General features: G+C 49.1%; 2 protein-coding genes across 4 annotated transcripts in view; one reads left to right on the top strand and one right to left on the bottom strand.

Annotated features, from left to right (window-relative positions):
* Nucleotides 1-53,114: 53,114 nt before the first annotated feature.
* On the bottom strand, nucleotides 53,115-103,853 carry SLC9A1 (solute carrier family 9 member A1). Of its 2 annotated transcripts, XM_029229352.1 has the most exons (12): nucleotides 102,717-103,853; nucleotides 66,583-67,043; nucleotides 63,279-63,529; nucleotides 62,069-62,286; nucleotides 60,984-61,186; nucleotides 58,982-59,071; nucleotides 58,437-58,507; nucleotides 58,146-58,319; nucleotides 57,795-57,909; nucleotides 57,541-57,642; nucleotides 56,152-56,224; nucleotides 53,115-55,533 (listed from the first exon to the last, which is right to left on the bottom strand). In XM_029229352.1, the coding sequence occupies exons 1-12, from the start codon at nucleotides 103,066-103,068 to the stop codon at nucleotides 55,193-55,195; spliced, it is 2,451 nt and encodes an 816-aa protein (XP_029085185.1). In that variant the 5' UTR covers nucleotides 103,069-103,853; the 3' UTR covers nucleotides 53,115-55,192. The 2 variants fall into 2 exon arrangements, with proteins under 2 accessions (XP_029085185.1, XP_029085184.1); XM_029229351.1 differs by having other exon boundaries at nucleotides 55,292-56,224.
* A 39,123-nt stretch (nucleotides 103,854-142,976) lies between these two features.
* The window catches only part of WDTC1 (WD and tetratricopeptide repeats 1), a 71,851-nt gene continuing 71,377 nt past the window's right edge, over nucleotides 142,977-143,450 (top strand). Inside the window, exon 1 of one of the 2 annotated variants that reach the window (XM_029228934.1) lies at nucleotides 142,977-143,411. The gene's annotated coding sequence lies outside the window, so the exon portion shown is untranslated. The remainder of the gene's footprint in view (nucleotides 143,412-143,450) is intronic. The other variant, XM_029228933.1, reaches the window with a different exon arrangement.

Below are 143,450 nucleotides of genomic sequence, written 5' to 3'. Positions count from 1 at the left end.
ACCAAGACTGCTTTTAGTCGAGGTCACCTGTGACCTTCACGTTGCTTAATCCAATCCTCAAGGGGTTTTGGCCCCACCGTGCAGCTTGCAGGATCTTAGTTCCTCTACCAGGGATTGGACCTGGGCCACAGCAGTGAAAGTGCCCAGTCTTAACCACTGAACCGCCAGGGAACTCCCCATCACATTTTTTTTTGGAAATAGGTTTATTGAGATAAAATTTAGCTAATGAATTATATGGGTGAAGTATATGATGGCTAACGTATACTTCACCCATATAAAGTGTACAGTTCAGTGGTGCTTGGTATACTGACAGAGCTGTTCAGCCACCACCATAATCTATTTTAGAACATTTTCGTCACCCCCCAAAGAAACCCTGTGCCCTTTAGCAGTCACTCCACATTTTCCCCCAACCCCTTCAACTCACAGACAACCACTAATCTACTTTCTGCCTCTGTATAGATTGCCCTATTCCGGTTTCTTTTACTTAGCATAATGTTTTCAAGGTTCACTTGTGTTATAGCATGTATTAGTATTTCACTTTTTCTTTATTGACAAATAATATGCCATGGATATATGGATATACCACATTTTATTTATCCACTCATAAACATTTGAGTTGTTTCTACTTTTGGCTATTATGAATACTGCTATGAATATTCATGTACAAGTTTTTTTTTTTTACTTTTTTTTTCTTTTTAAAGAGCAGTTTTAAATTCACAGCAAAATTGAGAGGAAGGTACAGAGATTTCCTGTATAGACTCTGCCCCCACATATGTATAGTCTCCTCCATTATCAACAAAATCCCACCAGAGTGGTACATTTGTTACAACTGATGAGCTTTACATTCACGCATCCTCATAACTGAAAGTTTACCTGAGGGTCCACTCTTGGTGTCGTACACAGACAAGATTTTATGTGGACATGTGCTTTCATTTCTCTTGGGTAAATATCTAGAAGTGGAATTACTGGTCATAGGTAATAAGGTAACTTTATGTTTACCCATTTGAGGAACTGCCAGACTGGTTTCCAGAGCAGCTGCACCATTTTACATTTCTCACCAGTGGTGTATAAGGGTTACAATTTCTCCATATCCTTGTCAACACTTGTTATTATATGCCTTTTTTGTTTGTTTTTTTTTGCGGTACGCGGGCCTCTCTCTGTTGTGGCCTCTCCCGTTGCAGAGCACAGGGTCCGGACGCGCAGGCTCAGCGGCCGTGGCTCACGGGCCCAGCCGCTCCACGGCATGTGGGATCTTCCCGGACCGGGGCACGAACCCGTGTCCCCTGCATCGGCAGGCGGACTCTCAACCACTGCGCCACCAGGGAAGCCCCATATGTCTTTTTGATTATAGACATCTTAGAAGTAGTATCTCATTGTGGTTTTGATTTGGATGTCTCTCATCGCTAATGATGTTGAATTTCTTTTCATGTGCTTATTGGCCATCTGTACCTTTGGAGGAATGTCTATTCAAATCCTGTACCCATTTTAAGTTGCTTTTTTTTTTTTTTTTTTGACTGTGCCATGCAACATGTGGGATCTTAGTTCCCCTACCAGGGATGGAACCCGGGCCCCCTGCAGTGGAAGCGCGGAGTCCCAACCACTGGACCGCCAGGGAAGTCCCCTAAATTGCATTATTTTAAAAAGTTATTGTTGGGGGCTTCCCTGGTGGCGCAGTGGTTGAGAGTCCGCCTGACGATGCGGGGGACACGGGTTCGTGCCCCGGGCCGGGAAGATCCCACATGCGGCGGAGCGGCTGGGCCCGTGAGCCATGGCCGCTGAGCCTGCGCGTCCGGAGCCTGTGCTCCACAATGGGAGAGGCCACAACAGTGAGAGGCCTGCGTATCGCAAAAAATAAATAAATTTTAAAAAATTTAAAAAAAAAGTTATTGTTGGGACTTCCCTGGTGGTGCAGTGGTTAAGACCCCATGCTCCCAGTGCAGGGGGCCCAGATTCCATCCCTGGTCAGGGAACTAGATTCCGCATGCATGCCGTAACTTGAGTTCACGTGCCGAAACTAAGAAGCCACCTGCCACAACTAAGACCCGGTGCAACCAAATAAATAAATAAATACTTAAAAAAATTATCTTTAAAAAAAGTGTTGAGTTCTGAGGGTTCTTTATATATTCTAGATACAAGTCCCTTATCAGATATATGATTTGCAAAATTTTCTTCCATTCTAATTGTCAATTCTTAATCCTCATATTTTCCTAGATCTGTAAATTGCATGTGACACAGCTGATCATTCCCTCCTCTTTGAAATACTTTCTTCACTTCGCTTTTAAGATATCTTACTATCCTGATTTTTCTCCTATTTCACTGACTACTGTTTTGTGGTTTCCTCCTCATCCCCTCAACTGCCGAACAGTGAAGTGCCCAGGCCTCACTCCCTGGTCCTCTTCTCTTTGCTTTTTCTTTTTTTTTTTTTTTTTTTTTTTGCGGTACGCGGGCCTCTCACCGTTGTGGCCTCTCCCATTGCGGAGCACAGGCTCCGGACGCACAGGCTCAGCGGCCATGGCTCACGGGCCTAGCCGCTCCTCGGCATGTGGGATCTTCCCGGACCGGGGCACGAACCCGTGTCCCCTGCATCGGCAGGCGGACTCTCAACCACTGCGCCACCAGGGAAGCCCCTCTTCTCTTTTCTGTCTACACTCACTCCCTTGGTGATCTCATCCAGTTTCAAGCTTTAAATGCCATCCCTGTGCTTGCAAATCCCAGATTTATATATTCCAGCCCAGAGCTCTCTCCTGAACTCCAGGCTCGTTTATTTAATTTTACACAACACCTCTACATGTATCTTTATGGTCTCCTCAAACTTTGCACATCAAAAGCTGAATTCTTTTTTTTTTTATTTTGAAAAATATTTATTTATTACTTTTGGCTGTGGTGGGTCTTTGTTGCTGCGTGCGAGCTTTCTCTAGTTGCGGTGAGCCGGGGCTACTCTTCGTGGCAGTGCGCTGGCTTCTCATTGCGGTGGCTTCTCTTGTTGCGGAGCACGGGCTCTAGAGCGCGCGGGCTTCAGTAGATACAGCACGTGGACTCAGTAGTTGTGGCTTGTGGGCTCTAGAGCACAGGCTCAGTAGTTGTGGTGCACGGGTTTAGTTGCTCTGCGGCATGTGGGATCTTTCCGGACCAGGGCTCGAACCCGTGTCCCCTGCATTGGCGGGCGGATTCTTAACTACTGCGCCACCAGGGAAGCCCCCAAAACTGAATTCTTGAACTGAATTGCTCCTCCCACAGCAAATGGCAACTTCCAGTTCTTGGGCTGAACACATGAAGCCATTTTTTATTCCTTTTTCCTCTCACATCCCACATCCAATTTGTCCGCAAGTCTTGTTGGCTCTACCTTCAGAATACAGGCAGACTCTGACCCCATCTTGCCCTCCACCCAGCTTGCTGCCACCTCCGTGGGCATCACCCCCCTCCCCTGGATTATTGGAGCCTCTCTGCTGGCCCCCCTGCTATTGCACTTGTCTCCCACAGTGTGGTTTCAACCCAGCAGCCAGAGCGATCCTTTTAAAACACAAGTCAGATCATGTCATTTTAATGCCTCCATCTCACTTGGAGTAAAAGCCAAAGTCCTCCACTCACCACAAGACTCCATGGGACACCCCACCCCCATCTCCTCCCACTCTCCCCTCGCTCATCTGCTGCGGGTACACTGGCCTTCTTGATGCTCCTCTCCCACCTCAGAGCCTTTGCAAATTGCTTTCATCTGCCTGATACACTCATCCCTTCTTGGCCACATGGCTTCTGCCCAGTTCGTCCAGGTCTTTTTCTCAGTGTGTCCTTTTCTCAGTGAGCCCTAACTACCCAATTAGAATGGCAGTCTCCCCTCCCCACCCTCTCCTCTGCTTTATTGTTTCCATAGCACCCAGCACCATCTACACATCATACCTATTTATTGCCTGTTTGTCTGTTGGAACAGAAGCTCCAGGAGGGCAGAGATTTTGTCTGTTTTTGTTTTCTGCGTATCCCAGCTCCTGGAGTCTATAAATATTCATGGGACGAGTGAAGGGATGCTTGAGGGAAGGAGGAAGGAGCACTCTTCCAGAACCTGATCTTGCAGGGAGTGGTGCAGTACGGCTAGAGACAGATCTCTGAGGAGGGACTTGAACGGAGTCCTCCTCAAGGTCATGGAAATTTGGTTCCTGTTTCCAGCCAAGGAAGCCTGGTGAAGTAGGAGCCAAAAGCTTGAGTTCCTGTTCCAACTTGGCCTCTTATTGGCTGTGTGCAACTGGGTGCAAATCATTCCCTTTCACTGAGCCTGGGTTTTCTCATCTGCTCATTGGGGTATTATGACCTAGTCTCAGGGCTGGCATAAAAGACCCAGTGCATGAGGGGTCCTGGCATGTAGTCAACACTCAGTGCATGCTTGCTCTCCCCAGAAGCAGTGCTAATTTGCTAATTTGGAGCAAGGTTCAGATAGGTGTGGGTTTTGGCGGGGGGCTGGGGAGGAAAGAGGAAGAGAGAGTGAGACCATAGCGGCAGACGAGGCTCTGGGAGAGAAAGAGGAGGCTGAGGGCTAGACCCTAAAGGACAGGGAGAGACACCAGAAGACAGAGCTGTAAGCAGGGCACTCTCAGATCTCACTTCACTCACCTATGAGGCAGCTCATAAAGCCCCACCCCGACCAAACTCATTTGCGCCCGTCCAGCCCCTTGGGGAGGCAGGCAGACATGACTGATGATTGATTACACCCATTTCGTGGGTGAGGAAACTGAGGCTCAGGAGGTGGCAATATGCATCTCTGTCTCATCTCCCTTGCTAAAGGTGAGCTCCTCAGGTTCAAGGGTTGCCCACTTCCATTTCTGTCTCCTCAGGGCTGACGCTGCCAACTGAAAACAGGAGTGGGTATTCATCAGTGGGTTTCCAGCCCCAGCAGACCGCACACCCTCTTTTATAATAAATTTCTTGCAATATCTCTTTCCTGTAATGGAATGAGATTCACAGATAAAATATCCTATTCACACACTCAAAATTTTGGGGAAAAAAAAAAATCAGGGCTTCCCTGGTGGCACAGTGGTTGAGAGCCCGCCTGCCGATGCGGGGGACACGGGTTCGTGCCCCGGTCCGGGAAGATCCCACATGCCGCGGAGCGGCTGGGCCCGTGAGCCATGGCCGCTGAGCCTGCGCGTCTGGAGCCTGTGCTCCGCAACGGGAGAGGCCACAACAGTGAGAGGCCCGCGTACCGCAAAAAAAAAAAAAAAAAAAAAAAAATCAAGGTAATGCCCTAACTGAAGTGTAGAGAAGAAATGAAAGGAAGGTAATCTGTGTTTTTTCATGATTTAATTTTTAATTGATATATAATTATAAAACATTACTTAAGTTTCAGGTGTGTGACATGGTTTGATATTTGTATACATTGTGAAATGATCACCACAATGTCTAGCTAACATCTATCACCACAGGTAGTTACAATTTTTTTTCTTGTGATGAGAATTTTTAAGATCTACTCTCTTGGGACTTCCCTGGCGGCAGTCCGGTGGCTGAGACTCCGCACCCACCACAGCTAAAGATCCCACAGGCGGCAACGAAGATCCCGCAGTGCAGCCAAATAAATAAATAAAATAAATATTAAAGATTTACTCTCTTAGCAACTTCTGAATTATGATACAGTATTATTAACTTTAGTCACCATGCAGGACACCCATGATTTATTTATCTTAACTGGGAATTTGTAGTTATTTATTTATTTATTTATTTGCTGTGTAAATACACAGGCAGACACTTGCAAAACAGGGCTTGTCAAATTGAAATGTGCATAGGAGTTACCTGGGGATCTTGTTAAAGTGGAGATTCTGAACAGCAGGTCTGAGGAAGGACCTGACAACCTGCATCTCTAACCAGCTCCCCGGTGTTGCCCAGCAGCTGCTCCACTGGCGCTGGCGGGAGAAGGATGCTTCCTGTTCCCTGGGCCCATGCACCACTCTGCCTTCCCAGCAGGACCTCTGCCCAGGGCCATCCCCTCCCCAGGCCCAAGCAAGGGGCAGCCCTGTCGGGACGGCCCAGAACAAACACTGCCCAGGAAAGCGCCCGCCCTGCTGCCAAGCCTCATTCCCGACACCCATGTGGCTGGGTGCCCGCTGCCGAGACAGCAGTTCCCACAGGAGGAGCCTGCCCTGGGGTATGGGCCACTGGGGAGGGAGGGAAGCCCTGGGAATCAACGTCTGAAGGGGTGAGGGCTTTGTGTCCCTGCCCCACTGCTGCTTGGGCCACTAAATCCCAGTGCATTGTTTTCTTGCCCTGAGTGCCCTCCCATCCCCCTGTCTCCCACTTCTCCCTCATTCCCTTTGCCCTCAGTCTGGCCTAGGCCCCTGTAATGGGGAGCCCAGATTAATCTAGCCGTTCCCTATCCCGAGAAACTTTCAGGCTGGAGGCCAGCAGACAGGCAAACAGACACCTTTCACCTTTAAGCAGGTATTCTGTCAAAAGAGGTGTGTGGGAGGGAACTCATTTCCAGCCTTTTGGGTGCCAATCAGAGAAGGCTTCCTGGAGGCAGCAGGAGCCCAGCAGGGCGTGAAGGCTGTGGAGGGATGCCTTAGACAGCCCTCTCTCCCAGAGTCCCTGCCTGGACAGGGCCTGCTGATTTGGGGCACCAGCAGGGGCATTGCTGCTGTGAAGATTCCAGAGGACCCCATTTTACAGGCTAGGGTAGAGGAAAGAGAAGCTGGGTTTGAGGCCCAGCTGTGCCGCTGACATACTGTGTGCCTTCTGGGGAAAGCCCTTTTCCTGTCTGGGCCACCATAAAGGGATGGGATCTGGGGATCCCCAAGGCCAGTCTAGCTCTAAAGCCTGCGGTCCCTTGGTGACCAATGAGGAGGATTTATCACCTCTGAGGTGGGGAGGCCAGGCAGCAGGCTTATGCAGGGCTGGAACTGGCTCTGGGCAGGGGGAGTGGGTTCCGGGGAGACTCTGAGGCGGTCTCCCACCCGAGAGCTAGGCCAGACTGTTCTACTTTCTGGGCTCTGCTGGAAGGCAAAACATTAACCCATGACAGCAGGAATAACAAATGACAACAGGAATAACAGATGCCCCTCCCTCCCACGAGGACTGTGCTCCACAGCTTACAAAGCTGTTTTCTTGCTACCATCTCATTTGATCCTCACAAACTTGGCGTTAGTGCCATTTGACAGATGAGAAAACTGAGGCCCAGAGAAGTCAAGTCACTAGCACAAGGCCTCAGAGCTAAGAAGACATCCCAGGACTTAAACCCAGTATCCCATCCATGGTTTAGGGAAAGTTTCCTGAATCTCCTGGGTCTGAATTGTCCATGAAGTACAACCCTTGAACACGGGGCCCTAAATTTCCACCAGGATCATTAACTTTGGATATTAGAGCTGGAAGGCTAAATCTCTCACTGTACAGGTGGGGAAACTGAGGCTGTAGAGAGGAAGGGTCTTGCCCATTTGCTAGGTAAGGTACTGGCCTCCACCCCTAGGTTCTCAGATGAAGTTCCTGGGGCTTTTTCAGCTCCCTCTCCTCCTAGTGATCTGGAGACCTGTGTTTGGGCACAGTGGGGAGGGAGGGTTTAGTGCAAGAATCCTCCAAATCAAAGAGGGAGGCTGACAGGAATGGGGAGGGGTTAGGTCTTAGAAAATATGCTTTGCCTTTAGGCTTTATTTCCTAAGATGAAGATGTGTCACTGAAGCAAGGAGGAGATGGTGGTGGGTTTTAATTTCACTGTTTGCTTCCTAGGCAGGAGCTCAAGCCTTGACTGCAGAGGTGGACGATGCTCAGCCAACCCCTGGCCAGGTCTGCCCCCCTTTGGGCTCAAGGCCCTGGCTTTGACATGATTTTAGTGGTGAGCCTGTGTCAGGCACAGATGGAAATGGGAGTGTGTTTTCTGTGGCCCAATCATAGCCCAACCCAGAATAAGGGTGAGGTTCTGTTTGGGCCTGGGTGGAGATCTTCGTCACTGGGCTCAGGTCCAGTTTATGACCAAGGTCAGGGCTCATCCTGGGAGCAAGGAGCAGGGAGCAAGGAGAAGCAGCCCTTGGTCCCTCCCAGGGCAGACTCAGCCCAGGAGGGTGGGTCAGGCAGTCCGGCTGGGAGGCCACCGGCCTTCCTTTAGGCTCCTGGACTGGAGCAGAGGCTCTGGTGAAGGTGATGCCCAGGCTCTCTGGTCCACCATCAGGTGTGTCTTAAGGGAAGGTGACCTCCCACCTCCACCCAACATCCTCCAACCAGACAACCTGCCCACCAGGACTCTGGACTCTCTCTGCTGGTCCTGCTCCAGGCTCTGAAGTTTACAGGGGCAAGTGGTGAGGATCATGGTCTCTAACTGTCCTCAGGGCTCTGTCCAGAGGCAAGCTGATGAATTGGCTAGCTGGGAAAAAGAACCAAAAGCCCTCCACTGTAGCTGATTTCAAGCCACCCATGCGATGTCACTGCATGTAGAGTTGGGAAGAGACTCACAGAATCAGCTCTTGCAAGCAGGTAGGAGCCAGCTCCAGCACACCACTGGCTCTGTCCCAGGACAGTCCCACTGCCATCCACAGGGCAGGTAGGGACTCGGGTCCCACTAGCTCACAGGGACAGGGTGCCCTCGAGGGTTTCCTGTCCTGTCCTTGTGCCTGTTGGTGTGAAGGTCACGGTGATTATGATCGTGATTGACGTTGTGATTGTGACGGTTGAGGCTTCACTTGCTACCACTGACCTCAGTCAAGGAAGTGCCTCCGTCCCCCGAGGGAAACTGCCAGGAGGTGTGTGCCCAGGAGTACGATGGCCGATTAGGTCCTTCCCAGGGCTGTATCATGGCTCTTTCCAGAACACTGGAAACCTGATGTGGCCTTATGGACAGATGTCCTGCCATCTCCTACTTCCCCTGTACATCGATGACCTAGCCTCATACCTCACTGAGGAAACAGGAGCCCAATGTATGGGAAGCCCAGCCCTTACCTCTACTGACCCTATACCCCTCCCTGCACTCGGCCCATCTTCTCCTTCCCTACTCATTCCTGAGAACGAGGCCCTCCTCTTATCAAAGGATGGCGCTTAGTGGCTTCCCATTGATGGGAATAAAAATCCCACTTCTTTCCCCGGCTGATTTTATTTTACCTTATTTATTTATTTATAGTTTTGGTCCTGCCACATGGCATGCGGGATCTTAGTTCCCTGACCTGGGATCGAACCCGTGCCCCCTGCAGTGGAAGTGCGGAGTCTCAACCACTGGACCGCCAGGGAAGCCCCTCCCCGGCTGACTTTAACCTCACCTCCTCCCACCCTGGCTTCCTGTGTTCCAGCTACTCGGGCCACCTTTCTGTTCCACGAGCACAGCAAGTTTGTTCCGGCCTCAGGGTCTCGGAGTCCACAGTCACCCCAGATCTCTGCACAACAGCTTCAGCTTCAGCTCAGAGTCCTTCCCTGACCTCCCCCTCTTAAGGGGCTCCCCCAGTTCCTCTCCATCTTGTCCTCCTTGTGTTTCCTGCCCTGCAGTGTTCTTGTCTACTTATGTGTGACGGATTCGACTGTCTTCCTCATTAGATTGTAAGCTCCACGGTGCAGGGACCTCATTCTCTGCTGTATCTGGTACCTGGTCTGTGCCCAATAAAAGGAAATGGAATAAATGAATAGATGTCTGTGTTTCTTCCCTCTTTGTTCTCCCTGGATCATTGCTAGCATCTTGTTTGAATGTCCAGGCCTGGTTTCTGCTCTGTGCTGGGCTATAAGTGGAAGGGGCAATGTCCCAACTGCACTTGGCCGGAGCGCAGGGCACTTGTGGCAGTGGCATCAGAAGTTGGTAGGTGATTGCAAGGGGCTTTGGGTCTGACCAGTGTTGAAAGGTCCAGATGCCACTGACCTGGGTTTGGTTTTAATAAAGAAGGCAGCATCTCCTCCTAGCTTCATGCTATCATTACCACCAGGCTTCCTTACTGGGTGGATTTTTGTTGGTTTTTGGCTGCCCTACATCCCAACCCCCTTTCTCTTTAGGGGGAAGCCCCCACTACATATGTCTCGATGGACATCCTACTACTGAAGTTAAGGGGACCACAGGCCCCTCCTCCCACTCCTTGGCAGATAAGACATGGGCACATGACCTGGGCTCGGCCAAGTGGATGCCTCAGCCCAGAGCTTTGAATCTTGAGTGAGTGATGCAAAGATATGAGGGTTTAGGGCTTCCCGGGTGGCGCAGTGGTTGAGAGTCCGCCTGCCGATGCAGGGGACACGGGTTCGTGACCCGGTCCGGGAAGATCCCACATGCCGCGGAGCGGCTGGGCCCGTGAGCCATGGCCGCCGAGCCTGTGTGTCCGGAGCCTGTGCTCCGCAACGGGAGAGGCCACAACAGTGAGAGGCCCGCGTACCGCGAAAAAAAAAAAAAGATATGAGGGTTTAGAATTCACTCAGAAAGATGGGCTTTGGTAGTAGTGGTCAGTGTGGTGTCTGATGGTGACAGCTCTATCTGGGTGTCTTGCTGAGGGGCTTGGTCTGTCCAATGCTGTCACTTCCTTGGTTCCTGCCCTTTATCTCAGCCTGGATCACCAGGCTTTGTGTCCATTCTGGGAGCTCCCCAATACCTTTTGTTTCTTCATAGGTCAGCCAGAGTCAGGTTCTATTGCTTGCACCCAAGAACTCTTATTGCCACCTACCTCCACCACTAGACATTGTCATTATCACCATTCCCATCAATCCCAAGATCAAGCACCCATCAATTTAGCCCCATAATCTTCACCAGACACCTCACCATCCATGTCTTGTGACCTCAAGCATCAATAGCTTTAACCGTCTTCAGGCTCTCAAACTGTATTTGTCAGGGTTCAGTGCAGGAAACAGAAACCCTGCCTTAGTGTTTTTAGCAGGAAGGTATTTAATAGAGGACAATTGTTCCAGAGGCTGAATGAGCCACAGCTCTAAGAATGACTCCCAGAACCATACAGAACTGATCCACCAAGAGAGTCACTGTGAATTCAAGAACACGCCCCTGAAGCTTCAGTCCAGGAATCAGGAAGCTGCAGGTAAGAAGTTGCTACCACCACATTCACAATTGCCACTGCCTCTGGGCAAGCAGGAAGCTGGACCTGATACCAGAACACTGCTGCAGAAAAACCTCCTGTTACCGGGCCGGCAGAAACAGCCAAAAGGGAGCAAAAAAAACCAAAAAGCAACCCCCCAAAACCCCCACTACAACAACCAAATCATAAATAGTGCTTGTTATGTGGCCAGCACTCTTCTATTATTATTCCTACTTTATGAATGAGAAAACCGAAGCACGGAAAGGGCTGCACCTCACTTTAGGCTTCCAAATCTTGCTGGAGTGAATCTAATAAGTGGAGCCTGTTCCACATATAAACACTGCAAGGGAGGGAAATGTAGTTGTTAGCTTTCCAACCTCCCCGTCTAGGAGGGTGGGATGGAGGCTGAGAGAGCCTAGCCACAGGATCTACCCTGTAAACCATCACTACCACTGTCACCTCTCCATCAACGCTATGATCTGCTTTTTTCCCCCCCGAAATAAACTCTGCTTTATTCAGATAGCAAAAGGTTGAGAATCAAACATTATATTTTATCTTATTTTTTTGGCTGTGTTGGATCTTCATTGCTGTGTGCGGGCGTCCTCTAGCTGCGGCAAGCAGGGGCTACTCTTGTTTCGGATCCCGGGCTCTAGGCGCGCGGGCTTCAGTAGTTGTGGCACGTGGGCTCAGTAGTTGTGGCTTGTGGGCTCTAGAGCACAGGCTCAGTAGTTGTGGCTCGCGGGCTCTAGAGAGCAGGCTCAGTAGTTGTGGTGCACGGGCTTAGTTGCTCCACGGCATGTGGGATCTTCCCAGACCAGGGCGTGAACCCGTGTCCCCTGCATTGGCAGGCGGATTCTTAACAACTGCGCCACCAAAGAAGTCCTCAAACACTATATTTTAAACCTCATTTGCACATCTCTGAAACCAGAGGGGACATCCCTGGGCCAATCACCTGGGATGACCTTGGCTGACAGACACCTGGATGAGGGAACCATCCCCTTAACCACCATCAAGTCATCACCAGCCCCGTCACCTCCTCCACCAACACTGAGCTCTGACAGCCGTCACCTTTTCCGTCACTTGACAAACGTCATCATCAGTGTCACTACCACCATTGTCATGATTATCCCCATTACCTCCATCCCCAGCAGCAGGGCGGCGTTGAGCGGCCATTGAGGTCACTTCCTTGCCTTGGTGCTCCAAAAAGTAATTGCTTAATTAGATGCTTGTGCTTTGAGCTATTTCCTCAAAGTAGGAAATCTTCCCAGGCTCCGATGAGGCTGGGGATGGTTTATATACTGGAGGGGTCTGCCCCTGTGAGTGTGGCTGTGAGGGTCCAAGGCAAGCCTCTGGGAGGCCATTCCATCCATCCCCCTGCCTTGTGGTGGAGAAAAGCAACATAGTAATTAGGAGTGCTGGTCAAGTTAGTCTAGGTCAGCTTAGACAAGTGACTTCACCTTTCTGGGTCTCAGTTTCTTTATCTGTAAAATAGGATAGTTCTTATAGAGGAACGTGGGGATTAGAGGTGATGTAAATAAAGAACCTGGCACAGTGCTTAGTGCTTAGGAGGCTCTCAAATGAAAGTCACTAATACCTTTTATTTCTTTTATCTAACACATATAGAGCTCACTTCGTGCCAGCACTGTTCGGAGCACCTGACAAAGTTCAGTTCACTAATTGAAACTTCATAAGAGCCCGTGGAGATAGGTACTATTCTTTTTCCCTTTTTACAGATGAGGAAACTGAGGCACAGAGAGGTTAAGTAGCGTATCCAAGGTCACACAGCTAGTTAGTGGCAGAGCTGGGATTTTAGCTCAGGGAGTCCAGCTCACATCTGAGCTCTTGACGCTGATGCTCTCTGGCAGCAAGTGTTTCTTCCTCGTTCTAAAAAGCTCCCCTTCTGCCCCATCCAGGTTGGAGAAGACGCTGCTCTTTTTGTCCAGCAATTGGAAACGGGCCTCCAGAAGTCACTGTGTCCAGTTTCTCATCTTGGACAGAAATACCCGCGTTCACCCTGTCCAGGGCCTCCCGTCCCTCCCAGCCAGGAAGTCTTTCCTGTTGTCTGTTTGGATTTGGGCTGAGGCAGCGGTTTCCAGGGAGGAACCACCTGGGCTGAGATACCTCGTAGTGGGGACCTCAGGAGATGTGGTGGAGGGAGGGGTCTTGACCCTGGGCTCTCAGCCAGTGGGATGGGGGTGGAGGGGGTCTGGGGTGGGTGGAGCTCTGGGGCAGGCTTCCCTGTTAGCTGCTCTGCAGGGGGCCTTGTTTCCCCACCCACCCCATGACTGCACCGGAAACCTCTCAGGCCCCAGTGAGCTCCAGGCCCCTCCCCAAGCCCCCTCCTCCTAAGCTCCCCCACACCCCACTCAGACCCTGCCATGTCCTCTGGGCCCCCTCTTCTTGGTCCCCATCCCTTTTGCCCTCTCAACGTCTGACATTGTTGTCTGCTCCCTGGATTCTGAGACCCCGTTCTGCCCAGGCTTCCCTCCCCCTGCAACCCTCTTGGTCTTCTCTCCCTCTTACTCCATCGTGGGGGGCTCCTTGGGGAGCTGGCACCACACCCCAGGGCCTGGGCATCTCAGTCACCACAGCCTCAACATGTCCCAAACCCACCACATCTTCTCGCTCCAAATTTGGCCTCCATCTTAGCCGGGGACCCAAACCGAAAAGAAAGCTTGAGGTCTCCCTAGACTTGCCCCCTTCTCCCTCCACACAACATCCCGGCCATCTAACAGGTAGTAAGCACTTACTGCATACCAGGTGAGGAGCTCCTGGGGCTGACCAAAGCAGGTTCCTGGGCATGTATAAACACTCCTGAAGCTTCCACAAATACAGGGATGGGGAAGAGGTTTGTAATAAGTCTGGATTTTCCACAGTTAAGCTGGGGTGAGGAGGACCCCTCTGGAGGGTCGTGTGAGGGGGCTGCTTGTGGATGTTGGGGTGCACCACTCAGAACCCCCTACAGGACTCAGGTACTCGTTCCCCCAGAAACCACCTAGTATAAGATTATGTCCCCTCCCTGGGGGGGATTCAGGGACTGGTCACCGGGGAAGCTCAGGGGCCTGGTCCCCTTGCCTCAGCTGGGGTTAACTCTGAAGGGCTGTCCCAGCGCCTTGAGGAAAACATTTCTGACACCCCACCACCTATTAGGCCTCTTGTTCCCTCATGCATAGACTTCCTGTATTTTTCATTCATAGAACTTCGTCCCACTTCATAATTGTCTTCATTCATTTGTTCAATACCAGGAGTGCTCCATGCACTGATACACCAGTGAACAGGAGGCAAAATCCCTGCTCTAGACGGGAGACAGGCGATAGCACGTATGTGGTATAACGTGAGGTGGTGACCTGCATTTTGAAAGAAAGTGAGGAGGACAAAGGATAGAAGGAAGGAAGCTGCACTTTTTCTTTTTAGAAAAAAATTTTTTTTGATGTGGACAATTTTTAAAGTCTTTATTGAATTCGTTACAATATTGCTTCTGTTTTATGTTTTGGTTTTTTGGCTTCAAGGCATGTGGGATCTTAGCTCCCCAGCCAGGGATCGAACCCGCACTCCCTGCACTGGAAGGCGGAGTCTCAACCACTGGACCACCAGGGAAGTCCTGGAAGATGCTCTTTTGAGATGTTAACATTTGAACGGAGGCCTGTGTGGAGTGAGAGAGGAAGTCACAGCAACGGGGCCTGGATCATCCCAGGAGAGGGAACAGCAAGTGCAAAGGGCCCTGAGGCAGGGATGTGACCATGAACTTGAGAAACAAGGAGGTCAGCACGTCCAGGATGGAAGGAGCCAGGGCCAGCTGCTTGTGCTGGATTCCTTGTTCCTTCATCCTACCTCACCGGTGCCCTTGGGCAAGAGCCTGCCCTGTCCTGAGATTCAGGGTCTCCATCAGGTGCAGCGGGGTGAGTCATCCTTGGCCACTGCTGGGTAGGCCTGTTGGGGCCCCTTATCATTTTCTCCCCTGGCCCCCCTCTATCGTTCTCTCCTAGCCCTTAACCCGATTTCTAACTATATTTTTATGTGTGATTACTCACTGTCTGTAAGGTCTCTAGGTGCAGGGACAGTGCCTGCCTCATTCACCAGGAGATGCCCAGAGTCCAGCACTGTGCTGGTTTATACAGGAGGCACTCAGTAAATGTTGAATGAATGAATGACACCACTTTATAAATTATAAAGCAGGAGTGATGGGAAAGGCTGTGATGGTTGTAAAATAATTGCTGTCTACACAGGTAGAGGAAGCGGCCCAGCAGGAATCTAGCCAGTGTGTGGCTGGGGTGGGGGCGGCTGGGAATCTGAGCAGCCTCGTCCCCACCCCACCCCTAACCCTAGGACTTGGTAAGACTGAAAACAGCACTGATAACAACAGTCATTTCGGCCATGCTACCTCATTTAATCTGCATAACAAAGTCACCGGGTGAGTACTACCATTATACCCATTGTAAAGATTTGGAAGCTGAGGCTCAGGGATTTTAAGGAATTTACCCAAGATAAATAAGCGGTGGGGCTAGGATTCACCTGGGGCCAGGTCTGTCTGAGGTCACGGTCCACCAGAGGGTTAGCAATGACACGCTTCTGCTCCTCTCCTCACTTTTACACTTTTAAATCTTCCCTATCACCATCTTGCCTTCTCCAGACTCCCTGCTCCAGGCACCTCTCAGAACCTGTTTATCTATCTGTAAAGTGGACACATTAATCCCTGCCCATTTCATAGTGGCGGCCCATGAGGATGAGGACATCCTGTACATTGCCAAGGGCTGGGTGGTGCTGAGGTAGTGGAAGACGCAGCAGGGACCTGCCCAAGGCCACTTCGAGATGGCAGGTGAGCATCCCTGGGTTGTGGCCGGGCATTGTTGGTGAGTGAGTGTGAGTGTGTGAGGGTATGGGTAAGTGTGAGTGTAGACCAGCCTCCAGGGGACTCTTGGAGGGCAAGAAAAGCCCCCTCTGCTTCTAACGTAAGGCGTCCGAAAAAGTAAAAAGGCTGCATGATACATGGTATATTTTATTTTATTTTATTATTTATTTATTTTTGGCTGTGTTTGGGTCTTCGTTTCTGTGCGAGGGCTTTCTCTAGTTGTGGCGAGCGGGGGCCACGCTTCATCGCGGTGCACGGGCCTCTCACTGTCGCGGCCTCTCTTGTTGCGGAGCACAAGCTCCAGACGTGCAGGCTCAGTAGTTGTGGCTCACGGGCCTAGTTGCTCCGCGGCATGTGGGATCTTCCCAGACCAGGGCTCGAACCCGTGTCCCCTGCATTGGCAGGCAGATTCTCAACCACTGCGCCACCAGGGAAGCCCCAACATGGTATATTTTAAATGTTTACATTTAACAAATGAATGCTTTTAACACACAGAATACAATGCAATATAATTGTGCTATTCACAAGATAATTACAGGATTTATAGAAAATATTAATTCATTGTGCACTGCAGGGGGTGTGGTCGGTAATGAGACACAAGTTTAGATTGTCCTGATGAGCAGTCTGTGCTTCTCTCCCATCGTGTACCTTTGTCACTGCATGTTATATCCTCATTTGGGCATCTCAACAGCCTGTAAGGCCCTACTCCATCTGGCCCCCTCCTCCCCACACTCAGCCCACTCTCTGGCTTCTTCCCGGCTCTTTGAATCAAGGCAAGCACAGTCTTGCCCCAGGGCATTTGCCCTTGCTGTCCCCTCTACCTGGGACCCTCCTTCCTCAGATACTCTCATGGATTACTTCCATCACATCTTCTGGGCTCTGTGCAAATGTCCCTTCTCAGGAGGCCTTCCTGTATCATCCTATTTAAAATTGCAAACCATCCCTGCATTCCCTATTCCCTATCCCATCTTTACTTTTCTTCCTAAAATAACTTTTCAACATCTCATCACCACACACACACAACACACACACACACACACACACACACACACACGCACACACTCGGTTTATTGTCTAGCTGCATCACCAGGGCTGCTAACAGCTGGACCATAGTAGGTACTTAATAAACAAGAATGAATTACTGGTTACATCAAAGGGTTCTATCTGATGCCCTGTCTGTGAGGCCCACCCCAGTTCCTTGACCTGGTGCCCATGCATTATAGGACGAATCTGTGCTATCTCATGGGGGTTGGACATTTGGACCCCAAGGGATGTCCTGGTGCTGCCATCTGAGGGGCACTGATTTAAACCAGATGGGGAACAAAGTGAGAGAGTGGCATGGACATATATACACTACCAAACGTAAAATAGATAGCTAGTGGGAAGCAGCCACATAGCACAGGGAGATCAGCTCGTGCTTTGTGACCACCTAGAGGGGTGGGATAGGGAGGGTGGGAGGGAGGGAGGGAGATGCAAGAGGGAAGAGATATGGGAACATATGTATATGTATAACTGATTCACTTTGTTATAAAGCAGAAACTAACACACCATTGTAAAGCAATTATACTCCAATAAAGATGTTAAAAAGAATATCTACATTAAAAAATAAATAAATAAATAAAAATAAACCAGATGGGGACTGTGATCCCCTGCAGCTCCCGAGTCTCAGGCCATTCCCCAGTGGCCTCTGGGACCTACCTACTGCCTCCTGGTGGCTATATCTACCCCTGAAGTGCATCTGGTGTGGGTAACCATTCAAGAGTCCTAAAGGTTACTGTGTGCCAGGCTCCAAGACTCATGTCATCCTCATCTTATTCCCATTTTGTGGTCGAGGAATCTGAGGCACAGTCAAGGGAGGGTTTTGTTTTTAATGGCAAATCCCTGATGAATTCCCTGCAGACCTCTCTTCCTCCCTTTATGTTCCTCCTAAAGGCTTAGAATTTGCAGTGCACACCATGCAGGTGCTTGCTTGAGCTGTGGCTTCTATCTGGAGTGCCTTTCCCCTTCCCTCCTTTATAGGTCTCAGCTCTGCTGGTTGTCCTCAGGGCTTCAGGGCAGGATGCGGTTAAGTGCCTCCTCTGGGTCTGAAATCTCCTGTGCATCCCTCTGGTAAAGCACTGAGGGAAGGTGGGCAGTTCAGGAGGAGGGGGGGTGCGGGGGGGAGCAGGAACCACTCCTGCCCTTTACTGAACTGCTTTCCTCACCAGGCCATCAGCGCCTTGAGAGCAGGGACACATTTTCGGGTTTTTAAAAATCTTGTATTCATTCATTGATTAATGAGTTCATTCACAAATGTTTATTGCGCACTTATCCTGTGTTCTGAGATTGATTTTGAGCTCAGAGACGCAGCATCAGTGCTGTGAAGGGGATTAACAGGGACTGAGACGGAGGATTACAGGAGATCCCAGTGCCCAGTGTAGGGTCTGGCAGAGTCAGCAACAAAAACATTTGAATTAGAGCCGAAAGGCCCCAAGGCCAACCAGCTGTTAAGGGGCAGAACCGACTGCTTCACCGTCCCTCTTCAATACAGAGAGAAGCTCTTCTGGTCCACTTCCTAGCTGTGTGGCCTTGGGAAAACTCCTTCACCTCTCTGTGCCTCAGTTTCCTCATTCGTAAAATGGTATTAAGTATTACCTCTCTTTTAAAGCTGTTCCAAGAATAAATGTGGTAAAGGCCTGAAAAGTGCTGAGCAAGGAGTCTGGAATACAGTTAGTGCTCAATACATGGCAGGGAGAAGATGAGGAAAAGGATGGAGGCCAGGAAATTTGGAGGAGTGCTGGCGGGCCTCCCTCTGCCCTTGGATCACCCGCTCAGCCTGGGTGGGCAGTTTCACAAATGGCCACGAGGTGGCGCCCAAATCCCAGTTATTTCGTTGTCAGTTTTTTTTTTTTTTTTTTTTTTTTTTCCCTTTAGCAGATGAAGCTCTTTAGGGGAGTTGGGGCCAGAGAGGCAGCTGGGCTCCTATGGCTTAGGATGGGTGGGGGCTGGAGTCTGGTCATGGCACCCCTTCCAGCCTCTCTCTCGTTTTGGTTTTTCTCTTGGGGTTTCCCTGTTAGTGTTCAGGTACACAGTCCACCCCACCCCCAGTGTCCGCCCCCCGCCCCCCGCCCCGACTTTTCCCCTCCCCTCCCAGGGTTGGAGTCCAAGGCTTCTGCTAAGTAGGCCATGATCCTTGACTGCCAGCTGATGGGCACCCTGGCCCCTCAAGCCATTTCCCCTTCCCTTTCTCATTCATGAACGAGGCTAGGTTGTAGGGATTGGGGGACACTTAACTGAACACGTCCCGTAGACCTTGCAGGGTGGGGAGCCAGAGGAAACGACCCTGTTCCTAATATTCTGGGGGTGGGGTGGGAGGTCAGAATAGAAAGCAAAAGAGACAAAGGGAAAACATGCAGGAGTTACTTAAGACTTCCTTCCCATCTGTATTTGCATCGCACTGGAAATATTATCCTCATTGCACAGATTTGGAAACTGAGGCTGAGTAGTGTTAGGCCACGTGCATATACTGCCCTTCACGTACACCGGGCTCTCTCACCAGCAGGGGTTGTGGTCCACATTAAGTATATTCATAAATTCATTCAACAGCATCTACCAAGCTGTGCAGATCCAGTGAGAATCAGACCTAGCCCCTGCTCCCGGGCACTACCAGTCTGGAGGGAGAGGCTGGCAGAGAAGCACACAGGGCAGTTTGTCCTTGAAGTCAGTGCTGGGGGCAGTGGGGACCCAGAAGATGCAGTTGCTGGTGCCACCTGAACAGGTTGGGGGCACGATGGGAAGGAAGGTCTGAGAGATCTGTAGATTCCTTGAGGACAAAGAATCTACTCAAGTGTAATTTTCAAAAAGGGAAAATCATGACCTTCATACAAAAAAAAAGAATGTGTGTCAAAGATTTTCTTTAACTCTGTAACTGACAAGGAACCAGCAAGGTGTTAAAAGTAGTTCAAATGAGAATGTTTTCTCCTGGAAAAAATTCCTTTGCATGGTTATAAATAGGAATCATTTGCTTGCTATGAGCAGGAATCATTTGCATTATTATCTGTTTTCTACAAATTACTTCTATCCCTAAAGTTATAAAGTCAGTCAAAGACAACCCACAGCACACAGTCCTAAGGATCAGATCATCGTCAGAGGATGCTCCGCCTTCCTCTGAAAGGACACCTAGGACTCTCTTTTGCTCTTTCCAAGGGCTTTATATGTTTTCTTGACTAACCCTTAGAAGGATCAGGAAAAATCAGGTAGCAACTGTTCCTGAGGGAGTAGGTCATCTGGAGAGAACCTGGTCCCCATCCTTCCACCATCCCCTTCTGCATCCAGGTGACAGATTCCCAACTCTAGCAGGAGCTGTCCAGTCAGTGCCCACCAGCAGGTGGCACTGAGGCAAATTCTCAGCAGCACGGTAGGGAATTCTGGGGCTGGGAACTGGGGACTGACTCCCAGTTTTCCACCACTGCTGGCCTTCGGGAGTCAGGTTTCATGACTTGAGAATATCACAGGGCTGTTTCCGTGTGAGCTCACCTAGAGCCGTGAAGTAAGTCATTCACTGATTCAGCCATTTTTTCATTCAACAAACATGTGGTCAGGCCCACAAATCATGTTCTTGAGATTCTCCAGAGAATCAGTTCTTTTCTTTGCTGCCAGGACTCAGAGCGATCTGAAGTTCTGAAAACTCAGAATCACTCCACTGCACCCTAGCCCTGCCTACACATGTGTCCACTTTCCTTGGAAAATTCACCTCATCAGAGGTTGAATAAAAGCTTTAATTCTATAATCTCCTTTTAAGATCTTATTATTCCCATTTTCCAGGTGAGGAAGCAGACTCCTCCTCTTCTGGGGCTGTCCTGGCTGTGTGGGAAGGCTGCAGCCCCAACCCTTGAGGACCAAAGATGGCTGAGATGCCACCCCAGACCTCACCATTTCCCTGGCCTTCCCACAAGTTCACACTCACAGAGGCCTGCAGCATAAAAGGCACCTCCTCAGCCCTTCCCAGGGGTCATAAGAGTTCTCCAAAATGTTGTGGGGATAACTACAAACTCAGTGCCCACCCGACTCAGCAGACAAGGAGCTCTGGAGTGACCTCACCTCTCTCCTCAGCTGGGACCCCTGATCTGGGGTAGGGGCAGCCGGCTCAGGGATGGAGATGGGCAGGTGGGGTCCTGAAGGCCATTGTGGTAGTAAATCTGCGCTGGAGCGTGAGAGTGGGGGGAATGTGGCATTGGGCCACCAGAGGGCACACCTGTCCCACTGGGCACTGGGCAGCGGTTTCCAGGAGGGTCCTGCCCTGGCTCCTTGGCCCTGCCCTGTATGCTGGGTCCAGTATTGTGGAAGAAAATCTTCCTCCCATCCTGGGAGGTGGGGAGTGAGTTAGGGTGAGGGTCCCTGCTCCCACCATTACAAACATCCACAGGACAGAGGTCACCACAGTGCCGTTGTCAAGCCCCTCTGGAATTTCCCGAAAGAGAAATCTTTGAGAGAAAAGAGTGGGACTACATGGGAGGTGGATCCTGAGGGAAAAGGCCCCTGGTCTCTAAGTACCTTGGGCCTGCAGGCAGCGAGATATGGTAGGAATGAGGTAGAGGTGGCGGGGTGCAAAGCATGTGGAGAAGTAGAGGACAGGAAACGGAAGAGGAATCATGAAGCTCTCAGAGGCCTACATTTCCCTGAGGGAAGTGACGAGCCCAGACAGGCCAGGAAGATTCTCCACGCTATTAGCACAACCTTGAGTCTCCCTTCTTTCCCGAGAAGCATGCAGCCTGACTCAGCATCCAGGACAGCTTGTTACAATGGCTTGGACTTCTTTGCTCTAAAAAATTGGGACATCCCTAAGTTGTTCCTTCAGGAAGGGCCCCTGGGCTTTTTGCAAAGGCAATGTTTCCTTTCCTCAGAAATGCTCTGAGAAACTGCTAGAAATTCTGGTTTGGCGAAGGCTGTGCAGCTGAGAAATGGGCCCCCTCAGTGGTCTTGACCAGATTTTCCGATTTCTTCTTCTACCAGGAGAAACCAACCAGGGTGGCCTCCTTTGGACTGGTAGATTCTCTGGGATCCTTGGATTTACCTCAGGAGAAAAAAAGGTGCATCTCTCACTATCACTAATATGGGCACGTTGGTGCTGTATGAAGGGGCAGGCCCTAGAGCCGGTAATATTGCTGAGGGCTGAGAGTCTCACTGAGAGGTATTTATTCAGGAAAGAGGTTTGTTCTGTGCAGGAATAAAGTATCTGAAATATTAGGGAATGCCAAGGCCACATTGCATCCCCTTTCCCTTTCTAGAATCTTCCTGGGACTCTGAGCAAGCCACTCACTTATTCAAGAAGCTTTCTTCTTGCTTATTCTTCCCCTCTGAATATACTACCGGCATCTGGCATCCACTTATGGGCTTCAAAGTCACTTCAAAATGTGGTTCAAAGACTACCTACTTAGGAAGCTTGTTAAAAATCCAGGCTCTAGGGATTGGGCCTATGAATCTGTATTAAACCGACTCCTCAGGTGATCCTAATAAATAAGGTTGAGAAGCACCACCTTGGAGTACTTCAGACGTAGCCCACAAAGTGGCAGAGCTCTATGGGAAGCCACTTCTTCACCCCCATCCCCTCCACTACCCCCTGACCATCTCCTGGATCTAGTTCCAGCACTCTCCAGCGACTCTCATGTCCCTCTCCTAGCAGGAGCTTGGACCTCTGAGACACACATCTTTTGTTACTGAACCTACTTCTGCTACCATCTTTTGTTTTTTTCCTACCTTCACTTTCCTTCTGTTCTGATTCTCTCCGATACTCATTTTTTTTTTTTTTTTTTTTTTTTAGCAGTACACGGGCCTCTCCCTGTTGTGGCCTCTCCCGTTGCGGAGCACAGGCTCTGGACGTGCAGGCTCAGCGGCCATGGCTCACGGGCCTAGCCGCTCCTCGGCATGTGGGATCTTCCCAGACCGGGGCACGAACCCGTGTCCCCTGCATCGGCAGGCGGACTCCCAACCACTGCGCCACCAGGGAAGCTCTCTGATACTCATTTTTAATTTAATTTTATCATTTAAAAATCTTTGTGTTTATATAAACAACCTGAAACAAATTTTTTCGGAGCTAGGTGATGAATATCCAAATGAAGGAATGAATTTCAATTGTCCCTAATCCTAGGGGATTATTAGTCCCTATGCAAATGGGCCTAATGAGCACTGCACTAGGATTTCTAATTATCCTTAATGAGCTTCCAAAATGCATGGGGCATAATAGGGGAAGGTGGGTTGTTACCTAAATGGCCCAGTGAATCAAGCCTCTGGTATCTATACCCTCCCACATTGACTCTGGGCTTGACCATGTGACTTGCTTTGGCCAGTGGAATACCAGTAACCATGATACAAACAGAAGCCTGAAAAGTGCTGATACTTTGGGGCTTTCATCTTGGAACTCTCATGGAATCACCATGTGAGGAAACCTAGCTTTGACTATCTTCCTTGAGGATGAAAGACCACATGGAGAGGGAGGCCCAGCCAACCCCACTGTCCTAGCTGAACTCAGCCCTCAGCCATTCCTCCAACTGAATGAAGCTGCACAAGCAAGCCCTGGAAAAACCAGCAGAAGAATGCAGCCAATCTACAGAATCATGAGAAATAATAAAGCATTATTAAGTCCTAAATTTTGGGTGTTTTGTTATGCAGCAATAGCTGACTGATACATAAGGTCATAGTAATAATCACAGAACAGTACTTCTGTGCCACTATTTCTACCTGATATTCTGTAGCCTCATGTATATCTGCTTTAGTGAAGCAATACAAAAATACACTGGCTTAAACAAGATAATTTCTTTTTCTTATATGCAAGAAGTAGGTGGTTCAGGGCTGGTGGGGCAACTCTGCCCACCCTCAAAATGGCTCTTCCATCTTTGGGTCCAAGGTGACTGCTCAAGCTCTTATTATCTTCCCACCAGGAAGAGAGAGAAGAGCAAGGGGAGGGCATGCCCAATGCTTTTAAGGGCAAAACCCGGAAGTGGCACGTATCACTTCTATTCACATTCCTTTGGCTAGAACTTGGGCATATGGCTTCACCTAGTTGTAAAGGAGACTAGGAAATGTATTTTCTAGCTAGGCAGGATGTGCCCAGCTAAAATATGGCAGTTCTTTTTATTAAAGAAAGGAGAAACTACATAACATTGTAAATCAACTATACTTCTATAAAGTAAATTTAAAGAAAAAAAAGAAAGGAGAAACTAAGTATTTGAAAATAACTGGCAGTCACTGCCATAGTCTGCCTGCAGGGTGAGTATTATCATCAATAACTATGAGTGTCCTATAGACTACGTGGTTTTATCCTCACTGTAATAATGGAGTCAAGTTTTGTTTTTGTTTTTGGGATACGTGGGCCTCTCACTATTGTGGCCTCTCCCGTTGCGGAGCACAGGCTCCGGACGCGCAGGCTCAGCGGCCATGGCTCACGGGCCCAGCCGCTCCGCGGCATGTGGGATCTTCCCGGACCGGGGCATGAACCCGTGTCCCCTGCATCGGCAGGCAGACTCTCAACCACTGCGCCACCAGGGAAGCCCTGGAGTCAAGTTTTATGTACAAATTGGTCAGGATGATTTAGGCTGCAGGTAATAAAATACTCAACTAATGTTGCCTAAAGAGTTGAGAGTTTTATTATCTTAAAAGGTCTTGTTTTGGAATCAATACTGCTGTCTTCTTTCTGCCTTCCCGTCTTCTATTGATATGTTAGGGGTTCCTCCTTCATGGCTAAAAGATGGCTACAGTGGTTCCAAGCATCATATCCACAGATAAAAATAATAATAACAGCTATCACGTATCGAGTGCCCATCATGTGCCAGAGATGTCTAAACACTTTATATTTGCTCATTTGATCTTCACGACAACCCTATGAGGAAGGTGCCGTTATTATTTTCACGTTGCAGATGAGGCAGGAAGATCAAGTAACTCTCTCTAGACCACACAGCTAATCAGAGCCCAGCCGTGCTTTTTTTTTTTTCTTTTTTCTTTTTTCTTGCAGTACGCGGGCCTCTCACCGCCGTGGCCCCTCCCGCCGGCTCCGGACGCGCAGGCTCAGCGGCCATGGCTCACGGGCACAGCCGCTCCGCGGCATGTGGGATCCTTCCGGACCGGGACACGAACCCGTGTCCCCCGCACCGGCAGGTGGACTCCCAACCACTGTGCCACCAGGGAAGCCCCCAGCCGTGCTTTTAACCCTGACTCTGTTTTTAATGGCTCAGCTGCTCGGTCAAAGACAGCATCTCCAAAAAAGAAAGCTGGGGCAGGCCCTTGCTCTAAAATGGCTCTCTTTCCTTTTATTAGAGAGGGAAATCCTTCCTGAAGCCCCCAGCCCACTTCCCCTTCTGTCTCATTGGCCAGAAGAGGGTCACAGGCCTAACGCAACCCAATCACAGCAGAGGGGAGTGGGAACACATAAAATTATCTTTGACAAGCCATCAACTCCGGCCCCCCACCGCGCGCGCTTCTCTGGGTGGGTACGTTGCCCTCTCACCTGAACACAGCAGGCTTCTTTTAGTAGGGAAGCAGGGGGCAGAGTCTGACCCGATGGCAGAACCCAGGCTTGCCTGAGGGTTCCCAGTTCATCAGGATTGAAATAAATTTGACTCAGACCCCCATCCCTCACCCTCCCCAAGACTTCTGCAATTTCTCAGGCTTACAATTGTGTGGCTCTGGTTTCCTGCTTCTGCTGAATTCTAGCAGCTGTTCCCTTTATTTCTGCCCTGGAATTGACGCAAACGTTGGATGCAGCCCATTTCTTCTCCCAAGAAACCATGAATACCAGGCTGCTCTAGGGAGCAGAAGCTGTCTGGGCCTCTGGAAGTAACAGCACTGCTCAGCACACAACTGAAAGCGACATCATTAAACTCTGTGGCCTCCAGGCCTTCCTCACTCACGCTTCATCCCAACACCCCCAGCCCTCTCTGCTGCCCTCGCTGGGCCACGTGCTGCCATCTGCTGGCTCCCGCATCTCCACCTGCCCTCCTTCCTTCACAGCCCCCCCCCACCTCACCGCCCACAGGGGCTTCCCCTGCTCGGCTTACTTGTGACACCAAGCAGTTTGAGTGATTCGGCCTTCCCCAGCTTCTCCTCCTAAACTCGGCTGCCTGGCTACCTTTGCCAAACCCAACAAGGGGCCTCAGAACAAAAGGGCTATTTATTTATTGAATTTTGGGCTGCGTTGGGTCTTCGTTGCTGCGTGTGGGCTTTCTCTAGTTGTGACGAGCAGGGGCTTCTCTAGTTGCGGAGCACGGGCTCTAGGCATGCGGGCTTCAGTAGTTGTGGTGCGCAGGCTCGGTAGTTGTGGTTCGCAGGCTCTAGAGCGCAGGCTCAGTAGTTGTGGCACACGGGCTTAGTTGTTCCGCAGCATGTGGGATCTTCCCGGACCAGGGTTCAAACCCATGTCCCCTGCATTGGCAGGCGGATTCTTAACCACTGCGCTACCAGGGAAGCCCAGGACCTTTTATTTAAAGAAGCAGGATCTACTCTCCAGAGAAGGAAGCTGTGGTTATAAATAACAATGGTCCCCCCTCTGGATTCCTCTGGGTGAAATCGAAATTTCACAATAAATTGACAGCCAAGAGGGTCCTCCCCCTGTCGGGGCCTCAGCATCCTTAAAGTTCGCCATAAAGGACACAGTCGCTCTTCCAGAACCTGAGAACTAAAACCAAACTGCATTAGAAAGACACTGTCCTCCTGGAGCTTTCTAAACCCCTGTCCCCAAAACTGGTGCCTCTTGATGCCTCTAGGGGTTACCCGCCCCGACCAGCAGGTTATCTGCTTCTGAGACTCAGAAGCCTCAGTGATTCCTCGTATGGGCCTGCTGTGAGTGATTCTGAGAGCCGAAGAAGTAGGAAGGATCCTCAGCCCAGCATCTCTCACAATATTGCTAGAATCATCTCAGGGCCAGCATAGCTCAGAACCAAACTGCAGTCCTTGCCCAGCCCCCGGGAGGCAGAGTCCCACCCTCAGGCCTTAGCTGTCTTCTGTCTGCCCCCAGGGTTTGCTCAGATCAGAAGCACCCCCTTCCCGATCTGGTGGCTCAGACTCAGTATCCTTACTCCCGGGCTCTGTACAGGTGCATTTCTCTGACTCTCTTGCCCTGGGCTCACTGATCAAGGGTTTGGCCACTGGCGGGACTAGGGCTGAGTTGGGGAGGAGTGGGTGGAGGGAGCCCATTGTTCTGATGGAGGCATCGAGGAGGGAGGCGTGTGTAGGAGAGAAGGCAAGGAGGAGGGGAGAAGAGCTGGCTGGGCCCTGTGAGGGGTGAAGAGCCCTGAGAACTCACCGAGAACCTCAGTGTCAGGGCAGCCCCAGGGCTTTTAAGAACAGGAATGGCTCTCGTGCTATTTTCCGCTGTGTGCTGCGTCTAAAGTCTCGCTCACACAACAGCCGGTACCTACGGTTGCTCTGTGAGCTGGGGAAAATGTTCTCCATCCCTCGTCCCTCACTTGGGTCCATTCCAGGGCAGAAATAAAGGCCATAGCGACAAGAAATCAGCAGAAGCAGGACAGTGGCCATGAGAACTGGCAGAGATCTGGGGGAGGTCTTCGTAGAGCCACAGCCCATCTCCAACCCCAGAGGCTGGTCAGAGGCCGGGTTACATCTTGGGGGCAGACATTTGTCCCCCTCCTCCTGGGATTCTTAAGGTGTAGTCCTGGGATCAGCAGCAGCAGCAGCAGAAGCATCTGGAAAATGCAAATCCTTGACCTTACTTGAGACCTACCTAAGCAAGCCTGGGAGGTGAGGCCCAGAAATCTGTGTTGTAACAAACCCTCCAGGGGATTCCAATGCACCCGGGGTCTGAGAAGCACATCAGAGCTAACAGAAGCCTGATTTTGTCCAGGTCTTATATAACTAGGGCATTTCCTTTCCTCTCTGCCGCTTATTCATTTAGGGACAGATGTGGAACCCAGTTCTGGTCAATGAGACAGAGGAGGTTCTGGAAAGGTATCCCATCCCCAACCCCCTCATAAAACAGGAAGGACATCTGCCTTTGCCCTGTCTTATCACCTTTGGATACTGTCAGAAGCTGTGTACAGAGGGGTTAAATGTGGGCGCTCTGCAGTCAGGCTGCTGGGGCATGAGTTCCAGGGTAGAGGGCAAAGGGAAAAACGGAACAAAATTGTAATAGTCATACTGCTAACATTTATCAAGGGCTTTTCATATGCCAGGTGCTGTTCTAAGTACTTCACTTAGCATATTTCACCCTCATAGCAGTTCTAAGAGGTAGGCTCTGTTATTCCCATTTTATAGATGGGGAAACTGGGGCACGGAGAGGTTTAAATGACTTGTCCAAAGTCACATAACTGATATATGGAGTCAACGATTCAGACCCAGGCTGTGGGGGTGGGCTTCAAAGGCCACATAGGAGATCTTGGCCTTCTCCTAAGTGCCACGGGAAGCTGTTGAAAGATTGTAAGCAGGGGTGCAGCTCTGATTTGCCTTTTAAAAGGCACTGAAGCACTTTGCTCATAAAATTTTCCAGGTGACTGGGGACGAGCCAGATGCAGTTGCAGGGCCTGTTCTTCAGCCTCTTTCACTTGCCTCTGAGCAATCACCCCCCTTAGCAAACCCAGAGGCTTGGGTGACTGTGTGGGACCAGGGTGACTCATGCTGGTGGAGGTGGGAGAACCACAAATACTAGTCGCCCTCTGGGGAAAAAACAAATAGCACCAAATCACTATGATATAAGTTCAATACAAGAATAGAAAGATGATCTTTGGAGAGTGGGATTGTAGGTGATTTTTTTTCAATCTGAATTTTTACAGTTTCTACCAGTTGACCATGTATCACTTGTTATTTAAAAACCAACTTTATTATGCAGAAAAAGGAAGAAGAGGGGACAAACAGCCCTCTCCGGGTGGTTGGCTTCTGCTGGTACCATCTTTCGCTGAAATAGGCATAATGATGGCTAATTCTTGGAGATTGTTGATAGAGAGTGTGCTGGCCCCTTTCTCAGTGCTTTCTGTGACATATTAACCCATTTAATCCTCACCAGGTCACAAAGCTGAGGAGTGACAGGCTAGAGTCCAGCATTTCAACCACGTACTCTGCTGCTTTTCTGGAAATTGTTTCCAAGTCCCCTGTGGATAAAAGGCCTGTCCTCCTTTCCTCTCTCCACAGTGAAAGCGGCCTCCATTTTGGGCAGCAGGATCACTCAGGTGGTGGGTTAGGAGCAGGGGAAATTGAGGAGACCGACAGGAATGTCCCGCAGTAGTTTGAATCCTTGGAAGCCCAGACAAAACTCATTCTTCTTGTTTGTGTCAGTGCACAGAACCATCAGCCTAGACCCCAGGCTCCTGGGACTTTCATGGTACATGTGGGTAGAGAGGGGTGGCTATTTGAGAGCTGCAGACATCCAAGCATTGTGGTTAAAAAATGTGTGGCTTCAAATCTTAGCTCTACTATTTACCAGGTGTGAGATCTTTGGCAAGTACCTTGTCTTTGTGAGTCTCAGTTTCTTCATCAGTAAAATGAAGATCTTGACAGTTGTCAGTGTTAAATGGCATAATATAGGTAAAGCCCTGAACATAGTGCCTGGTGCGTGATAAGCACTCATTAAATGATGGTTATCGTCATTATTATTCAACAAGCGTTTAGGGAGCAACTACTTTGTGCCCAGCACTGTGCCAACAGCAAACACTCCTGGAGCTCCCAGAGCCCAGGAACTGCGCCTCCAGGCTCCAAACACCCACAGACATAATTTAGCAAGAAGCCAGAGCTAGTGACCCCTAGCATGACCACGGGATGGGGTTTGAGTGAAACTTACCTCAGTCTCATGGGGCTCCTCTGCTGACACCTGGCTTATAGACATTCCGGCAGCACATACCCTTTCTCTCTGGCTGGCAGAAGTCTGACATGGTCAAGGTTTGGGGGACACAATGTACCCAGGTCTCGGGGGTAAATTGTGTCTGGTCTGAGCTGAGTATGGCTTACCTATTCTGTTTTGCCAGCAAAGAACTTGATCAGAGTCACTCAGGAAGTAGCTGGCAAGGCTAATCTTTCAACTGGTGCAGTTTGGGGGTGAGTGTGTGACTTCATTCTGACAAACAAGGAATAGTAGGACCTATGTCACAAGATTGTTGGAAGAATTGAATTCATGGTTACACACAAAGTGCTTAGAACAGTTACTGGCATTCATAAGTATATGACTGGGGTTAGTAGACTGGTTTTATCTTCCTCTCCCACCACCCTTTCCTCTCTGTTTCAGCTACTTTACACACTCTGTGCCTTAAATCACTATTTACAAACAAATATCTATATTTCCTGATCTCCCTTACGACAGATCTAGCCATTTAACTAAGTTCTGGCTCATGGAATGTAAGTAGAAGTTGTTGTTTAGCGTCCAGGAATTGCCCTTAAACAAGACTCTGCCATTCTCTTCCCCTTTTCTTTTCTCCTACTAGATGAAATGCAGGCATGATGGCTGGAGCTGGAGCAGCCATTTTGGACCACGAAGCAAAGCTGAATGTGGAGGATTTGGGACCAACAAGATAGAAAAAGTCTAGGTTCCTAATGATTGTGGAACCACCATACCAGCCTGAATCCAGAACATTCCTGGACATTCACATGAGAGATGGAAACTTCTAACTTCCCTCTTGTTTAGGCTCCTGTTGTTTTGGGTATCTACCCTTCACTGATGCAATGAATCCAAACTGATTCAGGAACAGAACTTGGATTTGGACCCAGGCTTGCCTGTCCCTAAGACACCCCACCAGGTACATGGCAGACTACCTGAATCAGAATCATGGGTGTGGAACTTGGTTAAAATGTGTATTCCAGGGCTTCCCTGGTGGCGCAGTGGTTGAGAGTCCACCTGCCGATGCAGGGGACACGGGTTTGTGCTCCGGTCTGGGAAGACCCCGCATGCCGTGGAGCGGCTGGGCCCGTGAGCCATGGCCGCTGAGCCTGCACGTCCGGAGCCTGTGCTCCACAACGAGAGAGGCCACAACAGTGAGAGGCCCGCGTACGGCAAAAAAAAAAAAAAAAATCTGTACTCCAGAGTCCCACATCAACTCTGCCAAGTTAGACTTTCCAGAGTTAGGGCCTGGACAATTCTATTTAAAGCAAGATGCCCACCCAGAGGGTTCTGATGTAAACTCAAGTCTGAGAACATGACATGTCATTCTGTTTCCTCTTGCAAATCCTAAGAAAATCAGAAGTCCATTCTGATCCTTTGGGTAGAGCTAAAGGTAAGTAGAACTCAGGGGCCTAAAAATAACAGAGGACTCTGGGTTGGAAGGGGGCTTGTGGACAGAGGTCAAGAGTCAGGAGCCTCAGGTAATCTGCATCTATCCCCCGAGGCAAGGGGCTGTGCAGCCCTATCTTAGGTCAAGGACGCAGCTCTGTTGTGGTGGGGGGTAGGGGTGGCTGGATAATGTGGAGGATCAGCCATCTCCACACTCCTGCCCTCACACATGGCAGTTGCTCCAAAGCTGGGATCGTCTGAGTCCCTGAGTGTCTCTGGCATATTGAGATGCCCTTATGGAGCCCAGGACAAGCCCCAGGAGGCAAATCTCAGCTCAGGAGCCTGGATTTTGGTGCAAAGCTGTTTCCCCCTTTGCCAGCCACTGTTCTCCTTCTGAGAAACAGCTCATGCCTTTCATAAGCTGGTGGGCCCCAGGGGAGACTCAAAGCCTGACATGAGGTACCTGGGGACCATGTGACGAGAGCTGCGTGCTGTCTGACTTTGCCACAAAGTCAGGTGTGCCCAGCAGCATCTGTCTTCAAAGGGAGAAGGCACACAGGGAGAGAGACCGGGCCCAGGCACGTCCTGAAGCCCAGGCGAGCACTAAGCAGGCAGCTAACTCCCCGGAGGCCCTTCCCCAGCTTCCAGCTGCCCCTCCCTCCACCCACACCTCAGACGCAGGTCCCCCAGGCCCAGTTGCCCAAGGGTTGAAAACTCGATCCTGTGCCATGTAAAGAGCTCGGGGGACACTTGGCCCAATACTCGGTGAAGATTGGAACTCACGGGCAGAGCGCCCACAGACAGCAGGTCCCTGGTGAGACTGGAGGCACCATGGGACAGAGGGGCCCTGGTCCCCACCTTGTTCTCCCTTTCACAGGCGAGTGTGAGAAGGACCTTGGGGTGATGGCGTGAGGGGAATGAATGCTAAGCAGTCTGACCTTAAGCGTCAGCTATCTGGGAAAGCCAGCCTGGAGGCCTTGGGCGCCTGTGCCCCACCTCATCATCCCAGGAAAGGCTGAGTTCAGGCACAGCCCCTCCTTCAGGGACCCAGAGCCACTGGTCCCAGCTTGCTAGTTGCCAGGCAACCCAGGATGAGCCTTCGAGGTCATTTCTCAGACAATCCTGAGGTCTCTCCACAGGCTGCTAACAGATGGTTCCACAGCAGCCAGCCCAGCCAGAAATCGATTGCTGCGGCACTGCTGCCCGTTTCCGACGGCGACAGTGACGAGAAACCTTTTCAGGGTTTCTAGCAGTACATTTTGTTGTCCGTTTTGCCTGGAAGGAGAGGCGGCTTGAGGTCAGGCTCTATGTCAGTTCAGGGCAGTGGCTGGTCTTGCCAGGTGGGCAGGGATTTGGAGGGAGGGAGATCGGAGGACTGGTGATAAGGAGGTACTCTGTGGTTGGACTCTCAGGATGGGCCCGGATTGCGAGAGAACGATTGTCCCAGGTGACTGTTCACCAAGGGGCACCCTTGAATGGAGGCTCAATATTCAGGGGACGCCTGTGGGTGTCATTCTCTTCCCTTCTCTGTTTTTAGGACCTGGACAAAATTAGAGAAAATATTGCAACATCCACTAGGCCTTACCTTTGATACTTCTAATTGCAGTGAGAAATTTTAGGACAAAAGAGACAAGTCATGGCTTTTTCCTGTCCTGTTATCCTGACCTAAGAAAATGCTAGCAACGTTTGGCCACTATTCCCTGGGGACAGAACTAGTCACAACTAGATTGTGACTCTTACTCATTCCAGGCAGCTTCAGAGGTGACATCTCAGCATGACTTTCTTGCCTTCTCTGAGGCACGAAGAGCTTCAACTTTCTGATAGAAATGTTAAACTGCAAGTCAGCATTTTTTTTTTTTCCAGGACAAGGACAAACTCCTTTAAGAATTTTGCAAACATTACATGTTCTCTTTCCCCTTGTTGCAATACGTATAATTTATCTTATGGTGTTACTTGCTTAATAGTCATAGTTTGTTAATTCCATCTCCTTCCCAAGAAGAGGACAAATTAGTTGTTACATGGTGACACCCTGGGTTCTGAGAGTCTCCATAAGCCACAGCTGGTCAAGAACCTCATCAGTGGAGGAGCAGCAATTTGTCCTCCTGCAATAGAACCTTATTGTAGAGTTGGATGTGCTTCCCCATCCTCCTTCTGCACCTCCATTCTTTTTTTTTTTTTTTTTTTTGCGGTACATGGGCCTCTCACTGTTGTGGCCTCCCCCATTGCGGAGCACAGGCTCTGGACGCGCAGGCTCAGTGGCCACGGCTCACGGGCCCAGCCGCTCCGCGGCATGTGGGATCTTCCCGGACCGGGGCACGAACCTGTGTCCCCTGCATCGGCAGGCGGACGCTCAACCACTGTGCCACCAGGGAAGCCCTGCACCTCCATTCTTAAACTTACTGAATGGCAGCGTTGGGCCTTGTCTAAGACAGCATGGCCCACTACAAAGAAGCTCATGTTTCTGTGAAGACCAAAGGCACACAACAACAGGCCAGTGCCCATGAGGTTCAGTGGTCTTTCCTTGTGCCCCCACCCAGGACTAGGTGGCCTTGAAGCATGGGGAAATGTCCCACTGCAGGCTCAGTTGTGATATGAGCTGAGAGACACCTCCACATGAGACCTGCTGGCCTGAAGATGGTGGAGTGTTCTGAACCAGTATCAACATAGGATGCTAGTTCTCCTGGAGTCATACACGTGGGTCTGGGAGCCAGCGCAGGGAGGTTGGAGCGGTATATACTCAGTACCCAGGAGGAGAACTGGGTCCATCAAGAGATACAAAAGTGATTCCTCTGAAGTGGAAGCTGAGACTGTCACTGGCCACTGAGAAAACAGGTAATGAGGTGGATTACGGTGTTGGCTGGGTGTTGACCTTGACTGTGGAGAGGAAATGCAGGCTGCCATAAAGCAGAGACAAGGAGGAACCTGGAGACAGCCTGGGGTGGGGTGCGATCATCTGGACACCTCCTTGTTCCTCCAGTCCCAGTGGTAAAAGTAAATGGAGGGGGCTTCCCTGGTGGCACAGTGGTTGAGAATCTGCCTGCCAGTGAAGGGGACACGGGTTCGAGCCCTGGTCTGGGAAGATCCCACATGCCGCAGAGCAACTGGGCCCGTGAGCCACAACTACTGAGCCTGCGCGTCTGGAGCCTGTGCTCCACAACAAGAGAGGCCGCGATAGTGAGAGGCCCGCGCACCACAATGAAGAGTGGCCCCCTGCTCGCCGCAACTAGAGAAAGCCCTCGCACAGAAACGAAGACCCAACTCCGCTAAAAATAAATAAATAAATTTATTAAAAAAAAAAAAAGTAAATGGAGGATTTCTACCCTACATGGAGAAAATACACATGGGGTTGAGATTCTTCATGAACGAAGGCTTGAATCATGAATGAATCCTCCAGCGGTGGTGCTGGCTAAAGGCAAAAGGAACGTGCAACCGGAAGTGCCAGTGAGAACCACTGCCCCAGGAGGACCAACAGGCTCAGATGCCCCTTGGTGGGCCCTGTGGAGGGCGGTGGGGTCTAGACCAGGACAGTCAAGAGGGAGCCTGGTCAGACAGCCCAGCCCGTCCTAGGGCAACTGGGAACCCTGAGTCCTTCCAGCCTCTCCGCCCCTCTCCTCTTCTCCAGCCCCTAGTGCCCAGCTCTCTCTTCCCGTCGGGAAGGACAGGGGCCTCTGGCCCTAGAGAATAGTTTGGTAGATTTCCCTCTCTCCCCAGTAGCACCTTTCAAAAGTGGTCCATAGAGGTGTGTCAGAGTTTGTGTCTGGCGTCTGACCTCTTGGATTCCAGCCCCAGCACAACAATTACTTGCTAAGGGTATGTATGTGTGTGTGCCCACGTGCAAGATACTTAGTCTTTCTGTGGCCATAGTTTCTTCCCCTATGAAAGGGGAAAAAGTACCTAAATCTTATGAATTATTGTTGAAATTAAATGTAGAACTAAAACCAAAAGGTTGGGCTTCCCTGGTGGTGCAGTGGTTAAGAATCCGCCTGCCAATGCCGGGGACACGGGTTCGAAATCCGGTCTGGGGAGATCTCATATGCCAAGGAGCAACTAAGCCCGTGTGCCACAACTACTGAGCCTGTGCTCTAGAGCCCGCGAGCCACAGCTACTGAGCCCGCGTGCCACAACTACTGAAGCCTGCATGCCTAGAGCCCGTGCTCCGCAACAAGAGAAGCCACCACAATGAGAAGCCTGTGCACCACAAGGAAAAGTAGCCCTCGCTTGCCGCAACTAGAGAAGGTTCGTGCACAGCAACGAGGACCCAATGCACCCAAAAATAAATAAATATATTTGTAAAACCGTAAGATTTCTAAAAGAAAAAATAGGAGAAAAATTTTACAATCTGTAGGTAAGAAAAAGTTTCTTAGACTGGACACAGAAAACAATAACCATCAGAAAACAATAAATTAGACTTCATCACAAAAGTCCTCTTTAATAAAATGAATAGACAAGCCACGGAATGGAAGAAAATATTCACAAAACCCATATCTTGACAAATGATTTGATTCCAGAAAATATAGAGTTTCTAAAACTCAATGATAAAAAGACAAATACCCAGTTTTAAAATGGGCAAAAGAGTTGAACAGATACGCCACAAAGAAAGACATGAACTTGGCCAATAAGCATAAGACAAGATGTTTAACATCATTAGTTGTCAAGGGAATGTAAATTAAAGCCACAATGAGATACCACTGCAAAACCTAACAGAATGGCTAACAATGAAAAGACAGTCCCAAGAGACGCTGAGGATGTGGAGCACCTGGAATGCTCGTGCATTGTTGGTGAGAGGATAAAATGGCTCCGTCACTTTGGGGAAAAATCTGGCAGTTTCTTATAAAACTAAATATATACCCTGTGACTGGCAAGTCCACTTGTAGGCATTTACTAAAGAGACATGAAAATATACGCCCACAAAAAGATTTGGACAACAAGATTCATAGCAGCTTTATTGACAAGCCCAAATTGTAAACAGCCCAAGTGCTATCAACAGGACAATAGATTTGACTGTATACTTACAATAGAATACTAACCAGTAAGGTAGAAGGGACTATTGCTAGATGGCAGCAACATGGATGAATCTTAGAAACAGGCTGAGGGAAAGAAGCCAGACACGGAAGAACACATAGTGTATGATTCCATTTATATGAAGTTCTAGAACAAGCACAACAAATCTATGGTTAAAAAAGTTATTCCAGGGCTTACCTGGTGGCGCAGTGGTTGACAGTCCGCCTGCCAATGCAGGGGACACGGGTTCGTGCCCCGGTCCGGGAAGATCCCACATGCTGCAGAGCGGCTGGGCCCGTGAGCCATGGCCGCTGAGCCTGCGCTTCCGGAGCCTGTGCTCCGCAACGGGAGAGGCCACAACAGTGAGAGGCCCGCTTACTGCAAAAAAAAAAAAAAAAAAAGTAAAAAATGGGGCAGAAGACCTGAATAGACGGTTTCCCAAAGAGGTCATGCAGATGGCCAAAAGGCACATGAAAAACTGCTCAGCATCACTAATCATCAGGGAAATGCAAATCAAAACCACAGTGAGACATCACCTCACACCTGTCAGAATGGCGATCCTCAAAAAGAACACAAATAACAAATGTTGGTGAGGATGTGGAGAAAAGGGAACCCTGTACACTGTTGGTGGGAATGTAAATTGGTGCAGCCACTGTGGAAGACAGTGTGGAGGTTTCTCAAAAAACTAAAAATGGAACTACTATATGATCCACCAACTCCACTTCTGGGTATATATCCGAAAGAAACAAAAACATTAATTCGAAAAAATACATGCACCCCAATGTTCATAGCAGCATTATTTACAACTGCCAGGATATGGAAGCAACCTAAGTGTCCACCAAAAGATGACTGGATAAAGAAGATGTGGTGTATATACAACAGAATACTACTCAGCCATAAAAAAGGATGAAATTTTGCCATTTGCAGCAACATGAATGGACTTGGAGGGTATTATGCTAAGTGAAATAAGTCAGACAGAGAAAGACAAATAATGTATGATACCACTTATATGTGGAACGTAAAAAATAAAACAGACAAGTGAAAATAACAGAAAAGAAACAGACTCACAGATATAGAGAACAAATTAGTGGTTACCAGTGGGGAGAGGGATCAGGATAGGTGCATAATAAGGGTAGGGATTAAGAGGTACAAACTATTGTGTATAAAATAAGCTACAAGCGGGAATTCCCTGGTGGTCCAGTTGTTAGGACTTGGTGCTTTCACAGCCGAGGGCCCGGGGTTCAATCCCTGATCAGGGAACTAAGATCCCACAAGCCACATGGCGCAGCCAAAAAATTAATAAATAAATAAAATAAGCTACAGAGGGAATGGATAAAGAAGTTGTGGTGCATATATACGATGGAATATTACTCAGCCATAAAAAGGAACAAAATTGGGTCATTTGTAGAGATGTGGATGGATCTAGAATCTGTCATACAGAGTGAAACAAGTCAGAAAGAGAAAAACAAATATTGTATATTAACACATATATGCAGAATCTAGAAAAATGGTGCAGATGAACCAGTTTGCAAGGCAGAAATAGAGAGACAGGTGTAGCGAACAAACGTATGGTCACCAACGGGGGAAAATTGGAGGGGGGGAATTAGAAGATTGGGATTGACATATATACACTAATATGTACAAAATAAATAGGTAACTAATAAGAACCTGCTGTATAAAAAGTAAATAAATTAAATTAAATTAAAAAAATAAAACAAAAGTAACAGAAAACCCTAAAAAAAAAAAAAAAGCTAAACAGGGAATATAGCCAGTATTTTATAATAGCTATAAATGGAGTATAACCTTTAAAAATTGTGAATCATTATAGTGTACACTTGTAACATATAATATTGTACATCAACTATATTTCTATAAGAAAAAGAAAAAAAGAACTGCAAACAAATATTGAACTCTAGTCAATGCTATTCATGCTGGAGTGTTTAGGAATGAAGTGTACTGACACCTGCAAATTACTCTTAAATGCATTAAATATAAGATGTGTTGTTATTCACAATAGTCAAAATGTGGAAGCGATCCAAGTGTCCGTTAACAGTTAGATAAACAAAATGTGGTATAGACACACAAAGGAATATTATTCAACCTTAAAAGGGAAGGAAATTCTGACACACACTACAACATGAATGAACCTTGAAGAAATTTTGCTAAGTGAAATAAGCAAGTCACAAAAGGACAAAAACCTCTATGATTCCACGCATATGAGGTACTTAGAGTAGTCAGATTCATAGAGACAGAAAGATCGGTGGTTGCCAGGGGCTGGAGGTGGAGGGGAATGGGGAGTTATTATTTAATGGGTACAGAGTTTCAGTTTTGCAAGATGAAAAAAATGTGGAGATGGATGGTGATGATGGTCACACAATGTGAATGTACTTAATGCCACAGAACTGTACACTTAAAAGTGCTTAAAATGGCAAACTTTGTGTTATACATATTCTACCACAATTAAAATAGACAAAGTAAGATGCATTGATGGACAAATACATGATGAAGCAAATACAGCAAAATGTTAACAATTGTAGAATCCAGGCAGTGAGTATATGTGCGTTCATTGTACAGTTTCTTCAACTTTTCCAAGCATTTGAAATTTTTCAAAATAAAATATTGGGAAAAATAGATATGGGAAAATAGTAATAGTGTAAATTAGTACAACATTCCTGGAAAAAAATTCAGCAGCGTTTATCAAGAGCCTTGTCCCACTAATTTCCCTGTTCTAAGGGAATAATTGGAAATGAGAACAAAGATGTATGTAAAATTGGAATTGTTACTTTAGTACTTGGCAGAACTTAGCATGGAGGCCTGGGATTTTCTCTGTAGGAGGATATTTGACTGCCGATTCAATTCCTTTACTCATGTGATGAGCAGACTCTAAGATGACCCACTTCTGATATCAAGTCTTTGTGTAATCTGCTCCCCTTGAGTGTGGGAAAGACATGTGATTTGCTCCTAAACAATAGAATATGGAATCATGGAATGTCACTTCCATGATTAGGTTACATAAGAGTGTTACTTCTGGCTGGCTGGCAGACTCTCCCTAGACTCTCCCTATTGCCTTCTTGGCTTGTACCCTCTGATGAAGCAAGTGGCTGTGTTGGAGAGGTCCATGCGGCAAGAAACAGATGGTGACCTCAGGTTAAGAGCCAGCTGGGAACTGAAGCCCAGAGTCCAACAACTTTTGAGGGACTGGATTCTGCAAACAACCATGTGAACCTACAAGTGGACTTCCCCCAGTTGAGCCTTCAGATAATACCTAGCCCTGGCCAAAAATTGCAGCCTTGTGAGAGATTCTGAAACAGAGCACGCACCTAAGATGTGCCCAGACTCCTAACCCACAGAAATCATGAGATAATAAACATGTGTTTTTTTGTTTTTTGCGGTACGTGGGCCTCTCACTGTTGTGGCCTCTCCCGTTGTGGAGCACAGGCTCCGGAAGCGCAGGCTCAGCGGCCATGGCTCACGGGCCTAGCCGCTCCGCGGCATGTGGGATCTTCCCGGACCGAGGCACGAACCCGTGTCCCCTGCATCGGCAGGCGGACTCTCAACCACTGCGCCACCAGGGAAGCCCTAAACATGTGTTTTTAATTTGCTAAGTTTGTTGTAATTTGTCACATAGCAATAGGTTACTAATTATAGAACTATTCAGATATCTTATTACTTTTTGATTCAGTTTTGGAAAGTAGTAGTTTTCTAGAAATGTATTCATTTTGCCTCAGTTTTCAAATATATTGACATAAAGTTGTTCTGTTTAAAAACTTGATCGTAAAATATAACTCACATGCAGAAAGGTGCATAAAACATAAATGCATAGTATAATGTACAATTACAAAACAAACATCTGTGTAATCACCACCCAAGTCAAGAAATAGAATATTGCCAGCACCACAGGAATCCCCATGGGCCCCTTCTCAATCACATCCCCGCCTTTCCTCTTAGGAGTAATCATTCTTTTATTTACGGTTATCTCTGCCTAGTGTTATAGTTTCATCGTTCTATACAGCTTATCCATCCTCATATAATATAGTTTAGATTTTTCTGTTCTTGAATTTTAAATAAATGGAAAAATTCCCTACATATCTTTTGTGTTTTGCTTCTTTTGCTCATCACTGGATTTATAACATTAATTCATGTTGTCGTGAAGTTCTGGTTTATTGTCACTTCTATTTAATATTTCATGGTATGATTATACCAAAATTGACTTAGCTACTTTACTATGGATAGGCATTTTGATTGTTTCCAGTTTGGGGCTCCATAAATAATTCTCCTCTGAACATGTCTCCTGGTGCACAGTCCGTGCATTTCTTAGGGCATTTTTCCAGTGGGGATGTTGCAGGGTCACAGGATGTCAGTATTTATACCACTTTACTGGAGAATGCCAAACTCTCCCCCAGAGTAGTTGGGCTAATAGTCACCAGCAGTGTATGAGAGTTCCTGTTGGACCATACCCTTGTGACCACTTGGTCTTGTCCCACTTTTGAATTTTACCCAACTGGTGTGTGTATAGCAGTATTTCATTATAGTTTTTGTACTACCTTGATTGTTTATGGAGTTAAGCACTTTTCCATGTATTCATTGGTCATTCGGATTTCCTTTTGTTTTGCAAAGCATGTATTGAATTTATTTGCCCATTTTTCTATTTGGTGGGTTTGTCTTTTCATGTTGATTTGCAGGAGCTCTTTATATATTCGAAATAAGACTCCTTTATCAGTTATATGTGCTCAAGTATTATTCCATTGTATGGCTTGTCTTTTCATTCTCTTTGTGGAGTTTCTGGATTGTGATATAATTAAATGTATCTATTTTTCCTTTATGGTCACTTATGATAACTTGTTCCCTTGTTTGCGTTGTTAACGGTTCACATTTTAAAAAACATAACTTGTTGAAATTTTGAGGCTTAGGACGATGGTGCATTCCTTCGGAGGGCATTCGCTTCTATCAGGTGCTAGGGGGCATTACAAGCCCAGGATCATTTTAAATTAAATTTACAGTCTGAATATTTGTAGACCATGATAGATGATGTGAATTGTATGCATAAGGGACAGCTTCAGGAAGCAACTTCTCAGGGATATGGTCTCATTCCTCCTGCTCTTTTCGGCACCATGGCGTATTGCCTTATAATCCCCGGGGTGGGGGGGGGCGGGGGAGATGGTTTCTGCTGCTTCACTCTTACAGTGAGAGTGTGGCCCCTTGCGGTCTCTTATCAGCTTCTCCTTCTTGGTTAGGTCCTAGGCTTTGTGAGATCGTCAAACCCGAAGCCCATCAGATATCAAACCCAAAGTTGGCAAATGACCTCAGGGAAAAACAGCTCCACACCTTGACTAACCTCACTCATTTCGCTTAGGTTTTGCCTGGTTATTCATTATAAACTTGTCAGAATTCAAGGATGCTTATTCATTTTAAGCATCTTCTTAAAAAATCTTCTTTTCAGGAAGATGTTTTTAGGAAGATGCTTACCAGAAACTTCACTCCGAAAGACTTATGTACTAAGATGTTAATTGGCAAACTAGTTAAAATACATACAAATTAGGTAGAATAGGTAGAGTTCAAAAAAAGGTGAATTATTAAATTATGATATCCATATATGACAATTACCGTGCCCATTTTCTAAAGTACCCCCTATGGCAAAGACTGTCAGATGTCCATCAAAAGCTGTTGTCTCCTTCTTTTGTATTAGCAGTAGGGTTACTTAGCTGCCAAGCTAGAAACTACATTTCCCAGCCTCCATTGTAGCTGGGTGTGGCTACATGATAGATTATTATCAGTGGATGTGAGCAAAAGTGATGGGTGTCACCTCCAAGTCCAGTCCTTCAAGTTTAGGTGCATTCCCCTTCATGCCCTTTTTTTTCCCATTGGGCTAAACTTGGGCCGTGATTTGACTATGAAGATGAAGACAACACCTTAGGAGGTGTCAGAGCCACAGGATGGGAGAGACCTAGTCCCTGAATGACCACAGGGAGCACAGTGGCCCCAACAATCTGGACCACTCATCTCAGGATTGTTACATGAGAAAAAAAAACAAACTTATGTTGAGTTACTGTATTTTGGGATATCTTTGTTAAGTCACTTTGCCTTTCCCCCTAATTAATACACACCCACTTAATGCTCGCATTTCATGGAGATGTCAATCCATTGACCTCAGTTGTTCTTCTTCCTCCCATCTTTTTTGTTTGTTTGTTTGTTTGTTTTTGTTTTTGCGGTACGCGGACCTCTCACTGCCGTGGCCTCTCCCACCGTGGAGCACAGGCTCCGGACGCGCAGGCCCAGCGGCCATGGCTCACAGGCCCAGCCGCTCCGCGGCACGTGGGATCCTCCCAGACCGGGGCACGAACCACTGCAACGGCAGGCAGACTCCCAACCACTGCGCCACCAGGGAAGCCCCTTCCTCCCATCTTTACTTCTCTTGGGATCTCTTCTTGATTCTACAGTCTCTTATGACAATCACATCCCTGCAATATTGTCTTTAGCCCCTCTTTCATTTCATTTTACTTGGCAAAACTCATCCTTCTGGTGCCTGTGTTCAAGTATCTGAAGATCACTGATAAAATCATACAATTAAGGCTGACTAGTTTTCTGTTCTCAAACAGAAAATGGACTCAACATGGAAAATTCTACTATGTTTTTTGAATAAGCACAATTTTCTTCTTCTCTACTCTCTCAAGATTACAGTTTTATTTCTTTTCCTTGTTCTTCAAAATTTGTACCTCCTTTCCTAGGTTCATTCTTGTTTGGTGACCTTGCCTCATTTTTTCCTAAGAGAATTAAAGCCTTCAATCACACCGACACGTTTCATCTTCCCGCCGCTAAATCTGCAAACCCACCTGCTTCTGCAGGCCCAGGAGAAGCTGTCCCCGCTTCTTTCAAGGGTGTCTGACTCTGAATCTCTGCCTCTTTTACATTCTCAAAGTGTTTTCTTCTCAACTGGGTCATTTTCCAATAGCTCATGGATATCTGTAATATCTCTCTTGTTTCGCCCAACGAAACAAGACACATATCTCTGTTCACTTTCTATCCCGTATGACACACAACCACAGACTTAGCAGCTTAAAACAATCCAGATTTATTGCGTCACAGCTTCTGTGGGTCAGAAGTCCAGCAGGTTTTTGCTGGGCTCTCTGTCCAGGGTCTCACCAGGCTGAAAGCAAGGCTCTGGTTGGCCAAGGCTCTGATCTCCTCTGAAGCCCAGGTTCCTCTTCAAACTCACTAACTGGTGGCAGAATTCAGTTCCTTGCTTCTCTATCCACACTGTCTCCCTAGGTTAGTGTCAGTTCATCTGGTGATGTGGCTTTAAACGCCATTTAGATACTGAAAGACTCACACCATTTTATCTCTAGCCCAAACCTCTTCCCCAAGTTCCAGACTCATTTCTGTGGGAACTTATCTGATAGTTTCATTCAGGTCTCTCACTGGCCTCTCAAACTAAACGTGTCCTAAAGGGAACTCTGGATTTCCTGCTCCCCAAACCTGTTCTCCCTCTGGGCGATTGCATCAACCCACACCCAGTCAGAGAGCCGGGAACCTGGAGTTTTCCGTGATCCCTGCCTTTCCCTCACTTCTCATCCACAGCCTGTCAGGGTCTGTCATTATACCTCTAAATTACACACATCTGTATCAGCACTGTCTGCACCCTAGTCCTGACCTCTGTCACCTTTTCCTGGACTACTGTTCTAGTCTCCTTACTTCCATCCCAGACCCCCTAAATCCATTCTCCTTATGGCCCAAAGGAATCATTTAAAAGCATAAATCAGGTAATATAACTTTCCTGCTTAAGTCATGTGAATAATTTCTCAATGCACTTCAAATAAAATTCACTTTCTGGGGCTTCCCTGGCGGCCCAGTGGTAAAGACTCCATCTTCCCGTGCAGCGGGTGCAGGTTTGATCCCTGCTCGGGGAACTAAGATACCACATGCCTCGCAGAGCGGCCAAAAAAAAAATTCACTTTCCCCCCTGGCCTACGAAGTCTGTGGTCTGTGTAATCTGACCCCTGTCTTCTCTGAAGCTCTCAAAAATGTTATCGTCCTGCCCGTTCCTCTGACAGAACAATCTCTCTACTGTTCATCAGGGCTGGTTCCCTCTTTCTATCAGCTGTGGTTTAAATGCTATCAGCTCAGAGAGCCGTTCGCTCTCCAATGAATCTAAAGGGTCCCCTCCTAGTGCTCCCTCCGTCTCTTTCAGGGCATTTGTTTGATGTGTGCACTTGTTTATTGTCCATCTGCCTTAGCAGCCCATGGTTGGTTTCACCTTTGCACGAATGGTGAACTTGCAGAGAATGGGACGCAATTCTAGCTGTGGGACTGGGCTGACTTCTAACCAGCCAGGCTCCCAGAAGCCTCCCAAGTAGGAGCAGAACAGCAAGTGCTGCAGGGATGAATTATCCAGGATGTGAACTCAGGGCTGGTCACTAGATTTTTTTTAACATTTTTTAAAAATTTACTTTTGGCTGCATTGGGTCTTTGTTGGGTTGCGCGGGCTTCTCATTGCAGTGGCTTCTCTTGTTGTGGAGCACGGGCTCTAGGCTCGAGGGCTTCAGTAGTTGTGGCTCTCGGGCTCTAGAGCACAGGCTCAGTTGTAGCACACGGGCTTAGTTGCTCCCCGGCATGTGGGATCTTCCCGGACCAGGGCTCGAACCCGTGTCCCCCGCATTGGCAGGTGGATTCTTAACCATTGTGCCACCTGGGAAGCCCCAGATTTTTTGATATCATATTTTAAATGGATATAAAATTTACACATAGCAAAATGCACACATCCTAAATGTACAATTCAATGAGTTTTGATAACACCCTGATCAAGATATAGAACACTTCTATCACCCCCCAAATTCCTACTTTCCCCTTTCTGATCAATCCCCAAACCCCATAGGCAACCACTGTTGGTAGCTGGATTTTTATTCCCTGTTCAGGCAAGGGCAGTGGAGTGTTTCTATGATACTCCAGCCAATCCATATATCTTGACACCACTATTTTTATCAATGAGACCCATTTCTATAATTAAAAAATTTTTTTAATTCATTTTATTTTTTAGCAATAAAGGTATGTATATTGTTTTTGTAGACAGTGCTATTGCACACTTAATAGACTACAGTATAGTGTAAATATGATTTAAAAATATTTTTTATTTTATATGGGACTACATTGATTTATAATGTTGTGTTTCAGGTGTACAGCAAAGTGATTCAGTTATACATATACATATATCTATTCTTTTTCAAATTATTTTCCCATTTAGGTTATTACAGAATATTGAGCAGTTCCCTGTGCTATACAGTAAGTCCTTGTCTGTTATCTGTTTTAAATACAGTAGTGGGTATATGTCAATCCTAAGCTCCCAATTTATCCCTCCCCCTCTGTGAGACCCATTTCTAATATTCAGTGTGCCAACTGGCACAGCTTCTGGGGTCAATGGGAATTAAAATAAGCTGAAGCTCTGGTAGTGGTCAGGACTGGAGAATGGCCCTTCTGGCTAAATGAGAGCTGATAACTTCCAACCCTCTTCCCTCTCAGTGTGAATTCCCAATCAGAGCAATTGTCTGCTCCCTGGAGCAGAGCTTAAACTAATACACATCTAACATCACGCTGTTTATGCCCAAATTCAGACACTACAGAGAAGTAGAACCAGTGGAACAGGCTAAGCAAAAGGGACCTTGGGGGTTGGATGGTGGGTCTGGAAAGCCAGCCAGTGGACCCAGGGCTGGTGGGCTGCTGAAACAGTGAGTCTGGGTGATGTGTCCTCCAGGGCACACACCCAGCCCAGCAGACGTAGATCACATCAGAACACAGTCTTCCCTTATGACCTGCCACCTTGTTTCAGAGCCAACCCTGACCTCCTCCTCCGCCTTCCACGATGCAGGCTGGTACCAGGGGCTCCTTGGGGATGTGGAAGGAGAAACAGCTCCAGAGGTGCTTGACCAAGGCTGCCCCCTTCTCTTTCTCTGCAGCTCCCAGACTTTCCACCTTGGACTCAGGGACTGCCTCTCCTGGGTTCAATTTCCTTGGTCTTTCTTCGTTATATCACTCTCTGGGACACCCTGGACGCTAAGAAGGTGGGCTTCAACTATCTACAAGTGTCCCCTTCCACCCACCCCCATTCTCTCCCTGAGCACAGAGAACAGCATACAATGGGTCCTCAAAAAATATTCCTTGATGGAAAATTGCTTTCCTGGCTCTCACTGGCATGATCCTTTTACTGAGTTTATGACGTGGGCAGTAATTATGAATCCTTTGCTACAGACGAGGAAATGAGGCTGAGTGTGTCTGTCTCACCAGGCTGCCAGTTCTTCCAGGATGGGGCTCTGTGCTTCCATCTCTCTACACCAACACACACCCCGCACTGAGCCTATTTGCTGAATTGCACGAGGGCAGCTAAGGCTTAGTTTCCTTATCCGTAAAATGATGCATCATGTCTGGCGTTCTCCATGTGCCAGTACCGATCCACTCTTCACTTTTCTCCATTCTGCACTGGTCAACAGAGGCTGACATTTCCTAAGGCTGCAGCTCTCATCAGGTTCTGGGACCATCCCTTGCTCCCTGGGTGGTGAAGCTTCCTGCCGCTGCTAGCCCCTGAGTACCTCACCAGCCTTTCTTCGTTCCTTTAACTGTGCCCACTACTTTGAAATAATCCTTTCATCAAACCCTTTTCAATTACCCCTTTAAATGTGCCATCTGTTTCCATCCAGTGCCCTGACTGCTACAATAATTGGTACCAGAATAGCCTCGGGAAACAGATTCTTGGCTGGGATCCTGGGATTCTGGGACTGGGCTGCTCACACATCTTGATTAGTGTGTGAACAGCCTCCTTGACGGGGGTAATGGACGATGGCTATCTGCGGCATCGCAGTTGCTGCCTTTACGACCAGTGGTGGCGTGACATGAACTGGTAAGATGTTGGGAGATCAAGTAGCTATGACACTTAGTCACTATGGTGACAGAAGTGATTACAAAGACTGGAGTGGCCTTCTGACTCTACATTTGACTGCCCTTGGAAACACACACAAAGGAAAAAAAAAAAAAAACAGATTGAAAGCCTTGAACTGGACTAAATGGGAAAGAATTCTCATTATGGTCCTAGAGGCAATGAGAGGTGATGGAGTGCATCCTGAGGAAATCAGCATCCCTTGTGAGGAAACTGCCCCAAGTGAGGTCCCTGCAGGATATTTATGCTAGGAAGGCTGGTTTCCTCAGACTGAAGGCGGGGGGTGGGGGCTCAGGGCCGGGTAGGGTTGCTGCCTTCACCAGCGAGGAAGATTCAGGAGGTGTTGGGGGTTCCAAGTTCTGACCAAATGTCCCCATCCCATGCCTGGGTTTCCCATTCTTTCTTAACCAGTGCCTTTCCATTAGCATAAGAGACTTGGTAGGGTTGCACATTTAACTGGCTCTGCAACCCTGGGGCCCTGACCATCAAGGCCTGGGCTTGGTCCTCTGCTATATCTGCTCTGTGACTACCAGAATCAAAGATTCCTTCAGAGTCATTCTGGAGGCTTTTTTTTTTTTTTTTTTTTGAGGTATGCGGGCCTCTCACTGTTGTGGCCTCTCCCGTTGCGGAGCACAGGCTCCGGACGCGCAGGCTCAGCGGCCATGGCTCACGGGCCCAGCCGCTCCGCGGCATGTGGGATCTTCCCGGACCGGGACACGAACCCGTGTCCCCTGCATCGGCAGGCAGACTCCCAACCGCTGCGCCACCAGGGAAGCCCTTCTGGAGGCTTTTTGCATGTCCACCCTTGCACTGAGTCATGAGTTCAAGGCTTTCAATTCGTTTTTAGCCTGAGTGAGCTCCATGTGACCACAGACCCACCCTGTGTCTGTAAATTAACTGGCAGAATCCCACCACTGATTTCCTGACTCACGGTAGAAGAGCACTTAGGCGTGGAAGGGTCAAATGGAAGCCCTTGAACGGCAACGTCCCCACCATCAAAACAGCAAACCAAAGGCAACACTACATCCCTAAAGGAATTCTAGAAATTAGCGCCACCATCAAGGATCTGAGATATGTCAGGGGGTCATTCCTATTAAGACTCAGTTTAACATACCTATTTGGCTGGTGCAAAAACCAGTTGGGTCTTGAGGAAAGACTATAGATTACTGTAATTATAGATTACTGTAATTACTATACTATAGTTAACTAGGTGGGATGCCAATTGTAACTGTGATTCCAGACATGAAATCTTTACTGGAACGAATCAACACAACTCTTGCCCTCGTGTACATCTTTGACCCCAAATTCTTACTTTTCTATTCCACTAAGTAAAGATCGTCAGAATTAGTATATCTTCACTCTACTACCTCAGGGCTTTGTTTACTTTCCTGATTTCTGCCATTTCTGCCATAATATAGTCCAAAGGGATACCGATCACCTTGACATGGTTCCAAACATGCTGGTCCGTTATATTGATGACATTATGGTAATTGGGCCTAGTGAGCAGGAAATTGCAAGCACTTTAGATTCTTCGTAGAACATATGTATGCCAAAGGAAGGGTGATAAATCCCATAAAAATTCAGAGGAATGCCTTGTCAGTGATGTTTCTAGGGTAGCCAGTGGTCTGGGGTATGTCAGGGTATCTCCTCCAAAATGAGAGACAAGTTACTGAACCTGATACTGCCTACAACAAAGAGAGGCCAAACATTTGATGGGACTCTGGAGTTTTGAGGCAATATATACTACATTTGGTCATGCTGTTCTACCCATTTACTGGAAAAACCTATAATACTGCAAGTTTTGAGTGAGGCCTGCAGCAAGATAAGACTCTACAGCAGGTCCAGACTGCAGAGCAAGCGGCTCTGTCACGTGAGCTTTACGATTTAGAAGTTTATGGCAGAAAACTATGCTGTAGGGACAAGCTCCAGTAGGAGAGTTGCAGTACAGTTACAGACCCTTAGGGTTTTGGATTCATTCATGCCCTCTTCTGCCAATAGCTCTTCTCCACTTAAAAACAGCTCCTGGCTCACAGCTGGGCATGATAAAGCCTGAATGCCTGACTGTGGGACACCAAGTGACCCATGCAACCGGAACTGGACATTTTTGTTTGTTTGTTTGTTTTTGTTTTGCGGTACGCGGGCCTCTCACTGTTGTGGCCTCTCCCGTTGCGGAGCACAGGCTCCGGACGCGCAGGCTCAGCAGCCATGGCTCACAGGCCCAGCCGCTCCGCGGCATGTGGGATCTTCCTGGACCGGGGCACGAACCCGTGTCCCCTGCGTCGGCAGGCGGACTCTCAACCACTGCGCCACCAGAGAAGCCTGGAACTGGACATTTTCTGATCCATCTAATCATCAGATTGGACATGCATGGCAACATTCTATTATTAAATAGTATATGTGAGATCAGGTCTGAGCAAGCCCAGAAGGCACGAGGAAATTGCAGGAACAGGTGGCTCAAATCCCCGTGGGAGGTCCTCGTAGTGCTTCAGTGCTTCTCTCTCAACCCAAAGGTCGGGAAGTTGCTATGGCAAGTTATCATGGAGGAAAAGGCAGACATGGTTTCCAAATGAGTCTGCATGGTATGTGAGCACCAGCCACAAATGGATAACTGCCACATTAAAGCCACACTCAGAGTGTCTCTAAAGGACAGCGATGAAGAGGTATCCTCTATGGGCAGAACTTCTTGTTATACTGATTGTTCATTTTGCACGGAAGGAGAGATGACCAGAGGTACAGATCTACTCTGATTCATGAGCAGTGGCTCACAAGTTGACTAGCTGGTCAGGGACTTGAAAATAAGAAGATTGGGAGATTGGTGATGAAGAGTTAAGAGGTCTAAGGGAAAGACATATGGATGAATTGCTTGAAATGGGCACAGGTGTTGAAGTTATTTTTAACCCACACAAATGTCCTGAGAGGGCATCCACTGTGAGGGAGGGTCTCAGTGAGCAGGTGGACAAGATGACCTATCCTGTTGATGTCAACTTCTTTCCCCATCTGCCCTGGTTCTTGTTCAATGGGCGCACATACAGAGTGGCCATGATGGCAGGGAAAGGGGCTATTCATAGTGTGGTAGACGAATAATGACCTCCCAGAGATGTCCATGTCCTAATCCTAGGGACCTGTGAATATATTTTATATGGCAAAGGGTAAATTAAGGCAGCAGATAGGATTAAGGTTGCTAATCAGCTGACCTTAAAAATAGGGAGATTATCCTGAATTACCTGGGTGGACCCGGTGTCATTACAAGGGTCTTTAAATGTGGAAGCAGGAGGCAGAGTCAGAGTCAGGGTGGTGTGAGGTGAGAAAGATTCTACTGGCCGTGGCTGGATTTGAGGATGTAAAGAGGCAGCAAGCCAAGGAATGCAGGCAGCCTCTAGAAGCTGGAAAAGGCAAGAAAACAGATTCTCCTCCAGAGATTCCAGAGAGGACTGCGGCCTTGCTGACACCTTGATTTTAGCCCAGTGAAACTCCTTTCAGTCTTCTGACCTCCCAAAATGTAAGATAATAAATTTGTGTTGTTTTAAGGCACTAAGTTTGTGGTAATTTATTACAGCGCCCGTATAAAGCTAGTACACATAGACTCAACAGATTTCCCTCACCAAATCTGATCGGGCAGTTGGCACTGTTGAGTGCCCAAGCTGCCAGCAGCGAAGACCAAGCTGAGTTCCCTGTATGGCACTATTCCTTGGGGCAACGGTTCTCAAAGTGTGGACCAGGAAGCCCTGGGGGTCCCCAAGACTCTTCCAGGGGTTCTATGAGGTCAAATCTACTTTGTTAATACTAAGACGATATTTGCCTTTTTCACTGTCATTCTTTCATGAGTGTACAGTGGAATTTTCCAGAGGCTACACGACGTGTATACAACAGACTGAATGCTAAAGCAGATCTGAGAATCTAGCTCTCTTTTATTAAACCAGACTCTAAACAGATTTGCAAACATGTCAAATAATGCCACTCTTCTCACAATTTTTGTTTTGAAACTTATTTTTCATTAGAATGTTATATTTATGTTGCTATGTAATGGGTTTTTTAGCTTTAAATAAATAAAGCTTTAATTTCTAATCCAGTAAAATAAATATAAACCATATAAACAAAAACCCTTTGCAATTTTTAAGAGTATAGTTTTTCAATAATTTTGAAGAGTGTAAAGGGATCCTGAGACCTAAAAAATCTGAGAACCACTGCCTTAGGGGGACCAGCTACTTACCTATTGGTAGGTTGATTGTCCCCTTCCTTTGTAAGGGATCTATGACCTCATGGTAATGAATATGTATTCCCGTTCCGGACTTGGCTTCCCTGCCTGCAGTGCTTCTGCCAGCCTCATCATTTTTGGACTTGCTTATTCATCACTACGCTATCCCACACATTGCCTATTTTCATTTTATGGTGAAGGGCACAGAGCAATGGTCTCACCCATGGAACGCACAATGTGCCCCATCGCTCAAAAGCAGCTGACTGGATAGAGAAACCTTCAGCGCCAGCTGGGAGACAGCAACCTTCAAGGTTAGGTTATTGACGTGTAGGATGCAGTAAAAAATCAGTGGCTCCACCTCTCTCACAGCCAGAATGCAGAGGCCCAGGGACCAAGGGGTGGAAGTGGAGGTGGCTCCTCTCACTGTTATTCCAATTAACCTCCTGGAGGAATTTTTGCTGTCCATCGCTCAACTTTGTGTTCAGTGGGTCTGGAGTCCTTAGTGTCCAAGGGAGGAATACTTCCTCCAGGCAACACAGATGTGGTTCCTTGAGACTGGAAGTAGAGTCTTCCTTCTGGTCATTTTGAGCTCTGTATGTTGCTTAACTAAAAGGCAGAGTGGGCATCAACTGTACCAGACAGAGTGATGAATCTGGAAAATGGAGGGCGGGCAGGAAGGCCACGTCTGGAATCTAGAGGATTCACTGGGTACCTCTCAGATCTCCCGTGTCTAATAACAACAGTGGGAAACGGCAACCCAGTAGACCAAAGACCAATAAGAACCTGAATCGCATAGGAATAAAGACTTAGGACACACATACCTGGTAAAGAACCAGATTAGCCAAAGTGCTGGCAGCTGGTGAGAGGAGCATGGAAGGGGTGGGAGGAAGAAGGCTTGACTGCTAACTCAGACCTCGTGACCAGCTACAGATGCGGGGCTGGAGCAGGTTTCTGCTGTTATCCCCACTCTGCTGTCTGATTGAAAGAGCCTTGATGATGACTAAGTTAGGCTCCAGGTGAGTGTGACTGAAGGATGACAAGGACATGGTGAGTATGACAAGGGTATGGTGGCTGATGAGACTGTTTTTTCCCTGTTAGGGATGAGCTTTCTTTACCCCTTAATTTTTTTTAAGTATTGAGGTGAAATTCACATAACATAAAACAAGCCATTTTAAAGTGAACAATCGGTGGCATTTGTGCAATCATCACCATGATCTATTTTCAAAACTCTTTCATTACCCCCAAACAAATTCTGTAACCATTAAGCAATAGGAACATGAGTTTAACAAGGACAAGAGTGAATGGTGGGGGAGGAGGGGGGGTAAGGAATTGCTCTGCTTGGATACCCTGTCTCCCCTCTAAATCCACTCTCCCCTTGTTCCATTCCTGGAAGGCTGACCTCTGTGGACTACACTCAGTGAAGTCACTCAGGTGCCTCTGCTTTGGGCTTGCAGATGGGTCTGACCCAAAGGGAGGCACCAGCAGGATCAAAGTCAGAATATTTATCCCCTGGCTCCGTCTCGCAGAGGCTGTGTTCTGCTCCCCATGGCTGCAGCCCCGGCAGGGCATTCCCACCCACCCCCCTGGCCCCCATAGTAACAGCTCCCTCCTTTTGCTCTTCAGGTCTAGGGGCTTCCTATAATGTGAACCCCCTGGGTCCCATCCCTGGTAGGTTCCCTTAACCCTGCCCATACCTCTGTAAAGACTTCCTTAGTTGAAGGCTCTTCAGTAACCCTTTGAGTGTACCATCTGTTTCTACCTGGGACACTGATACAGAAATGGATGGTGTGGTCCCTCCGTATGGTCCTTTTGGCATGGACCACTTCAGATTTTATGGATCAAACCAGCTCTGTTCACAGGTCCCAGTCTGGGCAAAGGAGATGCTTTCCTCCACAAAGCAGGTTCCAAGGGTGCCGGGGGTATGTACCAAGGCCTCACTGCCCTCTGGCGGTCAGCTCCTGAAAATGCACCTCAGGGATCCAACCTCAGCTGATCTCAGCCCACTGGGCACTGGTGCTGAGCCCGTTTCACTCCTGCGCACGTTTCACCCAGGGGTTACTGTCCCCACTTTGCAGCGGAGAGCCTCTCCATTGCCCTTAGTATAAACCAAAATCTTGACCATGGGCTACAAGGTCCCATCTTCGCCTCCCCTCCTGTCACTCTCTGACCCAGCCACATCAGCCTTTCCTCAGATCCTAGGGTGTTCCCGCGTGCAGCTCCCCATTAGAACATTTGGGCACTCTCTGAAACCTCCTTCACCTGGTTAACCTCAGTTCATCCTGTAGTTCTATCCATCATTTAGGAAAGTCCTCCTCGTCACCCCTTCCTCCCCTCACTGTCCACACACACACACACACACACGGGTTTTCCTGATAGTACTGATGAATGTTGCTCTTCCCCAGAGGCTGAAGGAGCGTCTTGCTTTGCTCACAGCTGTATTCCTGGTGCTGGACCCACAGTAATAACCACACCAGCCCCTGACATGGATTAAGTGTTTCTCTGTGCCAGCCATTGAGCCAAGTCCTTGGGGGCTCTGGGCCACCCTCCTCCCACAAGTCCTTGGTCCCCAGGGAGCAGCCCTCGACTCTATCAAAAACTCACACGGATTTATTAGAATATGAAAAAGATTCGGTTTCTTCTGTACAGGCGGCAGAGCGGCAGCAACTGTGGTGGCTTTGAACATGGTTGTCAGCGTCACCCTTGCATGGTGACTCCTGCCCCCAACAGCACTCACATGGAGAGGAGGGGGGACAGATGAGCACCCACTGCCCAGGCCATTGGGAAGGGGGACGCTCTATTGCACAATCCTGGGGAAAGGAGTACCCTGGGGAGAAGGACAGACACCAGTAGGCCTGGGCCTGGCCCATGGTGGCAGTGGGAGTAGGAGTGTGTGCCTGTGAGCAAAGGCCTCTGGGGACCCAGGACTCAGCCCACCCACCAGCCCTGGCCGGTGGGAGATGCTCAGGGGAGGCCCCTCCCCTGAGGACGGGGCTCCACAGCAAGCTGGGTGCAGTGCTTATAAGAGAGGTTCCAGGGGCCAATGGGGGAGGGGAGAGGGATGAGAGAAAACAGGCCAGCGGGAACTGAGGGTCAGGCCCAAGAGGAAGAAGGTGCCAGGAGGCCCGGCATCTGTGAGTTAGAGAAAATCATGATTAGGGTGGGTATGTGAGCGGGTGAGGTCATTTCTGAAATCAGAGCCCTGGGGACAGAGGACTGTTCTGGGGGAGAGTGTTGGGCAGACAGGCACAAATGAGGATGGGTAATGCTCCAGAGTAGGATGGCTGGAGCTCTGTTCAGCTAGAGGTTTTCAAAAATGTTTTAAAAACAGGAATGCCCTCTGTGCAAATAGAATCTTACATGGAAGTATGAACAAACAAAACAGATAAAAAGGTAGCACTTTCTGGTGCCCCTGACAGAAGCCCCTGAAGGGCCCAGTGGTCCCTGCTGGAGCACAGTTTGGAGAGCTGAGTCATATCATCGTCCAAAGCGCCTCAGCTCCAGACAGAGCTCAGAGATGCCCTCAGCCTGCAGCTCTGAGTAAGGACAGGTCAGGTGGCTGGCCAGGGTGACAGAGCTGGCAGGAGGAGGGTGGGACGGCCATGGGTCACTGATCCCTCCTCCCCCAGTCAGATGCCTGGTCCCCTAGTCTTAACGCTGTTAATGGAGGGCCTGGCCTAGGCCAACAGAGGCCCCGGCTCCTTCCCTTTCCAGGAGAGACCAAGGCTGAGCCAGAGGCTCTTTGGTTAGAAACTAAGACTGACTTCAGTGAGGAGGGTGACAGATTGGGAGGGGGCCCTCCAAGGTCTGGGAAACTCAGAGGCCCTGGTCTGGGTATGGGAGAGAGCTTGGATCAGAAAGGGCAGGGTTTGCCTCAGCCCAGCAGGTCTGCCAAAGGACTGGGAAGGCAGTTCTGGTGGGAGGGAGGGCGCTTCCCAGGAGGCAGGGGGAGCCGTGCTGCGGTGGGGGCTGTGGGCCCAGCTGCCATGCGACAGGGGGAGGGGCAGGGCCAATCCAGGTCAGGAAGGACGAGGGGAGCCCCGCCAGCAGACCCCTGCTCTGGTGGGAGAGTCTGTGGTGGGACGGGCACCGCCCGCTGGCCCCAGTGTTACTGGCCCTTGGGGATGAAAGGCTCTCCCTCCCCAGGCTCAGGATGGGGGCCTGGGTCACTGAGGCAGCGCTGCATCCTCTGGGAGCTGGGGCTGTCACTTGGTGCAGGGGTGAAGACGTCGTCGGTGCCTGGGGACGAGAGCTCCTTGGTCCGCATCATGATGCCCCTGTCGTTGTCCTCGTGGTCCTCCTTGGCCACCCTTCCTGGATCCCGGCTCAGCCCCAAGACCTTGCCCTTCAGCTCCTCGTTCACCAGGTCCACAGACTCGGGCGACTGCGGGGAGGCTGGGTCGATGGTGATCACAGGCAAGTCGGCCTTCGGCTCATAGGCCAGCGGGTCTGGGGACAGAGAGCCAGGCACAAGCTGGCTTGTGCCCCTGAGCCCTGCCCAGCGTGCGCCCCACCTCAGCCCGTGCCAGCAACTCCTACAGAACCTCAGCAATCCTGGCGCGCTTCAAATCACTCCACAGGGGCCTTTCCAAGCCCTTGTCAACACAGCAGATTGCTTTTCCTCCCCTCGGACTGGGGTCTGAGAGGTAGGACTGTGTTCCCCTCCTCAGCCCTGGGGCTCCCATAGGAGTCCCTCCTCAGACCAAGAATTCAGGCTCCCTCCTGAGTCACCGCGTCCTGGAAGGCCTGCCCTTGTTTTCCCCACATGCCGGTGATCCCAACGGTGCAGCCGCCTCCAGCCTCCCTGCCAGGCACCCAGCTCCTCAGCATGAGCCCCACGTGGAGCGCTCTGTCCCTGGGGAGGACAGCAGGGCCACTCTTCTGCCCCCTTTGGTGAACCCCCAACTCTACCCGATGTAGGAGGAGCTTGGGAGGTCAGGGAGGGAGCAGCCCGTCCTCCCCGCGGGCTCTCTGAGGCCCATTCCTGTTGGAGCCTCATCCTCGAGATGGTGGCACTGTGTGCCCAGCCTTGAGGCCCCTCGCCCAGCACCCTACGCCCTGCCTTACCTGAGCCAATGCGGGCCCGCGACATGGTGGGCGAGTCCAGCTTGTGGGCCGGCACCGTCAGGTAGTTGTTGATCTGACAGAGGAAGGGCAGACAGGGGTGAGCATGGGCAGCCCCTCTGGACGGCACCCAAGGCCAGTGGCCACACCCTCCTTTGGTGTGTCTGGGGTGCCCGCTCCCTCTCTGCCCGGGCCAGTGCTAGGTCCTGAGGGCTTGGCCCAGCCTCTTGTCAAGCTCTGCAACCTCCGGGGTGGCCTTGAACACCCCCCTCGCTGCCCCGCCTCTCCCACGGTGACACTTGCCCAGACTCTAGCTCCAGCCCACACCTACCCCTGAGGTACAGACCCAGAGAGTCAACTCAGGAGTGTCACCTGGGCCCTGGATGGCCCCCAGGTATCTCAATGCAACACGCTGGAACTGAACTCAGCTTCTTATCCTCCTTCAAATGCTGTTCCTTCCTTGGTGTCCCCTCTCTCAGCCACCACTCCCGACTACCCCAGTGGAAGGCTAGACGTGACCCCTGACGCCTTTTCCTCTTCCCTCAGTCCCACCTCAGTCTGGTGACCAAGCCTTGCTGCTTCCACCTCCTAAATGTCCCTTGAAGCTACCTGCTCCTTCCCTCCCCCCGCCACTGCCCTAAGCCGGGCCACCCCCACTGCTCCCCATGTCGTTCCCTTGCTTAGAACCCTCCTTCGTGACTCTCCACGCCCTTGGAATAAAGCCCAAACCCTAACACCATTAACAAGCTTCCTGGAAAGCTGAGCCCCCTCAGTCTGTGGTCAGGAGCTTATGCACAGCTTCTTCCTTCCACCTGGACCTCCCTCTGCCACACTCCCTCCCCTGTGGCTCTTAACCCTAAGCATACTGCTCACTTCCTTGTTCAAGGTGCTCAGGGCCCCTTGCACTTCCTGTCCTGCACGGGCTACTGCATGAGAAGCTCTGTAAGGGAGGGACTGGGCCAGTTCACCACCGGATTCACAGAGGATACTCTGCTGCTTGGCACTTAGGAACCGCTCCACAAATGCTTCCTGAACAAATGAATGAAGGCGTGTGTGCCTTGCTTTGTGATTTTGGACAGGGCCCTCTCCCCTGAGCCTTAGTTTTCTCACTAGAAAATGAGGGGTTAGAGCACATGGATAGACTCTTCTAGCTCTGATGCCTGAGGACACAATGGGGAAGGGGGCCTCTTTGCTGCTCCGAGTGGGGAAGAGGGAGAGAAGGCAGCTTTCTGGAACCCGCCCTGGGGCTCAGCCTTTGAAACAAGTGGAGGAGGCCAAAAAACCAGATCCGAGTGGCTCTATCTCCAAAAGGGCCTGGTGGTGGCGGTGCACGAAGAGGAAGAACCCAGGCTCCCGCAGAAAGGTGGGAGCCAGCTCCAGTCCCAGACACACCTTCTGCTCCAGTTGCCGGGCCTTCTGTCTCTGGAGCAGCATCTGGTTCCAGGCCTCCTCGTAGGGGTCTGCCACCAGCGTGTGTCTGTTGTAGGACCGCAGCTGTGGGAGGAATAGTTGTCAGGCAGGGCAGGCCCCAGAAGCTGGGCCTGGAGGGGCTGGGCGGCTCTGGGCGTGTGGCGCGGGGCTGGAGCAGAGAGGGGGCGGAGGGGCTCCTCTGCTGTAGGGGGGCCGGGTGGGGAGCAGCTCCTCACCCGCTGCCTGGTCTTCTGCAAGTTATTCCTCAGGATTTTGCGGATCTCCTCTTCCTTGTCCTTGGACAGTGCTGGCAGGATGCGCTCGGCAGGCAGGGACTTGGGGTGGATGTTCCTGGGATAACGGGGCACAGATGAGAAAACTCCTGGGACCCTGGGGCCTGCTGCGCTGGGCCAGAAGGGTCCCCCCGGGATGGCCGGGGTCGGGGGTGGGCCAAGCCTCAGGTCCTCAGTGTGGCCCTGCAGCTCTCCCGCCCACCCCGGTAGGATGCCCCAGGGGGCCTGCTCCAGGTGCGTGTCGAGGGGTCAGTGCGCCTGCAGAGGCTGCCAGGGTTGGCCACTAGCACTCACTGCATGGAGACGGTGGAGACGGCAGAGGGGATCTTGCCCATGCCCCCACTTTCCACCAGCTCGATGGCCTGCTTCATCTCCATCTTGTGGTAGAAAGCGATAAGCTGGGGCTCCTTGGAGCGCTCGCCAGCTATCAGACACTTCTTCACATACTTCTTATTAAACCGATTGAGCCTGGTGGGAGGAGGGAGGACATGGATGAAGCCAACTCCTGGGATGGGTTGATGCCCAGGCCCCGGGAGACCCTTACCTGCCCCTCCCACCCTCCTGCCCACAAGGCCTGCCACCTACTTGTCCTTCCAGTGGTGGTGGCCGTAGTGGCCACAGATGTCCTCGATGCCTGTCAGAAGGTGGTCCAGGAACTGAAATGGGCCCAGGGCCAGGTCAAGCCTTACTACTGGGCTCCTCCCCTACCAAGACTTCTGAATGGGCGCCCCCCTTCCACCCTAGCGCAGCTCTGCTCAGCCCAGCCCTATAGTCCCAGGACCAGCCAGGAGGTGGCACCTATACCTCACTCATCCTGAACCCCAGGGAAACCTCAAGCCCTCTGGCCACTGGGGCCCGGCTGAGACCCCTTCTCTGAACCCACTTGTGCCGATGCCTGGGATAGGTTTCTGCAGAGGCAGAGACTGCGTGACGCCCCTTCCTCAAGTTCTAGGCTGCTCATACCACACCTCCTTGTGGTGTGACCTGGTGACCTCAGGAGGCTGAAGGACCACCCGGGCACTGGGATGAGGGAGGAGGGGCTGACTGAGGGCATGGACGCGAGGCCTAGCTGCTCCCCAGCTTCCGGAGCCTCCTCCTGCAACACAGGGCCCAGGCCCAGCTTCCAGTACCTGAGTGTGGATCTCCTCGTTGATAGAGCGCTTCGTTTCTTGCTTTTTCTTCACAGCCAGAAGGTCTACCAGGGGCCGAATGGTCATGCCCTGGAGGGCAGGTGGGTGTCAGGCACTGTAGCTCTGCTACTCTGGCAGGGAGGCCACAGAGGTACCCCACCCCAGGGTCCCTGAGTCTGGGATGCCCTCTGCTCTGAGGTCCCCAATCTCCCAACCTCCCAGCAGCACTTACATAAAGCAGGTCCTTAAGGCCCGCTTCTTTCCAAAGACACAGCCAGCAGTTTCACAGCCCATCCAGCCGAGTGACTCACACACAAGGCATCTAGCCCAGGTCAGGGGTCAGAGGGCCTGGGTTCAAGTGTGAGCTCCACCACAGATGCATTCTGTCACCCCAGGGAAGTCAGGCCTGGCTAACAGGGAGGACCACCTCTGCTCTGCCCCCCTTGCAGGACTGCCACCCAGGAGGACCTAGTAAGAGCAGCAGCAACTAATTTAACTGCACACTTGCCATGTGCCAGGACCAACTGTGTTTTACTAGGATTAGCACTTCAATACCCACAATGACCCTAAGAGGTAAGCCCATTCATTATCCTCATTTTACAGATGAGAAAACTGAGACTCAAAGAGGTTAAGTAACTTCCTAAGGTCTCACAGAAGTAGTAAAGCTGGATTCAAACTCAGACAGGGAGGTCCCTACCTCAAAGCTGCTTTCATTAAAAATGGGCTTGGTAGGGCTTCCCTGGTGGTGCAGTGGTTGAGAATCCGCCTGCCAATGCAGGGGGCACGGGTTCGAGCCCTGGACTGGGAAGATCCCACATGCCACGGAGCAACTAAGCCCGTGCAACACAACTACTGAGTCTGCGTTCTAGAGCCCGCAAGCCACTACTGAAGCCCGTGTGCCTAGAGCCCATGCTCCCTAACAACAGAAGCCACCGCAATGAGAGCCCGCGCACCACAACGAAGAGTAGCCCCCGCTAGCCGCAACTAGAGAAAAGCCCGCACGCAGCAACTAAGACCCAATGCAGCCAAAAATAAATAAATAAATTTATATTTTAAGAAAAGGGCTTGGTAAACCATTAGCATATACAACAGCAAAGTCAAGGTGGAAGCAGGGCAAGATGACAAAAGAGGCAGTCCCCTGTGCTTTTAAAGGACAGAAAAAACAAGTCCAGCCCGAGGAAGTTTCCTCTCTACTGTTTTTTCCCGAGAAGGCAATGATGCTTCCCATCTAGGGCCTGGCCAGGATTAGTGTCCAGGAAAGATGGAGGAGATGGTAGAGAAACAGAGGCCCAGACAGGGTGTTTCTCACTTGCCCAAGGTCACAGGTCAGATAAGGAAAAGCAATTTACATCATCTCAGGCTTGGCTTCCTTGGGGACTCTGAGGGCGGTGAGGCTCTCAGCTAAGTCTGGGTTGTTTAAATGCACAGGAATCACGGCCAGCAGGCTGGAAGGATTCTTCAGGATCATCCAGTTCAGTCCCCTCATTTCACAGATGGGGATCTGAGACCCAGAGATGGGAGGAGAGTCCTTCCCGGGGTCACACTGACAACAGCAGAGCTCTGGCTAACTCCAGACCTCCTGCTGGCCAGTTCAGGGACCTTTCCAGTTCCCCATGTTGCGCTATTATTCCCAGTTTACAGCTGCAGAAACTAAGATCCTAAGACATTAAACCACTTCCTTAAGCCCCTACAATGAGCATCATGGGCCTGCTGACTGGACCCACTCCTCTTAATGCTATCTGGATCCCTAACGAAGCCAGGCAGCAGTCTGGTTACTTTACATTCTGATTGGTCACTTTTCAATGACGCATGATCACAACTCTCCCTTTACAGTTTAGGACACTGGGGCCCAGAAAGGGGGAGTGGCTTGTCCCTGTGATAACTGCACTAGTTATCAGTGGAGCTGGGACTAGAACCCACGGGCCCCCTCTTGGGTCATGTGCTTCCTCTTTCCTGCTAGAGTCAGGGTCCCCAGGCAGGGCTGCTCCACCCTGTCCAGCACCTGCACAAAGACGGTGAAGAAGATGACGGTGATGATGGCCGTGAGGAACAGGTCACACATGGGAAAGTGCTTCTTGTCCAGGAGGTAGCCCAGGGAGAAGGCGATGGCCCCTCGCAGGCCCCCGTAGGCAATGATGAACTGGTCCTTGGGGGTCAGCTTCACGATGCGGAACTTGTTGATGAACCAGGTCAGGCCCAGCACGCCTGCCGGGGAGGGGAAGAGAGGAGTCAGGCTGTCCCAGACCCTCCTGGCTTCTGCAGCAGAGAGACTTCTCTGTCTGGAGGAAGCCTCCACTAGTAAGCCCACCCAGCTCACTCATTTCTCGGGTCCCTCGGCCCAAGATGCTCCAGATCCCTCCATCCAAGAGCTGGGTGGATCTTCAATTTAAGGGGTTCCCTCAACCTGGACATATTTTAGAGACATTACAGAGGCCTCCAGTGGCTGGAGGTCAGGAGGGGGATGGGAAAAGAGATGGCCACAAGTTGATACCTATTAAATATGATGGATCTACTTTTCTGTGTGTTTGAAATCTTCTGTAATAAAAAGTTATTTAAAAATGCAGAGTTCAGAGTCCAATCTCAACCCACAGAACCAGAATTTCTGGAGGATTAAAGGGGTTTTAAGACAGTGCAGCAAGTAAATGCAACACCCAGACCTAACCTCAGAGAGGAAGTGAGATCCAGAGCAGGGAAGCCGTGCAATCACTGAGGTAATGTGTGTCTGGCAGGTGAAGCAGCAGCCAAGGGCCTAAGGCCTGGTCCCCGTGTGCACCCCAGGCTAGCAGCAGAGGTTGGAAGGAACTGCAGGCAGCTTTGAAAGTGCTAAAGTCCAGACACTCACAGACCTGGCTCTGTGGGCCTCCACTGGCACACCATGACTGTCTCCCCAGAGATCACGGATGCACCTCAAGCACGTCCCTCTCCCCTCAAAGGCCCATCATGGCCTCAGCACTGCAGACAGCAGGAGTGGGGAAGCCCAGCCAGGAGCCAACCCCAGCCCCTCCACCCAACGCACTTCTCACACACACACAGCACCCACCCCCACCACGCACACACACCTCCCCTGGCTCGGGCCCGGGACCTCACCCAGCACTCGGGCGATGAGGCAGAAGAGCAGGGTGCTGATGACAAAGGTCCAGTTCCAGTGGTGGGAGCCGGCCACGGTGGAGACGCCGAGGAAGATGAAGATGAGGGTCTCGCTGACGCTGCTCCACATCTTCAGGAAATACTTGATGGTCGTGTGGGACTTGTGGGAGATGTTGGCCTCCACGTAGGGGCGCATCACCACTCCCGAGGCAATGAGTCTGGGGTCAGGGAAGCGCGGGGTTCAGGGTTCAGAGTCGAGCTGCACCTTCCCAAAGCGCCTCCACAGCCAGGGAGGCGGACAGGTGCCTGTCTCCTGAGCTCCCCTTACGAGTCAGACGCCCCTGAGGGCTTCGCACACCTGTTCTCACTCAATCCTCTCACCCAACCCTGTAGACACAGGCATATTCTTGTGTTTTCTAGACGAGAGATCTGAGACTTGTAGAAATAAAGTCACCTGCCCACGGCCACACGGCCAGCGAGTGGCAGAACTGAGACGCAAACGAAGGGCTGCCCAGCTCCTAGGCCTGTTCCTTCTCCCCGAGGCCATGCTGCCACTCCACCTTACAGAAGTCAAGTCTGCGGCCTCAGGTTTATCCCCCCGAGTGTGGTGTCCCTTTAACCTGTGGGGGTCCCCACGGGGAGCTCTCTTCCGAGCAGCAGCCCAAGGCCTCCCAGCCTGGTGCCCACACCTGGGCCCCATTCCTGCTGGCCCAGCCTCCTCGCGGTCACCCCCAGTGCCCCACACTTCCAATGGCCTCCCCTACTGTGAGCACCTTTGCACCTCACTGCCCCTCCACACTCCCCTGGCTTCAAGACCCGTCTGGGGCCTCAGGACCTCCAGGACCCTCACTTCAAGGGAAGCCTGGAGCCTCCTTGCTGGGGCTGCTGAGGGCAGCAGCAAGCGCGAGGGACTGTGTCCGGCCACCACCAAGGGGTTCCCTTTGTGACAAATGAGGGGAAGAAATAGCTGGGCTGAGACTTTCCAGAACCTTAAACTCAGTGCTTCAGGGGCAGCCCCGGGACCTGGAGTCTGAATCTGAGGAGAAGAAATAGCTGGGCTGAGACTTTCCAGAACCTTAAACTCAGTGCTTCAGGGGCAGCCCCGGGACCTGGAGTCTGAATCTGGGGGCTGGGCGCTGGGTAGCTCCCTTTGACCCTACAAGCCTGGGGAATCTGAGTTGGCAGCCCCCCACGCCACGCCCAGACTCACGCCATGATGCCCGACAGGTGGAAGAGCTCGGCTGACAGGTAGGCCATGTAGCTGTAGAGGAAGACGAAGAGCGGCTCGATGACGCGGATGTGGGAGGTGAACCGGGAGGTGAAGGCTGCGATGACCCCGTAGACCACGCCCACAAACACCCCGCCCAGGGACACCACGAAGAAGCTCAGGAAGCCGAGGACGATGTCCACGATGCCCACGCGGTCGTAGTTGGCAAACTCCTCAAAGAGGTGATACAGGACCTAGGAAGAGTGCGCAGGCTGGTCGGCAGGATGCCCCACGGCTCCCTGGGGTCCACCCAGGGTGATCCTATCCCCTCCGCTGACCACGGCCATGTGGTAGCAGAGAAACCCTAGCACCAAGCAGGTGCCAAAACCACCGGCCTCGGGGCCAGAGGGTCTTCGGGCCTGCGACGTGCTGTGCAGGTGAAGAGCACAGCTCTGCGGCCAAACCACCTGGGTTGAAATTCTGGCTCTGCCGCTCCCCAGCTGTATACGCGAGGCAAATTACTCAATCTCCCTGTGCTTTAGTTTTCCTGACCAGAAAATAGGGGCAAGAGTCCCGACTTTACAGGGCTATTGTGAGATTAAATTAGTCGATGAAGGCAAAGTGCCTATCACAGTATTAGCAGCTACTGCACCAAGTTCGCCTCTCATATCCTTGCCTGGATTTCGGTTTTTCCTTCGGCACAAAGCAGGGGGAGTTCAGATAATGAACTAGGACAGGACTTAACCGCTTAAGTTCTCTGAAAATATACACGGCCAGGCCATACATACCTGACACTTGGACTGTCTGGAACTGGGGCCCAGAAATCTCTGCTCAACAGGTGGTTGCAATGAACCACCAGGTTCAGGCACTGTGGGACTAGACGCTCTCCATGGCTTCCCCACCTCCGGGCGGGGGAAATAAACGGTCATTGTAACACTGCCATCAGACCTTAAGTGGCACTTCATACGCCGTAAAGCGCTTTGATTGTGGTCATGCTGCTCGGCACACTACAGCCTGAAGAGGTAGGCAGGCTACGGACGCTTGTTCCTTTGCTAAACTTAGGGTCAGAGTAGTGAGGCGACTTGCCAGACGGCCCCCAGCCCAGGAGCAGCAGAACCGGGCCTAGAGCTTGTTCCCTGACAGCCGTGGATGGGGCCTCCCTGGGCATTCAGCTTGGAGGTTCTGCCCCCCCTTAGGTGCTGGCTGCTTGGCCTGCTCCGAAACAGCTCTACCTAGAAACCAGCTGGGGAGTGTCCAGGCCCGGGGGACGCTGAGGGAGTGGGGAAGAGGACCTGAGGGTCCCTGAGACAGAACCCTCCGAAGCCCCCAGTACCTGGGCCGCACCTGGAAGCAGGGCACCTTTGCTCCAGGGCAAAGGCCTGAGGCCACTCAGCTTGGGGCAGCCTTCAGCTCTACTGTCTGGAAAATGGGGCACTCACACCCATGCCCAGAGCTCTAGAAAGGGCCTGACTGGGGCTAGGCAGGAAGGGGAGATGCCAAGCACCGGCCAGTCCCCGGTGCTGCCAGGACACAACCGTCTGGGAGACAGGGCAGGGTTCCGGTGAAGGACAGCAGTGCATTCTCAGCCCTGGGCTACCTAAACTTACTCCTGGCCTGAGGAAATTCATGGGCCCCTAAAGTGCACCGCCTGGGCCAATGGGGCAGGTATAGAGGGCGAGGTGCTCCTTTCTGGCCTCGTACCACTGTCACTGGGACTAGAGAAGCAGAGTAGCATACTGGTAAGCGTTTGGACTCCGGACTCAGACTGTGTAGATCTGAACCCCAGTTACATCATTTATCAGCTAATATGACCTTGGACGAGTTCCTTAGTCTCTCAGTGCCTCAGTTTCCTCACCTGGAAAACTGGGGAAAATTACCATGCTAAGCTCATGGAGTTTCTGTGCAGATTAGATGAGACAATACATATTCCGACAGGAAGTACTCAGTGAACACCAGCGATTACCACCAACGCTGCCACCGTCTTGGGGAGGTGTGGCCGTGGCCCAAGGTGGCTGGACTGAGGTATCCACTCTTGCAACCACGCCCTGCTGCTCCCCAGTAGTGCCAACCTGAACCCCGACACCCAGATTCTCTGGCGAGGGCTTCGTCTCTGGCACTCACTGATTTTGCAGACATCAGTGAGTGTGACTCGTGTCAGAACCCCGGGAGGATGACAGGCTAAGCACTGCAATCCCTGTTACAGATGGGGCAACAGGCTGGTGTGGTAACCCTGGGCAAGAAGAGACAGGACAGACGCCAGCCTGCTCAGGTCAGGCTGCTGCTCCACCAGCCTCACGAGGAGCTGACGAGGGTGGCGGGGAAGGAAGAGGGAGAGGAAGCCCAGGCTGTCAGCAGCCGACCACCACCGTCTGTCGCTTCTTTCAGGTGCGGCTTCCTGAGTGGCTGGGGGGGAAGTGGGAGCGTGTGTGCGAGCATGCACACGTGTCCTTGTGTTTTCCTGTGTGGGCAGCTGCTCTCTGAGGGGTCCAGCTAGGAGGGGGGTGTAGGTGTTTTCACAACACAACGTGAGTGTGCACATACACGTATCTGTTTCCTGAGGAAGCCGACTGGGAGGAAGGGCATGTGCAAACATATACAGCCTTGCCACGTGCAGACCCTGCAGTAGGGGGTATCTGTCCTCGCTAGACCCGGAAGGAAAGCACTAACTACTCTGCCACTTTGCAGCTGTCAAAGGTGAGGCCCAGAGAGGTACAGTCACTTGCCTAAGCTCACACAGTAAGGAAGTGGCCAACCCAAACCAACCCACTTGTCACCTTCTGTAGGTTTTAGAGGCAAGGTCCCCTTCCACAATTGCTGCCCTCGAACTCTGCACAAATTAAACTCTAACCTAAGACACAGCTAACATGAAAGCCGAAATGCCCCTCAGAGACTAAATGGTCTATAAAGGGTAAACTGAGGTACAAAGAGGACAAGTAATTTAACCAAGATCACACCACAATCCATCAGGGACAGAGCATATGACCTGGTAAGGCCAAGAGCTCAGGCCCTGGAGTCAGACAGACCTGGCTTCTAATTTTGGTTCTATCATATCCTAGCGAGTTATTTAACTTCTTTGAGCCTGATTCCTCCTTTGTAAAGTGAGAACAATAAGCACCTCCTAAGGTGGTCATGAGGATGAAATGAGATAATCCATGTCCAGTGCCCATCATGATGTCCGCACACAGCAAGCAGGAATGGACATTGGCTATCTTATTACTATCATTAGCGGGTGGATGTGGGATTCACTCTGGACCTGAATTCGGATCTGCGTCTTGTGTGCACGTGGGTGTGGTCCCTGCCCCCTCACCACAGTGACGGCGTCATTGAGCAGGGACTCCCCGAAGACAAGGATGTGCAGCAGCTCATTGATGTGAATTTCCTCGAAGACGGCCAGCACGGCCACGGGGTCCACGGCTGAAATGATGCTGCCGAAGAGCAGGTTTTCCAGGAGGCCGATGTTGTTGATCTGCTCGCCGCCCACCAGGCACACGGCGTACATGAGGCCGCCCAGGAAGAAGGCATTCCACAGCGTGCCCACCACAGCGAAGATCAGGATGGTGCCCAGGTTCTCTGTGAACTGCCGCAGCGGCAGGAAGTAGCCCGCATCCAGGATGATAGGCGGCAGCAGGAAGAGGAAGAAGACGTCTGACTGCAGGAAGGGGGGCGTCTCGCCCACGCCCTTGATCAGGCCCCCCACCAGCAGCCCCACCACGATCAGCAGGCAGCTCTCCGGGACAATGCTCGAGATGGTGGGGATCACATGGAAACCTGCAGAGGGTGAGAGAATGGGAGGCATGGGCTTGAGGGGAGCAAGGAGAACAGAAGGCTGGGGATGGGGTTGGGGACGAGGAGGGCAGCTGGTGAGACGGGCAAAGGCTTGGTTTCAGAAGGCCGCTCTGTTAACTTCCTGAGCCTCAGCTTCCTCACCTGTAAAACAGAGCTGATGATACCAGCCTCAGAGGGTTGCTGTATAAACTAAGTGATGATGTTGTTAAAGTGCTTTTTGCAAAGGATATACAGATGCTATCTCTGTCACTGTCATAAAGTAGTATAAAGAAGCAGCTCTGTATGCCTCCAGAAAGCAGAAATTATACACTGATTACTGAAGCTCCAAGTACCTCCAAGTTCCCTGACCACCCTGTCTGCCCAGGTCAGGGTAGGAGTTCTTTTCTGGTGCCGTCCCCACTCACAACTTCTATCTGCAATCCTAAGGGCATTACCTACACCTGAACCCAAGTCACTTTCCAGGGACAAGTTCAGGGAGACAGATGTGAGCTCAAGACCAGGTCTAACAATCCAACAATTCTCTCTGAGGGAAGACAGCCAGTTCCTCATCATGGAGGTATTTAAGCAAAAGGCAGACAATGGTTGGTAGGGAAGTGACACAGGAGATAGGAAGAAGCACAGAGGAGTCAAAGAGTATCAGTACAGGAAGGAACCTGGGGAATCATACTACCAGGGGCCTGCAAACGTGCAGAACGCACGCAGCAACTTCCAACCCCAGACTCGCGTACTTTCCTGCTGAGCCCAGAGAGCTGCTCAGGAGGCCGACAGCAATACATCACTTTTGCATGTGAGACGAAACCTGTTTGCCACCCTGTTTCTAGCCCAATTCCACCCACTTTAAAGACAGGGCAACTGAAGCTCAGAAAGGGGAAGAGACTTGCCCAAGGTCACACAGCAAATCAGTAGCAGAACCAGGACAGAACCCAGGTCTGACTCAGAAGCTCCCATCAAATTCCGCAGTTCTTTATGTCAACCCCTCCTTCCTCCCCATTAAGACATAAAATGCCCCTCTGCTTGAGACCCATCAACTATCTCCCCAAGCCAGGTCCTGACCAGCGGTAGCAGCAGGCCACTCTCTGCAGCGGGCCCCCTTGGTTCCAAACCCAGAGCTGGGAGGTAGCAAAAATCCCTTTCAGAGAGGGCACCTCTCAATGCTATGGGTTTGGCCATGGGTTTTTGGTTTGTTTTGGGTGAGGAGGTGGGTGGAGAAGACCTGGGCATCTAGCTGCATGTCGGGCACATAACCCCCAAGGTCCTCTTGGTTAAGAGGGTCTGCTTGACACTTTGCTCAAGGTGAAGGCTCTTGCTCTCCTCCCCTCCTTAGCCTGTAAGCTCTGTGCAGGCAGATTCCATATCTGTTTATGATTATATCTCCAGGGCTGGGGACACAGTAGGCACTCAACAAGTATCTACTGATCTGAAAATGCAAAGGGCTTGGCCAGGACCCACATGATTCCCGATAACCTGTTTGGCCAGGTCTCTGCTCTCTTCATCCCTGAGATCCTTGGGAAGGAAGAGGAACATCCCTCCCCATGCCCAAAGCCCTCCTGCTCTCAGGTACTGATCTGGGTGGTGCCAGTACAGCTACAATTCAAGACTCAGTACACTATCCGGCCCAGAACCTTGTCACAGCGCCAAGCACACAGGAGATACTCAAAACATGTTGGAAAAAACGCATCTCCATCCTAGGCCAGGAGACTTGAAAACAGACCTGACCAAAAGTCACCTCTTAGCTAAAAAGGCCCCCTCCCCCGTCCCCTGTCTTTGAGTGGCCTTCAGTAACCCTCAGTGTTCACCCGGCTGGTACACTGGGAAGGGTAGGTCAGGTTGAGTCTGAGTCTCCCTTGATCACTTGCTAAAAGGTTAAAGTCCAAACTTTCAGCACTGCCTCCATCATCTGGTCTTGCTGATGTTTCATGCTCCCCACTCCCCACTGTCAATTTTTTTTTTTGGCCATGCTGTGCAGCTTGAGGGATCTTAGTTCCTTGACCAGGGATCGAACCTGGGCCCACGGCAGTGAAAGCACCGAGTCCTAACCACTGGACTGACAGGGAAGTCCCTCCACTGTTTATTCTTATGTTTCAACCTTGACAAATTCCTTGCAAATGAGCTACATCCTCTTTTGCCTGCAGAACTTTGCGTAGTCTAGTTTGCCTCTCCAGAACACCATTCCTGTACCTCCACCCCCCCCACCATGTGTGGGTGACACCATATCCTTGGGGAGACAGGACAGCATGTGAATTTGGGGAAGCCAAACCCAGCCAGCTGGCCCCCACACCCCTACCCCCCACCCCTGGGAGCTGAGCACCAACGGCTGCCTCAGGAGGAGGCAAAGTCTAAAGAGACAGCCCAGGGCAGGTGGAGGACAGCCTCCACCTCCACCTAGCATGTTAGGCTTTGAAACTGCCTCACCGCCCTCTCTGCCGTCATCCAATCCACAGAGCTTTCCTGGCCCCAGGAAGTGCCGGGCAGTGCACGGAGACCCAGAGACAAATAAGCCACAGCCCCAGGGTGGGGGTGGGGGGCTGGGTGTGTGTGTGTGTGTGTGTGTGTATTTGTGTGAAACAAGCCAAGAACAATAACATGAAGAATGTTCATTACTCCTAAAGGTGCATCAGGAGCCAGGCCCTGAGCAGGGAGCATGGCACATGTCACCTCTTTAGTCCTCACAACAGCCCTGTGGGATAGCTATTGTCCCCATTTTGCAGAAGAGAAAGCTGGGGCTCCGGCAAAATTCAGTAGCCTCCCCAGAGTCTAATGGAGGAGCTTGACTCTAGCTCAGCCCATCTTACTTTCTTCAAATAAGCCAGCCCCCAGAGTACCTGGGGCTGGAGCCCTGCTCCGGGAGCAGATCCTCCCAGGTCTTCCTGTGTTGGCCCTGCCTCTCCCAGGCTGGGGAGGAAGGTCTGGGATCCACTCTGGCTCCTGGCCTGCGGGTAGGCGGCACATTACTGGAAAGCAGTTTCAGGGGGAGGGGGTAGACTCTGTCATCAGCACGGTGGAAGGGGGCCTGAGGGCCTGTTCTGGCGTGTCCCTCTCCCAAGGCCCTGACTCCACCCTGTGGAGTCCCCACCCTGTACCCCTGAAGAGTCCCCTCAAAGCGCAGGAAGCTTGCTGACACTGAGTGAGGTGAAAGGGGGGACAGTTGGGTTCCTGGTCCCCTCACAAAGGCCCAGCACTGAGGCAAGACCCCAAGATGCCAAGAAATGAGGCAAAACTTCCAAGGCTCGAACTTGTGGCAGTGGTGATGTCACCAGGATAGAATCGGGGGTGGGGCAGAGGCAGTTAGAATCAGATCCAGCTCCGTGAGAGGTGAAACAGACCTTGGAGACCATCCAAATCCTCCATTACACGGTTGGGGAAACTGAGACTCAAAGGGAAGCGGTGACCTGTCAGTGGTCACGACCAGTCCCACCACGAGAACCCGTGAAGCTCCAAGTCCAGTGATCGCTCAAGCCACACGGCCTCCTTCAGGAGCACCCAGGCCTCCCAGGGCAAGGACAGGAGGAGAAAGTGTGGAATTCAACAACCCCGCCATGGGGCAAACCCACCAACACAGGTTGGGGCTGGCCTGCCTTTGATGTGAAGAGGCTGGGGGAAGGGAGACGTGTTTCTCACTCTGTCCAGTGTAGGTGGCAGTTGGGCAAGTGGGGGCACTGTGGGAACACACACACACACATACATACATACTCACACACACTCTCACTCTCTCTGACACACACATTTGCTTTCTTACACACACACATGCACACAATCACCCATATTCTTGCTCTCTCTGACACACATACTCTGACAAACACACACATTCACCCACCCTCTTCTCCTCCTTACACAGACACACGCACATACTCTCTCTCTGACACACACACGTCAACGGAACAGGCACTGGACTAAACTTCGTATTGATGAGGGGCTCCTGGTCCTCTGCAGCCTCTCTGCTCTCCACCATGAGAACATTTTATTTACAGCTCCTCAGACTGTCCCCATCTGCTGAGACCGGCGCAGTGGAGCAGGCAGGCGAGGCTCTCCCACATCACCCTTGGTTGCCAGGGTGACCAGACACCCCAGTCCCACTTCCCGAATCTTTCCCCACCCTGGCGGTCAGAGGAAAGTGCCGGGAAGAGGGGCCTCCTTGGCCCACCAGTGCCGGGTCACCAGGGACCCAGGGGCACGCGATGGGCTCTGCTGCCCTAGTTCCAGGCCTGAGGACTGCTCTGGGGCTGCAACTCGGCCAGGTCCCAAGGGGTTCCTGGTGGCACAACAATTCCGTTTAACTCCCTCTTCAACTGCCCCAGCAACCAGTCTCAACTACAGTAATGAAAGGTAATACCTCCCAAGGAAAGCCTGGCACTCTATAGTTTACAGCAATGTGTTGACACGTCTAACTTACTTGCACCTCACCAAGCTCTGGGAAGTCACAATTACCATCCCCTCATTTTAGAGATGAGGAAACTGAGGCACAGAAAGGTGAAGCAACTTGCTCAAAGTCAAGTGGTTGGTAACTGATTCAAATCCAAGCAGTCTGGCTCCAGTCTGCGTTCTTAGCCACTCCCTACATTATCCCTGGTTTTATTCTTATTTTGTTTCTAAGGGGAGCGTCAGAACCCAGGACTGAAGAGCCCCAACGTGGTTCCCAGGGTGCCAGAGGTGTTTCTTCCCAGGAGCTCTTCTCCAGGGAAGTCGCGCCACTGCTCCTCTTCCACTCTAGAGGCCCAGGAAAGACCTTGGGGGATCTTTCCCAGCTTTTAAGCCTGCCGCCTCACTCCCCAGTTAACTCAGCCAGAAGGGGTCAGTCTTCTCCTGAACTCCTAGGGTAGGAGGAGGGGGAGGGAATTGTCAGCCCCTGCCTGCCTGGTCTGTATTCAGCTCTGGTCTCCACTGGGGCCGGAGGGTTCTTTGGGGTAGGAGGGGCTCTGATTGTTCTTGAGTCAGATTCCTCTCCGTGTCGATTCTTCCCACCATCAACGTCAGCTCTGAGGAACAGGGAGAAAGATAAACCAGACGCAGTTGGCGGCGCCTCGGTAGGTTTGCAGCCAGACCGGCAGAGACAAAGATGTGTGGCGCTCGCCCCTCTGCCCTTGGTTCCAATCAGGGTGTAGCCACTGACTAGCTTGGTGGCCTTGAGCAAGTTACATCTCCTAACCTCAGTCTCCCCATCTGTGTAAAAGCCTATTTCAGAAGGTTTCTGGAGCACAAGAGGACATAATCAGGGCAAAGGATGCCAAACAATGCTAGCACTCAATGCTGGCAAAAAGCGGTGAGTGCTGTTATTATTAGAATCTTCAAAACCCAGGTATAGCATGAATCACTCTACGTTATCATGACCTGCTGGTGCGCACCTGTCCATCACTTAGGTGTTAAGCTCCCTAAGGGTGGGAACTTTCTAGAGTCAGCTGGGTCTCCAGCTGCCAGCATAGAGTAGGCATACTAACTATTTGTGAATTGAGATAAAACTGACTTTCAGATGTGAAGTGTGGGAAAAAGGAAGGGGGCTCTGAAATTTCAAGAGTAGGTGATGCTCCCAGAGCAGGGACCATCTGAATTGGGCTTTGAAGTTTACCAGAGAGAGAAGCAGGAAAAAAGGCCTTCTAGGGTCTGTATTCTTTAAAGACCCCAGCATAAGTACCCTGCACATAGCAAATGGATGTATGGGTAATGAATGAATGAAAAACAAGGAAAGAAAAAGACAAATAGGAAGGCTTGACTTCGCCAAGCCTTTGCCAATATCCAAATATGAGTGTTGCTGAAAAGATTAAATGAGATGGTGTATGTCAAACACTTACCACAATACCTGTTACATTTCTCTTTGAGTCTTGGTTCCTCCTCTGTTGCTGGGGTGATGACTGACCTGGTCACCCAGTGACCAGGGTGGCTGTGTCACTGAGATCATTTATTTAGAGCTCCTGGCCCACAGGAGTCACCCAATGAGCAACAATTAAAAAAAAATGTAAACCAACAGTGCCCACTCAGTAAGACTATATTTGATCATGATTCACTTAAGATACAATCTCCAGCACAGAGAAGGAGAAAAACACTTACTGGACACTTAGAGTGTCTGATGCAAGGCTTTTACATATCTCCTCTCATTTCATCTCATATCCTGACCCCCATTTGACAGATGAAGAAACTGAGGCTCAGAGAGGTGAAGTGACTTGCCCAAGGCTACCTAGCTGGGAAGTGGCAGAGTCAGAATTAGAACCCAGGTCTCCTAATTGCCAGTTCTTTGTGCCAGGCTGCATCAATGAAAACTAAACGTGTGAGCACCAACAGGAAGAGAATTCAAGTCTGCAATATGCCTCCCCTGCAAAACAGCCAAAAATAAATCTGTTCCAAGTACCTGGAGAAGAACTGTTCCCCATGCTGGTGGAGTCTGTCTCTCTCTGTGCCTTTTCCCATCATTCTTCCAAATGGTACCTCTATCTCTTGCCTGTTTCAATCCACATCTCAGGGAGACAGGGTCCCACCCTCTGGGAACATCGAGTCTGGGTGGGAAATTAGCTAATAAGCTAGCTGAGAACACAACAGCATACGCTGGGCCACCTGAGGCATGGGCAAAAGAGGACTAGGCCAGGAGGTCAAAACCTGGGTTTGAGGCCCAGCTCTCCCCTTTAGTAACCAGGAGGCTTGGGCAAATCATTACATCACAGACGACCTCAATTTCCTCAGGTGTAGACAAGCGAGAATCAAGGGACTGGATACAGAAGCACCTGTACATTGTGACGTGGCAGACAAACTTCAGAGATGATTGATAAAGGGGAGGTAAGGACAGAAATGCCACATGGGCCGGAGGGCAGGGGGGACAAGGAGACTTGAAAGCAGTAAGCAGAGTGGTGCTGTGACTTGCCGGGCCCTCTCGGAGACCTGGCAGGAGAAGCTGTGATCAGGATTCCAGGTTCGTTAACCCTTAGCACTTAACCTCCCATCCCTATCAACCCCTGTCCTCCAGTTGCTAGAAGTCCCCAAACCCCATCTCTGTGCGCACAGAGGGAAGTCCTTCACCTTGAACTTCTACCCACCTTTCAAAACCCAGCACAGGTGTCACCTCCTCTGGGAAGTCTTCCCTGAACCCCCAGGCTGAGTCACGTGCTCCTGCAAACTGAGGAGTGAGAGCTCTGTAGCTGGTGTTCTAGTAGACTTGGCAGCCCAGCACACGGGGCTGGCACTAATCTTGTCGAATGGATCTGAGGTGGCTTTCCAAATATCCTGAGCCCCATGAAAATAATGCTCAGGATGAGTGGGTTCAGGGAATGATGGAAGCTTCCTAAAGGATGTGGAATTGAAGTTGGCTCTGGAGGGCAGGGGGCTGATGGGGGAAGAGCGAACAAATGCACAGAGAGGGCGTCTCAAAAGCCTTCCAAGGACCCTGAGGCCTCCAGCCAGCCTGGAAATGAGACTGGAAGTGAGGAAGGTGCTGGCACACAGCTGGAGGAGGCAGGCATGCGAGGACCCAAGTCAAGGGGCCCGAGCTGATGCTGCGGGCCTCAGAGGGGCTCCTGACCTTCAGGTCTGGCCCTTGATCCAGGTCCTATTCCTGCCCTGCCTTTCACTCCCACCAGACTTCTCCCTGGGTCTCAAGACCCATTTCAGTACCCCCTACTCCCCCTCACCTCACCCTGAGCTGGAACAGCAACTCTAGGTACCTAGTCCAGCCTCCCCAATCACCCAAGCTCTCCATAAACATTTGCTGAATGAATTTCACTCCAGCAGATTCTCCCCACACCCCACAGGATAGATGCTGGATGGAGAGTCCCCATGCGGTGAGGTGGAGGATGACTCACGGAGGGGCGGGGAGGTAGGGACACGGACAGGGACAGGCAGTAAACAGCCTGTGCGTGTTGACAAGATACAGAGCTCCAGCAGGCAACGGCAGGTAGCAGAGGTCTCCGCGCAGCCAGAAAGGGCAGCAGCTCAGGGGGGTGGGTAGGACCTCAGGCTCCAAAGACTCTCGTGGCTGGTTTGGGTCCCTGGCAGGGGACCATGTGATACACACTGGTTTCTTTTGATTTTTTTCAAAATGGAAATATATTACTTTGGTGATTTAAACGAAATCATGGTCATTTAAAACTTTTTTCCAAAGGTATATGAGTTCATTAAGTCAAAGGAGAATAATCCGCCGGTGATTCTCCGTTTCCTGTACCCATTCTACGAGCCCCTAACCCCCGAAACAGATTGGTATATACACGTCCAAGCTTTTCTGTATCTATAAGTTTAAAATTTGTGTGTAACTGGTGTGCCACGCACCGTGCTGTGACTGCTTCTACGGGGCAGAGACTGCACTAAACACTTCACTGCCGCGTCTTGTTCAATCCTCAACAGCCCTGCTGCAGTAGGTACTATTATTGTCCCCATTTTAAGGTGGGTAAAGAGAAGGTCAGAGGGATGACCACTTACGTACCCCAGGGTCAGAGAGCCAGGGTTACTGAGCAGTGTTTCAGACCCAGGCTGACCCCACGCCCCCAGCCCCCCACCCCTGCCCCCTGTGAAGCAACCTCACTGTGTGTACGGCCTTGCCTGTGCCATCATGTATTGGATGGTCCCTCCCCGATGGCATTAGGCTGAAGCCTGCTTCCTTATACTCTGAGATCCTCCACTAAGAGTTCCAGGGAGGCCTCACCTCTGCGGCTGGCAGTGAGGCCAGAGGGCCTCGGTTTCTGCTTTCTCCTGACCCTGTGGTACCACTGGTATCAGAAAAATCTAAATCACATCCCTTTCAAAGGAGGCCTTTCTGGGCTCCCCAGATTTCAACCACAGAGTGTGGAGGAGAGGAAAGCACAGAGTGCTTGAGCTGGGAAAGAACCTGGCATCAGTCTGGTTTCAAGCCACCATCCCCTTCCTTTCCTGGTGCCCCAGGTGTGCCACTCCCTAGCTCGGGCTCTGCCCTCCCTGCCCATCCCCATCCCCAGCCCTGTCGTGGCTCCTGCCAGACTGCTCTCAGGACTTACAGACAGCAGCAGGAGCTCCAAGCACCAGTCTGCCCCACACCTGGGGTGGGGAAGAAACAAGAGGTTCAATAATAGAGGTTCTATTTCCAGAAACCTTAGAGCCCTGGGAAAGCTGGGTTTTTCTTTTCCTTTTGGTGGGGGTAGTGTGTAGTGTTTGCAAAATCCAAATTTAAGAGAAAACTGAAATTGAGTATACCAAATACCTGCTGTTCTTAATGTTCCAGCTGAAAGTCACTTAGCTTAGAAGCACAACAATGAACTAAATTCATTAGATATAACTTGAACTTGCTCACGATATCATCGTACTCAGATATAGAGAGGTGGCCGTAGGAAAGCAACACAAAGAGAAATTCTACCATTTCCAGGACAACAGCTGTGCAGAAAGCAAGTCCTGGCGTCCCATTTTCAGCTGCCGCAGAGAAGGGAGGGGGAGCTGCAAAGAGAGAACAGGACTTAGGTGGTGCTGGCTGGGCGGGGAGGAGGGAACAGCACCCTGGGGAGGCATCCGGGGCCCCTTCTACCCCTCCCAGCTCAATTGGCTACAGAGTCTACTATGTGCTTCACAGCATCTGGGGGTGGTGATGAAGAAGGGGTGCCCGGCACCCCTCAACTAGGTTTTGGTGACCACTCAGAAAGGCCAGAAAGACACTGATGAAAGAAAATGACTCTCAGAGGACAGAGCTTGGAGCGAGCCTGAGAAGATGGGGAGGCTTCCAGTGGGATGGGCGTGGGCTGACCCTGAGGCTGGTGTGTCTGGGTGTGCACAGGGTGGACCTGCAGAGTGGCAAGGGCACAGGAGCTGAACTCTCACTTCCCCACCCCCAAACCTGCTCCTCCTCCCACGGTCCCCATCTCCCCAGCAGCATTCAGTTGCTCAGGCCCCAAACCCTGGAATCATCCTGATTCCTTTCTTTCTCTCACAACCCATAACCCAATCCAGTGGCAAACACCGGATCTGGCTCCACTCACTCCCTTCTGGAGCTACTGGCCTCCTTGCTTTTCCCTGGATGCAAATATGATTCCACCCCAGGGCCTTTGCATTTGTTGGCTCCTCTGCCTGAAACATTCTACACTGAATACGTGGACATGGACGGCAGATTCCCTCCCTTCTTACAGGTTCCTCCTCAGGGAGGCCTTCCCGTACCCTCCTATCCACTTACCCTGCTTTATCATTCTTAAGAGCACTTATCACTTCCTGTTTGTGCTCATTGACGGTTCCCCTGACCCAGAATGCAAACTCCGTCGAGGCAGACTGTCCCAGTCGCTGTCGTGTCCCTAGCACCTACAGTTGTGCCTGGCACACAGTAGGCTTGCAATCAGTATTTGCTTAATGGATGATCGTCTCCTGCCTCAGTGACCTAACAAGGTTGTTGTGAGGACCACATGAGGCCCAGACATGGGAGCACTGAGCAGACCCAAAGAGTCTGCTCACACCGTGTGGCTGGTTGGCCATCTCCCGTCCAGATTGCTCAAGGGCAGGGACCCTGTCTTACTCACCGCTGACTCTCCAGTACTTAGCACAGAGCCTGGCACAGGGCAAGGGTAAAACTTGTTTGTTGAGTCTGCATGACTATTTGAGGGCAGAATTCCTGTCCTAATTTAACCTAATCTCCAGTGTTTGGCACTAAGCTTGTGTGCACTAAACACTAGCTGAACTGGCCTGAGTCTGAAGGAAGGGCTGGGGTTAGGGAGACACGGGGAAGGCCTTCCAGGCAAAGCCCCAGCATCCGGAAAGGCAGGAACGAATGTGGTGTAGGCAGAGGACTTCTACTGGGCGTAAATGACAGTGAAGGCTGAAGAGGAAACCATCACTCAGATGGTCATAAAGCAGCCTTTTCTCTGGTCCTCACTAAAACCCAAGGCAGTAGACAACAGATGAGGAAGCAGAAGTTCAGAGAGATCCAGACATGCACCCAAGATCACGGGTAACAGCAGAGCCAGGTCACAAAGCTGAGACCACTGACCCAGTCCAGGGCTCACCCAGGGCCAGACTGTGAAAGGCCTTAAGTAGCCTGGAGAGGGAATTCTGGGTCAACCTGGTGAACCAGGCAGAACTGCTGGAGGGCCCTGACCGAGGAGGTGAAAAAGTCCTGCCTGCAAGCACCCTGGGGAGGGAGTCAGGGAGATGGTGCTGCCCCCAGGCTCAGCACCCTGGGGTGGAGCAGAGCTCTCCAACTGCCTAGCCATCAAGTCTAGGATCCAGGGGCAGCTGGCACTGCTTCTTGCAGATTCCAGCAGGTGGACAAGCCCAGCCTCCATCTCACCTCCAAATGCCTGCAGAGACCAGGAAGCAACATTGGGAGAGGAAAAGGGCCTGAGCCAAGCCCAGGGTGGGGCTCAGGAGATCCGGATTCCAGTCTAGATCCTGCCACCACCTCACTAGGTGCTTTGAACAAGCCCTTGCCTTTCTCTGGCCTCAGCTTCCCCATCCTCAGGGGCATGTTGAGAGCCTTTCCAGCTCTGACATCTGACCGATGAGCCCCGCTCGTGGACAAAGCTGGGGCTCTGTAATGCCGTCTCTGTCCATGCCAACAAGCATGATGTCTGGGCTCAGAACAGTCTTCATGCAGAGCAAGACTGCACAAGCAGCATGGGGCAGTGTACAGAGCCCTGGTCTGCCAACAAGCGAGCTGGCTTCTGTTCTAAACTTGAACTTCTCTGTGATCTCTGGCAAATCACGGTACTGCCCTGAACCCCACTTCCTTCCCCTCTAGCATGGGGATAAAGCAATACCGTGGCACAGGGTGGCTGTGAGAAAGAGGAGGGAATGGAGGTAGAAAGACTGAGAGGAAAATAAACACCCAGAGAGCTGCGGCAATCACCGTGACGACTCCGCTTTCAAGGAAGATGCGGAGGGAGAAGGACACATCTTGGAGGGAGGGGTGGGATGGCAAGGGGCCTCTCTGCTCCTGGGGAGCAGGGCATGTCTGCCCTCCAGGGCTCAGCCTACTGTGTGGCCCAGCGTGGCTGCCACCTGACTTGGGTTCCACAAGAGCACAGTAGGAATATGGTGACACCAGAGGTGCTGGGCCCTCCGCGGGAGTAGAGACTCACTCTGAAGCCTTGGCCCAGCCAGGCAGCCAGGCCCTAATGAGAGGAGGAACCCCGGTCAGGCGGCAGTCTGCACTAGAGGCAGCTTCTCTTGGGGGCCCAGCAGCCAGCTCTCTGGGGGACTGAGGCAGAGGGGCTGGTCCTGGGCTTGTAGGAGGGCTGGGCCAGGGGAGGCAGTCCAGGTGCAGGCTGGGAGCGAGATGGCTGGGAAGGGAGACACTGAAAAAACACACCGGCGTGTCGCCTCAGAATTCTGTCCCAAGTTTCAACTCAAACTCAGTTACCAGAGGAGGCAGGGAGGCTGGTCTTGAGAACCCAGCAGCCTGGTTTCCTGGCTCTGCCACCTACTAGCAGGCACTCAACCACTGAGTCTCCATTTCTTCATCTGAAAAGTGGGGCTCATAATCATTTCTACGTCAAAGGGCTGTCCTGAGGGTCCGAGGAGATGATGTATCTGGAGCAAAGGGCTACCAAAGAAAGTGCTCAGCAAAGGGCATGGTCCCATCGCTGTCTCCCCAGTCCCAGGCCAGAGAGGGCCCGCTGGCACCAGAGCACGGCTACCAGGGACGCAGCTATCAGGAGACCAGGGCACCTTCTGAGGCAGCCCCTCCGAAGCAGAGCTTGGCGCCCTGTCCCTGCCATCACTGGTTCCAGGCTGAGTCTGGCTGGCAGGAGTTTCTAGAGGTGCTGAGAGAAGACAGAAGGGACGCTCAAGAGAGGCAGAAGCCCCACTGAACCTGCTTCTCGTCCCCTATAAGACCTGTAAAGCTTTCTCCCAGGGCACCTGAGCACAGATCTTGAGAGCTGTGGATGTGGCTGGGGCCCTGCGGATGCAGGCTCCCTGAAACCTCGGCAGCAGAGTCCCTGCGGTTAAGCTGCTGGAGCTTCCCCCTAAGCAGGTGCCCGAGGCATCCATCTCGGGTCTGCCCTGAAAGTCTCCACATACTTCTCCTGAAAACAGCCCAGTTGGCCGAGTGTTGCGAAGCGTTGGGGGCGGGGGGGCGGACACAGAGGGAGCATTGGCGGGCCTCTCCCCGCCTCCTCTCCCTGTCCACTGGGGACAGTTTGCCACCTCAGGCCTTTGGGAGCCAGGAGATATGCGGAGTAGATGGGAGAGCTGAGCATGCTCAGAGGAGGCTGCCCTTTAGAGGACACTGCAGAGATGAGGACACAGCCGGCTGCAGGCCTTGGTCCTGGTGCCAGGAAGGCCTGGGGCTCCAGAAACATCAAAGGGAAGTTGGACCTCTCCTGGCGAAGAAGATGGGCAGCAAAAAGCCACAGGAGGTTAGAAGAGGCAGGGCGTCCCCAGACCATTTCAATCTGACCCCTCCACTTCACAGATGCAAATAATGAAGCCCAGAGACAGGCAGGGACTTGGCAAAGGTCACACTGCAAAGTGGTGGCAGAGCCAGGATTCACACCCAGGACTCAATATTCCAAAGCCAGTCCTCACTTGGAACACAATACCACCCCTCATACTACTCCCACCGTTTTTCAAAGAACCACCCTTTTTCTAGCACTTCACTGTGATGCTTTGCACACATTAACTACATGGTTCTCCTGAAAGTTCTCTGATACAGGTATTGTCATCCTCATTCTGCAGCTAAGAAAACGGAGGCAGAGAGAGGTGAAGGGACTTAACCCAGGCCCTACAGCTGGTCTTTTTGACTCCAGAGCCACGGCTCAGCTAGGCTGCCTCCATCTCTGAGCCCTGGCTTTCTGTCCTGCTGGCTGGGAGCAGAAGCCTCAGTTTACTTCCAGCTCTGTCACTCCCTCGCTGTGTGACCTTGGAGGTAAGCCACCCACCCACTCTGAACCTCTGATTCCCTCTAGGTAACCCCTAGCAGTACCCACGTGCCCTGGTTCTGCGTGTGCTTTGCTTGCAGAACCAGGAGCCATCTGGTACCCTAGTGAAGAGGAATGGGACTCTTGCAGAGGTACCTCCCAGGCCTGGGTCGGGCCTGTGCGCACTGCCTCAAGGGGCACAGCGTAGCCCTCCAGCTGCCCACCAGCATAGGAAGGGAGAGTCACACCAAGCCTGTGCTTTCTCATTTCGCCTTAGTAACGCCATGAGATAGGCAGTGTTTCCATTTTCTGAGGAGAAACTGAGGCTCAGAGCCTACAGAACTTGCCCAGATGGCACACAGCAAGCAACACAACTTGCTTGCTGTATTCGATCCCAGGACCACCCGATCCCCGAAGACAAGCTCTGCCCTCAAGCCAGGCTGCTCAGTAGGAAACGACCTGTAACAGCTTCCTACTGTCTATCACTCTCGTCCTCAGGGCACAGGTCCCAGAGTCCGGCTCAGATTGCGTGGGGAGAGCCTGGCTGGAGGCTGGGAGCCCATCAGTGAAGAGCCAGGCGTGGAGGGGCAAGGTCCCAGGCGGGCTGAGAGGCTGCCCACCTGCCTACTTGCCTGCCACCAGCCCGCCCCATAGAAGGCAGTGCCCCGTGCCCAGGAAGGAGTAAAGAAAGTCTCCATGAACACCTGCTTCCCCCTGGGCAGGGCCCATCGTATGATCCTTCACATGGTACAGAAGTGGGGATACCTGTGGCAGCAGAAGCCGGAAATTAGAAAGCCCCAATTCTAATCAGCTAGCTCAGTGGCCAGCTTCCGCTTGAGATGGGGATGTTAATGATGACAGCCTCACTGAGGGCTCCTTAGTCCTCACAACTACCCAGTGCGGGAGGCCCTATCATACCCACATCACAGATGAGGAACCTGAGGCTCAGAGAGGCTAGGTTGCTTGCCCAAGGCCTCCTAGAGGGTAAGTGGCAGGGCCAAACAGGACTCCAGCCCAGGAAGCTGACTCCAGAGCTGACAGGTACTCATCCTCCAGGGCGTTTCTCAGCCAGGTTCCTCATCTGAGCCACAGAGAAAATGATCTGGATACCATTTTCTCAATTCTCTGAAGGATGGACCTAACTAGAACTGTCTCAGAATGTTCAAAGGACCAGGCTGGGGGCCTCAGTGTGGAATAACTATTGTTGTTATCAGTGGAAAGGAAAGAACACTGTCCCTGAATGCCAGTCCCCACACTGTCCTAACTATGGGTCTCGGGTTTGCTCCCCTGTGAGCGGAGGGGACCAGGGAACCTCAGATGGGTCTTTCACTCTGGCTTCCCAGGATTCAAGGTCACTCAGTTCTTCCACTTTCTGGTGCGTGTGACCCTGGGTAAGCTAGTTAACCTCTCCAGACCACAGGGTCCTCATTTATAAATGGGGACACTTCCACCCACCTCACAGGGTCAGGTGAGCCCCATTGTGTTGCTGAAGGCAAAGGGCCCGTGAGGTAAGGCTCAAGCACCAGGTGGTGGTGCCTCCCATTCTTTGAGCAGGACTCCTGTGACGTCACCATTCACCACCTCTAGAACACGTGTCGCTCCACAACCTCACCCTGAAAGCAGATACCAGGGCTCACAGCCCCTCCCCAAGCCCCACCCTGGACCAACAAGGCACTCCCAGGCAGGGCCTTGCGAGTTCCCTGATATCACTGCCCTGGTGCTTTCATAATGAGCTGCGGCTCCTAGACGGATGGGAGCCAGAGCACAGGAGCCATTTCCGCCACTGTGTGCCTGGCACCGCATGGTGGTGGCTAAACACCGAGGAAAGTGGGGCCCTCCTGGGCTGGTACCGTGCAAATCTTATCATGCCAAATTCTTCCCAGGAAGGGGCAGGTAGTGAGGCAAAGGCCCAGCCCATGCTGGTCAGGGTTTTGTTTCCGGATTCTTGACCTCAGCCTAGGCTGTAATCTCACAGGCCTGGACGACCCCCCTCTACCCTCTCGTAGAAGTTGTGAGGGTGAAGCCTCAGGAGACCTGAACACTGAGCTGGAAGCTGTCTGAGCGACTACTCAGATCCAGGCCTTTGTCTACCTGAGGACAGGGGCAGCGGTGCTAACTTGGTTTCTTAGGAGGAGGAAGTGAGCTCCATGGGGCTGGGGCACTCACACAGCCCCAGGTTTGGGGGTCCTAGACCAGGGCTGCATCTCCTATCCATCCAAGTCCCATCCAAGTCCCCGCTCCTCTGCCCCACCTCCCTGCTTCTCTGCTTTCTTGGACCAGGGGAGGGTGGGGACAGATCAATGCCTGGAAGATCTAGTCCCCAGTGGCCTCAGTCAGTAACCAGGGGGAGAGCACCCTTCCTGCCTAGCAGGGAGTCCCCACAGATAGGAGGTGGACCGGTTAGAGCCAAGCTCTGGTCCAGAGAGAGTGGGAACGGTGGGGAGGGGGGCGGCGGCGGCAGGCGGGGGTGAAGTGGGGTGCTCTGTGAAGCTGTAGCTCCTACGCCTCCCTTGGTTCAGGTCTGGCTCCATCACTTGCTGGCTCTGTGACCTTCCCGAAGCCACTGTTTCCTCACGTTTAAGATGGTGGGCTGAGTTAGATTCTCAGAGGCCTCCTCTAGCTCTGACAGCCCCTGAGTTTACATAATAACCAGCTCACACGCATCACTTTCCATTTTGCTTTGTACTTTCGCATACTTCATCTCATTTAAACCTCATGGCATGCTTCAGAGGCAAGTATGGGTTCTCCCAGGTTAAAGATGAGAAAAACAAAGCTCAGGGCATTTAAGCCCAAGAACACATCCAGATAGGGCGCAACAGAGCCAGAACTTGCACCCTGGGCTCCACATTGAGGAAAGCTGAAGGCAGTCCAGCCAGGCCAGGGTGAAAGGCCCGAGAGACCGGTTCAGGAGCTCACTTAGCCTGTCTCTCTCAAAGCTGCTCCACTGACACAGAGAAGGGGACTCTTTCAAAAGATCAGATTTAATGACAAAAGTAAGTTGCAAAAGATTACGGACAGCATGATTATTATTGTGAAGCTGTTTTCATTAAAAAGAACTTCATACAACTGTAGGGAAAAGTCCAGGCAGACACACTGATCTGTGAAGACGGATCAGCTCTGAGGAGCAGCTGGGGTGAAAGGTATGATTTGCATGTTTTTCTTTAAATACTTATGTAGTGTTTGTTGGTTGCTTTTTGTTTTTTTTTTCCTTTTTACAAACGACAACAACAAAAATCTGGGGGGAATTTTCTGGGCAGCAGCTCTAAGTCAAAACTCAGCATTAAACATGTTACTGTAATTGATTATCTCACTGAATTTTCAAAAACCCTATGGAGGATAAGAATATTCATAGCAGCTTTATTCATAATTGTCAAAAAAGGGAACCAACCCAAATGCCCACCAACAGGAGAATGAACCAACTGCGGCTTACTCACACGAGGCGATGCCGCAAAGCTATGGAAAGAACAAACCTCTGGGACATGCAAAGATAAAGGGAAACCTCCCAGAAATGCTGAGCAAAAGAAGCCAGAAACAAGAGTACCTGTGTCTAACTGTGGGTGTATATGGAGTTGAAGAACAGGTACAACCAAGTGACAATGACGGAAGACAAAATGGTGGTTCCCACAGGGGAGAGTTGGGGTACAGATTGGGAAGGGCAGAGGGGACTTTGGTGGCGCACACAGATGTCCTTTATCTCCATCTGGATGTGAACATCTGTAAATAATCAGCGAGCTATATGTACACTTTAAGATCAGCGTACTCTACTGCGTGTATGTATGTTATTCCTCGATTAAATGAACAGAGGGAAAAAGGTTTAAAAAAAACATGCAGGCGAGGTACTTCCCTGGTGGCACAGCGGTTAAGAATCCGCCTGCCAATGCAGGGGACGTAGGTTCGATCCCTGGTCTGGGAAGATCCCACAGGCTGCACAGCAACTAAGCCTGTGCGCCACAACTACTGAGCCTGCGCTCTAGAGCCAGTGAGTCACAACTACTGAAGCTCATGAGCCTAGAGCCCGTGCTCCGCAACAAGAGAAGCCACTGCAATAAGAAGCCCGTGCGCTGCAACGAAGAGTAGCCCCCGCGAGCCACAACTAGAGAAACCCTGCACACAGCAACGAAGACCTAACGCAGCCAATAAATAAATAAAGCAAAATTTTAAACAACAACATGCAGGCGAGAATTATTTCCAGATAAAAATGATGCTGTGGGTCAGGTACTCAGCCCAAGGTTATACAGCTGGCCGGTAGTAGAGCTGGGATTCAAAGCCAGGTTTGTTAGATTCTGAAGACCTTAAGCCGCCAGGCTATACTGACCCCTGACTGCCCCGAAGGATGCCCTGAATCTCCCAATGGGTCCCTGTGTCACTGCAAAGGCAGCCTTGCCCCTGGGTTCAAGACCGTCTACGGCCATCTGGCTCTTCACTGTTATCCCTGTGGTTCAGTCACCTGCTCACACCAGGTGGATGGAGCCTGGCTCCCCGGAAGGCTCGGCACACTGAGGGCTGCAGTTTAACCGGTGAGGCCAAAAAGGAGCAGAGGCCACACCCACAGCTAAAGTCTTGGGCCCACTGGGAGCTGGGATGAGAGGAGTGCTCTGTGCCAGAAGGGGGTGCCTGGTACACACCCACTTACCATAACAGGCCCTGGCCCACAGTGATGGAATTTCAGATGTGTAAGGATAGCTAAGCAGCAGTGCCGGGCCTGGGCTTGGCTCTGATACCCAGCCCAGCGCTCCAGCCGCGAGGCTTCACTGCCTCACATTCTCGCATTAGGATCCCAGCTCCTGTTAACCCAGAAAAGCCAGACCCTGCCAGTCGATCTCACCCTTCTTCCCCACCAGGGACCAGGAACAGAGGAGCTCTGAGGAACTTGGCTTCCCCAGAGCCACCACATTCTGCTTTAAACTTCCAGCCTGCCCAGGTTCCCCCTCCCCCTCCAAAGGGAGCCACCTCCTGCTGCTTGGCATGGATCTCCCTCTCCTGCTACATCCTCTCCACTCTCTCCCCAACTCCTACACAATCCTTGTCCCAAATCATTTCCTGCAGCTTCCCATCTGATCAGTTTCTTAGGAAGCATAATTATCCAGGGAGGGAGGAGGTGGAAAATTCCCAGAGCCAAGAACGCTGGGGAAAAGTTCATCCAGTTCATTCTCCACCTGCCAGGAGAGCCTCTGTCCTAAACACAAGCCAGTCAGTCACGGTCACACCTCCCTCCTAAACCTCCGCAGTTCCCGCCACTACACTACAGTCCTCGCTGCTCTGCAGTGAATCAGAAGCCCTTCTGATCTGGCCCAACTTCGGTGCGGGCCTCATCACCACTACATTCTAAGTGACGGCGCCAGAACTGAGACCGTCTGCCACCAGGGCCCACGCTGCATTGTGCCGCCTCCCTGTGTCACTTCAGCCTGCCTTGTATTTAAGCTGTTTACACGTCTATCTCCCACACAGCCCTGCCATTGCGTAGTAGGTGCTCAGACGCAAGCTGAGGAGAAGGTGGGATGCCCAGGGCCAGTGGACTGTTCCAGAGGAACAGTAAAGGAGGGAAGGAGGGAAGGGCCACTCACTCCATCACAGAAGAGCTCCGGACCAGGAGCTGAAGACCTGCACTAGCCCAGCTCTGCCACCGCCCCCTGTGGCCTGTGGGCAAGTCATTTCCTCTCTGGCCTTCTGCTTCCTCCTCTGCTAGATGAAGAGGCCTCGCCGCTGCTCGGTGCTCTGCACGGCACTGTCACCGAACCTCCACATCTCTGCCCTCAGTCACCACACAGCTGCAAGGACAGGAGCCGGGATTCGAGTCCAGGCCTTTTAACCCCCAACGCCCTTATCTTTTTCAATTACACCTCCTGGACTCCTAACTCCGTCTCTAGCATCCCTCCCAACAATCAAGTCCAATTATCTGATTCCAGGCCTGCCCTTTCTGGGCCTGATAACTTCCTAGGCCACGTGGGACCGGGACCGTAAGGTTCAGGCGGTAAGAGGCATGTCAGGGCCCTGGCGCTCGGTGGCGCCACGCCTCCCACATGACAGGTCTGGTGACATCCTGCCTAGAGGTGCTGGGGCTGGGCAGGGGAGGGGCAGGAGTCCAGCAGAGCCTGGCACCTCACTCAGCCCCTCCCCTCGCCACGTGCTCGCACCGCCCCCCTCCTGCTCTGCTCCGCTCCCTATCCACTCCTCCCTGGGCACAGCTCTCCATCCTGCTCCTGGCCTGGCCAGAGATGCCTGTTGGGAAGCTTCACTCTTGTTGCTCTCACAGACCTGGCTGAGTAGCCCTGGGCCAGGGTCCTGCTTTGCTTGGCTCGCTGTGGCCCAAAGCCAGAGCCGACCCTGGGAGCCATCTCTTGACCCCTAGGCTGCTCTGCACATCCCTCCCCAGCTCAGTGGCACTGCACGCACCTAGAATCCAATCCGATGCCTAACCCAAGGCCCACGGGCCAAGCAGGGTCTGGCCCCCGCCTTCCTCTCCGTCCTCACACCGCACCTCCCTCTTATTCCACCCCAGCTTCCTCAAAGACAATTTCCTCCCCAGCTTCCTCAAAGACACTTTCCTCACGGGCCCTGATCTTTGCAAGGTGGGCGCCTTCTTGTCATTGGCTCAGCTCAAAAGCCAGCTCCTTAGAGAGGTCTTCGCTCACCGTCCAAAGTAGCACATCTTTCTCATATTTATTTCCTTCCGGACACTTATCATTGCCTGACGTTGTGTCCACTGTGCAACGCCCCACACTGGCCTGTGAGTCCCCTGACATCGGGAGCCTCCTCATCTTGCTCCCGGCTGTGTCCTCAGCACCCAGAAGACTGTCTGACGTGGGCTGGGGCGGAGGGTGGTGAGGCGTGGGCTACATATTAGACTAGGTGGCCAGGGAGGCCTCTCTGAAGAGACGGCATCTGACCCAGAGCACGAATAAGGCAGCCGGCCTGTGGCCATCTCCAGGCAGTCTTCCAGGTTGGGGAAAGCAAGCGCCACGGCCCTACGGAAGGGGAAGAGGTATGGCAAGGCTTGGTGTGTTTGAGGAACCCAAGACGGTTGGTGTGAGTGGTGGGAAGAGAGCAGCAGGGAGTGAAGGAGAGAGAGGAATAGGCCACACCTCTCCTGGATTTTATCCCAAGTTCATCAGGAAGCAACTGGAAGGTTTTAGCAGGGGAACACCACATTGTGAGTCACGTTTCTAAACGACCCCACTGGCCGCTCTGTGGAGAGCTGATTACAGGCAGAGGGGGAGTGGGGCCAGGAGGCCACTGGAGTCATCCGGGTTAGAGATGCTTGTGGCTTAGATAGGGAGAGCAGAAGTGGAAATGGAGAGAAGAGGAAAGCGTTCGATCCGTGGAGCCATCTGTCCACCGGCCTGGGAGGCCTGGCCGACTCTATATCCCTCTGGCTGGAGTTCTAGACGCCTGGGAATCCAGCCCAGCCCACCTACCCAATCTTATTTCTCAGTGAACCAGCCCAGACTTTCCCCCCAGCTGGCTGGGCCTCCTCTCAGCTGCCCAGTCACACCTGCAGCAGGTACTGCAACCCTCACTTGACCTGCCACCTGCCCTCCCCTTATGAGGGTCTAGTGAAGGCACCTGCGCAAAGGCCCCTGCTCCCTGCTCATTCCAGCCACATTTCTCCCCTCTCTGAAGTCCTCCTGGGCTTTGAGGCAGTGGCACAGCAATCATCAAGCACTTAATTATTCCCTCTTCCACTTTCCCGAGGCAGCTGTAAGCTGGATAAAGGCAAATACCATGACTCGCACCCTTCGGGGTTGTCGTGACACTCAGACAGTGATGCGCTGTGTGGAGCCCTCAGTACAAGGCCAGGCACTCAGTAGGTCTCACTCAATGGTAGCTTCCTCCTTATCGCCTGCATATGAGGACACCCATCCCTGGTGTTCACTGTCCCACAGGGAAGCTCAGCTTCTCTGCCCAGCCAGGCACGTGGGTTAAGTACGTTTGGGGGTGAGTGAGGTGGAGGGGATGCAGAATGCCCCAATGGGTTTCAGAAGCAAAAGTCAACGGCTCTGCATCATCTATGCTCTGCATTATCCACATCTCGTCTTTCTCCAGCTCCTCCCTCCGTGTGAAATGAGCAAACTCCTGCTTAACCTTCAAGCTCTGGGAAGCCTTCCCGATCCGCCCACCACCCAACTCCTCCCGTGCACCCACAGTCCTGTGGGCCCCTGCTGTGGCACTTCACAGCACATGGCAAGTGCCAGTTTCCATGTCAGTTTCCATGAGGCTGGGATTATATTTATTCATCTTTCCATCTTCAGCACAGCATTTATCATGCACAAATCAGTGTTTACTGAGTGTGTGTCTCCCCCTCTTCCAACTGAAGGCCAAACTCAGACACTTCATCTCACAGTCTCATTTTATGCCCACCCCATTCCTGGTGACATTCAGCCCTACCCCAGTGTCCTCCAGCCCCCTTACCTAAAACCATCCTCCACTGCTAGACTTCACTCTCATCTCATCTTCCTTTTTTTTTTATTATTTTTTATTTATTTATTTTTGGCTGTGCTGCACAGCTTGTGGGATCTTAGTTCCCCAACCAGGGATTGAACCCGCACCCTTGGCAGTGAGAGCGTGGAGTTCCAACCACTGGACTGCCAGGGAATTCCCTCCTTTTCCTTTAATGTTACAGGACAGTGGTGACTCCCATTTCTGAGAGCTTATGATGTGCTCGGGGCTTTACAGACATTACCGCATTTGACTGGGAAGACTGAGGCTCACAGGGTGGGGTGGTTACGAAGTGGCAGAATCTTCTGCCCTTAACGCTGGCACAGATCACCTGGCACCTCATCACAGCTGGGCCTATTTTAAAAATCCTCATCTGCGGGCTTCCCTGGTGGCGCAGTGGTTAAGAACCCGCCTGCCAGTGCAGGGGACACAGGTTCAAGCCCTGGTCCGGGAAGATCCCACATGCCGCAGAGCAACTAAGCCTGTGCGCCACAACTACTGAGCCTGTGATCTAGAGCCCATGAGCCACAACTACTGAGCCCGCGTGCCACAACTACTGAAGCCCGCACGCCTAGAGCCCGTGCTCCGCAACAAGAGAAGCGACCGCAATGAGAAGCCCGCGCACCACCACGGAGAGTAGCCCCCGCTTGCCGCAACTAGAGGAAGCCCGCACACAGCAACAAAGACCCAACGCAGCCAAAAATTAAAAAAAAATAAGTTTATTAAAAAACTATCATCTGTTCTGCAGAATTTAGTGCTTTTACACATCAAATTGTCATACAAAATCGTGCTCATTAAATGTTTCAAGTGAAAAGTCTTGCTACTCCAGCTAGGTGGTAAAAGGATTGTTATGTGGGAGAAACAGCATAGGGCTTGGAATGGGAAGCCCTGGGTCTGGCTTCAGCTGTGCCATAGTCAGGCTATGTGACCCTAGGCAAGTCACCTAACCTCTCTGGGCCTCAGTTTCCTCATTTGTAGAAAGAATTAGGACAGTATCTCCCCAAAAGGTTTCCTGATGCATGCCAGAAAGTGCTCTACCCACTTCATTAAAATCATAAATTTTGGGACTCCCCTGGTGGTGCAGTGGTTAAGAATCCACCTGCCAATGCAGGGGACATGGGTTCGATCCCTGGTCCAGGAAGATCCCACATGCCACAGAGCAACCAAGCCCGTGTGCCACAACTACTGAAGCCCACACGCCTAGAGCCCATGAGCCACAACAAGAGAAGCCACCGCAATGAGAAGCCCACGCACCGCAACGAAGAGTAGCCCCCACTCGCTGCAACTAGAGAAAAACCCACACGCAGCAACGAAGACCCAACGCAGCCAAAACTAAATAAATAAAATAAATTTATTTTTAAAAAAATAATAATAATAAATTTTATTTACCTGGAGCCACCCGCCCCCTGTGTTTAGCACAGCACTGGATGCCCAGCAGGGCATCAGTAAGTCTTGCTGAGTGATTTTTCAGTTGCTGGGAGATTCAAGACTCACAGAAAACAAGCTGGTATTTCTCCTCCTCCTGATCCTAGAAGGACTCCTAAGTGCCACCATTTATCATATGTTCAGAATGTGTCAAGCCTGTGCCATGTATCTTACAAGGGTACTCTCCCTGAATCCTCCCAGCATCCCTGCCAGGTGTTACCCCATGTTGGGGATGATCAAAATGAGACACAAACAGGGTAAGGTGACTTGCCCGTAGTCAAGGTGCTACAGTGGTAGAGCTTAGATTTGAACCCAGGTCTGTCAAGTTGCAAAGCCTGTGTTCCTAACCACCATGTTTCCAAAGGAAACTGCTCTGGGACACTCCTCTGCAATCCAAAGGTCCTGCCTCAAGTAGAAGCTTCTGGCTGTGCCCAGTGAGCCCTGTTTCACTCGAGCATCTCATCTAAATCCTACCTATTCTTTAAGACCTAGTTCACCTGTCACCTCCATAAAGCCTCCCTGATCCTCCCAAGCGGGAAGGTCTTTCTGCCTTCTCTAAACGCTCAAAAAATTCCATCTTCACCTCGACTCGCACCCACTTTCTACTGCCTGACTCCCCTGCAACTATACTGAACTTCTCAGACCAGTCCTTGAGCTCTTTGAGAGAAGCAGTTCTTGGGCATCTTTGTTTGTTCCACCAGCCAGGCAGGCCCAGAAGGGTGTGGTAGGGTGCCAGCTCCCCTCCCCCACTGAGCTGTAATCTGAGTCTTGGGCTGGGCTCAGTGAGGTGAGCTGGCCCTGCCTCCACACTGGCATCCTGCCTACCTGGTACGGCATCCAGATTCCTGTGGGCCCTGGCCCCAGGAGATAAGATCTCATTCCCTGGTTTGAGGGCAAAGATGCTATAAAAAGCAGAGCACCCAGGCTCAATATTGGCTTGTGAAGGAGTACAAAAGCCTGAAGAATTTGATGGGTGAGGGCAGAAGCTTCCGGGTCCCAAGGCTTGCACTTGGTTCTCCTGCAAGGATCTGTATGACCAAAGCCGAGTGGCTTCTCGGCCGGGAACAGCTCTTCTGATGTATAGTCCAGCACGGAGCTGCCGTTCCTTAGGCTTTCAGGGGCCACTAGAGAGGTACCAATGCTTAGATACCAACATCAAGGCCAAAGACCACAGCCCCTCCTCTTGGTCCAGCTCTTACTGCCTAGAGACCCCTGAGTTAGTTAACAGAGCAGGGAAAGCCCTCCCTGCCCTGCCGTTAATTCACTTGTGAATATGAGCACATCCTCTCTCGGCCTTAATGGGGAGATGAGAGGACTGGATCAAAACATCTCCATCTCTCCTTTGGGCCCTGGGGCCACAGGCTATGATAAGGTTCTTTCTACCTCTAATATTCTACAGGTAGAATAATATTGTCTACTTTCACTCCCGGAAGCAGAGTCAGAGCAGGAGATGGGGGTCCTCAATCCAAGAAACAGCAGAGGCCAATCGGGGCTGCCTAGTATTGTGCCCTCAAAGCCTGTCCCCTTAAAAGGCAATGCCTTGTTTCTGCTGCCTCCAAGGTAGCTGCTTCCCGTAACAGAGTCTCAGAGGATGGTCTGGGCCCTGGCCACTTTAGGAAAAAGGGCAGGAGGACTGAGTTACCTCCCAGGGTGTCAGCTGAGCTCACCTTGGAAACCCACCAGAACCAGGGGGCAGAATGAACCCCAGTACTTGCCCTGTCTACACTGGGCAGGGGAAGCCTGCTTCATCTGCTTTGATCCCCAATCCGGAAAAGTTTCTCTCTGCTTTACAGAATCATCTTCCCTCCTCTTCTCCTGGGACACAGCTTGTTCATTCTGACTGGATTCATTCCCCTTGCCTAGAAGGAGTTCTGCAGTTCCCCAGGCAAACCCCTGTCATCCCAGAGGTAAGTACCACTTCGTCCAAGGAAAGCCCTTTACCCTTCTTCAGGTTCCCACAGGACAAGGGCCCAAGCTCTTAACCTTTGGCCGGGGGGTGGGGCACAAATCCTGCTGAGAATCTGTGGCTACTACGGGCTTTCTTCCTCTGATACAAACACACAAATGTCTACAGATATTTGGAGGAGGATGGCCCACGGGTCCCCTGAACTCCATCAAGAGCTCAGAAAGAATCTCAGAAACCTAGATCTAGATCCTAGAAGAACAGCAGGTCCCCAAGTCCATTCTCCCACCTAAGCCAGGATCCCTTCTAACAGCAAGTCCCCCTGAGAGATGTTCCTCTTCTCCACCTGGCCCACTGCTCAAGATCACCTCCTTCAGGGAGCCTTCCCTTGTCTCTCCCCCTCCTCTCTGAGCCCCTCTGCATCCTAGCCAGAGCCACACAACTTCCCACCTGTGCTTTCTCCCCTGTGTGTTGTCTTACTTCCCCAGCAAGAGAGCTGGCTCTCTGCAGACCCATTCATTTAACCCCATAACCCTGAGCTAGAGTTGGAAATGACCATTACCATGAACTTGAGAATTCTGTGCTTTGAAGCCAGTGCTCATGATAGCAGTGGCCCATTCCCCCAAAGGATGGGGCTGTGGAGATCTCCTTCCAAGGGCCTCAGGCTGCCCAGGCCTCACCAGAGAAGGGGCTCCTCTGGGACCACTGCCTTTCCTGCTGGAAAGTCCCGGAGAGCCTTTCAACAACTGAAATCAACAGACAGGGAAACTAAGCCCCAGGGAGGCAAAATGACAATATTCAAGAAAGAGGCAGAGCTAGGACTAGGACCCAGGTCCCTGATTCCCAGCCTGGAGCTCTTTTCCTTACACAAGTGGCTTTATAAAAACTAAATCCGGTTACAATAGCCAGGACATGGAAGCAACCTAAGTGTCCATCGACAGATGAATGGATAAAGAAGATGTGGCACATATATACAACGGAATATTACTGAGCCATAAAAAGAAACGAAACTGAGTTATTTGTAGGGAGGTGGATGGACCTAGAGTCTGTCATACAGCCTGAAGTAAGTCAGAAAGAGAAAAATACCGTATGCTAACACATATATATGCTAACACATATATGCTAACACATATATATATGAAATCTAAGAAAAGAAAAATGGTTCTCACGAACCTAGGGGCAGGACAGCAATAAAGATGCAGACGTAGAGAATGGACTTGAGGACACGGGGAGGGGGAAGGGTAAGCTGGGACGAAGTGAGAGAGTGGCATGGACTTACATACACTACCAAATGTAAAATAGATAGCTAGTGGGAAGAAGCCACATAGCACAAGGAGATCAGCTCAGTGCTTTGTGACCACCTAGAGGGGGGGGATAGGGAGGGTGGGAGGGAGACACAAGAGGGAGGGGATATGGGGATATATGTATAGCTGATTCACTTTGTTATAAAGCAGAAACTAACACACCATTGTAAATTATACTCCAATAAAGATGTTAAGATTAAAAAACAAGAAACAACGAAATCCGGGAATTCCCTGGCAATCCAGTGGTTAGGACTCCACGCCTTCACTGCTGAGGGCACGGGTTCAATCCCTGGTCAGGGAACTAAGATCCTGCAAGCCTCGCAGCCACAAAAAAAAAAAAAAAAAAAAAAAAAGATTAAAAACTAAAATCTGCCCTCACACTCTCACACTCATATATGCACAGAAAATTTCTGAAAAGATGCAGGAGAAAGTTAACAGTGGTAACCTCTGGGGAGTACGACAGTGGAGGTGGTCAGAGAAGTGAGGAGGAAAACTTTTACTTTTTACCTTAATACCCCTCTCTACTGTTGAACATGTTTTATTTATTCATATTATAAAAATAAACCTGCCACAGAAAGGAGACTCTGGCCCCAGCCCACTCCCAACACACACACAAAAACAAAGAGAAGACATAAGTCAACGTGTCTAGGTACAACTATAAATTAGCAAGACTGCCTTTTTGCATGGTTTACGGCACTGGTCTCATTAATTCACAGTCACAGTGTGGTTGATGACTCGATGAATCTTCCTAGGAAAAGCTTAATTCAATTAGGGCTCTCGGCAGCTCCCTGACGAAGCTCTGGTAACTTGCTTTTACTTATACAAATTGAGGGTAAACCAAACAGATGCAGACTTTCCCAGAGAGACCCCACCCAGCCCAGAGAGGATGCCCTAGAAGACCCTCCATTAGAGCCAGGCCGAGGGAGGCAGAGGGGGAGGAAGGCGGCTGTGGCAGCAGCACTTACACAGGTGCTGGCTGACACCGAGAGCATCACTCTGTGTCAAGCTGGTTTCTTGTCTTCCTCAAAGGCTTCACGTGGACACTATCTCTACACAGAAGTCAGTCATGCACTTATTTGTCCCCCAAGTATTTAGGAGCCCTCCCCCTGTGCCAGGCACAGAGAAGAAAGCAAACAAAGGCTCTGCACTCAAGGGGCTTCCATTCTTGTGGGAGTCCTGTGCTAAGAACAGCTCTCCCTGTCCTGCCTGCTTGCCTAATTCCTCTCCATCTTCAAGACTGGCTCGAATTCCACCTCCTCCGAGAAGCCTTCCCTAACCACCTGTGCCCTCAGGGACTGCTTGTTCCCTCTGAACTCTGCCTCTGCCAGGAGTCCGCCGAGACCTCAGCACAGATGGACCATTTTCTCCAAACAGACTGGAATCTCCTGATGAGCCAGGCCTGGGTCTCACTCTTCTTGGTTCCCCGATGTGCCACAAGCTCAGAGCCCGCTGGCTGGTTTCAGCTGACCTGCCTCTACGACCCCACCTCGGACAGACGAATTGAGTAGCTGCTCTCAGTCCTGGCTGGCCAGCCCAAAGCCAGAGCCTCTGTGAGTCTGCCTGGCACACAGCAAGTGCTACGTAAGTGTTAGCTACTTATTATTTTGGTGAGCTCATAGATTCTGCCTGACACAGCTGTGATGTCACCTCTCCGCTTTTCAGTGGCCTGGTCTCAGATAGGCCCAGTGCTGTGGAAGGGCCAGTCTGGGCTTAGGGGTAAGTGTCCCCCAAGGGACGGGGAAGGGGACTTGGGCAGGAATAGGAATTCTCATCCTGAATCTCACTCAGAGCTGCTTAAGGCTATATGTTTTCAGGAAAGAACTTGCCTGGGTAATTTGGGGAAACTCCAGGTTCTCAGCAAGTCAGTGTCAGAACTCAGGGGTCATGTATGACCTAACAGACCCCAAAACTGACCCTGCATGTTGAAAGAGCTTTCAGGGGAAGGAAATGAAGTCAGCACGATTCCAGGGAAGGGGGGCAGCCCACTGATCCCGGCCCAACTCAAAACTTAGTTCAGTTAAAATTAGATTAGCCTGTAAGATTAAAAATACCCACATAGGGCTTCCCTGGTGGCGCAGTGGTTGAGAGTCCGCTTGCCGATGCAGGGGACATGGGTTCGTGCCCCGGTCTGGGAAGATCCCACATGCCGCGGAGCGGCTGGGCCCGTGAGCCATGGCCGCTGAGCCTGCGCGTCCGGAGCCTGTGCTCCGCGACGGGAGAGGCCACAACAGTGAGAGGCCCGCGTACCGAAAAAAAAAAAAAAAAAAAACCCACATATAATCACGGCCTGCCTTAAGTATCAGTTGATGTTTGTTGGCATCTAAAGAGATGGTTGGGCCCAGCGCAGTGTGTGCAGACAATCTTGGGGAGACGTGTCTGACTCAGACGTTTACAGGGGGAGCGAGTGCTGCAGCAGGAGGTCCACACAGGCAATGGATGACTAAGGAATAACCCAGGTCCTGGGTTTGCTTAGTGAGCCTTCTCTCCCCACCACGGAAGGAAAGGGGGGGGCAGGTGGGGGAGGGTGACAGGAGGGAGGCAGGCCCGCCAGCTGTGGACAGGCTGGCATTCCCGAAGGGAGCCCAGGGCTACTGAGCTCCAATGCCCTGTCCCTCCTGTGTTTCTGAATGCCACCACCTCTGAGAAGGGCTATTTGCTTCACAGTAAGACTTGGAGGGCGGGGGGGGTCACTGTTTTCCCCCCCAACCCAAGAAATGATCCACAGAGAGCAGCCAAGACTTGAAATGCCTTTAATCCTTCCCTGTTCAAAATGATCATGGGAAAAATAAAACGTTTGAACCGAAAGGGAATCAGGGCATGATGATGAAAAGAACAAGAGCTCCAAAGTCAGACAGATCTGGGCTTCAACCCCACTGTTTTCTAGCTGTGCGAGTACCTGACACAGCCTCTGAAACAGGAGCTTAATAAGTGACAGCTAATATAGTTAACAAATATTTAACATAAATATTACAAATTAGGAAACGAGGGCTCAGAGAAGTAGTGCCTTGCCTAAGGTCACACAGCTAGGCAGCAAAAAGCTAGCACCATACCATCTCTCAGCGTCTCTTGACCCCTTCCCTCTCCTGCCCCATTCAGCATGTGTGCTGTTGTAATTCACTTCTCTGCCTCTCCTTTCTCCTCCCAGAGGGCCTACAACACATCAAGGGAAAGGAAAAGTTTCCATTTCAAAAGTCTGCTGCTCCACAGACTGTGAGAATGACAGGTCCCAAGGCTGAGTCAGCCTTCACACTCTCACACACTTTCTTCATACAAATACAGGCATGCTTGAGGGGTTAAGAACTTGGAGTTAAGTTGGCCTGGGCTCCAGACCAACCCAAACCACCATGCTGCTTTAGCCCCTCGCTCCTCCAAGAAGAAACAGTGTCTCTCCTGTCAACCACTCAAGTTACCAACGTGGATGTGCCTGGTCATTTACTCTAGTTAAAGACCCTTGGGACCCTCTGGTCGCCCTTGATCTTCACAACAACCTGACCAGGCAGGAAAGAGGACACGGCCTTGGGTTAGAAATCCAGGGATTGTGTCCTTTGCCACTTACTTGCTAAGTGACCTCAGGCAGGTCACAACCTGGGGCTCGGTTTCCTTAGATGTAAAATGGCTACATCAATACCACCTGCTATTCTAACCCACAGGACCATTGAGAAGATCGGAATTAAATACTGTACACGCAAGTGCTTTGGAAACAAGTCACAATACTAATGAGAATTACTACTAAACTCCACTTGCCTTACAGGGCTAAAGAGAGTTGTGTCATCTGCTTCCAGCACAGAGGCTGCCTCTCAGGGGATCCTGCTGGGCCCCAAGGGTAACCAAAAGCAGCCCAGTACCCTTCCAGCCCAGAAACAGGAGATGGTAATCACAAGGTTAGCCATCCCCTGCTGGGCAAAGGAAACTACTCTTTAAGTGGCATCCCCCTGCCCAAGCAGGGAAGAAACAAGCTCAGCCAGACCACTGAGAGAGCAAAGAGACGGCAGGCAGGGTCACTAGCAGAGGATAAGGGATAGGCCCAGCCTGGCTGCAGGATTCAGGTACACATATGTGGACTCACAGGGACAGAGGATGGGCCCAAAGCCGGCACAGAACCCCTACAGCTTTCTCAGGGCAGGGGGAGGGCTTCCACCTTCAACAAGTGCTAGCCCCCAGAGGGAGTCCTAAAATCCCGGAAGGCAGGTGCAGTGAGCTGGGCACCCACCCCGTGCAGGGGCCCGGGCATCTGCTGAGGAGGACGTGAGGGGCAGGAGACTGTGCCAAGGCTCAAACAGAAGATAAATGGCAATGCAGCATCACAGCAGATAACCCCTTTGGGCTGTTTCCTCATCTGTGAGACAGAGAGCCTTTATCTCATAGGATGATAGTAGGAATTAAATGAGATTACTTTTATAAAGTGCCTGACACCACTCTGTAGATACTCAATAGATGGTTCTTACTAAAACACACATTCCCCCCACCCCCCAACAGAAGAGATGTCACAGGGCAGGCTAGGCCTAATGCCAAAGTTGTGGATAAACAATAAGGGATACGGTTTTAGGGGAGAAATGAAAGCAACGGCTGTGGGCTGGAGTGGGCTGGGAAGACCGCCCAAAGTGGAGGAATCTGAACAGGCCCTGAAAGCTGCCACAGCACGTTGGGCTCTGTGCTAGCATTCCCACGTTTGGTCTCCACATCGATCCTGGAAGGTAGAGATAGCATCCTTACCTTCCCGATGAGGCAAGTCAGGTTCAGAGAAACCAGGGGCCTGGTCACACAGGTAGCGAGGGGCAGGGGCAGAGCCCAGGCTTTTGTGACAACATCTGTCCTTCCCACCAGAGCTGGAGGGGCTAGGTGGGGCGGGAAGGAGAGGCAGGGTGCACCTCATGGGTGTTCAGCTGAATGAAGTCCAGGCGATATGACGAACAGAGGCCCTCTAAGTGTCCTGGAGCCTCAGGACACACATGTCCTACCTGAAGCTTCTTCCCAGTCCCCAGATGACCTCCCCTCCCACTATCCTGAAGTCACTCAGCTGTTTTCCCAAAGAGGAAAAGGTCACCTTTTTCTTTTTGGAGAGTTCCATCTGGGCTTCTACAGACAGTTTCAAGGTGACCTTTAAGTTGTTCCTCTCTCCTTCTGAGAAGTGAGAGAGGCAAGTTCTAGTCTTACACAGGAAACCAGTTGCTGGGTCTGATATCCACGCACGTGAAGTGGGCAATAATGATCCCCATCTCCCCTCCTCACAGACTTGCTCTAAGGAGGCAATGGCAGAACACACCTTGCAAACACCAAAACCAGAAAAAGCTATAAGATGTGAAGGGACAAAGGAAGGTTTTTTGGTCTCTGATGAATACCTGCTTCATAGGCTGCCAGGAGTTCCGGGTCCGGGATATGCGTAAACAAACGCACGGGGTGCCAGTGGTGAGCTGGGTTACAGTGAGGCGCTCCCTTGAAACAGGCACTGGACTGGGAGCCAGGTAAACAGGGACAACGTGGAATTCATGCAGGGTCCAAACCACAATGGGAGGCGGAGGTGGGGGAGGGGAATGGGCCTACCTAAGGCTTGGAGTCATTCTCAGAGTTCTCCCAATAGTCTAACCCCAACTCACGTCACGAGCCCCTCCTCACCAAGGAAAAGGCAAGAATCCCTGGCTGTCAGAGAGAGAAAAAAGGCCCAGAGACGGGAAGTGACTTGCCTAATGTGACCCACTGAGTCACTTAGAAAAGAATCCATTAGCATCTACTCTAGAACTTCAGCTCTTAACCCCACCCTTCCCACACGCATCTCCGACAGTATCTACCTGAGGCTCTGCTCAACGATTAGGACAGGAGTGAGAACTGCGCACAGCACCTTCTATTTTTAAAGGAGGGGTAACTTGCAAGGGAAGCAGCTGCCCCAGATGACAGAATGAGGCCTCCAACATAGCTCCTACCCATGCTGGGGTCTGAGAGAATAGATAAGACCCCAAAATGAACTCCTAGGCTCCTGGGTAACTGATAGTACAGAGGGAGCATGGCCTCGGCACACACCCCATCCCCAAAGTCGGTGGGTGCCATGTCCCCTCCCCACAGGACCTGCTCTGGAGGCAGCTCAAGTGAAGGAAGAACAAAGTCAGTAGGACTGACTTTCAGTCCTTCCCGAAACCTTAGGGAAGGACTGCTGGTGGCAGCCTAGGTTGAGAGATTTGTAATACTCCAGCCTCAGAGGAAGGCTGTAGGAGGGGCTGAGGTAGGGATGCATTTACCTTAGGTGGTTAAAATACTAACAGGAGCAGCTGCAACTCACTGAGTGCTTCCTGTAGGTACAAAGCCAGCTTTACGTGCGTTAATTTATGTCATCATCACGCCAGCAGCATTATAACTAGATACTATTATTTCCCCCTTTTTATACTTGAGGAAACTGAGGTTCAGAGAGGGTAAGTGGCAGAGTGGTGCCAACCTCAATTCAACACTGCAAAGGGGGAGTTCCCCAGTGGCCTAGTGGTTAGGATTTGGGGCTTTCAACTGCCGCAGCCCAGGTTCAATCCCTGGTTGGGGAACTGAGATCCCGCAGGCTGCGTAGCCAAAACAAAAAAACAAAACAAAACAAAAACACTGCAAGGTAAAGGGAGAAATGGGCTTTCACTTTTTGCCACCTGAACTGGGACCCTTAAGATCTTTTGGCCATCTTTCTCTCTACCCTCTTCCCAGGATGGCCAGATGCTAGGGCACTCCTGTTTTCAGAGGCAGAAAATTGCCCTATCAAGCCAGAGACACAGTCTCTTGGAACTACAAATGCCCTCGGAGATCATATCCAGCCTCCTCACTTTACGATGAGAAAACTGTGGCCCAAGGGTGAGTGACTTGCCAGGGTTACCCAAGTCAGTAGAATGGCAGAAATATCAGACCTGCAAGAGGCCACAAAGATCAACTGACAAGTGGAGAGGGATGACTGGCGCAAGGTCACAGAGGGAGGTGGTATAAGAGGCCAAGTTTCCTAACTTCTAGACTGATACCCTTGTCATGGCACCACCTCTGCCAGCTGCCCAGGGTCCCGGGCACAGTTTTGGCGGGGACAAAGCAGGCCAAGCCTGACCCCATCAGGATTAGAGGTAATCAGGCCTGCAGAGACAAACTCCTGACCATCCAGAGTAGGATCTTCGTGGTCATGCTGTCGACCCACCAGAAGGCACTGAGACCCACAGTGTGTGCGTTAGCCTCGAATGCCCTAACACAATGCCAGGTGAGGGGGTTGGAAAGAGGAGGGCAATTTATAAATAGTGCTTATGAGGCCTCTTCCTGGTCTCACACAGGCAAATGACACATCAGTCACTTCAGCTTCTTACCAACAAATTAAGACACAGGGTTTCACGATTCAATTGATATGGTAAAATTTAGAGATGCTTGCCAGTTTCACAGGTGGGCGAGACCTGCAGAAAAAGGCCCCAGCTTGTTCAAGGTCATGTATTTGTCAGAATCAGTACACATGGCTCCCCTTGCCCAGGCCTCGATTTTTTTCCAGGAAGCTGGCTGCCATCAGGGGATAGGTGCTGGTGGCCCAGCTCCATGTGCAGGCCTGCTACTGTCACAGCACCAAAGCCCCGTATCAGGAAGCCAGCTCCTGGATCAAAACAGAAGCACGAGTGCCCTCCTGCAGCATGTCCCAGAGCCTGCCTCATACCAGCCTGGCATCACCACTGAGCTCCTGCATGTCCTTGGGAAAGCTGCAAGGCTTCCTGCCAAGAGTCACAAACTCTCCAAACCCAAACCAGCAGAGTTCCAGGCCCCCGTGCCTTCCACAGCTAGCTGGGGGCTAGAAAAGCAAAGGCAGCTTTCAAACCCCCCCACCCCCTGCCCCCCGGACACCATTTCAAGGGGCTTCTAGGCTATGCAGGCTCTGGTGAGCTCCATCAATCACCCAGCAGAACAGAGCTCGGGCCTAGCAGGGTGATAATCCTCTGGAAGGGAACAACTTTTCTGCTTCCTTCTCCCAAAAAGAACGTTTCAAAGTCTCTTCAGATCAGAACATGCTGAGCTCCTCCACCTGTCCCTCTCCCTCTTGGATGAGCAGCAGGCAGGCCAACATGACAGCACCTTGAGACACAGCCGGGTGCAACCTGGAGATGAGCTGGGGCCAGACCAAGCCTGACCCTCCTCCACTCTCCCTCCACCCCCAAACCAGACTTCAGGAATTCCCAAGGCCCCCGTCCCATAAACTGTATAAGGAATGGCATTCCCAGGCAGGAAACTGACTCAGGGGCTCCAGACCAGCCTGGGCAGGCAAAGCTGACAGATAACACTCTGGGGATGAAGGAAGGTGAGGATATGGGGATGCCTCATCTTCCACCACACCTGTAAGTCTCCAGCACACAGGTCCCCCACTACAAACTCCTTAGACAAACCAAGTAGAAACAGCCTCCATCCTGGAACACCCTCCCATGAAGCATGTAATTACACTGGTCGCTGTGGACAGAGCGGACTGTGCCACTTGCTGAAGACACTCCTGTCTCACACAGCTGGGTGCCTGGCTCCCCTCGGGGTCTGTCCCAGCCAGAGGAGACTTGCCAGGCCTGGAAGTCTCGCTGAAGGTACCTAGTACCTGAAGCATCCCATCCTCTGGTCCTGCTCTCTCCCATGAACAACGCTGGCTCCAATCTTAGGAGGCCTCAGACCACAGAGGCCATGGAGCTCCAGTTTGAGAAGGACCACGATGATGGGATAGAGGTTGCCTACTTTACAGCAGTAGTCCAGACCTTTATTCCTAGGCAGCCTCAAGTGGTAAGGATGGTTCAAGAAGCTCATTAGTTTGGTGGCGGCGGAAGCGTCGGGGGCGAACTGCACTTACCTATCTTCATAAGGCAGGCCAGCAGGATCCAGAGGGAGATTTCGAAGGGTGTGCGCACGTGTGTGTAGTCGATGCCCAGGACTGGAAAGACCTTTCGAGATTTCAGGCTGTGTTCAGTGAAGGAATGGTTAACAGGGCGGCTCTCGGGGGCGAGCTCCGGCGGGGCCGTGGTGACCTCCCCAATGGAGCGTTCCCGTGGCGGCTCTGAGCCTCTGATGGTGCTGGCAGTAGGGCTGGGCTGGAGGCCATGGCTTCTAAGAACAGGTAGCAGCCCCACCAAGGCTACTGCCACGAGCAGCGAAGGGAAGATTCGAGGCGGAGAGAGGCCACAGACACCAGACCAGAGAAGCATCCTGCTGCCACCCTCGACCCTTAGCAGAGTGAGAGTAAGACCTGGGACATAGGTGGCAGGGGGTCAGCAGCGGGGAAGAGAGACTGGGGGAGTCTCTAAGCAAAGTTCATGTTTTAGAGATGTGCTTTTGTGGAAGCAGTCCTCTGGAAGTGGAGGAAGGCTGGGTTCACGATCTAGAACTCCAAACTGGGGAAGAGGGACAAGGACTCAGTTAGGACCGTAAGAGAAGACCAAAAGGTCTGGAACTCCAGGCCTGGGAAAGGGGGTGGGGGAGGGGAGAGACTGCACCCTAGGGACAGAGGAAAGGACAGGATGGGTTGGATCCCAGGCAAGGAAAAGGAAAAGGGAAGGTGGGGACCCTCGGCTGCGGAAAGTGACTGATGAGCTGGGACTCGGCTAAGGTAAGGGGCAGGGAGCCTGAGCTAAAGGAAGGGGATCGAAGGGGGTGAGACCCAGTCCAGGAGAAGAAGAGAGGGGGCTGAGAGCCCAGGCTGCGAGGAAGTGAAGCCAGAAAGCGGCAGGGAGTTTCCCCACCCAAAGAAGGACCGGGTGCAGGCGCGCCGGGCTGAGATTCCGGGGAAATGGAGGGAGGCGGAAGGCGGAGGCAGGCGGCCTGGCGAGAGGGCGCCTTGGCGCGCGCTGAGGGCGGCTCGCGGTGGGCCAGCAGCGAAACGCCCCTCCTTGCGGCCCCGGCGCGGTGCTGCGCTGCGCCCTGGCCCAGCTTCAGGTCCTCCGCGTCCAGCTCCACCTCCAGTTGCAGCCCCGGCCCCAGCCCCGGCGGCGGCAGACTGCTGCCTCTCTGAGCCCGGCGCTGCCACTTATAGGCACCAGCGAGCAGCCGGTGCAGCGGGCTAGAAGGACCTGTCAGCGCCCGCTCAACGCAGCGACCCCTGTCTCCGAGGAAAGGAAGTATCGCGTCGAAAGAGGAGGGAGAGTCAGAGATGGCAAAAAAAAAAGTCTGGAATCTACAGAGATTCTGACTAACATGAGTAAAATGCTCTACTATTTACAAAGCGCCTTCATATCCACATCCACATCCACAGTCTCTTGGAGACTCCCCAATAATCTTGTGAAGGATGTATTATAATCTTATACATTTAGTTACCATGTGATCTTGAGCAAATTACTTAACCTCTCTGTTGCACAGTTTTCTCATCTGAAAAAGTGGGGATAACGGGAGTACCTATATCTGCTGATCTGCTGTAGTATAGTACATGTGATGACTAAATGAGATAACCTATGTAAAGTGTTTAGAATGGAGCCCAGCATATAGAACAATTATTATGGTTCCACTTTCACAGATGAGGAAACAGGTAAAGAGAGCTCCTTAACTAGTATGTAAATAGTTATATCGGTTTGCTAGGGTTACTGTAACAAAGTACCACAAACTGGGTGGCTTAAAGAACAGAAATTTACTGTCTCATATCCTGGAGGCTAGAAGTCTGAAGTCAAGGTGTCAGCAGAGTTGGTTCCTTCTGAGGGCTGTGAGGAAGAATCTGTTCCATGTGTGTCTCCTAGCTTCTGGTGGTTTACCAACAATCTTTGGTGTTCCTTGATAACTCCAGTCTTCATGTGGTGATCTCCCTGTGTCTCTGTCTCTGGGTTCAAATTTCCCCTTTTTGTAAGGTTTCCAGTCACACTGGATTAGGGGCCCACCCCAACGACTTCATCTTAACTTGATCATTTTCAATAACCGTATTTCCAAATAAGTCCACATTCACAGGTGCTGGGGGTTAGAACTTCAACATCTTTGTGGAGGACACAATTCAACCCACAGCAGCAGTGGAACTGAGATTTGAACATATAGTGTTGGTTGAAATTTGTAAGATTTGAGAGATCCTGACCATACACTGGAATCCTTGGAAAGCTTTTAAACACTACCATTGCCTGGGACCTTCAGAGGTTTGTATCCACTTCCTCTAGGGTAGTGCCCAAGCAAGATGGATAGTTTTCCAAAAGTTTCCCCAGGTGATTCTCAACTAGGGTTGAGAATTATTGAGATTACTGAAATGCCACCCTTGTTTTGCAGAAGAGTGAATCAAGGCAGAGGAAGTCCAAGTGACTAGCTTGAGATCACAAAATGATGTCAAAGGGCTTAGTTCAGCTTAGCGACTATTTATGGGCCTCTTGACAAGGCTTTGTGCTGGGCTTTGGCAACACAGACATAGACATGGGGAGGAAGGAGGTGGCAGTGGTTAGGAGGGGGCACAAAGTGGACACAACAAGGGCTTCTAGGGTGCTGATAATGTTCTCTTTCTTTACTGGGTGGTGGATACAAAGGTTACACAGATGTAGTTGTTCTGTGATAACTCATTAAGCACTCATGATCTGTGTACTTTTCATGAGATATGCTCTCCCTTCACATAAAAGTATATTCAAACGCTACTAGAGTGATGTGATTGTGACTGAAGGTGCCGACATTAAACTGAGTTCTCTGGACTTCACATTCTCCTGGCACAGGTCCAGCCATTTGGGAGATGACAGAAGAGCCTAGAAAAGCCTTCAGAGAAATCCAAGGGCCTTGTGTCACCTGGAGCAGATGAAAGGAGAACATCAGCTCTAATGGAAATAACCAAAGAGAGGAAAAGCATTTAGGACAAGGATCAGAACAATGACAATATGCCTCACATGATTCGGTCCTTTATAGTTTACAACCAAGTGCCCCAGGTTTATCAATGATCCAAGTCCTCGTGCTCAATAAATAGTAGCTATTATTCTCATTTCCATTTCACAGATGAAAAAACTGAGGACTCAGAGACATAAAGCCATTTGGCCAAGATCACACAGCTATTAGGTTAACAGATCCAGGACTTAAGTCAGTTTTCTAACATCTTAATCCAGAGCTCTTTCAAAACACCACAGGTTCAGTGTAGAAAAAAGGAGGCAAAGGTGGGGCTAGTGGAGGGACTTTATGCAGGTGACATGGGCCAGAACCCTGAGACCTACAGTCCTTTCCAGTCTTCTTTTTTTTTTGCCATGCCGCATGGCTTGCGGGATCTCAGTTCCCAGTGATTGAACCCAGGCCACGGCAGTGAAAGTGTCAAATCCTAACCACTAGACCATCATGGAACTCCCAGTCCTTTCCAGTCTTGAGGTCAACATTCACGCATGCACTCTGATCCTCCTCACTCTCTGACTCTCCCTCATTCCGGTCCTCAGTCAGTCCTTGGGTGCCAGCCTTGGAGGTAGCAGATCCCATGAGAACCAGGAAATAGCAGCCCTAAGGTCCTCCACAGCCTGGAGAAAGTTGTATCAACGTGACAGTGCCAGGAAAGAGCCCTTGGGACAAACAACCTGGGACAGCCCGTGGCCGAGGCCCGGCCTAGACCAGGCAGTATAGCATAAGAATTAAGACTAAGAATCTAGCCAGATTGTCTAGGTTCAGATCCCCACACCACCACTCACTAGTTAGAAGACCTTGGGTAAATCAGTCAACCCCCCTGATTCACTGTTTCTTCCTCCATCACATGGAAACAGTAATGCCAATCTCATGGGGCTGTTCTAAGGGTCTTAGCCAATGTACGTATAGAACTCAGGGCAGCAGCCAGCAAGTACCACATATATTTACCATCTTTATCTTTATTTACATGTACTGAGGGCCTCAAATGTAGACTTTCTGTGTTAGGGCCACATGAAGTTATACATTCAGACACAGAAACACAGGCTAGAAAGAAGTCCCTCACATCTGTGAGACTGGTCCCGTCATCAGACTACTCCCCCTGTGGTACGCTATGGATTTAATAATTTTATATAAATTGTATTGCTGTGTATTCTACATGTTTTTTAGATTTTATTATTTATTTTATTTTATTTATTTTTGGCTGCTTTGGGTCTTCGTTGCTGCGTGAGGGCTTTCTCTAGTTGCAGTGAGCGGGGGCTACGCTTCTTTGCGCTGTGCGGGCTTCTCACTGCGGTGGCTTCACTTGTTGCGGAGCATGGGCTCTAGGCGTGCGGGATTCAGTAGTTGTGGCACACGGGCTCAGTAGTTGTGGCTCATGGGCTTAGTTGCTCCGCGACATGTGGGATCTTCCCGGACCAGGGCTCAAACCCGTGTCCCCTGCATTGGCAGGTGGATCCTTAACCACTGCGCCACCAGGGAAGTCCCTCTGCATGTTAAAAGCATGATCTTTTTGAAGGTAATCAGTTAAAATATGCTGCAATATTTGTAACCCTGTTTTAGCAAGTCCTCTTTTTTTTTTTTTTTCCCCTGGCCACCCCATGCGGCATGTGGAATTTCCTGGACCAGGGATTGACCAGGGATCGAACCCATGCTCCCTACAGTGGAATCACGGAGTCTTAACCAATGGACCACTGGGGAAGTCTAGCAAGTCCTCATTTTTTAACCATTGCAGGCCCACATTGCTCTTGACTCAGAGGGGCCATATATCTGCAGACTCTTCTTCCTGCAGATCCAGAACAGTCTCAGGATGCCTGGGCCTGGGTGGTAATCCCCCTTGCTTAGGCCATGTCTGCTCCTCAGTTCCCCTCATTGAATCCTTTTGCTAAAAGTAATGGGAATTTTATGGAATGGCTCTAGCTATGACAGATACATAGCAAACAATGTGTGGTGCTTGGGAAGGATCCTCTGGGCCACTTCCTAGCTGTACATCATGAGCGAGTCATATTTTGTTTATGTCACTCAGTTTATTCATGTGTAAAAAAAGTGGGTGAGGTCAGAACACCTGCCTTCAAGGTTAGTGCAAGGATTAATTGGCTGACATATGTCAAGCTCAGTTCCTTACACATTATTGGCACTCTGTAACTGAGTTCATTTCCTTATTTCCTTTGTTATATAACACCACAGCCCTGCAAGGCCCTCTTCTTTTTTCTTGATAGTCTTTTTTTTAATATTTATGTATGTATGTATGTATGTATTTATTTTGGCTGCGCCGGGTCTCCATTGCAGCATGTTTAGTTGTGGCATGCGGGATCTTCAGTTGCAGCATGCAACCTTCTTAGCTGCGGAATGCATGTGGGATCTAGTTTCTCGACCAGGGATCGAACCCAGGCCCCTCGCATTGTGAGTGTGGAGCGTTACCCACTGGACCACCAGGGAAGTCCCAAGGCCCTCTTCTTTCAGTCTCCCCTTCACTCACTTCACTCCAACCACACTGCCTCCTTGTTATTTCTCAAATACTGACAGCCATACTTCTACCTCAGAGCCTTAGCACTTGCTGTTCCTTCTGCCTGGAACACTCTTCTCCAGATATCCACTTGGCCTACTCCATCACATCCCTCAAGCCTTTCCACAAATCTTCCTTCTCACCACTACTACGTGGTGACTCCTGATACTTCCCCTACCTGACCACTACTACCACTACCACTCAGGCCCAGCCACCTTCTCACATATGATATAATAAACCTATTTACTGTGTTTATTGTTTACTGCCATTCCCCCCCATAGGACGTGAGCTCCAGGAGAGCAAGAGAGCCCTAATGAATGAATGAATGACAGGGTATATTACTTGCACATGAGAAAACTAAGGTTCCAAGGAGAGAGTCAGTTGTGGCCACAGAGCTGGGAAGAAGGGGAGCCAGGTGAGAATCCAAGTCTGTCTGACTCTGAAATCCAAGCTTTTCCCACTTCTCTGGGCTGATAGCCAGCATGAAAAAACATGCACGTCCTCGGCAACTAGGAGAGAGTTGGTAAGGAGGTAGAATTTGTGATCCAGTGAATGGCTTTTAAGCTAAAGTCATAATTCACTCAGTAAACATTTAGCACCTACTGTGTGCAAGTCCCTGTGCTTCCTGCCGTGGGAGACTTGACTATGAATCTGATCAACATCCATTGGTGAACTTGAAACTCTTATATCCACTCACAGGCTGGAAGTCCTGTGGGCACCTCCATCTCCACAGGTACTAAACGCAGCCCCCCACCTTCCCCTGAACTTGCTACCACTCCACCTTCTCAGGTACAGATTGCTTGGCCCTGCTGGAAACATTAGGATTTAGTAGGCTGGAGGGGAAAGGCCCAGGGTTTGAATTTTATTGAGTGCCCTTGGGAGATTTTGATGCAGATGGTCCTGTCTACACTTTGGAAAACTCTGGCCTGGACTATTAAAGTAAACTTTTATTGTTCCCACATCCAGTCTGTGCTATACACAGCTTTCAGGGAGAGCATTCTGAGCCATGGTCCCCCTGTTTAGACAGCTGCAGACCCCATTCCTGACATGGCACTCAAGGGCCTTCACACATTCAGGGCCACAAACTTTTTATACCCTCTAATTATTTATAAAGACATTTGAAAGTGTAAATATAATATAACAAACATCAAACTTTTTACCTTTCTGAATTATCAGCTGTTACAGTTTGTTCTATTTGCCTTCAATTTTTTTTTTTTTACAGATATCTGCACTATTTTATCAAATTTTAAAGTCTCTTTGAACCTTCACTGACATCAACCTCTATCAAGAATGTAATGTAGGGGCTTCCCTGGTGGCGCAGTGGTTGAGCGTCCGCCTGCCAATGGGGGGGACATGGGTTCGTACCCCGGTCCGGAAAGATCCCACATGCCGCGGAGCGGCTGGGCCCGTGAGCCATGGCCGTTGAGCCTGCGCGTCCGGAGCCTGTGCTCTGCAACGGGAGGGGCTACAGCAGTGAGAGGCCTGCGTACCGCCAAAAAAAAAAAAAGAATGTAATGTAGGACTTCCCTGATGGTCCAGTGGTTAAGACTCTGCCCTTCCAATGCAGGGGGTGAGGGTTCGATCCCTGGTCGGGGAACTGAGATCCCACATGCTACATGGCCAAAAAAAGAAAAAGTAATGTACATCAACATCTACCAACGACAGGGCAACCTCTATCATGAGCGTAATGCTTTATTTTTTTTAATTTTTTTTAAATTTTTTAATTTTTCTTGCGGTACGCAGGCCTCTCACTGTTGTGGCCTCTCCCGTTGCGGAGCACAGGCTCCGGACGCACAGGCTCAGCGGCCATGGCCCACAGGCCCAGCCGCTCCGTGGCATGCGGGATCCTCCCGGACTGGGTCATGAACCCGCATCCCCTGCACTGGCAGGCGGACTCCCAACCACTGCGCCACCAGGGAAACCCGCTTTTTTTTTTTAAATTTAATTTATTTTATTTTTGGCTGCTTTGGGTCTTTGTTGCTGCGCATGGGCTTTCTCTAGTTGCAGTGAGTGGGGGCTACTCTTCGTTGCTTTGCATGGGCTTCTCATTGCGGTGGCTTCTCTTGTTGCAAAGCACGGGCTCTAGGCGTGCAGGCTTCAGTAGTTGTGGCATGCGGGCTTCAGTAGTTGTGGCACGTGGGCTCAGTAGTTGTGGCTCGCGGGCTTAGTTGCTCCGCGGCATGTGGGATCTTCCCAGACCAGGGATTGAACCCATGTCCCCCGCATTGGCAGGCGGATTCTTAACCACTGCGCCACCAAGGTAGCCCGCATTATTTTGACACCTTAACACACATCTCTTCACCCCACACTCCCTTCCAGCTATTGCCAAAAACTTGAGAGAATTGTCTGTACTGCCTGCGTCGTTTCTCTCCTCCCAGACTCTCAAATCTGATCGTTAGGTTTTCACCCCCATATGCTGTACCTAAAACCACTCTTGTCAATGTCACTAATGACTTCTGTAGGAGAATGAAAATCTCTTCCTCTGCCCATCTTAGCTTCTCCAGCTGGGGCTGCGTAAATTATACTAGCAAAAGACAGATTAACAAGAGAAGAACAAACAGAAGTTCATAAACATGTGCATCATATACCCAGAGATGAGTGACTCAAAGATTAGTTAGAACTTGGGCTGATATAGCATCTTAGCAAAGGAATGATAAACTTCTAGAGAAGTGACAAGAGAAAGGGAAAGGATCCGACTCTAGGGGCAGCAAATTGTGGGAAGGCAAATCAAGGGAAATGATGGTAGATAAACGTTAGTTAGTAAAGTTTATATATAGATTCCTCCAGAGCTGTCTCTAGGCTGATGAGGGTCTAAAGTTGTCTCTGGTGATTGACTTCTATCCTTCCCGGTAGAGACAGGAGGAGGGACACCTTTATAGATGTGTGTTCTGCTTTTATGCAAATAAGAGTAGGGTAGAGAAGCCTCTCCTTCTTCTCAATTGCCTCTACCTCCAAATAATCCTTATTTGACGTGAGTTGCAAAAAATAGTAATAATAATAATCCTTATGCCAAAGTGGCATATTTTGGGATGGCACATTCTGCCACCCTGTACCTCCATGTTGCTTGATCAAATGGTCATTTCTCAGTCCTCATCTTTCTTTACCCATCGGCAGCCTTCAACACTTTTGATCACCTTATCCTTCTTGAATCACTTTCTTCAATTAGCTGGCTCTCTCTCCTGGCTTTTCCCTGGTTTTTCTCCTGCCTCACTGGCTGCTCCTTCTCAGTCTCCTGTTGCTGAATTCGGTCCCTTCTCCCTTTCCTCCTCCTCAGCTGCAAACTCTGAATGTTGGGGCCCCAGGATTCAGTTCTCACATTTTCACTGCTCTATATCTGTATTCATTTCTGTGGTGATCTCATCCTTTCTTGTGGTTTCAAATAAGATCTATATGCAGACGATGCATAGATTTTCATCTCCTCTGCTCAAAACTCTAGACTTCTACGTCCAACTGAACGCTCAACGTGTCCACCTGGTTGTCCAACAGAAATCTCAAACTCAGCATGTTCAAAAAGAAACCCCAGGCCTTTCCACACCATCCCCAAACCTGCTTCTCCCAATGTCTTCCCCATCCAGGAAACAATCACTCTGTCTTCCCACTTACACAGGCCAAAAACCTGAGTCGTCCTTGACTCCTTTCCTGAATCCAATCACTTCTTTCCACCTCCACTGCTACCACTCCAGTCCAAGCCACCACCCATTTCTTGCCCAGATTATTACAATCGCCTCTGGGCAATCTCGCTTCAACAAAGAAGCCTAAGCCCTGTAAAGCTTAAGTCAGATACTGTCACCCCCTGCTCAGACCCCTCCAAGGTCCACATGACTTGTAAGGACCCACCCAATCTAGCTCCCACCTCTCTCTGGCCTCATCTCTTTTCCCCTTATTTGCCCTTATTCCCTCTGCTTTAGCCACCCTGGCTTCCTTGCTATTTATTTTTCAAACACTCCAGGTTTACACCTTCCCAGAGCCTTTGACCTTGTTTTCCTCTGCCTGGAATGCAGTTACCCTCAGGTATCGGCATGGTTTCCTCCTTCGCTTCCTTGGGGTCTCACTCAGATGTTATCTCTCAGTGGGGCCATCCATGACCACCACACCCCACACCCTATCTCATACTCCCCCTTTCCTTCCCTTCTTTTTTCTTTTTTTTGGCCGCGCCAACTACTTGCAGGTCTTAATTCCCCGACCAGATTGAACCCAGGCACTCAGCAGTGAAAGTGCGGAGTCCTAACTGCTGGACCACCAGGGAATTCCCTCCTTCCCTTCTTTATTTTTTTCCACAGCTCTTTCACTGTCTGACTTACTACACATTTTTATGGTCTGTCTTGCCTTCACTAGAATGTAAGCTCCATGACAGCAGGGGATTTGAGGCAGAGAGCATGATGGTTGGTAGGACAGACTTGGAGCCAGTATGCCAGGATTTGATTGCTGTCTCTACCACTGTCCAGCTGTGTGACCCTAGCAAGTTACTTAACTTCATTGCCCCTCAGTGTGTTCATAAGTTGGGGGTAATAACAGACCCTGTGTCATAAGGTTACTATGAGAATTAAATGACTTAATGCATGTAAAGCGCTTAGAATTTTACCTCTATAATAGTAACTATATAACTATAGCATAACTATATAGTAAATGCTACATCAGTGTTTGCTATTATTATTATTGTTATTATTATTGCTACTAGTATTACAGAATGCTTGGCTCTTATTAAGTCCTATACAGTTGTTAGCCCTTATTCACTGCTATATCCTCAGAACTGAGAATAGCACTTGGCACATAATAAGGTATTCAAGAAAGATGTTAGGGAATTCCCTGGCGGTCCAGTGGTTAGGACTCAGCGCTCACTGCCAGAGCCCCGGGTTAGATCCCTGGTCAGGGAACTAAGATCCCACAAGCTGCGCGGCACAGCCAAAAAAAAATCTGTTAGATGAATGAATTAGGATACATGTATACATAAACAATATAAAGTATTTTTGTGTGTCTTTTAAATTTATATCAATGGTATCATATCATATATATCCTTCTTCATCTTTACTTTTTCACTCAATATTTGTAACATCTAGCCATATTGATATATAGAGATCTCATTCTTTCCTTTTAGCTGCTGTATAGTAAATATTCCACCACATTTATATATCTCAATTTTTATATCTGTTCGCCTATTGATAGACATTCAAGTTGCTCCAATTTTATGTTATCGTGGACAATTTGTATCAAATGCCTTTATAAATATCTCTTGGTGTCCATGTGTAAGAATTCTTCTCTATATACTTGAAACTGGAATTTCTGGATTGCAGGGTTTGTACATTCACTGCTTTCCTAGACTAAATTGTTTTCCTAAAGCACCTTTGGCCCTTCTGCCTGCAAATATGAGAGATATTTTTCCCATATCGTCCTGGTTTATTTGAGTCAGACTTTTTATTCTTTGTTAATTTCATGGGTAGAAAATAGTATCTCATCATTTTTTTATATAAGATTTTTTATTTATTTAATTTATTTTATTTTTTATTTTTGGCTGTGTTGGGTCTTCATTGCTGCGCGCGGGCTTTCTCTAGTTGCGGTGAGTGGGGGCTATTCTTCGATGCGGTGTGTGGGCTTCTCACTGTGGTGGCTTCTCTTGTTGCGGAGCATGGGCTCTAGGCGCGCGGGCTTCAGTAGTTGTGGCGCACAGGCTTCAATAATTGTGGCACGTGGGCTTAGTAGTTGTGGCTCACGGGCTCTAGAGTACAGTCTCAGTAGTTGTGGCGCATGGGCTTAGTTGCTCTGCGACATGTGGAATCTTTCTGGGCCAGGGCTCGAGCCCATGTCCCCTGCACTGGCAGGTGGATTCTTAACCACTGTGCCACCAGGGAAGCTCCCTGAAGTACCTTTCTTATCACACCCTATAGGAGGTCACATGCTACCCACATGACATTACTGGTGATGTTATTACCTTTCATCACTTGGTTTAGTTGGTGTTTCTCCACTGTAAAGTTACTATTTTCCCCCTTTCCCTACTCTATTCTTTGGAAGTGATATCTAATCGTTCTCATTTGCATTTCCCTCTGCAGTTGGGAGTTCCTGGGAGAATTACCTCTTCGTCCTTTGCTTATGTTTCAACTTGTTTGCTTGTCTTTACTTCTCACCGGCTTCTAGGTGTTATTTATATATGAACTGCAATTATCTTTTTCCAGAGAGTCATTTAGTATTTTAATTTTGTTCATAATGTCTTCTGCCATTTTTAAGTTTTTAATTTTAATTTAATCATACTTACAAATGGTTTCCTTTAATCTTTGTGCTTTCTGAACTAGCTTTTGAACACCCAGCCATGACTCAGCAATCCCTAAAAAATCGTTGGTTCTCCTGACTTGATTCATGTTGCCCTTTTGCCTCGAATGCACTTTCTCCTTTTCACTGCCAAACAAGCTCCTACTTATCTTCAATGCCATAAACCAAATAAAACCTTCTGTGGGAAGCCCCTCCCAATTCCCCCAGGTAGAATTGGTTGCTCTCTCCACAGTGCTCTCACAACTTGTCCACACCTTTATTAAAGTACATATTGCGGACTTCTCTGATAGTGCAGTGGTTAAGAATCCACTTGCCAATGCAGGGGACACGGGTTCAAGCCCTGGTCCAGGAAGATCCCACATGCTGCGGAGCAGCTAAGCCCATGCACCACAACTACTGAGACTGCGCTCTGGAGCCCGCGAGCCACAACTACTGAAGCCCGCGCGCCTAGAGCCAGTGCTCCACAACAAGAGGAGCCACGCAATGAGAGAAGCCACTGCAATGAAAAGCCAGTGCACTGCAACAAAGAGTAGCCCCCGCTCGCCGCAACTAGAGAAAGCCCACACGCAGCAACGAAGACGCAACACAGCCAAAATTAATAATTTAAAAATATAATAAAGTACCTCATATAAATGGAATCAGACTTTTTCTGTCCTTTTGTGACTGGCTTATTTCACTTTAGCATAACATCTTCAGGGTTCATTCATGTTGCAGCATGTGTCAGAATTTTTTTTTAAGACTGAATAATATTTTATTGTATGAATATACTACATTTTGGTAAACCGTTCAACAGTTGATGGACACTTTGGTTGCTTCCATGTTTTAGCTATTACGAATAATGCTGCTGTGAACATGGGTGTACACAGTAGTGTGTCTTCAAGACCCTACTTCCAATTTTTTTGAGTATATACCAAGAAGTGGAATTGCTGGGTCATAGGTTAATTCTGTTTGATTTTTTTGAGGAAACTCCATACTATTTCCCACAGCTTCTGCATCATTTTGCATTCCTACCAACAGTGCACAAGTGTCCCAATTGTTCCACATCCTTGCCAGCACTTGTTTTTTGTGGGTTTTTTTTAACATCTTTATTGGAGTATAATTGCTTTACAATGGTGTGTTCGTTTCTGCTTTATAACAAAGCGAATCAGTTATACATATACATATGTCCCCATATCTCTTCCCTCTTGCATCTCCCTCCCTCCCACCCTCCCTATCCCACCCCTCTAGGTGCTCACAAAGCACCGAGCTGATCTCCCTGTGCTATGCGGCTGCTTCCCACTAGCTATCTATTTTACGTTTGGTCGTGTATATATGTCCATACCACTCTCTCACTTTGTCCCAACTTACCCTTCCCCCTCCCTGTATCCTCAAGTCCATTCTGTAGTAAGTCTGCATCTTTAATCCCATCTTGCCCCTAGGTTCTTCATGACCATTTTTTTTTTTTAGATTCCATATATATGTGTTAGCATACAGTATTTGTTTTTCTCTTTCTGACTTACTTCACTCTGTATGACAGTCTCTAGGTCCATCCACCTTGCTACAAATAACTCAGTTTCGTTCCTTTTTATGGCTGAGTAATATTCCATTGTATATATGTGCCACATCTTATTTATCCATTCATCTGTTGATGGACAGTTCGGTTGCTTCCATGTCCTGGCTATTGTAAAAAGAGCTACAATGAACATTTTGATACATGACTCTTTTTGAATTATGGTTTTCTCAGGGTATATGCCCATTAGTGGGATTGCTGGGTTGTACGGGAGTTCTATTTTTAGTTTTTTAAGGAACCTCCATACTGTTCTCCATAGTGGCTGTATCAATTTACATTCTCACCAACATTGCAAGAAGGTTCCCTTTTCTCCACACCCTCTCCAACATTTATTGTTCTTTGTATTTTTGATAGTAACCATCCTAATGGGTGTGAGGTGGCCAACTAATTCATCTTTGTAACCGAACACTGGGCATGATGCAGTCAATGTTTATTGAATGAATGAATGAGGCTATAACCTGGACCAGTGGTCTTCAGACTTTTTGCTCTTGTGCCCCCTTAAAGAATTTTTTTTAATTCCGCATTTGTGAGGATTCCAACAGGAAACAATGCACTCAAAGTAAGACAATTCAAGAAGGTCATATATGCAAAGAAGCTAATGTAGGAGGTGTGGTCAAGGTGTAGGGAAATGACAAGGGATTATGCAGGAAGCTGGGAAGGGCAGCAGCCAGGCTGTTACCACCTGAGGTCTAAAGGGCAATTTCTCTTCCTTAAGAGGAGCACTAACTTTCTGTCCATGGACAGGGCCAGACTGACTAGATGTCCAGAGGTGGGAACAAGGGGAATAGAGACCCTAATCTCACTCTCTTCCCTCCCTCCTGTCTCCTGCCAGGACTTCCCATTGACCAAGTCCAAGCCAAGGCTAGAAGGCATAGAGCCGTTGATGACCTCCATCCAAGTCAGCCAACCAGGGGAGAGGAAGGAAGGAGTAGATCGAAGAATGGACCTGCTGGTCCACATGCAGGCTATCTGGCACGTTTTAAAATTGACAACTGAAACGTTCATCTTAGGGACTTCCCTGGTGGCACAGTGGTTAAGAATCCGCCTGCCCATGCAGGGGACACGGGTTCGAGCCCTGATCCAGGAAGATCCCACATGCCGCGGAGCAACTAAACCTGTGCGCCACAACTACTGAGCCACGTGTTGCAAATACTGAAGCCCGCGTACCTAGAGCTCATGCTCCGCAAGAGAAGCCACCACAATGAGAAGCCCGCGCACCGCAATGAAGACTAAATGCAGCCAATAAATAAATAAATAAAATTAAAGATACTACAGTTTAAAAAAAATGAAAATAAAATGAAGGAATGGATATAGATCAAACTTTTAAAAAATAATAAAATATTCACCTTAAATGTAAGCCATTGCAAAGGATATACTTGCTAGCATATTGAAAATATTTTAAATAAAACTGTTCCATCATCAGTTGAATGTAAGTATCATCATGGTTTGATACTCACTATTATTCATGTCAAGAAAATATCAGAACAAGCTGTACATTAGCAGGCAGAAATGCTACATCATTATTTTTTTTCTTCTTCAATGTATAGTTACATTTTGCTTCCTCTCACAGAATGTTCTCCTAGGGTAATGTATTTTCTGCTGGAAAGTCTGTTATTGATTATGTAATTCATTCTCCCAACAGAAATTTATATATATGATTTCACTTTAAGAAATTTTGAAATTTAAATAATTTAAAATTTCCTTTGACTCTAAAGCTCTATGTTTTAAAATTTCTTCTGGATTGAAATATCACTTTTTATTGTATTAGTACACAATTGATCAAAGCAACATAACATATATCTTTTGAAAAATGATTATTAAACAAAGAGTAAAATGATATTGGAAATGTATCTCTTACTGAAATAGATTTTTTTTCAATTAGTTTATGTATTTATGAATAAATGTTACTTATTGCTTGAATGAAGCTGGGTTCAGCATCAACTTTATATCTATTTTTAACTTTTATAAATAGAAACTCTGAGAAACCTTGTTCAAATAAATAAGTAGCTGAAAGCGGAGGGAGTTCTGTTACAATAATATCACTTAATTATTTGAATTCTTGGCGTTACAAGCCAAAAAATTACATAGTGACCTATCATCAAAAGTTATTTTTAATGACAACAAAATCAGAATCTCCTTCAACTCTATTGAAAGCAAAGTACCAGCAACTGTCCCACTTGCAAAATGCCTTATTATCCAGTCATCACAGTTCTTCACCTTTGGTTGGTGCCCTGAAGGTGTTTAACCCCCCACCCCAACCCCCTGGGGTAAGGTTGTGGGTGAAAATCAGGGCTGAGAGCCTTTTGTAAAGTATGAGCAGGGTGGGTGGGAAAGAAAAAGGTGGACTTGGACTTCAGAGTATCTTCTCCAGAAAATGTGTCTTAGGAAAGAGCATGAATAGAGTTTGAGGATCTGCAGGTCAGTTCTTCAAAGTATCTGTGCCACACACACTTGCCTTCAATGTACTTCCAATCTAGTAGGGGAGAGAAGTTAGCAAATTGCCAAAGTACAACATGCACTGAGGGGTTGGTGAGTAGTGATGGAGGTATTCAGGGAGTTTACTTCCCGCTGTGGGAAAGGCTTCATGGGTGAGGTGGCATGTCAGCTGCTTTTCAGGTCGGGTAGGATTTTGACAGAAGAGATAGTGGAGAGGACATTCCAAATGGACCGCACTGGATGAACAAAGGCTCAGAGAGAAGAAGCCATAGGGGAAAAAAAAAAAGGAAGCCATAGGGCATGTTTGGGGAATAAGCAGAGTGTAGACAGAGGCAAAGAGTGGGAGAAAAGGCAGAGACATAGAATCAAAAACTCTCAAGCCTAAAATCTTAAGAATCACCTAATCCAACGTCCACAATTACCACCAGCACTGCACCAAAATCCACTCAGTGCTCCAAAACATCTAGTCACCAGGAGATCTCTCTTTATAGAATACCCCGTCCAGTAGAAATATAAGGCGAGCCACATATATAATTTAAATTCTTCTGGTAACTACCAAAGGGAAAAAAAAAAGAAACAGGTGAAATTAAATTTTTTTGTCTTCTCAGACTTTTTAAATCCCCATTTTTGATTTACATGCAATAAAATTAACCAATTTTAAATGTATAAGTTTTGTCACATGTACAGGGGCAATTAATTTTAATAATGTTTTATTTAACTCAACACATCCAAAATATTATCCTTTCAACAAGCAATCAATATAAAAAACTGTTAATGAGATATTTTACATTCTTTTTTTCTGTACTAAATCATCCCAATTCAGACCAGCCACATTTCATGTGCTCAGTTGCCCCATGTGGCTAGTGAATGAAGCACAGATCTAGAGGGAAACCATTATATCCTTGGACCACTCTTGGTGGTTAGAAATTTTCCCTTGGATGGTAGAATAATGCTGGCTTGGTTTCTTCTTTAAACAACTGCATCTTCAACTTGTTTACCATAGACATGTATTAATATAGAATTAGCATAAGAATAAGTACTAGGTGTTATGGTTGCTCATGTGAGGGGCACCCCATCCTGGCCTTGTAGGTCAGGGGAAGGTTTCAAGAGGAAGATACACAGGAATGGACATAATTAATGCTAAAAAACAGATTTGATTATATTCAGCTTATAATTATTCTTTAAACCATACTTATATGTTTGATGCACTCTTCTGTATATTGTACATTTCACAATTTAAAAACATAGGTCTACTCCCCAGTAGCAATGAGCAATGATCCAGCGTCCAGAGTTTGTCTTCTAAAACCCATTCTCCGATAGAAAGAACCAGGGATCTTTGGAGAAGTAGATGATTTTAGGGCTGGGGTAGAGAAAAGACAAGATGAGCTTAGAGCATCTTGCAGTGCCAGAAAGTAAGGAAGTGTTCAAACACCAAAGGTTGGGGGGGGCATGGCAAACGCTCGGGAGTCAACCTGACAACCTGAAAGAGCTCCCAATGGGCAAAGCTGGACAATTTGAAAAACAGAAGAAGTGACATAGTATTGGATTATAACCCAAAGTGTAAAATCAATGTCACAGAGTCCCTACTGATAAAACTAAATGATTGAATCAATAAATAAATAGGGGAGAAGAGACAAATCTTCTTTAAAGAAGTATTCCAAAGAATTTATGTAGATGCTTCCCCTTCTAGGAGGTGGAACTTAATCCCACTCTCTACCCGTTGAGTGTCAGCTGGATTTAGCGACTTGCTAAAGAATAGAAAGGTATGGGTGGGGGTTAGGGAGTGGATGCAGTAACTTTACAGTGGAGAGGCCTGGCCAATATCACCAAGTGATGGCGGTTAACATCACCAGTAATAAGTCATGTGGGTAGCATGCAATCCATGACAGCGTGTGATGAGAAGGGCACTTCATCTCTGGGCTATTTTTTCCCCCAAACCCATAACTTCAGTCTAGTCATGAGGAAAACATCAAGTAAGTCCAAATTAAGGGACATTCTGCAAAATACCTAACCAGTGTTCCTCAAGACTGTCAAGGTCATAGGAACAAGGAAAAACTGGTAAGTTGTCACAGACCGGAGCAGACTAAGGAGACAGGAGGACGAAATGCAGTGTAGTATCCTGGATGAGATCCTGGAACAGAAAAAGTACATTGGTGAAATCTGATTAAAGTCTGGTGTTTAGCTACTGATAATACGTATATCAATGTTGACTCCTTAGCTTTGACAAATACACCTTGGTAACATAAGATGTTAATGTTAGGGAACTGTTGACTGAAACCATCTGCCTTGGCCAGGCCTGGATGCTTGAGTTGTCTCACAACAGGGGTCCCGATAAGGGACATGGTGCTGCTGCTGAAAACTAACCGGGAGAATTCGAGAAGGGCCAAAAGGAGGGAGGAGACGATATGTCCTACCCTAACCCCCCAGAAACCCTCACGCTGGAATCCATCTTGGCTGAGAGATGCATGAGCCACCAGGAAGGACCCTGAGTCACCAGATATGGGCCAAGCAAGATGATTGGCCAGAGACAACCTGGAAACTAACCCCATTACCGTAAAACCCGAGACTGTGAGCCACGTGGCAGGGCAGTTCTCCTGGGTTCCTTTACCCTGCTGTTCTCTGCCCACGTGCCCCTTTCCAATAAAGTCTCTTGCTTTGTCAGCACATGTGTCTCCTCAGACAATTCATTTCCGAGTGTTAGACAAGAGCCCACTCTTGGGCCCTGGAATGGGTCCCCCTTCCTGCAACATTAGTAATAGGGGAAACTGGTTGAGGGGTATACGGGAAGCCTTTTGACTATCTTTGCAACTTTTCTGTAAATCTAAAATTATTCTAAAGAAAAGGTTTAATTTTTAAAATATATCACATATATATGATATGTATATATGTATATCATATATGAAAGCAGGGGGAGAAAGGAGAAAGAAAGAAAGAGAGAGAGAGAAAGAAAGGAAGGAAAGAAGGAAGGAAGGAAGGGAAGCAAGGAAGGAAGGAAGAAAGAAGAAAGGAAGGAAGGTAGAGTAGCAGGTCCAGTGGTTACTATAAGTTGGGTGAGGGTTAAGCCTTTGGGACTTTATCCCGTGGCAGTGGGGAACCATTGAAGGTTACTGAGCAAGGGTGTGGCTGATTATAGAATGACTCAGCCAAAGTCACACAGTTTCAGCTTCCCCAGGCCCCTTCCTTCCACGTGCTCTTTATTCTTTGCCTGCAGAGGTCAAGCTCTGGCAGGAATCTAAGTCACTAGCACAGAGATGATCACCTCCACTGCCCACCCTCCCGCCCCCACCCTATCCTGGTACAGTGGTCTTTAGAGGCTCAACATTGCCACACCTGGTAAGGACCAGAGCCACCTTTCAACCTTCCCAGCAGAGACCCCTGGGCAGGGAGGTGCAGGGCGGGGCCTCCTGTAAAAATCCCACGAGCTCTAGGTGGAGTCATTTCTACCATACCCTCCTTGCTCTCTCTCCTCTCTCCTCCCATAGTGAAAGGAAACCAGTCCAGCGGTGGGGGAAGGGAGCTCAGGGGCAGAAGAAGAGGCAGCTTCAAGACTGAACCTTCAAGACTGACACCAGGAAAATTGTTATCAGTCTTTCTTCCACGGCCTGCTTGGAAACACAAATATGTCCAGGTCAGAAGCTGGGGGGGAAGAAAAGAGGAGAGGAAAATTGTCAGTGTACAGTCTGCCCTCCATATCCACGGATTCAACCAACTGCAGATTTAAAATATTCAGAAAAAGAAAACTCCAGAAAGTTCCAAAAAGCAGAACTTGAATTCGTTGAGCACTGGCAATGATTTACATTGTATTTACGACTATTTACATAGCATTTACATTGTTTTAGGTATCATAAGTAACCTAGAGATGATTTAAATCTTTTTTTATGGTAGATTTGTTTTTATGCAGATTCACTCTTTTTTAAATATTTATTTATTTTTGGTTGTGTTGGGTCTTCGTTGCTGCACGCGGGCTTTCTCTAGTTGCGGTGAGCGGGGTCTACTCTTGTTGCAGTGCGTGGGCTTCTCATTGTGGTGGCCTCTCTTGCTGCAGAGCATGGGCTCTAGGCATGCGGGCTTCAGTAGTTGTGGCACACGGGCTTCAGTAGTTGTGGCGCACGGGCTCAGTAGTTGTGGTGCACTGGCTTAGTTGCTCCACAGCATGTGGGATCTTCCCGGACCAGGGCTCGAATCTGTGTCCCCTGCAATGGCAGGCGGATTCTTAACCACTGCATCACCAGGGAAGCCCCTAGAGATGATTTAAAGCAGGGGTCCCCAACCCCTGCCCCCCCACGCCCCTCACCGTCTGTGGAAAAATTGTCTTCCACGAAACCGGTCCCTGGTGCCAAAAAGGCTGGGGACCACTGATTTAAAGTATACAGGTGGAGGGTGGGCTGAGGGTGCGGGTAGGTTATATGCAAATACTATGCCATTTTATAAGGGACTTGAGGATCCGCAGATTTTGGTATCGGCAGGAGGTCCTAGAACCAATCCCTCACAGATACTGAGGGACGACTTGTACACTTTTCCAGCCAGCAGTTGTAGCAGTGAGAGTTCAATGCTAGAATTTATCAGATTTCCACACATCAATTAAGCCAGTTTGGACTTCCCTGGTGGTGCAGTGGTTAAGAATCCGCCTGCCAATGCAGGAGGCAGGGGTTAGAGCCCTGGTCCGGGAAGATCCCACATGCCGCAGAGAACCTAAGCCCATGCACCACAACTACCGAGCTTGTGCTCTACAGCCTGCAAGCCACAACTACTGAAGCCCGAGTGCCACAACTACTGAAGCTTGCATGCCTAGAGCCCGTGCTTTGCAACAAGAGAAGCCATTGCAATGAGAAGCCCATGCACGGCAATGAAGAGTAGCCCCCACTCACCGCAACTAAAGAAAGCCCACGTGCAAAAATGAAGACCCAATGCAGCCAAAATTAATTAATTAATTAATTTTAAAAAATTAAGCCAGTTTTCTCGTCTTTTATCTTTTATCCCTCCATGGAAAAAAAGAAAACACTATTCAGCAACCTGTTCTGTGCTAGGCACTACGCATAACTTCATTCGGTCCTCACGGCAACTCTATTAGTATACCCATTTTATTTATTTATTTATTTTTAAATGTTATTTTATATTTATTTATTTATTTTTAGCTGCATTGGGTCTTCGTTGCTGCTCGTGGGCTTTCTCTAGTTGCAGCAAGTGAGGGCTACTCTTCGTTTCGGTGCGTGGGCTTCTCATTGCGGTGACTTCTCTTGTTGCTGAGCATGGGCTCTAGGCACACGGGCTTCAGTAGTTGTAGCACGTGGGCTCAGTAGTTGTGGCTCGCGAGCTCTAGAGCGCAGGGTCAATAGTTGTGGTGCACAGGCTTAGTTGCTCTATGGCACGTGGGATCTTCCCGAACCAGGGCTTGAACCTGTGTCACCTGCATTGGCAGGCAGATTCTTAACTACTGTGCCACCGGGGAAGTCCCAGTATACCCATTTTATAGGTGAGAAAGCTGAGGCTCAGAGAAGGTAAGTGACATGCCCAAGGTTATGCAGCTAATCAGTGGCAGAGCTGGAAAAGAGCAAAACCAGTTCAAGTCTTCAGAAGCACGGGCCTGAAAATGATCTTGGGGAATTTTACCTTTCAGGGTAGAGGAAATGGTTTTATGGAAAAATCCAAATTTCTTGCAGGATACCTAGCCCCCATTTCTTTCTCTCTTTTTTTGTTTTTAATACATTTATTTATTTTATTTTTGGCTGCACTGGGTCTTTGTTGCTGCACACGGGCTTTCTCTAGTTGCAGGGAGTGGGGGCTACTCTTCGTTGCGGTGCGCGGGCTTCTCAATGAGGTGGCTTCTCTTGTTGAGGAGCACGGGCTCTAGGCGTGCGGGTTTCAGTAGTTGTGGTCCACCGGCTTAGTTGCTCCACGGCATGTGGGATCTTCCCGGACCAGGGCTCGAACCCGCGTCCCCTGCATTGGCAGGCGGATTCTTAACCACTGCACCACCAGGGAAGCCCATCATTTTGCACTTATTAATACCATGCCTCCAATTATTTACTCTTGCTCCTGTGTGGTAGCCTGCTGTTTACGTGCGGAGGCCAACTGGGATCATGTCTCTTACAGCTCTTCTGCATCCCGTAGAGTTCAGAGATCAGCGCCTAGCTAACAAGAGGTGTATTTTATTACTTATGACTGTGATTGTAACCAACTACCATTTATTGATCGCCTATTATGCACTAACTACTCTATATTTTATTTCTCAGAACTACCTTAGAGATAGGTATTTTTATCTCCACTATGCAAACTGAGGCTCAGAAAAATTAAATAACTTGTCCAAGGTCACAGAGCTGTTAGGACCACGGGGGCAGGAGCCTTGAGAGTCTGGCACTGTCCCCAGACTGATGTTAAGGGGCTTGTGGCTTTTCACCTACTCGCTCTTCCCTTGACCATCAGCTGAGCTGTGTCTGGAGGAAGAGAAAAAAATATCAAACTAGAGGCTTGTCAGAGGAGGTGGCTGCCATGTCATGGACCAGACACAGGGACAGGAGACTTTTGACAAGTAAGTTAGGTACGACTCCACCAAAAGCAGTCACAAAGTCTTGTTCCTGTGGATGCAGGGGGTGAGAAGTGGTCAGGAAAAACCCTGGGACATCTAGCAGTGTCAGCACTGGACAGCTGCCCACATCTACGTGCGGAGAGTAGAGAGTGGGATCTGATGGCCAAATCACTCACATCGAGGGGGTGATCAACTCACGAGGGTTTCCATCTTCCCTGTCCAAGAATTTGATCCAAGAGGAGGAAATGCAGGGTTCATAGTGCACCACTAGGTGGCACTGTGTGAGGAGGGCACAAAAATTATCCAATTACAACTTTTCAACTTGAATAATTAGAAGGGATTTTACAGCAAGCAAACCATAAAGTAAACATCTCCTTTCACAGAAGGCATGTGAGATCCAGAGAAGTTATCTATGTTTCCCAGCTTTGTGGCTGAGCCAGTACCAGAGACCCAAGTCTGCCTCTTTCTAAGTTCAATGCATTTCATCTTTAACGCTCACCAAAACACATCTAGATGTCCATCTACTCATGTTGTGATCTTACTCAAGTCACTGATGTTTTTCTGAGTCTCAGTCGTCTGTGCATAGAATAGAGGATTAGTCTAGATCCATGATGTCAATAGCCACACGTGGCTATTTGAATTTAAATTAATTAAAACTTAAAATTCAGTTCTTAGTCGCACTAGCCATATTTCAAGTGCTCGACAGACAACGTGGATAGTGGCTATCATATTGGACAGCGTAGACATAGAACATTTCCATTATTGCAGGTAGTCCTAATAGACAGCATTGGCTGGTAGTTAAGGTCCTTCCAGATTTAGTAACCTATGGATCCTCTGTGAGAGCATTGGAGGGTATAGGAGTAAATGCATAAGGTTTCCCAGCTCTCAGGCCTGAGTTTTTATTTATTTATTAAATTTATTTATTTATTTATTTATTATTTACTTTTGGCTGTGTTGGGTCTTCGCTGCTGCGCGCGGGCTTTCTCTAGTTGCGGTGAGCGGGGGCTACTCTCCTTTGCGGTGAGTGGGATTCTCATTGCGGTGGCTCAAACCCATGTCCCCTGCATTGGCAGGCGGATTCTTAACCACTGCACCACCAGGGAAGTCCAGCCTGAGATCTTTTTTTTTTTTTTTTTTTTTCCGGTACGCGGGCCTCTCACTGTTGCGGCCTTTCTCATTGCGGAGCACAGGCTCCGGATGCGCAGGCTCAGCGGCCATGGCTCACGGGCCCAGCCGCTCCGCAGCATGTGGGATCTTCCCGGACCAGGGCACGAACCCGTGTCCCCTGCATCGGCAGGCGGACTCTCAACCACTGCACCACCAGGGAAGCCCCAGTTGAGTATTTTTTTAATGACTCCATTTTATCTCCATTATTGGTTTATTAGTTATACCTCTTTAAAAAATTTAGTGTTTACTCCAGGATTTATAATATATATATTCAATTCATCACAGTTTACCTCCAAATAATATTCTACCATTTCTCTTATACAGTAAGAACCTTACAACAGTAAACTTCCAGTTCCTTCTGAGCACCTTTTATGCTGTTATCGTCACGTATTTTACTTTTAAATATGCTATGAATGCCATTATTGACAATTTTTGCTTTAGTCAGCCAATTTTTAAGAAAATTTTATTTATTTGGCTGCGTCGGGTCTTAGTTGCAGCACATGGGATCTTCATGGCAGTATGTGGGATCTTTCATTGTGTTGCACGGGCTTCTCTAGTTGCAGCACACGGGATTCTCTCTAGTTGTGGCATGCGGGCTCAGTAGTTGCGGCGGCGGGCTTAGTTGCCCAGCGGCATGTGGGATCTTAGTTCCCCGACCAGGGATGGAACCCACGTCCCCTGCATTGGAAGGCGGATTCTTAACAACTGGACCACCAGGGAAGTCCTGCAATTATTTTTTAAAGGAATTGAAAATTAGGAAAATCTCTTTTCTGTTTATTTTTACCATTTTCTTTTTCTTTTTTTTTTTTACCATTTTCAATACTCCTCATTTCTTTGTGAAGATCCAGTTTCTCTCTGGTATCATACTCTTCCTGCCTGAAGAACTTCCATTATCTTTTCTCATTGTTAGGTCTGCTGACTATGGTTTTCCCCAGCTTCTGTTTGTTGCCCCCTCAGCTTTCAGCTACCCCTGCACCCCTGCAACACAGCGGGGGTTCTTCTCCATGCTCTCACCCCTCTCCTTGTGGCAGCCTGCTGGCGCTTGTTACTTGATGTTACTTGATGCTATGCTGATCATGGTGGCAAGACGTGGTGTGGGTTTCTCTGTTGTCCTGATCCATCCTCAGTCTTAGGCAAGCTCTATGCATCTGGGCCTCAGGCTGGAGACTTCTCACCATCCCTGTCCCTCCTCCTTGTGGCACTCAAATTCTGCCTTGTGTTTTTGGTTGGTCTGCAGTGTCAGCAGACCTCAGATTGGTATTGCTGGTAGGATCCTGAGCCTGAGCTGGTTTCTAGCCCCTCCTGGAAAGATAGAGGGTTTCTGCTTCTACTCTTCCCCCAGCTGCAGTGGGGCCTTGCTTGTGTCATGGAGTGAGAGTGTTTCCTACATCCCCACCACTCCAGGCAGATGGGCTTTGCTGCTACTCCTCCTGCAGAAGCAACAGATCTTTTCTGGGAGAAATACGGGCATGAGAGGTCTGCTTCCCCTACCCCAGAGGCTTAAGGATTTGCTTTATTGAAAAGAAGGAAGCGTCTGGAAAACTGGGAGGGACTTTATGTCCATCCTTCAGCAGCAGCCGATCACCTCCTACACACTCTCTGGTCTCCTGCTGTGCCTCCAATCTTTCTTGTGAGCACCCACTGGAGGCCCGTGGAAAAGAACCTAGAGTGAGTGCAAACTCCTCTTGTGTCTGGGCCCCAATCCATACCACACTGATATACTAGCCCACATATGGTCTTTAAAAATTTGTCCAAATTTTAGCTAATTTCTTCTTACCAGCTTCTCTGGCAGCCACCTCTTTCTCTTGTGCTTTGACAAAGGTGACACACTCTCTGTGTCCTAGCTCACCTTTAAGAGGCTTCTCACTCTTTGGAATTCAGTTGACTTAGTTACTTTACAGCCTGAGCTCTCTGATGAGCTGGAGAAAAATCATGACATCGTAGATTACCTGCCTTTTTCTCCTTATTAAGGTGAGAGTGATGTTCTTTGCCACGTTCTTCATCCAAAGTAGAAGTAAAAGCCTGTGGAATTGGGCTTCCCTGGTGGCGCAGCGGTTGGGAGTCCGCCTGCCGATGCTAGGGGACACGGGTTTGTGCCCCGGTCCGGGAGGATCCCGCGTGCCGCGGCCTATGGGCCTGCGTGTCCGGAGCCTGTGCTCCGCAACGGGAGTTGCCGCAGCGGTGAGAGGCCCGTGTACAGCAAAAAAAAAATCTTCCGGTGGGAGAAGGCAGAGCCCATCTGAGGACAAAAAAAGCCTGGCATGTAGCCAAGAGAAGGAGGCTAGTATGAGGTCTAAGCGGTCAAAAACCAAAGTCCTCATCCTTTCCCTTGAGGAGTCTGTCCTCGTAACAGCCATAGTGCCTCCCTTCTGTTCAGTGCCCTACAATCAACGAAGCAGCACCTCAGTTATTTCCTCATTTGTTTCAAGCAGCCATCCTGTGAGGGATATATTATTAGCCCTATTGTACAGATGGAGAAACTAAGCATGAGTTGAGGTGAAGTGGAAGGCGACACAGGAGGGTCAGGGATACTCAGTGGTTTTAGTTGACACATGGATAAACATTTTAGATGTTAGTAGCTAACATCCATTTTCATAGAAAAATATGTCTAAGACATCAAACTCATCATTTCACTGATATAGCTTGGGACAAATTAAAGAAGGGAATTGATTTAAAGTGGATTTAAGGGAAACTTTTAAATGAATAACAGTATAGAAGGTTTGTGAATATGGTAATAACGATAAAGATGGAAGGTAAATGAGGAGAGTTTGAGGAATACCAGCAAAGGAGTAGGTGTGTTGGATCTGTCTGGAGTCAGATCAAATCCTGGCCAACTCCAAGAGCAAAAAAAAAAAAAGTCCCAAGAGAGAGCTGGGTAAATTATGTAGCGTCCCTGTGCCTCAGTTTTCTCATTTTAAAAATGAAAATAATCATATGACTTCTCTTCATAAGAATGTCATGAAGAGTAAATTAGTTAATATTTGTAAAGTGCTTAGAAGAATTCCTGGCATTTAGTAAGTGCTATATGAGTAATTATTAAATAACTAAATTAAATCAACTTATTTAAGCGTAAAAGGGAATGTATTGGCTCTTGTAACCAAAGAGTTCTTTGGTGTCTGTTTGTCTTCAGTCTGGATCCAGGGGCTCAAAGTGTATCATTAGTTCTCTCGCTCGCTCGCTCCCTCTCTCTCTTTCTCCCTCTCCCTCCCTTACTCCTCCCTCTTACTCCACATCTCAGCTCTACTGTGCTCTGTCTTGACTCATCTCCGGATGACCTCCCACCCAGTGTTGGCAAGGTAACTACTGGCAGCTCCAGGGTTAGAGGAGCCTAACATAGCTAACAGCTACCAGTCCAGAGGAAAGAGGCACCTCCTTTCCGCTGCTGTAGGAAAAGCCCCTTTATTAGTTCTGATTGGTCCTACTTGGGTCACATGACCACACCTCAACTGATCACTGTGGCCCATAGGGAGGACTACTTGGGCCAGTTTAGTTACAAATGCAGCCCTGGCCCCAAGAGATGGAGCGAGTTTCCCCAAAACCTTGGACTAAATGTGTGGGAGGGGTGGTTCTCTAAGGAAAATCCAATGTTTTTCAGAGAAGAGAAGGGATTAGATACTGGAAGGGCAAACAAGCAAACAAAAAGTCTTCCGTACTAAGTTAGCTTGTAAATTAAAGTTGCCAGGCCTCAGTTTCCATGTATGTCAAATGAGTACAATATAAGACACTGCCCACTGGGAATTCCCTGGCAGTCCAGTGGTTAGGACTCAGCGCTTTCACTGCTGGGCTTGGGTTCAATCCCTGGTCGGGGAACTAAGATCCCACAAGCGTCACAGCACAGCAATTAAAAAAAAAAAAATTCCCTCAGAATAAAGTCATGGTAAGGATTAAATGACATAAACATTTAATAAAGCTTAGCACCATACTAGTCATACAGTAAGCACTCAATAAGTATTAGTTATTGTTAATAATACCCATGTCACAGAGTTAGTAATGATAGAGCTGGGAATTACACCTATATTTTCTGATTTTAAAGGCTACTGATCTTTATACATTTCAATCAGTTTTTTATAACAGCAAACCCTCTTATCTCTGTGGTATTTTACGGTATACAAAGAGACTTCACCTACATTTTTCTTACTTGATCGTCACAATAACCTGTTTGCCCTGTACAGATGTTTCATAGTTGGAGAACTGGAAGCTTGAAGAACAACACATCACTCCATTCACTTCCTCAGCAAATAGTAAGTGTACACCACGTTCTGTTGAGAGGGACCTCTCCTAATGCTCCAGCTTTCTTCTGTATTTACAATGAAGAGAAGTGTTTTTCAAGTTGCAGCTCATCATCCATTAGTGGGTCATGAAATCAATTTAGTGAACTGTTACCAGCATTTTAATTTTTAAAGTGAAATAGAAAACACTGAGCGCATCCCAAAGAGTGAGCCAGAGTTTGTGAAACTCTCATTCAATTACACATCTGCATATATATGTGGATATTGGGCTATGATGAAAAGTGGAGTTTCCTCTGTGAGACCTTGTTTAAAAAGTTTGAAAGCCATTGACCAACAGAGGATCTCAAACTTTTTGATCCTAGGACTCCTTTACAACCTTAAAAATTATTGAGAACCTCAGAAAAATTTTGTTTTTGTAGGTTATATCTATTGATATTTACCATATTAGAAAATAAAACTGAGAAAAATATAAATCACAGGAATACACAGTGGAAAAGGCAGGTGATTTTTTTGCACTGTTATGGATATTGTTTTGAATTTGCAGACCCCCTGAAAGGGTCATGAGGACTGGTCTACAAGATATATGTTTAAATGTTTCTGCCAAATTCTAACTCACCCTTTCCAAAACACACTCATTGTTTAATCAATAGATCTTCCCAGGGTGACTGTTTAGTCATTGGCACTACTCTCTTTCAGTGATCCAGGATTCAAACTAAGGATTCTGGTTTTTTGGGGTTTGTTGTTGTTTTTTGTTTGTTTGTTCTTGCCATGCCTCGTGGCTTGTGGGATTTTAGTTCCCGGACCAGCCATCAAACCCCGGCTCTCGACAGTGAAAGCGTGGAGTCCTAACCATTGGACCACCAGGGAATTCCTTAAGGATTCTGTTTGAGCTCTGTTTTCTTCATCCATCAGACATCTACCTCTCTTCTCTCTTCCAGGTGAACCTGGAATTATTATTTGGGAGGTAGTGTAATGATTAAGATCACAGGTTGCAGTTACACAGACCTTGCTGTAGAACTTTGGGCAAGTTACTCATGCATGTGCAAAATTCAGAATTACTAAAAGATAGAGAATAAAAAGTAAACCTCCTTCCCTCCCGTGTCCCAGAGCCATCTTCTCCCTCACCTTGGAGGTAGCCACTGCTTGAATATCAGCTCTCAGAGTTTCTACTTTCATGTCATCCCTTAATTTTTCCGTCTGTCAAATTCCAGGCTCACCTTGAACCCCTCCTTGACGCTCCCCCAACAAAACAAAATTGGAAGGAGCTTCCCTGTTGGCAAACTCTGCATAAACCTCTACAAACTTACCAAATGTATTGCTTTGAACATAGACACATTTACCTTTCTCACTGTATTTTGAGTGACTAGAACAATCCCTTTTGCCTCTGTAAGCCTGATGTCTACCCAGTTCAATGCTTAATGCAGTATGAGTGTTCAGTGAATCTCTGATGTCTTAGTGTACTTCCCCTGATCAAGAATTTTCAAAGACTCCGCAGTGCCTGTGGGGATATAGGCTAACCTCCTCATATGGACTTTCCAATTTTCTCCATTAGATCTCGACTTCCCTATCCAAACTTGTCCCCTAGGAAATGTGGCTGTAGCCAAGATAGTCTCCTAAATAGAGCCAGTCTGTCCTACTGCCAGAGCTTTGTTTGTGCTGTTGACCATCAGCTGAAATTCTGAAATCAAATATGTATTTTCTAGGAACAAGAAATATATCTAGGGCTTCCCTGGTGGCACAGTGTTTGGGAATCCTCCTGCCAATGCACGGGACATGGGTTCGGGCCCTGGTCCGGGAAGATCCCACATGCCGCGGAGCAACTAAGCCCATGTGCCACAACTATTGAGCCTGCACTCTGGAGCCCACAAGCCATAACTACTGAAGCCTGTGCACCTAGAGCCCATGCTCCGCAACAAGAGAAGCCACCAAAATGAGAGGCCTGTGCACTGCAATGAAGAGTAGCCCCCGCTGGCTGCAACTATAGAGGGCCTGTGTGCAGCAACGAAGACCCAATACACCCAAAAATAAATAAATAAAATAAATTAATTAATTAAAAAAAAAGAAATATATCTATTTACTTACTCAATATGCAAATGTTTAATATTTCTCACAAGAAATTTTCTGGTTTGGAAAGTTGCATGGTATCAGTCTTATTGCAGCATTGTTTAAAAACAGCAAAAGTATCCCCCTCCTGGGAGAAAACCATGATCTGAAGGGACTCCAATGTTTATTGCATCGCTGTTTACAATAGACAAGGCATGGAAGCACCCTAAATGTCCATCAACAGATGAATGGATAAAGAAAATGTACATATATACAATGGAATATTACTCAGCCATTAAAAAGAATGAAATAATGCCATTTTCAGCAACATGGATGGACCTGGAGATTATCACACTAAGTGAAGTAAGTCAGACAAGGACAAATATCATGTGATATCACTTATACGTGGAATCTAAAAAAAATGATATAAATGAACTTATTTACAAAACAGACTCACAGACATAGAAAACAAACTTATGGTTACCAAAGGGGAAAGGTGGGAGGGAGGGATAAATTGGGAGTTTGGGACTGACATATACACACTACTATATTTAAAATTGATAACCAACAAGGACCTACTATTAGCACATGGAACTCAGCTCAATATTTTGTAATAACCTAAATGGGAAAAGAATTTGAAAAAGAATAGGTACATGCATATGTATAACTGAATCACTTTGCTGTACACCTGAAAGTAACACAACATTGTAAATCAACTATAGTCCAATATAACATAAAAAAATTTTTTAAAGAATTTTTAAAAATTTAAAAAAACAGCAAAAGACATTGGAAATACCCTAAATGTTTATCAGTATAGGAATGGTTACTCAGTGACATACTATACAGCTGTTAAATGAGCTAGATCTAGGTATGTTAATCTGAATAAATTTTAGATAGAATCTTACTGCATGCCAGGTTTCTTTCTACAGTGTTATGTTCCTGACGTTCATCTAGGTTGTTGCTTGTGGCAGTAGTTTGCTCCTTCTCCTTGCTATATAGTATTCCACTGTATGAATACATACATTTTACTATTGATGACTGGGTTGTTTCCATTTTTCCATTGTTATGATTTTGTTGGCTGTTATGAATATTCTTGGGCATAACTTATGCACATATGTTCACAATCCACCCAGAGTGGAGGATATGCATGTATGTTCAGCTTTACTCAATACTGTCAAATCGATTTCCAAAGTGGTTGTACCATTTTACATTCCTACCAATAACGAATAAACTTTCCAGCTGATTCACACCCTCACCAAAACTTGGTAATGTTGGGAATTCCCTGGCTGTCCAGTGGTTAGGACTCCGCCCTTCCAGTGCAGAGGGCATGGGTTTGATCCCTGGTCCGGAACTAAGATCCCACAAGCAGTGTGGTGCAGCAAATAATAAATAAATAAAATAAAATAAAAATTTTTAAGAAGTAAAAAACCTTGGTAATGTCAATATTTTAAGTTTTAACCATTTTTGTGGGTAAGTAGTGAGATCTCATGAAGTTTTTATTTTCATTTCCCTGATGACTGAGGTTCAGCAATTTTTCATGATTAATGGTCATGTGAGTTTTCTCTTTCAGTATGCATCTCTTCAACCATCTTGTTTTTTTTTTTTTTTTTAACTATGCCACATGGCTTGTGGCCCCTGCTGTGGAAGCGCAGAGTCCTAACCACTGGACCTCCAGGGTAGTCCCACATCTTGTCTATTTTTACCTTACCCATTATTTTAAAGGTCATCTGTCCTTTCTTATTAGTTTATAATAATTTTTTTATATATCTGAACCAAGCCCTTTTCATTTATATATGTTGCATATATCTTCTCCCTCTTTGTAGTTTGCCATTTAATTTTAGTAGTATGTGACTTTGCCCATGCTTCCCCACCTTTGTCAGCATCAAAATGCAACTTGAAAAAACACAAACTTTTGCCCAAAGGTATCTTATTGTTATTTTTTAATAAATGGACTTTATTTTTTAGAGAAGTTTTAGGTTTATAGAAAATTGAGCAGATAGTACAGAGAGGCCCATAAACCCCATTAACATCCCCCCCATTCGCCTATTATTAATATCTTGCATTAGTGTAGTACATTTGTTACAAATGAACCAATATTGATACATTAACTAAAGCCCATAGTTTACATAAGATGCATTCTTTGTGTTGTAGAGCAATAGGGGTTTTGATAAATACATAATGTCAGACTTCCCTGGTGACGCAGTGGCTAAGAATCTGCCTGCCAATGCAGGGGACAAGGGTTCGAGTCCTGGTCCTGGAAGATCCCACATGCCACGGAGCAGCTAAGCCCGCTGGCCACAACTACCGAGCCTGCGCTCTAGAGCCCGCGAGCCACAACTACTGAAGCCTGTGCGCCTAGAGACTGTGCTCCACAACGAGAGAAGCCACCACAATGAGAAGACCGTGCACCGCAACAAAGAGTAGCCCCCACAACTAGAGAAACCCCACGTGCAGCAACAAAGACCCAATGCAGCCAAAAATAAATAAATTACATTAAAAAATACATAATGTCATATATCCACCTTTACAATATCATATAGAATGGTTTCACTGCTCTACAAACCCTATTTCATCCCTCCCTTCCTCCTTCCTCCTCAAATTCCTGCTAACAACTGATCTTTTTATTGTTGCTGTAGTTTTGCTTCTTCTAGCATATCATATAGTTGGAATCATATAATATGTAGCCTGGCTTCTTTCACTAAGTAATATGCATTTAAGTTTCCTTCATGTCTTTTTGTGGCTTGATAGTTCCTTTCTTTTATCACTGAGTAATATTCCATTGTACGGGTTTACCACAGCTTGTTTATCCACTCACCTGTTGTATTTATTTACTTATTTTTTTAATAAATTTATTTATTTTTGGCTGCGTTGGGTCTTCGTTGTGGTGCACAGGCTTCTCATTGTGGTGGCTTCTCTTGTTGTGGAGCACAGTCTCTAGGCGCACAGGCTTCAGTAGTTGTGGCTCGCGGGCTCTAGAGCGCAGGCTCTGTAGTTGTGGCACATGGGTTTAGGTGCTCCGCGGCATGTGGGATCTTCCCAGACCAAGGCTTGAACCCCTGTCCCCTGCATTGGCAGGTGGATTCTTAACCACTGTACCACCAGGGAAGTTCCTTTACTCACCTTTTGAAGGACATCTTAGTTACTTCTAGTTCTTGGCAATTATGAATTAAATTGCTGTAAATACCTGTGTGCAGGTTTTTGTGTGGACATACGTTTTCAACTCATTTAGGTAAATACCTAGGAGTACAGTCACAGGATCATGTGGTAAGACAGTTTAGCTTTGTAAGAAACCACCAGACTGTCTTCCAAAGTGGCTGTGCCATTTTACATTCCCATCAACAATGAATGAGAGTTACTGTTGCTCCATCCATATCCTTACCAGCATTTGGTACTGTTAGTTTTTTGGATTTTAGCCGTTCTAATAGGTACGTAGCGGTATCTTGTTGTTTTAAGTTGCATTTATGTAATAATTACTTGAGCATCTTTTCATATACTTCTTTGATACCTGTATATCTTCCTTGGCAAGATGTCCAGGTCTTTGTCCATTTTTTAATTGGGTTGTTTGTTTTCTTATTGTTGAGTTTTAAGAGATCATTGTATATTTTGAATACAAGTCCATTACCTGATATGTTTTGCAAATATTTTTCCCCAGTCTGTGGCTTATCTTTTTATCCTCTTAAGTGTCTTTGTAGAGCAGATTTTGTTGTTGTTTTTTAATTTTTTGGCCGCACCATGCAGCATGTGGGATCTTGGTTCCCCTGTCAGGGTTCAAACCAGTGCCCCCTGCAGTGGGAGCATGGAGTCTTAACCACTGGACTGCCAGGGAAGTCCCCAGATGATCTTTGGTTTTTTTTAAGTTTTTATTTTTTTGATGTGGACCATTTTTAAAGTCTTTATTGAATTTGTTACAATATTGCTTCTGTTTTATGTTTTGGGTTTTTGGGCCCCAAGGCACGTGGGATCTTAGCTCCCCGACCAGGGATCTAACCTGCACCCCCTGCATTGGAAGGTGAAATCTTAACCACTGGACTGCCAGGGAAGTCCCACCAGATGTTTTTTTGTTTTTTTGTTTTTTGCGGTATGCGGGCCTCTCACTGCTGTGGCCTCTCCCGCTGCGGAGCACAGGCTCCGGACGCGCAGGCTCAGCGGCCATGGCTCACGGGCCCAGCCGCTCCGCGGCATGTGGGATCTTCCCGGACCGGGGCATGAACCCGTATCCCCTGCGTCGGCAGGCGGACTCTCAACCACTGCGCCACCAGGGAAGCCCACACCAGATGGTTTTAATGAAGTCCAGGTTACCAATTTTTTCTTTCATGGATCTGAAAACTCATCACCCAATTCAGGGTCACCTAAATTTTCTCCTTTGTTATCTTCTAGAAGTTTTATAGTTTCATGTTTTATATTTAGGCCTACGATCCATTATGTTAATATTTATGAAAGATGTAAGGGCAGTGTCTAGATTTTTTTTTATGTGGATGTCCAGCTATTCCAGCAAGATATATTGAAAATATTACCTTTTCTCCATTGAATAGTCTTTACTCCTTTGTCAACGATCAGTCGACTATATTTGTGCAGGTCTATTTCTGAGTTCTCTATTCTGTTCCATTGATCTATTTGTCTCTTCTTTCATTAATACCACACTGTTTTGATTATTGTAGCTTTATAATAAATCTTGAAGTTTGGCAGCATCAATCCTCTGATTCATTGGAGTTAAAATTTTTTTTTTACTTTTTACATTTCCATTTTATTTCTTTTAGTTGAAGTATAATTGACTTATAATATTATATTAGTTTTAGGTGTACAATTTAGTAATTAAATATTTTCATACATTACAAAATGATCACCACTTTTGGTGTTTAAAATTTGAATTTCATAATTTCAATGTATTCCACATGTATACTGTTAAGTTCAACTTGAAACTCTTGTCAAGTAGATGGTGGCATTTCATATACTCTATTTACAGAGGCATAAAGAGCCTAAGTAACCTGTTCATCCAACAGGTCACACAGCCTTGGCTTTTCAGTGCCTGGGTGCACTAACCTGCTCCCTGGGGGAAAAAACCTTCTCTACTCTCTACAAGGTTAACAACTACTCCTCGTTATACATTAAAACACTGGAATTCTATTTGACCTGTCTTTTGTGAGTTTGATTAGCAAAAGTCATCGCCCTAATTTTGACTGATACCAGGCACCCTGGCACCACTGAGAGTCTAACTGTATAGAACTGGGCTTGGCCCCTGGACTCTGAGTTCTGCCCAAAACTATCACCTTGAAAGTTTCTACAGCAGATTCTCCTGGCTGACTAGCCCAAAATCCATTCATTAATCTCTTTTTCTTTGCCTCTTCTTGCAATACAGAGGCTGGACATGCTAAATAATTGTCTTCTGGAATTTTCCAAACCTACCTTGCAGGTAGTCGTAAGACATAGTTCTGGCAAGTGAGATATAAGCAGAAATCTTTTGGGAGCTTCTAAAAAGCTTTTGCTTTTTAAATAAAAGATAGTCAGTGCTGTTTCCTTTTCCCCTATTCCTCTTACCTTGAACATAGATATGATGCTTGGTGCTGCAGCAGCCATTTTGTTACTACACTGAAAAACTAAAACCGAGGATGCTGGAGCAGAAAAAATAGAAATAAATTATGTTGAACAGCTGAACTAATTACAACAGTCACCTACCTCAGGACTTCTTGTTATGTGAGAAAACTCGACTTCATGTATTAAAGCCACTGCTGGTCAAGTTATTTATTACTGGCTGCTAAAACAGTCTCAATCAATCTGCTAACTATTCTTGTGGGGCCATCATTGCCTGTACATTTCTTTTGGATGCTTCTTTTGGAAATGTCATAGGATTCTTTGACATAGTCTCTTGAATGTCCCCTTTAGTGGCAATCTCTGTCACTTTTTTGGCTGGATTAGAAAAAAATGGAGATATCTCATTTAGGAAAGTGGGGACATGAGAGCTGTATTCATTATCTAAAGCTTTTTTAAGAGCAAAAGAGATCATTTTGACGGTCACTCCTGCTCTTACCAAATTGACCCAAGCCTTTACAATTTACACAAGTATCACCTCACTTAATACACAAAATCTATGTTGCCACAGAGAACAGAATTGAGACAAGTAAGTGGAATTAAGAACTTTATTAGAAAGAAGAACTTTCTAATGATCAGAATAATGCAAACAAGGAAATGTGTTGCCCTGTGAGAGGGAGAATTGCTCTCCTGGGAAGGGCTGAGCAGAAAGCTGAGGATGCTGAGCAGGGAAGCAGATTAGGGCTCTCCTGACTCTAAGATTCAGACACAAACTTGGGGCATGAGATTGGCTAATTCTTTCTTAGTCTAGCTAAGCAGGGTTTTAAAGAAGGAACAGAAGATCAATAAGATAAATGGGAGAAGAATGATTCCAAGCGGAAGGAATAGTTTGAACACAGGTGCAGTGTGCTCAAGACGAGTTGGGATAGTCTGTTTTTTTTTTTTGGCTACGTTGGGTCTTCATTGCTGCGTGCGGGCTTTCTCAAGTTGCGGCAAACAGGTTACTCTTCGTTGCGATCCGTGGGCTTCTCATTGCGGTGGCTTCTTTTGTTGCAGAGCACGGGCTCTAGGCATGCTGGCTTCAGTAGTTGTGGCACACGGGCTCAGTAGTTGTGGCTCATGGGCTTAGTTGCTCCTTGGCATGTGGGATCTTCCCGGACCAGGGCTCAAACCCGTGTCCCCTGTATTGGAAGGCGGATTCCCTAAGAGTCGGGATACTCTTGATGAACCAGTCGGACAGGAGTGGACAGTTTGGGCCCTTGAGGATTTGTGACTTTAGGCAAGTCACCTGACTGTTCTAAACCAGTTTTCTCTTTGGTAAAATGAAGGGACTAACTAAAATCAGTTGGTCTTAACTTTTCTCACAGTGAACTAGAGTGTACTCCCAAAGGCTTTGCGACCACAAGTCCTAAAGAAAATACAGTGAGGGAATACATTTTAAAAAAATATTTAATTACAAACTACTTCAAACCTTCCAAAAAGTATGATAATAATATAACCACGAAGATAAAAGTGATGTTTAATATTTTGCTGTGTTTACTATTGATCTCTTTTTAAAGAACTATGTTACCACTATAACTAAAACCCCATCGCTCATCTCTTTTTTCTTCCTTTTTCTCAGAGGTAACCACTTTCCCAAATTGCTATGTGTTTTTCCCATTTAAGTTTTTGTACTTTTATTTCATATAAAAGCATTTATAATATGTGGTATTTTTCTGTTGTTTTACATCAATATCATACTGAATAGATCATTTTTCAACTTCCTTTTTTCCACTTCTTATTATGTTTTTAAGATTTATCTATCTCGATAGCATGTAAATCACTGAATTGGTTGTGTAGTACTTCATGGTACAAACAAACCACAATTCACCCATCCATTCCCCTACAGAGGACAGTTGGGTTGTTCTGACTCTTTTTGCTATTGTGACAAGAGCTGGAAGACATACCCTTGCCCATGTTTTCTTGTGCACATGGGCAACAGTTCCTCTAAAATATCAGGAGTTAAGTTTCTGGGTTGTAAAACATGAGCCTCTTCGATTTCAGCTCGAATACACCCCCTTCTGTCCAGGAGTCCAATCAGGAGGTGAAAATAGTGGGGTCAGTGAGTACCTCTGTAGAGCTGATCAGCTGGAGCATCAGCTGATGCTTTTAGGAGAGGGGAAAAAAAAAAGCTGCATTCACTGCCACAAGACTCATTTGAGTAATCTTTGTCTACTTCCGAAACCCAAATCAGAGAATATTAGAATTGGTCACTTAGTTAAATATCTATATAACACAATAATTTCTTCTAGAGTGTCCTGGACAGACGATTATACATCCTGTACATGAACACTACCAAAGACAGAGAGCTCAAAACTTCCCACGTAGCTCAGCTTTAATGGTTAGAAAGTTCTCTCTTGAACTGATCTGAAAACACCTATGGCTGGGAGGGAGTCTCATTCTGAATTAAACCCCTTGTGATTCTCTGTTTCTTCTATGTAAAATGGGAGTAAGAATAATACTTATCTCATAAGGTAGCGGTGAGAATCAAATAAGTTAGTGTGTGTTTGAATGTATATATGTGTGTGTACACAGAAAAATGCATACATATATACACATATAGGTATGCATATACATACGTGTACATAGATATATGTATATGCATGTACACATATGCAATATATAAACATGTCATATATACATATATATTCATAGATGTAGAAAAGAAAAAGAGTACATGAGAGAACAAGTGAGCTCCGTGTAGAAAATAATAACTAATAGATGTAGCTATTATTAATATTCTTCTTCTTGCTGTCATCCACTCTCTACCAACAAAATTTCTTTCTGACAACAAATACTTACCGAGTGTCTGCTGTGTGCCAAAGACTGTGCTAAGAGTCACAGAAACATCAACCACACTTCCCTGTCGGTATTTCTAAGATCATCTGTGATATTGCCAGCATAGAACAAAGGTTTAAAATGGGGATTCTGGATTCAAATAATCTGGGTTTTAATCCCAACTGTACTAGCTATGTGATTTGTGAGAGTATTGCTTAATTCACTGATAAGCATTTATCTCCCACGGTAAATGTTCAATAAATGTTAGCAATTATTCAGTTGAATTGACCCAATGTTTCAGCCTGAACCTGGGGAGCCATGGATAGATGATCTCAAAGCTTTCTTCCAGTCCCAAAGTTTATAGTTTTTTAAATTTGGTGGAACATATATCTGTAGGAGAGAGATCAGGAGAAATAAACCATAACATTTTTAGGAGAAAGGCATTTCACAAAGCTGAATTTACAAGTGTAGGCCCTAACTCCTCCAAATGGGGAGAAATCACACGTAGGGAGCTTACACACTAATTCAACTCTTTTTTTTAAAAAATAAGGTTGTGTTTTGTTTTCTTTATAAATTTACTTATTTATTTTTGGCTGCATTGGGTCTTCGTTGCTGCCTGTGGGGGTCACTCTTTGTTGCGGTGCATGGGCTTCTCGTTGCGGTGGCTTCTCTTGTTGTGGAGCACAGGCTCTAGGCGTATGAGCTTCAGTAGTTGTGGCACACGGGCTTAGTTGCTCCGTGGCATGTGCGATCTTCCCTGACCAGGGACTGAACCCGTGTCCCCTGCACTGGCAGACAGATTCTTAACCACTGTGCCACCAGGGAAGTCCCACTAATTCAACTCTTGATGTAAGCAGAAGCAGGAAAAAACAAGCAACTCATGGAATGATAAACATGGGACAAACACTATAAATGCTAAGTATGTGTATACAGTTCTTCCTGAGGGTAGGTGCTGCCTGGTTCTCACTGGAGGGACAGGTAATGTTCAAAAGCTCAGACTCTAGGGCTACCCTGGTGGCGCAGTGGTTGAGAGTCCGCCTGCCGATGCAGGGGACACGGGTTCGTGCCCCGGTCCGGGAAGATCCCACATGTCGCGGAGCGGCTAGGCCCGTGAGCCATGGCCGCTGAGCCTGCGCGTCCGGAGCCTGCGTGTCCGGCCCGCGTACCGCAAAAAAAAAAAAAAAAAAAAAAGCTCAGACTCTAGAGTCAGGCAGATGTGGGTTTGAATCTCAAATTGGTTCCTTATCAGCTATGTGACCCTGGGCAAGTTGCTTTTTAACTCTTTTATGCCTCAGCTTCCTCTACACAAAAATAGACATAGTAATATTAGAGTACCTATCTAAGGAACTGTACTCAGTACAGGGCTGACATAGTAAGCACACGCTCAACAAAAGCAAATTATGATTATCTGACAGATGACACCCTGTGGGTGAGCGACAAGTTTCCATTCTCAAAAGATGACCATGTCTTCCTTTACTGACTCAAGGCTCCTCATGGGTGGGGCCTGGTCTCTTCCTACAGAAGTTAGGCATGATAACTCCCTTGTGACCTTGGGAACTTCCTTAGAGAGGAATTGTCTCCTGCATCAGCCTTGGGACTGCACAAGGCTGGAACGGCCTCTCTTTTTCAGAGGTGGGACCAGCAGTCTCAGATGGAACTTTCTCCCAACAAACTGAGTGTTCCCAGAGTGTGTGTGTGGCTGGCTCCCCTCCAGGCCACCCGGTGTAGACTGATTATCTTTTATGCTCTTCCTTCAGGCCGGGAAGCCAAGAGTGAGGAATGTACCACTTCAGCAGCCCTCCAGAGCAGGAAGAAGTAACGTGAGACTTGGCTCTGGGGTGACCCTGGGGCCCCAGCCTGAAGAGTCCCCCAATTAAGGGGCTCTGAGGGAGTCTTGAGGAGGCTCTTAGGAGACTGTGTCGGGCTCTGGGGGCAATGGGTGAGGGGAGTGTCCCAGAAGCGACAGGAGGGAGCATTTTACGCGCATATAGGGTGGAAGGTGCGTCCGGGTAACTAATGGCAACTGGGCGGGGTGAGCCCGCGCTGCGGGAGCTCTTCGACGGAGAAAAACTACGACTCCCAGGTTGCTCCAGGCTTAGCCCGGCTTTTCCGCCCGCCCACTGGCTGCCGGTCTGGCGAGCGGCGAAGCGGATTGGCCGCGGCCATGCGGGGCTCCCCAACTAGCAGGTTAGTGGGCGCCGCCGGCAGCAGACGTTGACCAGGAGCGGGGGGTGGAGGGGCCCCTGATCGCCATTCTGGAAACGGCCGGGCGCTGTCTCTGTAGCGTAGCCGCTGGCTGTGAGGCGCGGGGCGGGGGCGGAGACTGCGTGGCGCAGGCGCGGTGCTGGGCTTCTCCTGGGTCCCCAGACAGCTGGAGGAGATAAACAGAGGAGGAGGAGGGAGGGGAGTGCGTGTGTGAGAGCGCGCGAGGGAGTGTGAGTGTGTGTGAGCGCGGGTGTGAGGCGGTGCGCAGGGGCGGGCGGAGGCGCTGTCCGGCCCCGGCCAGGCGCCAGGCGGGGAGCATGGGAAGGGGCTAGAGCTGCCCGGGCCCTCCAGCCCCCTCCCCGGGATCCGCGCCCCCCCTCCGGGGAGAGGGGCCGGGCCCCCCGGACGGACATGGGCTCCTGAAGTTGCGCCGCCACCGGTCCTGGGAAGAGGCCTGACAGGTACGGGTAGCCGCCGCCCCCTGCTCTCCGCTGGCGCCG

This window comes from Monodon monoceros, unplaced genomic scaffold (genome assembly GCF_005190385.1).
Source record: "Monodon monoceros isolate NGI ecotype Baffin Bay Population unplaced genomic scaffold, NGI_Narwhal_1 Super_Scaffold_18, whole genome shotgun sequence".
In the NCBI taxonomy this organism is placed as follows: domain Eukaryota; kingdom Metazoa; phylum Chordata; class Mammalia; order Artiodactyla; family Monodontidae; genus Monodon; species Monodon monoceros.
The sequence above is the reverse complement of the archived record's forward strand: the minus strand, read 5'-3'. Positions and strand labels throughout refer to the sequence as shown.

Excerpts from the sequence above, each read along its gene's own strand:
- SLC9A1 (XM_029229351.1), bottom strand. The coding sequence starts at position 103,068 with ATGCTTCTCTGGTCTGGTGTCTGTGGCCTCTCTCCGCCTCGAATCTTC. Across the intron at positions 67,044-102,716 it reads GGCCTGCCTTATGAAGATAG|GTTTCCATGTGATCCCCACC; the intron begins GTAAGTGCAGTT and ends CACCCTCTGCAG. Across the intron at positions 61,187-62,068 it reads CCTCATCGCCCGAGTGCTGG|GCGTGCTGGGCCTGACCTGG; the intron begins GTGAGGTCCCGG and ends CCTCCCCGGCAG.